This window comes from Eleutherodactylus coqui, chromosome 1 (assembly GCF_035609145.1).
Source record: "Eleutherodactylus coqui strain aEleCoq1 chromosome 1, aEleCoq1.hap1, whole genome shotgun sequence".
NCBI classification, from domain to species: domain Eukaryota; kingdom Metazoa; phylum Chordata; class Amphibia; order Anura; family Eleutherodactylidae; genus Eleutherodactylus; species Eleutherodactylus coqui.
In genome coordinates, this window is record NC_089837.1 from 244683942 (window position 1) to 244828120 (window position 144179).

At 44.9% G+C, this 144179-nt stretch overlaps 1 protein-coding gene and 1 long non-coding RNA gene across 4 annotated transcripts; both read right to left on the reverse strand.

Moving 5' to 3' along the window:
* Positions 1-7504: 7504 nt before the first annotated feature.
* Positions 7505-15528, reverse strand: SESN1 (sestrin 1). 2 transcript variants are annotated; one of them, XM_066607553.1, is made up of 10 exons: positions 15282-15528; positions 13919-13984; positions 13200-13289; positions 12866-13048; positions 12534-12767; positions 11777-11924; positions 11533-11645; positions 10939-11129; positions 9333-9477; positions 7505-8534 (listed from the first exon to the last, which is right to left on the reverse strand). In XM_066607553.1, exons 1-10 carry the CDS (start codon positions 15363-15365, stop codon positions 8448-8450), a joined length of 1341 nt encoding a protein of 446 aa, XP_066463650.1. In that variant the 5' UTR covers positions 15366-15528; the 3' UTR covers positions 7505-8447. The 2 variants fall into 2 exon arrangements, with proteins under 2 accessions (XP_066463650.1, XP_066463640.1); XM_066607543.1 differs by having other exon boundaries at positions 13200-13400.
* Positions 15529-22005: 6477 nt separating this feature from the next.
* On the reverse strand, positions 22006-94123 carry LOC136632590 (uncharacterized). Of its 2 annotated transcripts, none has more exons than XR_010793185.1 (4): positions 94083-94123; positions 52418-52534; positions 52274-52337; positions 22006-23374 (listed from the first exon to the last, which is right to left on the reverse strand). It is a non-coding gene; the product is annotated as an uncharacterized lncRNA (long non-coding RNA). The 2 variants fall into 2 exon arrangements; XR_010793186.1 differs by lacking the exon at positions 22006-23374 and adding an exon at positions 31990-32639.
* Between the last annotated feature and the right edge of the window lie 50056 nt (positions 94124-144179).

The window sequence follows — 144179 nt, forward strand, 5'->3', positions numbered from 1 at the left end:
GCGTGACTTTCCACATGGTTTCTTTATCAGGAAGAGTCTGGAGTAGTGACCAGGGGTTTCTTCGTTCGGAGGTACCAAAGATACTGCATTTAAATGTAGCAAGTCCCAGACGCTCTGTTGGAGTAGACGCAGTTATTGTGTTGAGCCCTCTGTGGTTACGTATTTCCTTTGGGGGAGGGACACCAGCTCTATTTGGTATCCCTGCCGTAAGACTTCTGGCATCCATGAGCCCTCGCAGATTGAGGCTCATCGAACCGCAAAGCTCCCCAGCCTCGCCCCCACTGGGATGGCGTCAGGGTTTTTGCTTAGTTGGGTCCCCCTAATGGGGGTTGAAGAGGAGGTTCTTCCATCTACCCCCCTTAGGGTACCTCCATTGGCCCCTCTTGCCCTTGCCCCTATATGGCTCGGACTGCTGGGCTGGGGTCCGAAAAAAGGTCTTCTCTTTCTGTTGTTTCTCCTCCGGAAACCCCCACTTCCTGTCGGATGCCTTCTTGAGAATTTTGTTGAGGTCTAGGCTGAAGAGGAATTGATTGTAAAATGGGAGCGAGCACAATTTGTTTTTTGAGGCTAGATCGCCTGACCAGGATTTTAGCCATAAAACTCTTCTGGCTGAATTAGACAGGGCTGTTGCCTTTGCTGACAGCTTGACCGTCTCCACTGATGCGTCTGCCCAAATATTTGAGGCCATTTTCAGAATCGGGAGAGAATTTATAATTTGCTCCCTTGGGGTCTTATAAGATATATGGAGCTCCAGTTGCTCCAGCCATACTCCTAGGGTCCTGGCCATGCACATGGCTGCAATCCCTGGCCTGAGGGTACTGGCCGCTGCTTCCCAAGATCTTCTCAGGAGGCCTTCGGCCTTCCAATCCATCAAATCTCTTAATTGTGTGGCGTCTTCAAGGGGCAGGGTTGTTCTTTTCACCACCTTTGCCACCGGGACGTCAACCCTGGGTATCTCCTCCCAGCTTGCGCATACCTCCTTCTCAAATGGGTATCGCCTCTTAACTCCCCTAGAGGAGAAGGATCCTGCATCGTATTTTTCCACTCCTTTTGGATTAGTTTGGAAATATTACTGTGAACTGGGAAGGTATGTCTGCACTTTTCCTCTAACCCACCGAAAATCTCATCTTGGATTGTACGCGGCTCTCTGGGTTCCTCAATTCTGAGGGTGGCCTTCACCGATTTAATGAGCTCTGTCAAATCATCCTGATGAAATAGATATTTTTTGTAATCTTCATCCGAGGATTCTTCGGGCGCTAGTTCTTCCAGCTCTGTCCTGACCGAGCTTCTTTCAGAGTCTGAATGTCTTTCCGTGCTATACGACTTTTTCTGGCGCTTAGCCCTGAATTCCCCCGGCTGGTGGCACTATTTGGACGTCAGAGCTAAACTCATCTCTTCCTTGACCAGCTTCTTGATTCCTATTTAACAAGCCTGGCTATGCATGCCTTGCTCATATGTGCCCGGCAGCCTAGTTCCACACTCCGCACATTTTTAAAGTTTTGTTCTGGGAGGGGTGTCCTTTTTATCCCCCTGGCAGACAAACAAGGTAATGCAGATAAGAATGCAATATTCCAGCTAAAATACAATGGATCTTTGCATGATCTTTTTGTCCCACAGGCTACTTATGACCCCTCGCTGTAGCTGACGACTCAGCGATGGCCAGTGCTGGAGCACTCATCTAGTAAAAGGTGCTGCAGTCACTCTGGAGCAATACAAGCCAGCTTATAGCAATGGCTTACCTGTTCTGTAGATCTTCTTTCAGGTTCCTGGTTTCTTTTTTAAATTTGGCACCTCCACGCCAAGCCCCACCCCCTCCTCACGTCCAGAAATGCTGACGCGATGACGTCATCGCGTCGGTCACGTGACGCGGTGCCCCACCCCCTCCGTCGTGCGCCAAAGCAACTGAGAGAGCACTGCGCCAGGCCCAATGCCGGCAGCAGGAGGAAAGAGCTCGCGCACCAAACAGAGGAGGAGAGCTGAGGCCCCCACTTTGTCCGCCGCGGAAGGCACCTGGCCTGGTGGAACCACCCCATGTGGCGTCCCATGGGCCACTCGTCGGGAAGGGAGGACAGGCTCACCCACTGCCCTCTGATCCGCTGGTAGGTCTCTTTGTGCTGGCGTCTCCACCAGCACATATCGGGGATCCTGCCGCCTGGCAGAACAGGAAAACACTGAGGAAGGTGGGAGAGGGGGGAGCTTTTAACCTCTCGGTGTGTTCCTGTCCAACCAGGAGGAGGCTATCTCAAGTGGTGCTGTCGAGGAGACGACTGGGAAAAGGTCCATTCTTCAAGGTTGATAGGGGTACTCTAGATAGGGGTACCTTCAACCCTCATGCAGTAAAGAATGAAAGAAGAAGAGAGGTTCCCTGGATTGACTGTTCTAGCATGAGAGAAGAGTGAGCCCCAAAGAGAGAGAGTTAGTGAAACGTGTTACTCTTCAAGGCCCACTGCAGAGGTACTCTTTGCCAATTGTTCACACCCGCGTGTCCTGAAGTCTGGGACCACTGGATGGAGGTAGGCTTCTTCAATTGTTCATGTCCAAGTGTCCTGAAGTCTGGGGCCGCTGCGTGGAGGTATGCATCTTCAGTTGTTCACACACGGGCATCCTGAAGTCTGGCATCACTGTGTGGAGGTACTCTTAATCAAGTGTGTCTAAATGCCTGCGCTTGGAATATTGTCTACTTTCCCTTGTACTGTTGGAGTTATATTGAAGTAAAGTTTTGCCAGGCCTGACCATTCGCAGGGACTTGAGGTATGTTATATTTGTCTGCAGATCCTTTATTCTCCGCTGAAGGTCATTCTGGTGTGTAACGGAACCGTGGCGTCACCTGTGACAACTACTATCCCTGTTCTCTAGTTTATTGGGCATCCTTATCCTAGGGGTGTCCGAAAGAGGCCCACCGCTGCCCTGGCTGAGGCACCGTGTGTCCCTCCGTGAGGGAGTGTTGTAAGTGCCGCCATGACAAGCCAACATCTTACCCTCCCCGTTCCTTACATATGTCCTGTGTCTTGGGTCACCGTACGGGACACTGCACACCCATATTTCCAAACATGCTGGTTGTACCTCCTCACTCAGCCCCCTAATGTGGATATTGTTATAACAACATGTATATCTTGTTCGAGTATTCTTACAGGACAGCACGATGGTAATTTATATATGCAAATATCTTAACCTGAGTGACCTCTGCTAAACAATGTCCTATATATTCCATCTCTTTCTGCAGCGACTATAATGCCTGCTTATTAGAAGACTCAAGATGGGTGAGCGGCCATCTAGTTCCCTTTTAGTGGGGATAGCTTTTAGATGAGCCTTCCATCCAAATCCTATGTGGCTGGGGCACAGGAGGGATTTTTCCTTGCTCTGGCGTATGGTGGTGAGAGGCAAGAAGATGACTGGATCTTGCTCCCTCTCAGTGGAGGATCAGAGACAAGGGTTTCTTGCTGCTTCCCAGAGTGCATGTAGAGTGCAGCTTCTGGCACCATCTTAGGGGACTGAGCCATGCTGTGCTGCTACGGCTGCGTGCCTGGGTAGAGCGCTATGGAGCCCGAGTCCTCTCTTTCAGCTGCCGCTGTATAGGTGCTATATAGTGCCTACTAAGGCCGGCTGCACACGAGCGTGATGGGCTCCGCCACGGAATATTCCGCGGCGAAGCCCGTCACGGCGCCCCCCCAGAGACCCCATACTTACCAGCGGATCCGGTGTCTTCGCTCCTGCATGACGCTTCTCCGCCCACCGCCGCCGCGTCGTCGTCACATGACACACCCACCGCGTCACGTGACGCGGCGGCGGTAGGCAGGAAAGCGGTTTCACGCTATCTTCCGCTGTGTTACAGCGGGAGATAGCGTGAACGGACGGCTTCCATTGACTGCAATGGAAGCTGTCAGCGCGTACACCCACAACAAATAGAGCATGCCGCGGGTGAGGACGGGAGATTTCACGGTGCGGAATTCCGCACCGTGTGCCCTGAGCTATTGGGTTCAATAGAACCTAATAGCTGCGGGCAACGCAGCGGATTTTCGCCGCGAATTACGCGGCGGAAATCCGTTCGTGGGAAGGAGGCCTAAGGCTGCTGAAATGCTGGGGTCCGCAGGTACAACAAGACTATGCATCCTAACCCGCCCTGTCCTAAGTAACGCCCCTAAATTAGATGTACTTTTGATATCTATGGCTAAGGTAATGTAAATTGGTTTTAATTTCCTTAAAATCAGAGATAACTTCACCTGGCAACAAAATCGATGTAGAAAACATACATTTTTTTTAATCACTAAAAGAGATTGTCAGAGTTGTAGTGCCTGTGTAAAATCCATTGCCCATGCAGTAACAAATAGGATTATACTCCCTTCTCCTACTGTGCTACTGCTCTGGGTCACCCCTCTGATGTCATGTTTACAGGCTACCACAGCCCCTTTATGGGATGGCAGAGGTACTGCAGCCAATAACAGAACTGAACTGATTAATTGCTGAGCCGTTATTGGCTGCAGCGCCTCTGATATCCTGTAAACCAGGTGGGGCTTCTGTAATGAAAAAAAAAGGAGCGGAGGACTGAGCAACGCTACAGGAGCCAGAGGAGAGTATACGTCTTTGCTATGTCACTGCATGGGGAATTTTTTTTGTAAAGTAGCTACAACTCAAACAACCCCTTTAAGGCCCGTTTCAGAAGTGTATTGTAGCACATCTATAATACAGCTGCGTTACACATGACATTACAACTGTCATTAATATTTCATCACTATTTGTTCATTACTTTCCTCTATATTTAATTTTTGACTTAAATATTGATCTGTACTTAGCCAATAGAAAGGACTAGCACTACAGAGGCAAAAATTTTTTATTTATAAATAATGCTGCATTTTTGAAAAAAAAAAAAACGCCATGTAAGATATAGCCATGTGAACAGTTAGAGCTTATCGAAATCTGTGTATTACAGTCTGCAAAACACGGAGATAAAATACACGTATGTGAAAACAGTCTAAAAAAGGGTATTCCGACTTTTACAACTGATAGTTGAACGACGGGGATGCATCATTCAGGATCCCCAATCAATCAGCCGATTATCCAGCCCACTGTCAGCGCAGTCAGATAGGAGTAGTCAGGGAAGGAAGTAAGAGCACTAGTTTCACTCCCATTGAAATCAATGCAAGGGGTATACTATTACACTTCCTGCCCTGACCACTGAAGCTGACATCCATATAAAAAAAAAAAACCTTTTTATAAATGCAGTTGTCAGAGACTTCATTTATATCTCTACTCATTTGGAGCTAAACAGTCCAATGGGAGGTCCCTTTCAGTGATTGGTAGTTACCCCTATATGTCTAGTCACACAGACATGTCAGTCACTGATAGGACCACCCATTGGGACTGTTCAGCTCAGCACAAGTAGAGATTAGAGATGAGCGAGCATTAGCATACTTGAAAGTACTCGTTACTCGAGTGAGCACCACACATTGCTCGAGAATTTCACCCTCTCCTCCCCACGTTTATTTTTTGCTAAAGTGTATGCAAAATAGCATTTTGCATACACTGGCAAAAAAATAGACCGTGTAAAATGAGTAGTCTTGTTAGAGCGCGGATGGACAGGAAACACTAAATTGTTTTAATGGAGCCGGTGGCTCCAATGAAGACAATGGTCTGCTGACACCCCAATTGTTTTTCATGAAAGGGCTTTACATATAAGCCCTTCCCTCAAAAACAATTTTAGTGAGAAAAAGAAAAAATTCTCCGCCACTGCCGTGCCCCCCGCAGGGATGAGCACATCTGCCGCATGTGGCAGATGTTTCCTTCATTCCCCCTAGTAAAAAAGAATTCCCTGCTGCTGCACCTGCCACATCTGACAGTTGCAGAAGAGGAATTCTTGAATTCCCTACTGCAGCTATCACACACGACAGCTGCGGTAGAGGATCCTGCTGCTGGCTCCCTGTCATTGGATTTCAGTGAAGGGCTTTAAATAAGCCTTGCCCTGAAGAGAAAACACAAAAAAAACCAAACTAAAAAGTAGTGAAAAAAAATAAAAAAATATACTCACCTCTTCAGCTGCCGGGGCTCAGCCGCATCTACTCAGCTGTCCCCGGCTTCGTAGTGCTGATCTATCAGTAGGCGGGGATTTAAAGTCCCCGCATGCTGAAGGAGCTGATTGATTGAGCGCCTCAGCCAATCACAGGCAGCTCTCGATGAATGAATGACATTTCATATCATTTCTTGAAAGTGTGTATGCCATAAAAACAGTGCCCCACACTTCCGCATGGCAAAATTGCCTTTTTCTCATGTTACTGCACTTGAAAATTTAAATGTTTTAGCATAGTACTCTAAATAGAAAAAAAAAAAAAAAATCTTAAAGCCGCCTGCAGACGGCCGGGTCGGATCCGGCCGCGGGACCCGACCGCCTGCAATGAGCAGCGCATACTCACCCGCGCCCTGCAGCTCAGGATCTTTCATGTGCCGGCTGCCGGCGCATGCGCAGACTGGAGCCGGCAGTGAGCCGTGCACAGAAATAGAACATGCTGCGGTTTGTTTGCCGCGTGAGATTTCGCGCTGCTTAACTGCAGCTGTCTGCCTAGGATTGCGTTTGCTAACGCAATCCTATGGCAGCTTCCAAGGGCGGAAATTCTGCGGGAAATCCCGCCGCGGAATTTCCGCCCGTCTGCAGGCGGCCTAAAACACAACACCAGATCAGCTAGCTATGTTGAGAGAAAGTGTTTTTTTTTTACTCCCAGCTTTCAAAACAGTCACGTTTCCTGACCAGATGGCCTGCCGCTGAATGCAACAAGCCGGTGTAGTACAGTATGTGTGGGAACACAACAGCTGGTTTTCAGTTTCCCTGCAGTGCCAGGGGGCATAGTCTAGAGGGAAGAAGGTTTCTACACCAACATAGCTGTTCTTTCCTGTAAGAGCAGTGAGACTATGGAATGGAGGACATGATGATGGCAAACTAAAAGTTCAAGAGTGGCCTAAACACCTTTGTTTATATTGCATTCTAGTCACAATTACTTCAGATAGGTCGGTGATCCAGGGATTATTCGATTGCCAGATTTTTTTCCCCCTTAAATGGGGAAAATTGGTTTCTACTTCACTGGTGTTTTCCCCTTCCTCTGGCTCAAACACTGGCGTGGTAATAGGCTGAACTCGATGGACATAGTAACAAAGCATGCAAGGCCAGAAAAAGAACCATGTTAAAAGGTGGTGAGGGACAACCTCATTCAAATCTTTCCCACTCAAGGTTGAGTCAGTCATGGTGTTGGAGTCAGAAGAAATGTACCAACTCTGGCAAAAGAAATAAGAATTAAATTCAGAATTTGTTGCATACTTCCTTTCATAGGAATTTAGGAAACTTTTGCATGCTGTACTCAAGGCTTTCATTTATTAACACTGATAACTAGGATGTAGAATGTACCATTTTACTACAGTAGACTTAAAGTTCAGATGAAAGTCAGATTTGGCTTACCAATTGCACAGCCCTGTAAATATTTTTTATTATAGTCAAAAGTATAAATAAGCACAAAAACCAAAATGTTTTAGTATCTCTTTATTTAGAAAATATCAATACTGAAAAAGCTTCAAAAGATTTTTTTTTACCAATTTATGCTTCCATAATACATTATACATAATTCCTTCTATACATTTGTTTTCCAAAACCAGCTATTTTTCACTTAACATTCACATCTTAAGTTTGAAACTGTAAACTGCCGCTGTTCTCCGCAGCAGTAAATGACTAGATCAGATAGGCTCACTGCATCCCTCCACCCTGACTGCTGCCAGAGAACACAGCAGCGTGATAATCCGAAGAGTGCACTCTACAACCAAGAGGTATTTCCACATTCCCTGTAGTCATAGAATATTGAAGAGACCTTTTAAAAGCATGGAGAACTATGTAGACACACTTTAAGGAAGACAAGTTTCAAATATCTCACAGCTTTTTGTACAGCAATACACACAGCCAGTGATCTAGCTGTAAATTTGCAAATTATGGTTGGCGATTGAATAATTGCTGTATATGGCAAAAAAAACATGCACAAGTGTATGGAAATGCGCACTTTCTGTATGAAGTCATAAGAAGGCTCAGGTTGTAGCAGTATCCATGTGTTCTAGATTAACGGTATGCCCGCATCTTGTCAATGGGAGAGCAGCACCACTATAGTCCAGATGGGAAAACAAAGCACACGTTTCCCAGTCCATCCTTAATCCTTCCAAAGAGTCCATCACTGCAAAAACACGCAACACTGCTGGATTTCAAAGACCAGACCTATAAGTGTTCATGAATTGCAGGATTGCAAGGCAGTATGTCTTTCACAACATTCAACTGTCAGCCCTGTAGAAACCAGCCAGATGATTATTATGGCACAATTGACTTCTGAAAAAAAGGTAGTTACCAAAAAGGCAAGGGAAGTCGGCAGTCCGGAAAGCAGATTTCCCTGTGGAACATTCAATGTGAGATGTCAAGGCAGGCTGAGTACTCAGGTCATATACCAAGTGATTGCTCTTAGAGCATAAAGGAGTTCCGCTTGCATCCTCGCTTCCATAAGAAGCAAATTAACATGAACCTGCAAGACAAAAACAGGAAAGCATTAGGATTACAGCTACATATACACCCTCTATGAGATGTCACCGTGCAAAGTATGCAAATGTACACAGCAATTCATATTTTACTAACCTACAGCAATTGCCCCTGCCATAGGGAATTAAAGTAACTGATGAATGTCAATATTCTGTTATGAACATGCAAGACCTAGAAAGGGAACTCTGTCAGCTAATGTATTTCTGGAGGATATGCCTGTGGGATGACTTTCATAACATCCAATTTCCTGACCCATACATCAACAAAAGGTAATTGAAGCATTTGCCCCCCTATAAAAACTGTTGCCTGTCAATCAATAAAACAGATTACTTTGATCACACTCAGTGTTGTTGTGGTGAGAGTTAATCTCCTGAGCTCAGCTTACCTCTAAATAAAAAATCTGGACCCCAAAAGCATATTGTATAGCAAATATTGATTTATTTGCACCAACATTATTAAAGTGTAGTTACAATTAGTGATACTTTGTCATATGTGCATATCCAGTTTAATTGGTGGGGGTCCATGATCTTGAAACCCACCACCACCTTTCACTATAAGAAGAATGCTTAAACACTTGTTACTGTGCATAGCTTCAGTCAGGAGAGCTGGGAGAACAAGAGGAAAGCTTTGAAAAGGTGTTTTTCAAGGTTTTTTTTGGTGGGGTGGGAGAGGTTTGTTTAACCTGCAGTCAAGTGTGAAACAAGACAATCATGGACTCTGCTTAAGGCAACAGGGGGCCAATCTACAACAAGTATTTCACTTGCATCCCCTGACAATGTCTTACCTTCTCAGAATGCCTGAACTGCCTCCAGAAGCTGTCATACATTCGTTTGGTTGTCTTCTCTGGACTGCACACCACATTTTTAATGTAAACTTTAAAGCTACGGTCCAGTAACTGATTTATCTCTCCATAGTCATAATCATCATACCTGTAATATAGAAAGACGGTAGAACTAAGAAGGACTGCATAATGAGACAACACATTAAATCATGATTTATGAAAATACAGGCAGTTAACAGTGCTCCTACTTCCATCATACACAAGATGACTTCAAGGTGGTCCATTACATTAAGGGTAGGTCTACACATGGCGGAAATGCAGCAGATTTTCCACATCAAAACCCATAGGGGTGGATTTTGAGGGGTTTTTTTGGCGGAAAAGCTGCAGCATCTCCACTAAGTTTAAACATACCCTGAAGCGTAATTTAATCCATCATGAATCTTAAAATCTGGACCTTCAATTACGTAAATTAAAATCACAACTACACTTGCAAGAAAAAAAAAGTGAACCCTTGGAATTACCTGGATTTCTGCATCAATTACTAATAAAGTGTGTTCTGATTGGTATGCAAGTCACAATTACAGACACAATGTAACACATAGTTCAGCCATTCATGTCTTCATTAAGCACATCAAGAAACATCTACAGTGCAGGGAGAAAGGTTTTTTTTGGAAAGTAGCAGCTTTCTTCATGGAGTCCTTTTTTTTGCCCAACAGTGGACAACATGAACAGATTTTTGCAGTCTGCAGTCTTCTGTAGGCCTTTTGCCATTACCCTTAAGAGTTCACACAGTAGAATTGCTGCAGAATGAAAGATGAAATTTACAGCAAATTACAGTACAGTGTAAGTGAAAGGGGCATAACAGACCCTATTCACTCCCAGCAGAAGAAAACTGCAGTCATGCTGCAAATTTTTAAATCCACAGCATGCTCTATTTGAGGAAATGTGCACTGAATATCTGCATGTGGATTTAATCTGAGATGTGTGATCATATCCTTATGTCCCATCTCTTTAAGAATCACCTGGTGTGAAGTTTCTCCATTGGTAGATAAATGGTCTAACTGCAGTTCTGTACATCATGGTCTTTAGCAATTCTTTTGTATCCTTTACCAGCTTCATGCATTGCTGATACATCTTCTGAAAGTTGTTGGCATTAGAGCAAACCATGCTTCAATGCAATGTTCACACCAGTGTTTGTCCAGCTGTTCCACTGTGGAAGCAGCTAAACGGAAGTGAAAAATGGAAGCAAATGGGTAGTCTCTCTTTAAGAGGACAGATTGCTCAGCATGCAGACTGTTTATGTAACAGGCAAAGCACCTATGAAAGCTGCACTTCAGTCCAATCTTATCTTGGTAATAGAAACAGCATTTGGGAAGTCATTAACACTGGTGTTTACCTCTTTCTCCCTGCATTGTGAATGGTTACTCAGTGTACTCCATAAAAGAAATAAATGGTCTAATCTAAATTAATAGTTGTGTTTGTTTATCATTCTGACCAAGATTAGACCTCAAACCACAGTCATAATCAATGCAGAAATCCAGGTAGTTATAAAGAGTTCACCTTCTTACAGCTGTACTATAAACCAGGGTATACCAGACCCATCTCTCACCTTATTCCAAACATACAATGTACATAGTTCCATATGGCCCGTCGGAGTGTTGAGGTATCTACATGATTGTGCATGGCCATGGTGTTATAAGTAAGGTTATATGCAATGTGAAACTTCTCATCTAGTAGCTGCCCAACGTCTGGATAAAGACGATTAACTAAGGAGTAGCCATGATCTTCCCAGCTGAAATCCTGAAAAAAAAAAAAAAAAAATCTTAATTATGCAATGCTTAGATTTTTTTCTATGCATTTCAGGTTAACGTAAGACACTCATCTAGAACAACCTGAGCTTTTCCTGCTGATGATCAACTGGTTGCTGCTTTATACAACATATATTCCCCTTCCCTCATCTCATTGAGTCTCATCCCCCCCCCCTTATCTCATTCAGTATGCTTGTTATAAAACAAAGCTGTCCATGATAAATCATGATCCATTTGTTTATTTTTATTGAAGTCAATGGTTAATAGACTGATGCGTTCCCATGATAGATCAGACTAAAGCGTTGCCAAATATCAAGCCGTATGAAAGCATCTGTCTGTAAATGATCCTTTCTGAAGAATAAATCATTCATCAATACCAATAAGTGAATGCTTACCTGTACACGGAATGTGGGGACATGCATCCCACGGCGTGAGAAGTCTTTGTAGCCATAACGTGTGTCTTCAAAATGTTTTGAGACCTCTTTGGCTGGAGGAGGGTCTTCATCTTCTATGAAGAGCAACAGAAAACACTATAGTATTGATACATTAGATGATTTAAGACTTAACATATTCGTATGCCTAACACAGGAACACCGTCATGTGGGTTAGCACTGTGGTCATTCTCCAGTATTTCTGTACCTGCAGCAAACGCGAGCATGCTCTCAATCTTTTCCCTTTCAAATCGAGTAGCCATTTCTTCCTGACTCGCTTCTTCTTCATCTCTACATTCTTGAAGTTGCTTCATTCTCTCCATAAGAACCTCAACTTCACAAGAAGAATCGGAGCTCTAGAGAAGACATGGGAAACCTATTGATTCCAATTCATGAAAACACATGATCTGTTCATTCTAGCAGAATCTTCTAGCCATCCCAGAAGGCGAGTTTATGCCGTCTCCCCCGACAGGAAAAATGTGTTCAAAGTGTCAGTTAGCACCATCTTGTCTAAGATATCTCCAGTATTTTTACAAACTAGCTATCAAAGGATTTAACTTTGAGAGAAAACATACTCCTGTCTCCTAGCAGAGGACTTCAATGTGACTTCACTATGGTTTCCAAAATTCACTTAAAGTAAATGGGTGAATTAAGAAGGTGCTAGAATAAGAGGTTCCATGATGATCACACAGTAAGGAGGTGTTCACATCTTTGTTGGAAGCACACAAAACAGCATTTTTTCCTAGCAAAGTAATAAGACACAATGGAAGGATCTGACAGACCCCATTATTCAATGGGGTCCATCAGGCAACAAATCCAGCACTGCATTATGGTTTTGGTTATAAATGGAAGCCATTTAGCAGATGTGAACAGACAACTCAAAGCTCTCTTCAAAACATGCATCTGCCTACTTGGAAGAGCTCTAGCTATAACCAATGTAAGCACTCCAAAACAATCCAACTTACCAAGACTCCTGCTGTCTGGCGGCTGTCATCCCCTCCATGGTTGCCATTGGCTATGTCACAAATGCAGCCATTACCGACTGGAGGGCGGAGAGTGTGGCCACCATCACTATGGATTTCAGGACTTGTCCCACAGCCAAATGTAAAGGAGGCCAATGAGTGATAGTGCGCAAGAAGAACAACTGCATGGATCAACTCCGCTAGAGACCAGCTATGCTCCCCGGTTTTTAGCAGTTGCTGGAAAACACAAAACAAACGTGTGGGTCAAACCCAATAGATTGCCACAACGTTGGCAAGAGACTTTACCCAATAAAAGGGAGCTTATAAAGGTTTACCTCAATGTGCTCTTTTGTGATCAGCCAAGGTCTGTGCGCCAACAACTTGTTCAGCTCTCCCAGATTACGGAGCTTGAGTGGAGCATTTTCAAGACCATTTAACCACTTCTGGTCCCCTCCACTCTGAATAAAGTCATTGACATGTAGATTAACAAGGTAAGAGCACTGGTGTCTGGCTGCAGCCTAGAAGAGCAAGAAAAAACATGGCAGTCAGTAAAACCAGTTTTACATTCCCTCTAATCCTGATGATAGAATGTATACTTCTCCCATCTACATAAATGCAAAGCTTCTCACTTCACATTTAGTGGTATCTGCTGCCATAGACCATACTTACCATAATTCCTATGTAGTGCTGATAACAGGCAGGCAAAGGGCCATCTGTCTGCAACAAGTAGTGCTGTGTTTTCAGAAAGCTTTCCAAGTACTGTGGGTGAAAAACCATCACTAGGGTGATATTATCCAGGCGGCCCATATCTGCAAAAGCATCAGCAAACACTGTGTGCACATTTGCATCTTCTGTTCCAATCTGCAGAATCTGGAGATTTACAAGAAGGTACAAGTCTGAGCTGGGCACTTCAAAACGACTACAGACAGAATGACTTTCAAAGTCCTGAATATACAATTGTGTTCGGAGTACTAGAAGTCTGAGATTTAAGGGGGAAAGAAGGAAAAACGAGCTCTCCTAAAACCATTTAGAATATACTTGTTTCTGCTTCTTTTAAGTGCATTAAGCTGCCTGTCCACAGGTGACAGTTCATTGCGTTATCCGCAGCGATAATCCGGCTGCGGGTAACCTGGTGAACCCTTTACATAGCTATGGAAAGCGCAGCCCCGCTGCCCACGAGCGGAGAATCAGAGATTCTCTGCTCATGGGATTCAATTCATGCCATGATTTTCCATGGTAAGCCCATCTGTCAGATAGGCTCACCGCAGAGCTGACAGCCCCCCCCCCCCCCTCCCCTCCTTAGCGATATTCTGTTATGGCCGTGGACAGGGGGCCTTACTCTTACAACTACATGAGGGAAAACACAAAACAAAACAAAACACACTAACCTCTTGTTCTGGGATGAATCTGCTAGGCCCCTGACTTACAGGGCGAGGAATTTGGATGCCCAATTCCTGGAAGAAAAAAAAAAAAAAAGTTTTAAGTATTATTTCCAGACCAGCCCATTCACTGCTGCAATATTGCCAAACTGCAGATTAACTGGACGAATCAGCACCTTAAGAACATTACTGGCCTAAGGATACAGAAAAAGGCTTAAGAAACTCTCTGGTCCCAGAAAAGGATGGCCGCAGCGCTTCCCTGACTACCTGGTTCACACCGAGTACTTGTGGTGCACTGGTGGACCAAGACACTACATGACTGAGCAGCCGTGGCCAGTCGGAGCAACGTGTAATGTCTTGGTAACGCATCAGTAGACAGAAGCAGCTTGTCCGGGACCAGAGGATCACTTTAACCTTTAGGAGCCAAGTTGACTTTAGTTGCCATAAATATTGGAACTGCTTCGCTAGAGACAGTAAGATGCACAGCCCCGCCATAAGATAGCACTAATGCTTCATCTCACACCAAGAAGTACCAAACAAAGATGTTACTGTAACCCATTAGCCAACCATAGAACTGCTAATACAAGTATACACAGTATATAGGACTAGTAAGTAGATGCCACTGTATTATATAGCGGGTCCATATCCCTCTGACCAGCATGCAAGACCGCTCCTTTATACAGCTGTGAATGTCAACATGAAAGGCTGTACGGTAGGTAATATAGTGCTACATACAGCCATCAGTACATACCTGCCCCATCACTGCCTGCATACATTACATGTAGGGCTGATCAACAACAGGCCGCTATGTCTTGACGCCAGCGCTTCCCTGTGGAGGGAGCAGGCACTGCCTGTAAACACTCCTTTGTTTCCCAACAGGTAGCCTGTGCTTACTGCAGAGCCAATGCATCACTTCATGCCAACACATTCAGCCCTGAATGGTGCCACAAGTGGCACAGGTCTGCCAGGCTCACCCCCTTCATGGCCACCTGTAGTGAATGCAGGTGTGCCCCATTACCTGATCAGGTGAAGGAAGGTTCCCCCATCCCTCCCCGCACCCCTCAGCTCTGCTACATTTATGACTCGCACCATCAAGAAAACATTTCTTAGAAGACTTCCCAACTCCTGCCAGGCTGGGCATGTTTATCTGCACTTCATGCCAAGCTATGAGCTCATGCCAGTTAGTGCAAGCAGTGCCCAGGGATCACTGGAAGTTCACCGCCGGACCGGCCCCCACACGTCCAGCAGGCAGTCCTCCACCGGCGAGCTGCGGGCTTTGTGTTCCGTTGATGCGGCATCGCACGGCACAGCCGCCCCGATGTGAATGAATGGCAGGCACTGCGCTACCGGGGCTGCAGCGGCCAGCGCTCACCTTCACTTTGTTGTTACACACTCCGCTGCAGCGACTGCAGATGATTTCTGGGACCGGCATAGCCGCTCGCGGTGACAGCCTCATGGTGAGTGACAGTTCTGGGGACGGTGATGGGACGGAGCTCGTCTACTGCTGTACTCCACAGCGCAGAGACCAAGGTCGGCACGGCTCTATTGTTATCCCGCACAGCGCAGCCGGACCTCCGCACACTCCTCTCTGCAGCACAGACGGCGAGCACCTGCCCCGCACTCAGCTTCATAAACAAGTCCTGGCGGGGCGTGGCCACAGCTCCCCTACACGCCCCCATGGGAGGCTTGGCCAATCCAAATTCGCTGAGAGTTAAAGAGCCAGCCAGGGAGGAGAGCTCCAAGCCGCTGATGAAAGAGGCGGGCACTCGGCCAGCCTGACGTAATGTGGGCGGGGCTCCAGTCTGTGAAAAACAAGATGCTCTGAAAAACAGCGGCGGCGGCTCTGCAAACACTGTTTGTCTTTTTGTCTTAACTCGTTGCAGGCCGAAGCCGTGTCCGGGCAAGCCCCGGGCTGCTGGTGCCCGCCCCGTGGGGTGACGGCGCCTTGTAGCACCAGCAGGTCTGCGGGGAGGGAGGAAGAAGAAGGAATAGCAACTTGTTTATTACAGACCCCCCTCCCCCATACAAAGAAGTGGGGGTGCAGGAGTGCAGAGAGCGCTGCTTGTGGTATCCCTAATGCAGCCGCTTCAGTACAGCCAATTCTCCCAGGCGCTGCAGCTGCCACCTTTTATATTAACCATTTTTACAAAAATCGAAAATTGTCCCGTGGTAATGTGCGCCGACAGACCGCGAGGAGCTTACCCGTCATGGTGTTAGGGCTCATTCACACGACCGTGATTTGGGCCACGTGACACACGGTGAATGGAGTCTATGAAAGTATGTGGACTTTCATTGATCCAGCCAGCATGTGAGCCCTGTGTGTAGGTGCGCACGCTGCGGGTGCGTTTACAAGGCACAATGCATTACATATGGGCAGCGTTTTCATACGCCTACGAGACAGCGGGAAATAGAAAAAAAGATAGTCATACTGCACATGACTGTGTGTGAAAGCTGCGGTTGAGCTGTGTAAAAGGGCCTTAGGGCGCCTGCACACGAGCGGAAATTCCACGGCGGGATTTCCGCCGCTGGAAGCCTGCATAGGATTGTGTTAACAAACGCAATCCTAGGCAGAAAGCTGCGGTTTGGCCGCGCGAAATCTCGCGTGGCAAACAAACCGCGGCATGTTCTATTTCGAGCCCCGCATAGAAACGTCACTCACCCGCCGCCGGCTCCGGTCTGTGCATGCACCAGCTGCCCAGCAAGCCGACACATCAAGCGAGCGTGGGTGAGTATGCACTGGTCCCTGCAGACTCTCGGGTCGGGTCCGGCGGCGAGAATCCTCGCTGCCGGATCCGACCTGCCCGTCTGCAGGTGGCCTTAACCCTTTGCAATCCAATTTTGGATTCAGGGTTTCCTAGGGGGCTTTCTCTTTCTGCCATTATACAATGGCGCCATCTGCTGGCTAGAGCCAGTAATGCAATATGGGACATGCTGGAAAGGCCCCCGACAACAGAGCAGCCAGTATTATACAGTAAGTATACCCTGCTGGACGTCTCCCGACATCGGAGCTGTACAGCCTTCAATCAAAATGTCTTCAGACGTCAGACAATGGATTGGAAAGGGTTAAAGTGGACCATCAGTTTCAGATGCCCAAATTGTTGCTGCTATTAACCCTTTCCAATCCACTGTCTGACCTCTGAAGACATTATGATTTAAGGCTGTACAGCTCCGATGTTGGAAGACGTCCATCCGGGTTCTCTTACTGTATATTGCCAGCCTCTCTGCTGTCGGAGCCTATCCAACTTGTCGCCTCATGCAGTAGTGGCTTTAGCCAGCAGATAGCGCCGTTGTATAATGGCAGAAAAAGAGTAAGCCCCCTAGGAAAACCAGGATACAAATTGGATTGAAAAGGATTAAGGGCGCTCTCACACGGCTGTTTTCTCCGGCATGCCCTAGGCATATTTCCCGCGCTGCAGTACGCATGCATTACATACTGCTACGTACTTACCGATCCCCATACACCATCTTGGCCTGTATGTGCGCGTAATACGCACCAGGATAGAGCATGTCATCTTCTATTTTGCACACAGTGCGAGAAGCGCAGTTGAAAGTAATGTAAAGTTAATTACCACATATTACATGCAGAAAACCCATAAGTGTAATACGTAGTAAAAACCGCCTATGTGAAAGAGCCCTTACTTATTGCCACTGAATAATAAAAGCCAGCATCTGGCCTCCCTGTGTCATACGGAGGTTCTCCTTTTACCATCCCCTATGGAAATGCTTTAGAGAACAAAAGGTCAAGATGTCACTGCAACAAGCGCATACAGCCGTGTATCTCCACTCACAGCCACACAATGCAGTTAAAGGGACACTCCAGGAAAAACCCGCTACACTGTGTTATGCCCGGAGGGCAGTGCATGGCGCTGGGAGTCCGAGGAACCCAAAGAGAGAACGTGTGTTATACACTGCTCCTGCAGATTGTGGGGCCCCGCGTGCAGAGAAGGCAAAGCACCATCCAACAGTAGCTAGCCTGCAGGTGTTCCTGTGTTCCAGTCACTTTACAGAAACCAGTGGAACAAATACTTGAAATTCCGTCCCCCTGCAGCTCGTAACACTCCTAATACAATCTTAAACTACGTTACAAACCACAATATTACTATGCAGTTACAAATATATTTAGTCATTGTTACACTTAGGCCACTTACTCTCAACTTCTCGAATGTTCTTCGGCCTTCACTTGAATTACAACTTTTCTTCTCTGGTGGCTCCGTAGGCACACAAGATGACACAGTCTTTGTAACGGGTGGTTCACTCACAACAGCGGTGATTGTTGACCAGTACTCTTACTCTTCCACAGTCAAATGTCCAGACCCCTTATGTTGTGGACAGGAGGTTCGTCTACTTATAGCACAGTCTTCCAAAGATGCTCTGCCCTCTCTTGTCCTTGCGAGCTTCACTCCAGCTGCGCAGTACTTTCACATCCACAACGACCCACTCCTCTGCAAGTGTACCACTTGATACCTCACTTAGTTAACACCCTGTGGGGTACAATGTGTCCTGTGTAGAGATGAGTATACATACGTGCATACTCGGTAAGTCGATATACTCGAGAGAGCATCGCCTTTTTCGAGTACCTACTGGCTCGTCCCTGAAGATTCAGGGGGGCACGGGGGTGAGCGGGGGGTTGCAGAGGGGATCAGGAGGGAGAGAGAGAGGGATCTCTCTCACTCTCCCCCTCGCTGCCCCGCGCCTCCCCGACCCCCGCGGCCCTCCTGAATCTTCAGGGATGAGCCAGCAGGTATTCGAAAAAGGTGATGCTCGCTCATCTCTAGTCCTGTGATTTGCTCACAAACTCCATCCAGCATGATGACTGACTGCAGAGCACTCGCAAATAATCACAGCCACTGAGCTTGGCGCTTCACACACTCTTCTGCATGGGCCATGCCAGACACTATTACACTCTCCATGTTACATCATTAAGCGTAATCATCATACTTTGAGATTAGGTCATCACTCTCCACATATCTGTCCACCTATCTATCATTATAGCATCTATACAATTAACATTATTTTCCATGGATAGAAGATAAAGCTTTTTAATGGGAAAACCTCTGTAACCCTCACATAATCAGGAGTGTTTTGAGTTTTGATGACCACAGGAATTTTTAATTTTGATTGTGCCACTGTACTCCCAGTGATCCCAAAATCTGCCTCCCCCGAATGCCCCATGTAATTATACACAGGTTGGCACAATCAACTGTCACTCCATTCACTTCTGTGGGACAGAGGGAGATTTATGCACTCCTCAATCTCCCTCTATCCCATTGAAGTGAATGGAGAAGTGGTCACGATTGTGCACCATAGCTCCGTTTACATGGACAATTCATGGTGCCATCTCAGGGTTGGTAGGGTTCCCAGCAGTCAAACCCCCAGTGATTAGACATTTATCTCCTTTCCTAGGAACAGGAAATATATGTCTTTAATGGGAAAACCCTCTAAGCTCATTTTAGGCAATAACAACCTGACCTCAGGGGTTTGTCTACAAGAGACATCATTTCAGGTAGTTCATCAAAGAGCTCAGGAATATCATAACCGTCTTACACTGTGTGCAGTATAACTGGTTTTCAGGCTGTGTCATGCATTAATCAATCCTGAGTTACTTTCCACTGTGCAAACATGTTGTCAACTACAGGTTACATATTTCTTTACTCTGAACAAGAACCATGCTATAGTACAAGATTAAATAATGACGACAGCAGTAAAACACTCCATTGGTCAAACTTTATCACCTCATAACAAGTAATGTCCTACTTATCGCACCTCCTAACACAATGCATGGAGTAGGTGTGTGATCTTTTTGTGTCATACACAAAGTACCAGTCTCAATTATTTATTTCAAGTATGTTCCATTGCATATCTGTCTGAAAATACTGGATGCAGCGCTTTTCCTTCTTTCCAAAACCAGGCAACTGGGCGGAAAGCAGGCGGACCCCATTATAGCCAATGGGGTTCGTCCGGCACTGTTCGGTTCCATCCAGAGACAGAACCATTCGGCCGCTGGGATTCCCTTTTCTTGCTCTCTAAACAGAGCAGGAAAGTGGAATCCCCAAAGCAGATGTGAAACCACCCTAAATGGCTCTTCAACTACATATTGTGTTACCGTACTTCTGTAAATATGAGAACGGCATAGTGACTAACAAATAAAGGAATTCTAAAGAGCATTATATTTCTCGGAAGAGTTTTCCAAAATCATATAATTCCCAATTATCAGCCTGACAGCCCCACAGTGATATATCAGACTTCTATCATAAAGGGATGTTTTTTAACTCAGTATTCATGGAATTGAAATTTAGGCTAATTCCACACAGGCAGCGCGTTATCGGGCCATGATATCTCGCTCGCCAACATGCAATTTCCCCTCGGACGCATCACTTTGGTGAAGTAACGATCCAGACAGCCACAGCCGAAGATCACAGAGTTTCTTCCATTGTTTCCAATGGGGAAACCTTGCATCGCATCGTGTGCACCTAGCACGTGGCGCAATGCTGCCACCGGCCCCATTGAAAACAATGGGAGATGTGATGCACACACCAAGATAGGACAGGCTGCTATTTCTTTTCGCATCACACCACTCATGTGTATGACCCCATTCAAAAGAATAGGGTTCATATTCATGCAAGATTTGCGCGTCTCACAACTTACAAATTTCGGCCTTATTTAAACTTTTGTCTATTTTCATCTTGGCATTACTATACCAAATAAAGTTTTTTGTTTTTTTTTAAAGAAAAGGATGTCAAATATTGGCCTTATGTAGCAGTGAGCACAAATACGTAAAGGTATCTTTACACAGAGCAACTATTGTTCAGAGTCACTGAGAAAAGTTGAAGCGTACAAATTATTCATTTTTAGATTGTCCCAGCGCTAATCGTTCCTGTGCTCATACACAGGAAAAATCATCGCTGACTGCACTAACTGACTGCGGGTGGAACGGCCGGGGATCGTTCTGGCTCGCCCGCTCCATTCACAGTAAGCAGGCAGTCGTTCATAAGTGAATGACTGCCTGTTTGCACTGAACGATAAGTCATTCAGCTTTTTACATGCAGAAACTGGATGACGAACAAGAAGTGAAAGGCTTTTCAGTCGGTGCATGTGATTACAACGAACAATTATCATTCCGATTCGTGGGATCGTGGGAATCCTAACGATAATGGTTCTGTAAAAGCGCCTTTAGGGCTCCTGCAGACAAGCATAAGTGTAAATACAATTGCTCCAGCGCAACGTATTTGTGCAGTGAAGAAGTCGTTTTTGCGCATGTAGCAGCTTATATTTCTCTTTTTGCGTTCATGATAGCTATGCTTTTCCACACGCATAAAAACACACTAGCAATACGTCATGCTGTCATCATAGACCCAGCCCACTGTAATCACCCACAAATAGTCAACATGTGTGGCGTGACACTATCCTGCGGTGCTTCTGGTACTTCCTGTGTTTGTGAGAGAGTGGCTGAGGTTGGAGGCATGTCTTCTGATGACGAGGATGTTCTTTTGCCTTGGTTGCTGATGCGCAGATTTGGGCAATCACATGAAATGGTGCAGGTTATTCATGCCAACCCATATATGGCGTCAATCTCTGCAGGGGGAGGAGGCTGGAAGAGCCTGGAGCAGTGCTCTGAGTTCCCGCCCCTCCTTCTGCCTCCTCTCCACCCCCTCTCCGCCCCTCTGCACTATTTTCAATGAGAGGAGGTGGGGCGGGGGCAGGGCTAAGTTACGTGAATTAGCTCCGCCTCCGTCCCGGCTCCCCTCATTGCAAATAGTGCAGAGGGGGTGGAGAGTTGGCGGAGAGGGGTCGGGAGCTCAGTGCACTGCTCCTGGCTCTTCCAGTCTCCTCCACTGCAGAGAGGGACACCGTATATCGGCCGGCGTGAATACGTGGCCGATATACGGTCATCTGAATAAGCCCTTAGGCTGACCTAAGGCATCATCGTAAAAGTTCTTTGTCTTCTGTTATTTGTCGATACAGAAGTTCGATAAACTTCTAAAGGAGGTGTGTTCCGGATTTACATACAGATACACTAACATGCGCTGCTGCATATCAGTTGAGGAAAGACTTCTAGTGACCCCAAGGTCATTTTTTTCTCCTTTAATTTTTTTTTTTTTTTTTTTAAGCATGCTGTAAAGTTTTTGTTCCTTTCTTTCTGCAGGTTCCTGGGAATTTGTATGCTTCACTGCATTTCAAGTTTCTATTGGGGCAATACATCATTTTTAGAATCATCAGAAAGACCTGTAATGTCCTTTGGCAGCGTCCGGTGCCATTGGTGATGGCACCACCCTCTCATCTTGATTGGTTGGACATTCCTGAGGGATTCTTGGATATTGCCCAGTTTCCAAACTGAATCGGGGCGCTGGATGACAAATACATCCGTGTTAAAAAGCCGCCGCACTCACGGTCCTGGTATTTCAATTACAAGCAGTACTTCTCCGTAGTGCTGTTGGCTGTTGCTGCTAGCAACTATGGATTTTTGCTGATGGATATTGGGACCTATGGAAGTGCTGTGAATCCTCACTTTTGGCTGACCAACTCTCTCTGCCAGAACCACAGAACCTTCCCGACTCTGTCAGGTCCACCTGTCACATTTTTCATTGTGGGGGTGAGGGATTTGGCCTGACAACTCATGTCCTGCATCCTTTTGCTCGCACGAACATGGACACCGGGAAAATGTGTGTTTAATTAAAAACACATGCAAGGCGTTTCGTGGATTCCAACAAGTGGAGAGGTTTCCACAGCGCACTGTAGCTAAACCTAAGAACATATGTGTCATAATTAGAGCCTGCATGGTCCGGCACAATTTTGGCTAGGACAACGAAGCTGGTTGGAATGTAGAAGAGACTCTACTTCCAACTCTCTCAGTGAAAGTTGGGGATAACCCCACACTGCATTGCAGACCAGCAGCATCTGTTCTCCAGGTCAGGGAGATCTTCATAGACTACGTTTTGAGTCCTCAGGAATTTATGTGGCAGATGGGCTATGTTCAAGGAAGCAGATGAACTGATCTCTTCAAATAGCACAATTTTTTCTTAAGCGGGTCGTGCTTTCCTGTTTTTTAAGATGGATACCATTTGGCACTATTTTAGGTGGGTTGCGAGTTTAAAATAATTTTGCAATAGTAACACACGATTGTATCTCTGAAAATGATTGAAAAGTGTTTCTAAATCTCTATCGTAATAATTCTGAGACCCATGGCCAGTTTCATAGCCATATATGTCTGCCAAGTCCTCCTTTAGCCAGAATTGCAGGTAGGCCGGGAGTTCTGGTCAACCTGCAATCCCAGAAGGGGGTGGAAAGCTGTTTCATTTGGCCTTGCATGAGGCAGCCTGGGAATAGCTGCAGATGTGGAGGGCTGGGATCCCACCTCCGCGCCGTCCTTTCCCTCTGGAATGCTGGGTGGGGAAGAGGATGCACCAGCTGGCTCTGCACCCTCAACTTCCCCCTGTGCTTTCTCTGGGAGGGAAGTTATCTGAAGACCTATGGGAAGAAAAATAGACTATATAAGCACAAAACGTTTATGTTGATATTTATATGGCCACTTGGTAGGGGCCCTGGAGCCGCTTCCTGCATGTGCGAGCCTCATTAACCTCAGGGCAGTCCGCTGAACTAAAATATGGCATCATTAATAGGTTGTAAGCCTGCATGGTGCACTATTCCTGCCATGTGGCCTAACACCCTGTATATGCTAAGCAGCCGCCCCTCTCAATATAAGGAAGGTGTGTGAGTGGATGTTCATCAGTACCTTGCACCTATGAAATTTGCTCCTCCATATAGCATTCTGGCTGTCTGTATGTTGAGGGATGTGGTGTTTTTACCTGCCCTCTTGTATTAGTATATCAGTAAGTATATGGACGCTTTCAGTGATTTGTATTTTAATGACAATATATGTTTAAATCATGTGATATTAATAAAGGAAAGACTGCCCTTAGCTCTAAATATGTTGCTTAAAGAGCAACCACTGTTCAGTTTTTTTCCCCATAAATCAATAGTATAAGCGCTGAGATGAAACTGAGTAATACAGTGTATCTTATTAAAGAAAAATACCTCTTTCTCCAATTATCACTCACTCTCAATTCACTGAGAAAATCTTTATGCAAGAGGCAGAGTGGAGCCTTATCGTCCCACTGAGGAATCAGGTTACAGCTATTGTACATAGAAGTGTATAGAGAGGGGCAGGTGGAGGAGGAAGTAGCTGCAGAATGAAAGAGAGGCAGAAAGAAACATGTTGCTGAAGTCTCTGGTAAGTGTTTTCTGGTTCACAGATACACTGCTCAGTACTGCTGTAGTGTCCTCTGTGCTGCTGCTTCTGAGGGTGTGCTATAGAGAGATTAGTGAACAGGAACTCCAGTTCTCTGAGTGCAGCGCATGGTAGACATACGGTAATAGGCACTAGTAGTCTCCTACCTGGTGCTCAGCTCAGGGAAGCTGACAGTTAGATACTGAGCCTACAGAGGGGCTTACATGTGATAAAATGCATACTACATGGTATATGTCATTTTACCAGATGCCTCTGTACAGAATAGCACAGAAGACTGTGTTATTCAATACAGCAGAAAAATGGTATAGTATATACGTATAACTGACAGACTAACCATCTCTAGGGGGGAAAAAAAGAACATGTGAAACATTGGAGTTCTTGTATTTGAAAATGAGCTATCTATATAGGCAATATCACTTGGTTTCTAGTTCAGCACATGGTATCTCTGTTATGTTCCTAGATTGCTGCTCGGGCTAGATATCCTGACTAGACCAAAGGTGCTTCCCTTTCATTCTGCTCTCATGGTAGAGCTGTGCAGAAGGTCAATCACTTGAGAAGCAAAGGAAGGGTGTGCAGTGTATCCTTTCCTTGCCAAATAATATCACTTGTGCTTGCAGGAGAACCAGACTTATCATCAGTCTCCTATTTCACTTTTTCCTGACTACAGAAAAGCTGTAGTTGTAAAACACTGCTTTCTTTAGGCAAACTTCACACAGACTTTTTTATAATGTTTTTTTTAGCTTATAAAAAATGCCATGAGTTTTACATGCTTTTACAAGCTTTTTTTGGTGGCAATTTTCCTTTTTAGGCCTGGCTCACACGACAAATGATTACTGTGCATTACGTGTACTCCTGTGTGGTACGCAATAACTTGCAGGCAATCAATTACATTGCCTAACGCAGTTCCACTCACATTAGTGTTTCGGAATTGCGTAATACAAGAGCGCAAAAAAGAATGCAACATGGGAAGAGAAGGAAGGGAAGGGATGGGCCTCAGGTCGGACAGCTTCATTGATTTCGATGGAAGCCATCCGTGCGGAATCCGCACTAAAATAGACTATGCTGCGATTTTTCCTTGCAATTGATTTCCGCGAGTGTGAAGGAAAAAAGCGTTTCTATATAGCATGTTATGAATGGTATTTGCTGCGGATCCACGGTGCGGACGCCAACCGCAGATTCCGCAATGCAAATCAGATCATGTGCAGCCGGCCTTAAGGGTGAAGTCACACGAACGTATATCGGCTCGGTTTTTACGCCGAGCTGATATACGTTGTCCTCGTGTGTAGGGGGGGGAGGATAGAAGAGCCAGGAGCAGGAACTGAGCTCCCGCCCCCCTCTCCGCCTCCTCTCCGCCCCTCTGCACTATTTGTAATGGGAAGAGGCAGGCGGGGCTAAGTGGCGAGAATTAGCCCCGCCCCCGTCCCACCTCTCCCCATTGCAAATAGTGCAGAGGGGCGGAGAGGAGGCAGAGAGGGGGGCGGGAGCTCATTTCCTGCACTTGGCTCTTCCAACCTCCCCCCCTGCACACGAGGACAACATATATCGGCTCGGCGTGAAAACCGAGCCGATATATGTTCGTGTGACTTCACCCTAAGGCTGGGATCACATGGGATGTAAGTATCGCAGAATTACCGCACCGAAAAACCACGAGATTTCTGCGGGATAAGCGCAGCTTCAAAGCCCACTGCCTTTAGCTGCGGGTTTTGGAGTGGCTTCGCCGCCTGCATTTCCGCTGCGGCCCCCTTTTCCCCCTATAGAAAGGAGAGAGGCCACTGCAAAAATGAAAAAGAATTGACATGCTGCATCTTTATTTTCCGCGCCGCATGTCCGTTTCCACGTGGCATGAATGCTGGTATCCTGATCCTGATAGTGGCGCGAGACAACCCCGATGCAGGGGTTAAAAAAGAAAACCGCACAGCGCTTACCTGAATCCCCGCGCTCCGGTGACTTATTACTTACCTGCTGAAGATGGCCGCCGGGATCTTCTCCCTCGGTGGACCGCAGGGCTTCTGTGCGGTCCACTGCCGATTCCAGCCTCCTGATTGGCTGGAATCGGCACGTGACGGGGCGGAGCTACAAGGAGCCACTCTCCGGCACGAGCGGCCCCATTGAGAAAAGAAGAAGACCGGACTGCGCAAGCGCGTCTAATCTGGTGATTAGACGCTGAAAATTAGACGGCTCCATGGAAACGAGGACGCTAGCAACGGAGCAGGTAAGTGAAAAACTTCTGATAACTTCTGTATGGCTCATAATTAATGCACAATGTACATTACAAAGTGCATTAATATGGCCATACAGAAGTGTATAACCCCACTTGCTGCCGCGGGACAACCCCGATCAGTGGCTGCTGTTGTTAGCTGTGATAAATAGGTCTCTGCTGTGAGAAACGCTTGAAAGAAACAAAAGCTGAATTAGTTGGCCATTTATAATCCATTGGTAATGAAGTATCCTGATCTTGGCGTGGGGACTATAACACATGAGTGAAAGAGACTTGCAGGAGGCTTGAACCTGTGACAATAAATTGGCATACAATCACGTCATTAAACAAACATCATGTGCTTTAAGGAACATGAAAACATAACACCTGTGTTCTTACCAAAACTGCGCATTACACCTTCAGAAGTGTTTGTGAGAGCCTGATATCTGGGGTCAACAAAGCTCTAGTGGTAAATGCTTTTATGCTTCCTGGATAATGTGCAACCTTCTTTCTATTCCTTTCAGCACACAATAATATCTTGATTAATAGTTTCAGTGACATTCGCCAGTTGGCAACATCTAAAATAATGATCAATCACGTCGGATACTTGCTATTGAAGGGCTTCTTTCACGTTATATTCAGCAGATCTACTGAGTCTTTACACAAGGGAGAGGGGAAACTTTCCTTAGGTCGGTTTCACACGGCCGAGAAAATTGTGCCAGATTTGTGCATTGCGAGACGCACAAATCTCGCACAAATATGAACGCCATTCTTTTGAATGGAGTCATATATCGCGACTTGTCCTATATTTTTCAGAATGTATCGCCCATTGTTTATAATTGGACAGGAAAAAACATGTGCGATGCGCAGACGAGTGCGATACAAGGTTTCACATTGAAAACAATGGGAACCAGTTGCCGATCCTCCCGAGCTGAAAGACGCGCCGGAGAATCACTACTTCAAAAGGGATTGGGGTTGCATTTCTGACAGAAAAACGCCTTGCATCCACAGGTAAATCGCATGTTGGCAAGCGCGATACAAGGCCGAATTTCACAAACCAATTTCGCGCTCGCTCTTGTGTAGGAAGCCTAAGCATTTCCTTTGGGGATGTTTTCCCTGTCCATTGAGTCCAGATCTCATACCGCTTTTGATTAAAAAAAAGACATATAGTAGAGCAAATTTCCCAAACATAATGTGAAAACAGGCTTATATTTTTAGAGGCACAAAAAATCATGCAATATTGCAACGTCCTTTTCTTAAAAAAAAAACAAAAAACAAACAAGACAAAAAACATTTCTGTTAGGCCGAATGCCCACAGACGGGTTATCGCCGCAGAAATCACGGTCAGACACCCACCACGATTTCCACACCAATGGGCGTCCATAGACATGCTGTGTAAAACAATTTTCCCATGCCCACGAGCGGAAAGCAGCTGCAATTTTCTGCTCGCGTGGGGAGAATCACAGTGAATTCTAATTGTGCGGAAAAGTACACGGACAGCTTCCATTGCAGTCAATGGAAGACGCCCATCCCGCGATACTCCGCACTGTGGGCATAGCGGAAGTATTGCGGGACTCAGCGTCATACCCCAGCACCAGCGCGTTATGCGCTGCACTGCGCATGCGTGCCGGCTCATCGGTTGACACTCTCGTGGCGGATCTGGACAGGTGAGTATGGGGTCTCTGGGGGGCGCCAGGTCTCATTCCACTGCGAGATTTCGAAGGCGTAATCCGACACGGTGGTGGGCATGAGCCCTTATGTAGATAAAACTTAAAAAAACACTACAGTAGGAATACAAAAAGCCCTGTGGCTCCTTCCCACAACCACATAAAAAAAATGGTAATAAAAACATACTAAGCCTAAACTTGGCTTTTTGAAATGGTCTGCTGAATGTATGTAAAGGTGCCCATACGTCTTCGACAGCTGTTGGACAAATGATCATTCATCCAAGAGCTGTTTTCCCCAGTACACCCATATGCATGAACATTCAGCTTGGTGAAATGTCCATGTGCTTATGAAGTTAAAGGGGTATTCCTGAAGGTAGGTCATCAATAGTTGATCAGTGGGGGGTCCACCATTTGGGATCCTCACCGATCAGCTGAGTGTTAGGCCCCCTGTCAGAGCAGCAGGGTGGTTTTCATCATTAGTGGTCAACTCTGGAAGTGTAATATGTAGCTTTACCCCCATTGAAATCAATGGAATCGTTGCCTTCTATTACACTCCTGTCTGCGGTCAGTGAGATGGGAGCTTTTTGCAGCGTATATGCTGAATACCCTCCACAAATATGGTGTGAATATAGCCTTACAGAAAATCCTCACTCCAGCATGAAGACCAGCAGTTATCTTTCTCTCTCAACCACTGGATCATTAAGACACTCCTTACCTTACTTCTTCAGTGTAGTGATTGTCAATGTTGTTCTCCATGTTTTCCATGGAGATTTGATGTCATTATCCAATTACCGCAATTTCTATATCAATGGCATGAACATATTCCAGTTTTGTTTAATACGGGTAAAACAATCTATTAGAGGTATACATTGATTACATAAAATGTGAAGTGATGTTAAGAATTGAATCTACATATAGAAATCTACAAAATCTTTGACAATGACTGAAGGCATATTATATAGCTGCTTAGTAGTATTGCCTTACCCATATGTGAGATTTTCTTTTTTGAGAACCTGTCACACAGACTGCTGATGGTCCTGTAGACCAGTGTTCCCCAACTCCAGTCCTCAGGGACCGCCAACAGGTCATGTTTTCACTATTTCCTTAGTATTGCACAGGTGATGTAATTATTGTCGGTGCCTCAGACATTGCCACAGGTGTTCTTACTATAGGATATCCTGAAAACATGACCTGTTGGTGGTCCCTGAGGACTGGAGTTGGGGACCCCTGCTGTAGACCACTGAGGCCATGTTCACAGATTAGGGATTCTGACAGGATTTAGGAGTGAAGTCTGTGCCTAAACAATGAGAAAATCAAGGACCATTTTGCCAGCAATTTCTATGAAATGTTTAATATGTGAAATAATGAATGTATTGTGGATTATAAAATCTGCAGCATGTTCATTATTGTTATGGATTTTACACTGAATTAAAATGAGACTAACCGGTGTGTGTGGATCCAAATAAACAATCGGTGGCAGAAATCCAAGATTCAGTTGTGGGTTCTCCAACAGATTGTGTAGGAATTCCAGAGCAGATCATGTGAACAACATCCTATACTGTTATCAAATTGCTCCAGTTTACAGAGTGTGATTTCAATAATAACATTACACTGAAAGTTGCCGTATACCGTTCATATATCTGTTGGCTGAATGCTCGATTGGTCAAAATCCATCTCCATTTTCCTCCCTATAGACATGGGCACTGGATTATTTTGAGAGAGGGAGATTAGCTGCTAAAGGACACTTCTGGCATCAGCTTATCTCCCAGTAGAATAAGTGCTGGGAGATAGCCAACGTGCTCAATCCTTGTTTCCCAACATTTGAAGTTGGGGAACACTTTGGACGCCCCCATACAGATTTGAACATTAATCTAATGTGTATGAGAAGCTAATATAAATCTTCAACAGTTTATATGAGTAATAAATAAATCTTGGTATTTGTATAGTGCCAACTTATTCCGCACCGCTTTTCAGGTAATTATTATTTATTACCCCCCACCAAGCTGGGTTCTCATTTTACCGACCTCAGAAGGATGGAAGGCTGGGTCAACCTTGAGCTGGCTACCTGAATCATGCGGGGATTGAACTTGCAACCTTCAGGTCATAGGTGAGAGCTTACACTCTGTGCTACACAAGGCTAATAAGGACTATTATGTTTTTATTTTCTAACTGGTCAGTTTAGGAAAACACATTTTCTATAGATATGGTGCATCCCTATAACTTTAGCAAAATATACAAAATCTTATATACAGATAGTCCCCGACTTGCGAACATTCGACTTACGAATTTCGCTAGATACGAACTATCTGTCCTGCACAGTATGATGTAATGCTATGGCATTACATCATACTGTGCAGGGACCGGAGAGGCTTCTATCAAGCCTGATAGAAGCCTGTCCGGTCACATCGCGGTTGCTGGGCAGCCGGGGGCCTTCTGAAAGGCCCTAGGGCTGTCTATGCAGAGCGCCTATCAAGCCGTGCGCTTGATGGGCACTCTGCATAGGCAGCCCTGGGGCCTTTCAGGAGGTCCCCCTGGCTGTCTAGCAACCGCACAGCGTCTCGTGATCTCATCGTGGGACGCTGTACCGGTCCCCTGAACGTCGGGTGCAGGCTGTTTCTTACAGCGGGCACCCGGCGGCAGCAGTTCCGACGAGCCGTGCCGCTCGTCAGAACTGTTAACACTTTAAATACCGCTGTCAGAGCGGTATTTAAAGTGTTAACAGTTCCGACAAGCGGCGCGGCTCGTCGGAACTGCTGCCGCCGGGTGCCCGCTGTAAGAACAGCCTGCACCCGACGTTGTATGGAGCAGGATCCACCCGCGATCCCGCTCCTTATAACCATTTGTTCGACTTGCGAACAAAACGGACTTGCGAACAGGCTCCTGGAACGGAACCTGTTCGCAAGTCGGGGAGTAACTGTACATTGATACTACAAGGTATCGTATGAGCGATAATTCTCCAGCAATGCATCAGTCTTAAGTGTGCAAACATATTGATTTCAGACCTGGCAGAAGATCAAAATATGATAGCCAAGTTACAATGAGAACAGTCACGCTCTGAGAAATCATTCTCAAGTCACACCATTACTGAAAACTAGCTCCACTCCTTCCTGAAGTATATTAGTTTATAGTATAAAAAGTAAATCCTGGTTAAGGAAATTCCCTATTTTAACCTGATCTATTTCTTTTCTACCTTGGTAATAAGTATTGCTATATTTACAGTGATTTGCTGGAATCCAAAGGCGTTTCTGAATAAAGAAACAGCTGCTATGACCAAAGTGAAAGCAGTGATCATGATGATCATACTCAAGCAGAGGTTTGGGTATTAGATTAGGCTCTTCCTACTTCCTGGACATATGTTGTTCTTCCCATGGTTGTGCACTATCTGTACCTGCTTTAACTATCAGTATTCAACTCTTACTACTGACTTTTACTTATCTGACTTCCTCTTAAGCCAGTTACTCACCAGATGACATTGCAACCATATGTCATCAGCATACTCGAATTGGCCCATATGGAAATAGGTGAATCATCCGGTTGGCCCTGGGCCAGGAGTTTGCCCCAAGTTCTCCTGCACAAGTAGAACTGCACTGTACATCTATTACGCTACATATGGATAGGCAGTGTATAGCATCTCAGACAGGTAATATTTGCATGTAGCTGTTGAGTGGGTCCTCAGAATGAATTTTACTGGTGGGCCACAGGAACCCCAGTCCAGTACTGGTCATCAATATTGCATCTAGTTGTATTTGCCCAATAGAAAATATGACCAATGAATGCAAATACGGAGACAATTACATATCAAATACTGATGACAGCATTGATGACCAATGGTTGCATTCTTATTTTACTCACTTTCCATAGAATATAATGGGCATATTTTTCACACAATATGGACAAAAGCAGCACATGTCGTGTTTTTAAAACACAGACATAAAAAATACACCATGTAAATACAGCTGGCTGAGGGTGGTAATAGGGGCAGCACACTGCTGGCCACAGGCCAAGATCATTGGTTCGATCACTGGACCTTGTTCCTATGAGTCTCCCAAATAGGGCACGCACAAGGAGGTTATTAGAGGCCTGTATACAGGTGAGATCCACATCTTATCAAAGAAAACTCAGATTTAGTTGTACTGGCAACTCGGAGAACAGTTTACTTGAACTTCTGGTGGACAGTTTCTCAACAGATTTTTAGTCACTCTATTCTAGTTGCCCTCAAACAAGTAACAATAAAGCAGAAGAATATGTGTTACAGGTTACTTTCATCTGATATGGTCTTTAGGCAGCGGTGATGTCAGCAGTAGTACCTTTCCACTAGCTGTCTGAAGTAGAGCGTTATAGCAGCGGAAGTTGATGTAGGGTAATCGTCTGGTTTCCTTCAGGCCTTCCTTCGGTTTAAGGGATGCCACAGTGACTACAGCCAATAACAGAGCTCAGCGACCATGATTGCACCACTTTAATCAGCATTTATAAAAAGTGTTGCAAATCGTGTACAGAGACTCGGTAATTCTCCAGCCAGGTCTGAATGAGGAAGTATTTTTTATGCTGTCAGGAATCGGAGGTTTTCATTATGTCAGATAGGATGTAAATCCGACCGCAGTAAGGTAAGTGAGTTCAAGTCTGCGTGGTAGAACACAGGGAGTACTGATGTGAGTAATAAAGTTGCTAGACTCTGATGAAATTTTTGTACATGACTTGCAATATCCAGATTTATTTTTAATCTGAAATTTGCAGAACACATCACATTCTACATGCAATGAACAGATTATAATCTATTGCAACCTAAATTGATATGACTTTTCTTTATTATTTTCCTACCCATTTATTTATTTTACTTAAAAAGGAGTTGTCATCAACATTTACAGTTTTTTTTTTCAAGATTTTTCATCTGGAGGGAAAACTATACATGAATACTTTATATAAATACTTTAGGAAGGTTAGATCCAGCAATATATAGCAACTTCCAATATGGCAGCTGACAGTACCAAGACATCCTCAGGAGAAAAAGAAGCTGAATTCAACTTTTGACGACATCTATCTTCTAGTTTGCCAGTACAACTGACAGGCAAACAAGACAATCCAATACAAAGGAGAACTGTGGAGCTACTGTGGAGCCCTAGAGGTTCTGGAAACTATGTATATTTGCTGCATTCTGAATTATGTGGGGTTTGCCACAAACCACTGCTTTCAATGGGACCGGCAGCAGCGCCGATCCCATTGAAAGCAATGGGATAGCATGGTAGACTTCTGCCACAGCTGTGACAGCTGTGGCAGAGGATTCCTTCTTCCCCGTGGTCCCCGCAGGGTTGAAGGAAACTCCTGCCACGCGGTATTCTCCCTATCTTTTCAATCGGGCTAGCGCTGCTGCTGCTGGCCCCATTGAAAAGACTGGCCTCATCCCGGCGTCTTTCTTGCTCTGCGAGGCGAGTGTTTTCAATTGCTCTCGCAGTGCAAGAGGGAATAAAACGCCAGTGGGTGTCCAGCCTTAAAAAGATGAGAGAGGCCTGTAATTGATATCATAGGTAGACCTCAACTATGAGAGACAACATGAGAAAACACATCCAGAAAATCACATTGTCTGATTTTTTACGAATTTATTTGCAAATTATGGTGGAAAATAAGTATTTGGTCAATAACAAAAGTTCATCTCAATACTTTGTTATATATCCTTTATTGGCCATGACAGAGGTCAAATGTTTTCTGTAAGTACTCACAAGGGTGGCACACACTGTTGCTGGTATGTTGGCCCATTCCTCCATGCAGATCTGCTCAAGAGCAGTGATGTTTTGGGGCTGTCGCTGGGCAACACAGACTTTCAACTCCATCCAAAGGTTTTCTATAGGGTTGAGATCTGGAGACGGGCTAGGCCACTCCAGGACCTTGAAATGCTTCTTATGAAGCCACTTCTTCGTTGCCCTGTAGCTGTGCTTGGGATCATTGTCCTGCTGAAAGACCCAGCCACATTTCATCTTCAGTGCCCTTGCTGATGGAAAGAGGTTTGCACTCAAAATCTCACTATACATGGCCCCATTCATTCTTTCATGTAGACGGATCAGTCGTCCTGGTTCCTTTGCAGAGAAACAGCCCCAAAGCATGATGTTGCCACCCCCATGCTTTACAGTAGGTATGGTGTTCTTTGGATGCAATTCTTTTTCCTCCAAACACGACAAGTTGTGTTTCTGCCAAACAGTTCTACTTTGGTTTCATCTGACCATATGACATTCTCCCAATACTCTTCTGGATCATCTAAATACTCTCTAGCAAACTTCAGCCAGCCCCGGACATGTGCTGGCTTAAGCAGGGGGACACGTCTGGCACTGCAGGATCTGAGTCCCTGGCGGCGTAGTATGTTACTGATGGTAGCCTTTGTTACGTTGGTCCCAGCTCTCTGTAGGTCATTCACTAGGTTCCCCTGAGTGGTTCTGTGATTTTTGCTCACCGTTCTTGTGATCATTTTGACCTCACGGGGTGAGATCTTGCGTGGAGCCCCAGATCGAGGAAGATTATCAGTGGCCTTGTATCTCTCCCATTTTCTAATTATTGCTCCCACAGTTGATTTCTTCACACCAAGCTGCTTGCCTATTGCAGATTCAGTTTTCCCAGTCTGGTGCAGGGCTACAATTTTGTTTCTGGGTGTTCTTCGACAGCTCTTTGGTCTTCACCATAGTGGAGTTTGGAGTGTGACTGCTTGAGGTTGTGGACAGGTGTCTTTTATACTGATAAGTTCAAACAGGTGCCATTACTACAGGTAATGAGTGGAGAACAGGGGAGCCTCTTAAAGAAGAAGTTACAGGTCTGTGAGACCCAGAAATCTTGCTTGTTTGTAGGTGACCAAATACTTATTTTCTACCATAATTTGCCAATAAATCCGTTAAAAATCAGACTGTGATTTTCTGGATGTGCTTTCTCATGTTGTTGTCTCTCCTAGTTGAGGTCTACCTATGATGTCAATTACAGGCCTGTCTCATCTTTTTAAGTGGGAGAACTTGTACAATTGGTATCTAACTAAATACTAATTTTCCCCACTGTATATAATTACTAACATCCATGATATGGGAGTGGGAACCTTTTTCATAATTCAGAATGCAGCAATTATACATAGTTTCCAGAAGCTCTAGGGCTCCACAGTAGCTCCAAAGTTCCCCTTTGTATTGGACATTACACACACATGTATTGGCACCCTTTGTCACAATTTCCAAATAGTGAATTCTGTAATACTTTATCAGAGGTGTGGCTTGTAGCAGCAAGGCCTTTAAGGCTATTCCTTGACTGTGACTTTGTATTCTGTAATTGATAGCACTTCCTAGCATTTTGATAGCAAATATAATCTGTGTGCAATATTAAATATTTATTTTTAGATATGTTTATGTACATGTCAGCATTGTGCAGAGACTGGTAAGAATAGGAGTAAAATATCTTTTAATAATAAAAGAGTAAGGCTGGGCTCACATGGCCGTCTGCGTAAAACGCTGTATGGCAGCGATATTGAACTGCGCATGACAGCATAACTCACACATGCTGTTACGCGCAGTCTTACTGTTTTTTTTTGTTTATATTTTCCGTGCTGTCGGTTGCGTTTATATGCCGCCCATACACAGTGTAATTGCGTTAATTACGCGTCCATTAAGAACAATGAGCTCTCTTGCACGTAATACAAGGCAAAAGAGAAGATGGTGTATTCTTTTTTGCGCTCGCGTATTACACAATGCATACATGCAAATGTGAGCGAAGCAGCATAAGGCAATGTATTTGATTGCTTGTGAATTACCAAGTATCACACACATGTACATCGGTAAACTTACGCTCATGTGAGCCCGGACTTAGACTCATCAGCTGACACTTGTCAAACCTCACGAATCTGAACTTCATATACTCAGAAGATTTTTGAGGCATTTTCTTCGCACATTCTTCATACATCATGTAATATTGCTTTTTATTCTAAAAGTGAACCTGTCATCATGTTTGTGTTGTCGGAACCACTGAACTGCGCAAAAAGTGCGAAGATTAATAACACCGGGGACTAATTGGCTGGACAGCCTGTTCAATCATGGTGCGAGTGTGTCCCGTGCTGATGTGAACAGGCCTGGCAGGGCAGAAAAGACGAGCGCAATAGCCCACGATAGCGCTCCCTTCACAGCGCATATACATTAGACTATTGCAAGCGTACCTGCACCTACACTAGTGGAAAGGAGTCTTTAGATTCTACAGGGTCTGTTTTTTGTCTGTGACCATGGAAATACATACGTCTTTATAGCAGCTTAGAAATAAAACTGAATGAATTTTTTCATTACAGCCTATTGCAAGGTTGTTTCATCGATCACTTCATAGATGGACATTGACAATAAAAAATGTTTGCAGAGTTGTGCATAGCCATTCAAAGAAGTATAAACTCAAATACTAATTATTACATGTAACCAGACCTTAACTGTGTTATTATAACTGAACCCAAACTGTGCTGCTGTGCAGGGACATTGCTAGCACTCAAGATCCAGAATACAAACCCCAGACCTCTAGCCTAGTACCCCAAATCTTCAGACGTGTGCCTCACTCAACTGTATCGATATCTACAGGATGCCAATACAGTTGATAGCTGAACAGGAAGTCATACATAGGCTCCCTGCTCTACCATCATCTGCTGCTGGAACCACACAGACAATTGATGAAAGAACACTAAACATGCACTCACCTAATTCCGCATCAGCGAAGCATCCCTTTTCCTTCCTGCACTGTTGCCAACCTGGCACAGGAGGCACGTTATAGTGATGTCATCGTGCCTCCTGTGCCAGGCCAGCCACAGTGCAGGAAGGAAAAGAAATGCTTTGCTGATCGGGGATTAGGTGGTGTAGGTTTGTTATTTTTCCTTTGAACTGGGCATTATCATCACAAAAGGAACACTAAACAGGGGCATTATTATCAGATAATGTTCACTTAATATTTGCTTTATTATTACATAAGGGGCACTAAATGGGGCCATTTTCTTTATATAAGTTGCACTAAATAGGGGCAGTCTCTATATAAGGGGCACTAAGCAGGAGCATTATCATTATATAAGGGGCGTTATTACTATATAATCACAGGTGGAATTATTACCTTAACTCCTTAGTAACCGCCCATACATGTTTTCACGTTATGGCTGGCTGGGCTTTATTCCCCAGGGCAGTAAAAACACGCCAGCCCTGGGGATCAAAGCCACGGAGGCTGTGTATGTGACAGCTCCCTGCTGTCTGCTGCCGGAGGTAGTTGACAAACTGGAGTTGTCATGGGGGCTGCCAGGCCAATGGATAACAACAATTGCATAAAAGTAAAGAAAAAGTCAAATAAAGTTAAAGTTTCAGCTCCCCTCACAGATCGGATCCATGAGGGGAGCTGAAACTGCTCCCCTCCATCCTCCACAATGTCCCGCTGCATTCTTGTCCTTCCAGGACCTGACACCATCTTCTACGCATGTACACCAGATGTGAAATGATCATATCCGTGAGGGGAGGTGAAATTACATACCTAAGGCCCCGGATTTACACTACCGTTCAAAAGTTTGGGGTCACATTGAAATGTCCTTATTTTTGAAGGAAAAGCACTGTACTTTTCAATGAAGATAACTTTAAACTAGTCCTAACTTTAAACAAATGCACTCTATACATTGCTAATGGGGTAAATGACTATTCTAGCTGCAAATGCCTGTTTTTTTGTGCAAAATCTACAAAGGTGAATAGAGGCCCATTTCCAGCAACTATCACTCCAGTGTTCTAATGGTACAATGTGTTTGCTCATTGGCTCAGAAGGCTAATTGATGATTAGAAAACCCTTGTGCAATCATGTTCACACATCTGAAAACAGTCTAGCTCGTTACAGAAGCTACAAAACTGACCTTCCTGTGAGCAGATTGAGTTTCTGGAGCATCACATTTGTGGGGTCAATTAAACGCTCAAAATGGCCAGAAAAAGAGAACTTTCATCTGAAACTCGACAGTCTATTCTTGTTCTTAGAAATGAAGGCTATTCCATGCGAGAAATTGCTAAGAAATTGAAGATTTCCTACAACGGTGTGTACTACTCCCTTCAGAGGACAGCACAAACAGGCTCTAACCAGAGTAGAAAAAGAAGTGGGAGGCCGCGTTGCACAACTAAGCAAGAAGATAAGCACATTAGAGTCTCTAGTTTGAGAAACAGACGCCTCACAGGTACCCAACTGGCATCTTCATTAAATAGTACCCGCAAAACACCAGTGTCAACATCTACAGTGAAGAGGCGGCTGCGGGATTTTGGGCTTCAGGGCAGAGTGGCAAAGAAAAAGCCATATCTGAGACTGGCCAATAAAAGAAAAAGATTAAGATGGGCAAAAGAACACAGACATTGGACAGAGGAAGACTGGAAAAAAGTGTTGTGGACGGATGAATCTACGTTTGAGGTGTTTGGATCACAAAGAAGAACGTTTGTGAGACGCAGAACAAATGAAAAGATGCTGGAAGAATGCCTGACGCCATCTGTTAAGCATGGTGGAGGTAATGTGATGGTCTGGGGTTGCTTTGGTGCTGGTAAGGTGGGAGATTTGTACAAGGTAAAAGGGATTCTGAATAAGGAAGGCTATCACTCCATTTTGCAACGCCATGCCATACCCAGTGGACAGCGCTTGATTGGAACCAATTTCATCCTACAACAGGACAATGACCCTAAACACACCTCCAAATTGTGCAAGAACTATTTACAGCAGAAGCAGGCAGCTGGTATTCTATCGGTAATGGAGTGGCCAGCGCAGTCACCAGATCTGAACCCCATTGAGCTGTTGTGGGAGCAGCTTGACCGTATGGTATGCCAGAAGTGCCCATCCAACCAATCCAACTTGTGGGAGATGCTTCTAGAAGCGTGGGGTGCAATTTCACAAGCTTACCTCAACAAATTAACAGCTAGAATGTCAAAGGTGTGCAATGCTGTAATTGCTGCAAAAGGAGGATTCTTTGACGAAAGCAAAGTTTGATGTAAAAACAATGTTATTTCAAATACAAATCATTATTTCTAACCTTGTCAATGTCTTGACTCTATTTTCTATTCATTTCACAACGCATGGTGGTGAATAAGTGTGACTTTTCATGGAAAACACAAAATTGTTTGGGTGACCCCAAACTTTTGAACGGTAGTGTATACGCGGACTTTTCCCCGGCCGCATGCACAAAAGCCACCAATTGCTGGGGTAAAAGAAAATCTCCCTGCTCCTGTCTTTCAATCGTAGCTGAGAGCCTGGAGATTACACAGGGGGCCACGGTCCAATGGCGATCACGTAAAAGTGAAAAAAAGTTAAAGTTTCACCTCCTGTCATAGATTTAATCCATGAGGGGAGGTGAAATTACTTATCTAAGGCCTCCAGCGATGTCCCCTGATAGGATCCATATCCGCTGACCTTTCCCAAGCTTTGGTGCATGCGCTTGTAGTCAAGGGGGTGGACGCAAGTGCAGAAGCTGGGGGCCGGGTCCTGGTGATCACATAAAAGTAAAAAAAAAAGTTACAGCTAACCCTCCCCAAACTCTATCAAACCCAAAAGACAGCTGCATTTAAGTAAATAGAAAGTTACTAATAGATGTTAAAAATGTTTATTCACAAAAAAAGTTAGATTTTACAGATGTACAATAATGATTTTCTAGGAGGTGTTTTGCTTTACGGTTATCTACAATAGCATTAAACTGTATGTTTATATGTTTATTACTTCAATAAAAAAATGAAACAAAAGTTGAAATTTAATTCTCCTTTTCGGTTTGGGCCCCGTTGTGCATACAGACAGAATATTAGGGCCACAATGAGTATGTCTCCAAACACAGGACAAACAGGGGTATTCATTTTGGGGTGCAAAAAATGTTTTTAAAATTACACAATTGCCAAAAAAAGAAAATCGTAATTTTTTTCCTTCTGCTATGCAGTACACCCCTGGATGAATTTGGTAAGGGGATTAGTTTTCAAAATAGGGTCATTAGTGGGGGTTCGTTATCGTTTTGGCTGCTCAGTGCTATACAAGTGGGCAATGGGGCCTAAGTCACCTTCAAGCAAAATGTCTGTCCTGAAAGCCTCCAGCTGTCCCTTTTGTTTTGGGCCCCATTGTGCATCCAGATATAAGATTGGGCCACAATGGGTATGTTTCTAAACACAGGACAAACGTGGGTATGCATTTTGCAGTGCAAATCCTCATTTTCATGTGCATTATAGAAAAAAAAACTATCTTTAAAATGACATATTTGCAAAAATATGAAATTTTATTTTTTTTCTCCCCTAAATTGCATTAAATCCTGAAAGAAACTGTGGGGTCAAAATACTCATGACACACCTCAGTGAATACGTTAAGATGTGTATTTTTTAAGATGTAGTCATTTGTGGGAGTATCTATCATTCTGATACCCATGAGCCTTTACAATCTTGGCAGGAAAACAAAATGTTCCTCAAAATGTTAATAATTAATGTTAAATTTGTAGACCTCCTAAAAGGTTTAAAAAAACTAAGGGTTTTCCAATGTGCATCCGGAATAAAGTAAACAGATGAAAATATAGATCTCATCAAAAATTTTTACATGTATGTTTGCAGATATTTAACATTTTTCAGTTGAAAATATGAAAAAAATGACAATTTTTTTCAAAATTTTCCCAATTTTGGTGCTTTTAATAAATATACGCAAATGCGATTGGTCTATTTTTACCACCTAAATGAAGTGCAATATGTGGCAAAAAAAACAATGTCAGAATTATTTGGATATGCAAAACCTTTACAGAGTTATTCTATGTTAAAGTGACACATCAGATTCCTAAAACTTGGCCTAGTCACTACAGGCATGGTCACTATGGGGTTAAAAAGGCACACAGGGGCATTACTAGTGTGTAGGGTAAAAAAAGCACTATTTTGAGAAGACACACGGGACATTATTGCATTCAAGGAAACGCCTATTATTACTATGTATGGGCACAAATAAAGACATTATTACAATTTGGGAGCACAAAGGGGGCACTATTATTGAGTATATAACTTCATATTATATGAGGTACTAAAAAGAGCTCTAGGAGCACCAATACTGCTTAGGGTGCAAAATGTAGCACTTTTACTCTGTGGCACAAAATGGGGGATTATGTATCTGGCACTATTGTTTTCAAGGGTACTGTCTGTGTGGCACTATTTTTTAGGTGTAGTTAGGAAACTTATTTCTAAAGTATAGTATTGTATCACACAGCAGATACAGTAATCAAGGCAGTTAGGGCAACAACAGGGATAAAATTGCGGGTATAAGCAGGATAGGGAGTTTGTGTAGATTGGGAAAATGTTGATGAGGTTCTGGTAAAGTGAGGAGCCAAAGATGTTCGTGTTGCAAACTTTTCATAAACAAGTCATGGCTTGAAGAAGTCATTATGGTGCTCTGTGTAAGAGAAAAGATGGGAGAAGTGAACAACTGCTATCAGAATGGACGTCAGCTGTGATCACAGCATATAACAGTAATGTAATCACTGTAATAGAATCTGCAGAGCACCTGTGTAGAACTGATATCTACCACTATATGGTCCCTCTAGAGTGGTAAGATTAGTCTTTGTACAGTGGTTCTTAATGCGGCAGCATTCTAAAAGTAATGTTCAGTCACTGTGTGGTGGTCATGGTATGGCGGTATTATCTGGGCATGGTGTTGGTAATACTGGTCTTTCTCCAGTGGTTCCTATTCAGTAACATTATGGCAATATTACTCAGTCACTATGGAGTAGTAATGGTAATTGTGTGTCAGTATTATTTGAACCTTGTATAGTGGTAGCATTGTTTTTGAATAATGCTTTTGTTCAGTAATAGTATGGAGATTAGGTTAGGGCCAGAACCGCTGCAGTATAGTGCAGGCCCGTCATAATTGGGTTTGAAGGGAGAGGAAGAGTTAAAGGGGTTGTCCCGTGGCAGCAAGTGGGGTTATACACTTCTGTATGGCCATATTAATGCACTTTGTAATATACATCGTGCATTAAATATGAGCCATACAGAAGTTATTCACTTACCCACTCCGTTGCTGGCGTCCCCGTCTCCATGGCTCCGTCTAATTTCGATGTCTTCTGGCGTTTTTAGACGCGCTTGCGCAGTCCGTGCTTCTGCCTCGTGAATGGGGCCGCTCGTGCCGGAGAGCTGGTCACCGCGTCGTCATCGTAGCTCCGCCCCGTCACGTGTGCCGATTCCAGCCAATCAGGAGGCTGGAATCGGCAATGGAACGCAAGGAAGGAGAAGAAAATCCATGGTGCACCATGGGAGAAGAACCGCGGTCCATCGTGGGAGAAGACCAGCGGCGCCATCTTTAAAAGAAGAAAAGAAGAAGCTGCAGAACGCTGATGCAGGTAAGCGCAATGCTGTTTTTAAAAACTAACCTATGCTTTCTTTTTAACAGGGCAGAATAAGGGGGTAAGTGAAAATTTTTTTTTTTCGATTTCACCGCGGGACAACCCCTTTAAGGCACTAGGTTAAAAGAATAAGCTAGGTGGTGTGAGATGGTTGTTTTTGGATGGGGTTTAACCTGATTGGTGTGGAGTGAGGGGTTAGAAGGAGGGGGGTTAGGGTGTGCAGGGTACCTTCCAGAACCTAGGAGGAGTACCGGCATTCTATCTGTGCCCAGGGGTCAGCAAGCAGAATGCTTTGATAGGAGGTGTTTTTGTCTGTGTTTTGAGGTTTGGTGGGTTTATGCGAGGAGGTCTTGGATGGCGATCTTTGAGGCGGTTTCAGAGCCGATTCAAAGGTTTGTGTGCCCTGCTTAAAAAATAATTTATCTACATATAATTCATATGTAAGATGTTTGATTAAAAAAATGTATAATTGTTTAATAAAGACGATGCTATGTTCACTATGTTCCATCATCACTCCGGATTTTGTGTCTTTATTTAAGGAGAGGGGATGGGTTAGTTGAAAAGGCAGAAACGAAAGCTCATCTACAATGCCCTAGTCATGTGTAACTACTATATGCTGGTAAGATTTGCCTCTGATGTAGCAGCAACAATCTTATATGATAACTGTATATTATTTCTGTCTTTGGAAGGAAGCCCAACATATGCCTTGGGGCTTATGTCCCTGATCTTTCAAGACCCTAACAACGCCCCTGCTGCAGTGTTATCTGCATTACGTACTATGGTATGATAAAATTGATGAATCTGCTTTCTCTGTACTGTAGCCAATCTAGAATCAAGCATGCATGGCTTAATCTTTTAAGTATTTGCAATGTCACTGTTGCTTAACAAGTATGAACCAGACAGAAGTCACTATCTGGAATATATCACTCACTATACATATATTTCATAATCTTGGCTGACTGCAACTCATTTAAAAAACACAAAAAAGGCATGCAAGAGGTTTTGAAATACAGCTTTTTTTTCACTATAGATAAGAAAATATTGCTTCTACAGCAAATTTTTAAAATATAGAATAAACATATATAAGAACATTACATTACCCTATTTCTTTTTAAGAGCATACAAAGAGGCAGTAACTGGACAGCTGCAAATACCCTGTTGCACTGAAAATAAGACATGGTCTTATATTGATTTTTGCTCCAAAAGAGTTTACTTTTTACATGTATAGCTACCTGGACACTATTTAAATCGACTTTTTTTATTGACTGTAAGTAGGGCCTAATTTTGGAGTAGGGTTTATAGTTCAAGCATCCTCAAAAATTCTGAAAAATCATTCTGCATCCTCTAAAATCCTGAAAAATCATGTGAGAGCTTATTTTCAGGATAGGTCTTATTTTCAGGGAAACGGGATAATCAACATTTTCCTGTTATTAAACCCACGTACAGCAGCCTGAAGGTGGTGATCCATTAGATGTCTATGACAGTTTAACCCTTAGTGACGAAGCCTGTTTGCGCCTTAGTGACGGAGCCAAATTTTGGAAATCTGACGTGTCACTTAACATATCATAACTCCGTAAAGACTTTGCATATCCAAGTGATTCTGACATTGTTTTTTCGCCACATGTTGTACTTCATTTAGGTGGTAAAAATAGACCCATAGAATTTGTGTATATTTATTAAAAGTACCAATATTGGATAAGTTTTAAAAATTTTTCATTTTTTTACATTTTCAACTGTAATATCTCAAATATGTGCAAATATACTGTACAAATCTTTGCTAAGATATATATTTCTATCTGTTTACTTTATTCTGAATACACGTTTGAGAAACTTTCGTTTTTTTTAACCATTTATTAGACATACAAATTTAACATTGCTTTTCAGCATTTTGAGGAACACTTTGTTTTCCTACACCAAGGCAAGATTGCAAAGACTCATAGATGTCAGAATGATAGACACCCCTACAAAAAACCCTATTTTAAAAACTACACCCCTTAATATATTCACTGAGGGGGGTCATGAGTATTTTCTTTTTCAGGAGTTTAGAGGACAAAAAATAAAATTTCATTTTTTACAAATATGTTATTTTAAAGACATATTTTTTTCTATAGTGCACATGAAAATGAGGATTCACACCCCAAAATGGATACCTCTGTTTGTCCCGTGTTCAGAAATATATCCATTTTGGCCCTAATATTATGTCCGCATGCACAACGGGGCCCAAAATGAAAGGAGTAGTCAGTGTCTTTCAGAACAGAAATTTAGCTTGAAGGCCTTTTAGGCCCAGAGCACACTTGTAGAGCGCTTGAGTCGCCAAAACCATAAAAAAACACACAAATGACCCCATTTTGAAAACTAGACCCCGTAACGAATTTATCTAGGGGTGTACTGCCCATTTTGACCCCACAGTTTTTGAATGAATTTAAGCAAAGCAGAAGAAAAAAATTATGAGTTCCATTTTTTGGCAATTCTGTCATTTTAAAAACAGCTTTTTTTGTACAGCACACACATGAATGAAGACTTGCACCCCAAAATGGATACCCCTGTTTCTCCAGTGTACAGAGACATATCCATTGTGGCCCTAATCTTATGTCTGGATGCACAATGGGGCCCAAAATGAAAGGAGTAATCGGTGGCTTTCAGAACAGACATTTTGCATGAAGGTGATTTAGGCCCCATTACCCACTAGTGGAGCCCTTGAGCGGCCAAAACCGTAGAGAACCCCCACAAATGATCCCATTTTAAAAACTAAACCCCTTAACGAATTCATCTAGGGGTCTACTGAGAATTTTCACCCTACAATTTTTGAATAAATCTAAGCAAAGCAGTACGAAAAAAATTACGATTTTTATTTTTTTGGCAATTGTGTCAATTTAAAAACAGTTTTTTTTGTACAGCACACATATGAATGAAGACTTTCACCCCAAAATGGATACTCCTGTTTGTGTTGTATTCAAAAACATACCCATAGTGGCCGTAATCTACTTACAGGACACATGGCTAGGCCCGTAATGGAAAGAACACCCGTTGGTTTTCAGGGTACAACTGAATTAATTCCAGGCCCCATTGCCCATTTGTAGAGCCATTGAGCGGTCAAAACGATAAAGAACCCCCACAAATGACCCCACTTTGAAAATTAGACCCCTTAACAAATTCATCTAGGGGTGTACTGCATATTTTGATCCCACAGTATTTGAATGAATCTAAGCAAAGCAGAAGGAAAAAAAAAACGATTTTCATTTTTTTGGCAATTGTGTCAATTTAAAAACAGTCTTTTTTGTACAGTGTACATAGGAATGATAACGTTCACCCCAAAATGGATACCCCAATTTGTCCCGTGTTCAGAAACATACCCATTGTGGCCCTAATCTACTTACAAGACACATCGCTAGGCTTATAATACAGGGAGCACCACTTGGATTGCAGGGCACGACTGAATAAATTCCAGGCCCCATTGCTGACTTGTACGGAAAAAAATTGACTCCCTAAAAATAATCCCCACCCCCAACTCTGCGCCCTTTTTGGCGTTCCCCAAATCTTAGATAAAAGTAATAATGTAAACTGTGTGGTTTTTTTCGAAGACACGGGTAATAATGTAAACTGTGTGTTTTTTTTCGAAGACACGGGTAATTACGGGGGCCTGGTTGGGATGGGTATATCGGGCAATAAAATCGGGTATCCCCCCTCCTCTCATGCTTTTTTTGGGGTACTTCTTTACCTCAGTGGCAGGGATGGGGTGTAAAGCTAGGTTCACACTGGGCGGATTCTCAGAAATCTCGTCCACACGGGACGGCAAACCCGCCGCGGCAAAGCCGGCATAAGCCGGCGCTGCGGATTTGCCGGCCACAGTATGTTCATTTTTTTTCTTCTGCTTCGGCCGCACTTTTCTCTATAGGAGAGCCGGCTGCAGCGGAGAAGCGGGCTTTGAAGCAGTGGATTCCCAGCAGAAATCTTGCGGTTCTTCACTGCAGCCAAACCGCGAGATTTCCGCCCGGAATCTGCCCAGTGTGAACCCAGCCTAAAAAGTGGCGCTCTGAGTCTCTGTAAGCTTGCGGAGGTGCGGCGGTCTCACACAGAAGGCACTCAACAAGCTGCTCCTGGAACTGCAAGAAGGCGAGCCTTCCCGAGGCTTCTTGTAAATTACAGACTACAAGTAGCGATCTGAATAACGCCGGGTTCACACTGCCGTAAGTGGAATCTGCTTGTGGAGGCCCACATCGGATCCCAGCTGTGAGCCCGGCCATGGCGCTGCATATGGACGCGTAATGTACTGCGCATAACTGCCTACTCACGCAGGCAGTCATGCGCAGTACACCTTTTTTTGTTTGTATTTCCCGCACCGTCGCTTAACGATGACACGGGTACCAGCAGGCGGTACACGATGTAGATGCGTATGGGCTGCAGGTATATCCACGACCATGGAGCACAATAGGCTCTATGCTGCGGATATCCATGGTAAAATAGAACCTGCTGTGTTCTCTTTTCTGTGAGTGGATTACGTAATTCCGACCCACTTATGTGAGTGGAATTGTGTAATCCAATGCTTTTGATCTGCGTATTATCGCGCATCAGACGCATGCGGAATCCGTAATTCCTATCCAGTCATGTGAGACCGGCCAAATGTAGATCGCTATCTTTTTATCATGTGACTGGGGACCGCTCACTGCTCCAGGTTCTCTGCGACCGTTGGTTGCCGGGAGCAATGAGACTTTAGGTTTCCTGGGCTCCCCGCCTCCTGCGCATGTGTCCAGCATTTTGCCGGCGGTCGTATGTGCAGAATGTCGGGAAGGTCCACGGAGGAGGAACCCATCGGGGTTCAAATACGGAGGCCTCCGGTAAAAAGTTTCATCTCCTCTCACCGATCGCATCGGTATTATCCATTGGATAATCTCCTGGTTCCTGGCTACCTTCAGGAGCTGGGAGCCAGGGGATTTTAAATGTACCCGGGCTCACGGCCTTCTGTGCATGACGTCATTCATCTGGCGCGCATGCGCAGAACAGCGGCGACGGGTCCCGGAGGACCCCTTCACCATGGGACACCACGGACAAGGCGGATAAGTAATTTCAGCTGCCCTGATGGATCCAATCCAGCAGGGCAGCTGAATTTTTAACTTTTTCAACTTTTTTTTTCACTTTATTGCGATTGGCGCTACCTGCGGGCACCGACAGCATAGAGCTGTCACGTCCTCAGCTAAGAGGGCTTTAATCCAAAGAGGATGTATGTTTTTACGTCCTCTAGGATTAAAGTCCACTTAGCTAGGACGTAAAAAGGCAATGGGGCTGTCACTAAGAGTTTAATGTTTGATGTCATTATAGTGCCAAATACAATGACCCCAATTTAGTCTTTTTATGCACTCCTTCTCCCTCCATTAATTTTACACACAACCTCTACACATTGATGATAATCTGTTCAGATACATCCTTTTTTTTCATGAAGATGAACCTGAAATACTGTGCAAATGCACACAGGGAAAACCAAGAGAAAGTGCACCGCGAACTGGACTCACGGGCAGGCATACAAAATTTTTGACAAATGCCCAAAACACTCACCTATCAAAACAGATGGAATAGGTATGGTACGAGGTATTGGTTTGTATTTTGGCCAAGACACTTAAGCCCACGAGCCTGTGACAAGTGTCTTGGTTGTCTTGTGGGTCCCCATACTCATAAGACAATTTACCCCAGGAGTCCTGCCTGCAAGCGGGGCGATCATCCTAATAGGGACGGCTCCACCATGAAACATGAGGACCTAACTAGCTCTAGATGCTAAACGATCCAAGCAGACAGGACACGGCTCACACCAACACACTAGGGAATGCACACCACACAGAACAGGACTGTTCATACCACATGTCCAGTCACCGGCTCAGATCCACAGAATACGTCACTGCTAATGCATACAGAATAACATGCATGGAAGCAAACACAGCTGGTGGTGTTCTGGAGGGATGTTGCTGTGATGTCACGGAAGGAGGTGTATAACTGGGTATCATCAGCATAGACATGGTACTGAAAGCCAAATCTCCTGATGTACAGAAAGAATAAAAAATAAAAAAAAGATCTGTGCTCTTGAACTGTAAAGTTATCAACCATGAATGTCGCAGAATTAGAAAGGAGAACGGCACTTACTCAGGAGGAGGGGGGTATGATATGCAGGAATCCCCCTCCTGGAAGTGTCGGTTTCTTTATGTCAAAAATTCACGTCCCAGCTGCGTCAACATAAGAACATGCAAACCTTTATTCCTAGTTGTGGTGGGCGGTACAAGGGCAACGCGTTTCTGTGCTCTAAGGCACCTTCTTCAAGCCAGTAATCATATAGTACAAACATACACATATATATAGTGTTAAAAACATAACTTACATTACATGAAGTTTAATCAGCGTTCTCCCAAATACTCCTGAGTACCGTTTTCCTTTCTTGAAATATGCTGCGACATTCATGGTTGATAACTTTACAGTTCAAGAGCGCAGATCTCTTTTTATTGATAGTTTCTTCCTGTATTTCTCTTCTTGGGGGAGATTCTCTGTTTAGAGAAACCTCCAATTGTTTCTGCAGCTTTCCCAGTTACTGGATAAGAACTGTTCAGCAAAAAGACCAACTGGCGACCTTTAAGGCGCTCTCTGAACGCTGTTTGTACATTGGAAATCTCCTGATGGTCTGTTCAATGGGGGCTGTGTAGATGGAGATGGTAAGTCCATCCCACCATAATCAGCAAATTCGGCCGACATTCATCTAATGTGTATGGCCACCAGTTTTACATCAGCATTTTCAATATTGTGCTGTCAAACAAGAGTATGCAAATATTACATCTGAAGTGTAATTATCCTTTAAATCAATAGATGTTTTTGTGTAGCTATGTAATGCTTTAATCTAGCCACAAAACATGTTTGTTTTAATGCGTTGATGGGGACAACGTGTCCTCGTCTTCCAGCTGGTAACCACAGTTTGCTTCCTACTTTTATTATGCCATGGCAGTGCCATGTAAGTGAACACAAAGTCCAAGTAGAAAACATCAAGGAGTGGCAAATTAATGAAACGTCAAGGAGAAAAAAACATGTTAGATATTCCTTAATTATTTACGTCATACAATGGGACTTTTGCTTTTGGGACCAGTGGGGGTCTCAGTGCTGAGGCCCTACTGGTCAGTTTTATCACCTACACTTTGAGTAGGTGATAAAAGTCAATCTTGGGAATACCTCTTTAAATAACACTTGAAAACCACTTTAAATATATTTACACATGTCTATGTCTAGCTGAATGCCGAGTGCTCAGTAGAACTGAGAAAATAAACTGTTATTTGCCATCTGAAATACTTGTGTTCAGAGGAGTCTATGGGCTAAATTAGCAGATGCTCCCTGTAGACATAGCCATATGGGATGAAAGTAGGCGTACTACAGCCTAAAACAGCAACAAGTCCTTAGATCCTAATATATACACAGGCTTTAGTCTACTGTCTCATAAGTCTTATGGTTCTTCAGTTATTTTATAAATGTTATAAAAACAGACTATCCAGTAACTTTGTATCAACCGTTTACTGTAAACAGCTCCTTTATTACTCCTTACTTGTATCTCATTTATTCCTGGAAGAATTAAGTAAGATGTTAGAAAAACATTAAAAATCTATTTTACATAATACATCTTGTAAGAAGGCCAACAGATACGTACAATGTGGCCTTTGTCTAAAAGAAGACAGCCTGCATCGTATGACCAAAATTAGACGTCACAAATATAACTGACTTAAAAACCTTGTTATTTTCTACAGATTGGGAGTATTCACTTTCCAATCCCTGTATTATTTAGAATGTCTTTTTGGAATCATAATATAGTTAGCATGCAGTTACAATATAGACTGAATGGCCATTTATTAGAGACACCCATCATGTTAGTGCATTAGACCTCCCTTGGCCTTCAGAACTGCAGTAATTCATTATGGCATGCATACTAGATCCAGGGTATGCCAAGAAAACATTCCCCACACCATTGCTCCACCTGCAACAGCCTGAAATGTTAACACCTGGCAGAAAGGGTTCATTAATTCCTGCTACTTGAACCAAATTCTGATCCTTTTATGAGCATGGTGCAATAGAAGTCTGAATTTATCTAACCAGGCAATGTTTTTCCACGCCTCAGTAATCAACATTTTGTGTGTTTTTTTTCTTCTTAGGGTGGGATGTTTCTCTTAGGGTATGTTAACACCACAGCACAGAGACCAATAGGTGGAACACGCTATTCTTTCCGACAAAGAATTCTAGAAACGCACAGAAACTTGTCGAAATGAAGATCTATTGGGTATTATTGTATCTTGATGCCACCAGGAAGTCTTGGTGGAGTCAAGATTGACAGGGGGGGGGGAGGGGTGACACCCCCTGTACCCGATTGGCTGGAGAGCTGTGTTGCCTGCAGGTCTTGCTAGCCCACTAATGCAATGTTGCAGCAGCAATCCAGCCTGGCCTGCACCTGAGTTCCTTCACGGCCCCCGCTGTAGCTGAAAGCCCCTTCCCCTTCGCCGGGCCAGAGCAGGATGGCAACGAGGGAGAGCACAGTGCCGTCACACGGCTTTGCTGCCGGAGCTGCTGATGGCGCTGCTTTCATCCCCCAGGTGTGTATCATATTGTGGTTGGCTGCAGGGAGGACAGAGCGACGGGGTTCCACTAAGTGGCAGACGCCATCCATCCACAGCAGCACAACAGCGGCGCGCTACACCTTCAGACATGGGTCCCCCGCACAATGCATTAGGAGAGCAGGGAGGAAACAGCGTTGGGGCGCTGAAAGTTAGAGGTACCGGGCAGATGCAGCACAATGCTGACGACAGCCGGTAGTCCAGGGTGACCTATGATAACAGAGGTGGAGCAGAGCGGCATCGCTGGGGGAATGAGAGTCCTAGGCACCGGCCGCAGACAGCAGAACGAGGAAGACAGCTGGGAGGCCAAGGGTTAGGCGGTGCTCTGCGGTAACAGCGGTGGAGCAGAGCGGAAAACATACCTGATCACTTACTACCTTCTACTGCGCTTCCTGCAGAAATGCACTTTAGCTCCTTCCAGGACCTTCATGTCTTCACTCAATTGGGAGCTAGGGGTGTGAGAGGAGCGTTCCTCCTGTCAAACTCCTAGCTTTCGGTAGCATCAAGATACAATAATACCGATCTATTGGTCTCCGTTTCAGCAGCTTTCTAGAACGGCAGAGATAGCTTCCATCCAGCTGTTTCTTCCTATTCCCGTTTTAAGAATTTTGGACATAACCAATGATGGCATCCCTAGACAGTAGCTGAAATGTGGTGTGAACATACCCTTAGACAATAATAGCCCTTCTGTCTGCCATCCACAAACGACGAATTATGCATTCGGACACATTAGTTGGAGAACCAGCATTGTATTCAGCTGCAATTTGCTTGACTGTTCACTGCCTGTTTGTCAGAACGATTCTTGACACCCTCCTCTGATCAGCCCTCTTTCTCAAATCACAGATGTAATCCTGCAGCATGAGAAAGGGGCTTGAGCTACCAGAAACTCATTGATGTAAGAGTGTTCAAGAAAGTGTTGGAATTTCAGTTTGGATAATATATATTCGCTGGAATTCATCTGGATTGGTCTGCGACTTGTCAGTTGTCCCTCCACCAGACCGATATACTCTGGCAGCACAAGACTGACATATTCCTGCACAAGGCTGGATTACGGGCTGCATCCATTTCTGGCAACCATTCAGTAGAGTTGTCCTTATCCATATCACAACTCTGAACGGTGAGCATTCACTTTGTTATTTCACAAAGATATGAGGCATATTAACCCTATGAGCACCTCTCTTATTTTTATCTTGCCAATTACCATTATTTAAGGATAATGTATCACCTTGCCTTTGCTGCCGAGATATGCTTTACAGCAGAAATCATGAGCCATTCACACAATATACAGGAGGGGACCCACTCACTTCTATGGAGGCTTCATCTGTAACCTGTGTGGAGGTCACTGTGTAGGGAGGGTGATTAGATAAGCTGTGAAGTACAAGAAAATGCAAATAAAAGAACTGAACAAACCCTTCACTTAGGCCTCTCTCACACAAGTATATATTCACCTCATATTACGCTCGCATTGTGCTATGCACAAAAACAAGCGCAGCATGTCCTATTTTCTGGCGTAATTTGCAATTGCAGGTGTATTTACGGCATCTTTCATGCAGGTTGCTATGAGTCTGGGAGGAAATAAAGAAAATAGGAAATTGTCAGCAGTCACTCCAGAGTTTTGTGCATACTAACCGGTATCATTATGTCTCCTATTGATTTGGGAAGGTTTATTGCCCTCATGGAGGGTAAAACCAGTGATCTGGGACTCCAACTCAGCAGAATATAAGGACAGGTTTGCCAAGGACCAAGCCTGGGAAGACAGTGCATCAGATATGTTTCCAGCTGTGTTGCCTTGTGCATCAGTACATCGTAAAAAAAGACATTTTGTGTTGTTTTTCATATTTTTGAGCAAACGCATTTTTTAAACCTCAATTATAACATACAGTTACGTGATGGATGTGTGAAGTTTGTACAGAGGATAATTGGGAGCTCATTCCATTCCATACAATGTGGGTAATGACTAATTTTCACAGTTGACACCCACCTGGAACAGCCGCATTAGTGTGAACGTTGATTGTGGCAGTTAATTTTTGTATATGCCACTGTTATTTTTGTCAGCTCGGACTACAACATGACATTAAACCCAGATAGAGATTCCTCGGCAGGCAGGGGCAATGTTTCCCTTGGGAAACTGCGGGCCATGCACTCCAACTGGTAGACATATGGCGTATCCTACATCCACAGGATAAGGATTATACCTTCTTTTCACACCCACATAATTCCTATAGTCGCATAGACTACTTCCTTCTGGGACATCATGCCCTGTCGTGGCAGCCTACAGCCACTATAGGGGATATGGTGTGGTCGGATCACGTTCCTATATTCCTGACCCTAACTCTACCAGATCAAACAGATCACCAGTGGACATGAAGGTTGAATGACAACCTCCTGAAATATAGCGTATGTGAAGCGTAAATTAAAGAACAGATAGAGATGTTTCTTGTGACACATGCCGCAGACACCACTTCGGCTCCTATTCAGTGGGAGGCACTGAAGTGCATCCTGAGGGGCCTGCTAATCAAACATGGCTCCCTGCTCAAAAAAGAAATGTCCATTACGATTATTAACACCTTAAGCAGATTCACACCCTAGAGTCTGCACATAAAAAAACTCTCTCACCGGGCACTCTGGCAGATCTGGTTCACGTCAGGAAAGAGCTTAAATCAAAATTAGACCAGGCATATCTCCACTTAAGAAACAAATACAAGCGCTTTCAATATGAATACTCCAACAAAGCAGGCAAACCTCAGTCCCGTCTGATCCATCCAAGGACTGCCAGACGCTCATTCCCTGAATCAAAAATGCGATGGGCACCAACACATATAATCCCACAGAAATCCTGGATATATTCCAGAAATACTATTCCCAGCTCTACAATCTTAAGGAACAATTCGCGGACATGAACCAAACTTTACTAAAAGACTGAATTTCCAAATATATAGCAGAGACAGCCCTGCCGGTACTAAGCTCCGACTCCAGAGATGCGTTGGAAGGGGACATCACAGTAGAGGAGATAGAGGAGGTTATCAAAAGTACCCTGGCAGGGAAAACCCCAGGGCCTGACAGCTTCACCCCCGCCTTCTACAAATTTCTCAGACAGCAGCTTGCCTGCTTTCTAGCCAGGGCTTTCTCTGCGGTCTCCCAGGAGTCCCCCTTCCCACAGCAGGCCCTTGAGGCACACATAAGCGTAATTCCAAAACCGGGAAAATACCCCACAGTCTCCACTAACTATATACCGATCTCACTGATTAACTTCGACATAAAAATCTATGCTTAGGATCTGGCTAACAGGCTTTCTCTGCACCTCCCGAACATCATACACACTGACCAGGTGGGCTTTGTCAGAGGGAAAGAAGCCAGAGACAATGTAATAAAAACCCTGCTCTTTGTGGCTAAGGCTCGAGACGGTGCTAATCCAATGTGTCAGTTGTCGGTGGATGCGGAGAAGGCCTTCAATAGGGTTTGTTGGGAATTTCTTGCGGCAACCCTCAAGCAGGTGGGGTTGGGTCCTAAATTTTTGACTAGAACACTTGCACTTTATGCTTGCCCCATGACAAGGGTTAGCATAAACGGCACGCTCTCCCCCTTCATCCATACCGAATGGTACTAGGCAGGGCTGCCTCCTGTCCCCTCTGTTATACGTATTGGCGATGGAACATCTAGCGACAGCAATCAGAAATAACCCAAACATCAGTGGACTGACAGTGGGGGGGACCCATTATAAAGCGGCCTTATACGCTGACGACCTATTGTTATATATCACACAACCGTGCATCACCCTTCCGTCCTTGATTTGGCCACCTATCCAATTTTAAAATTAACCACAGCAAAACTGAAGCCCTAAATATATCCTTGGGCCCAGAAAAACACATAATAGAACACTTTCCCTTTAAGTGGCAACAAGAGGCCATAAAATATTTAGGGATACATATTCCAATGGATCACTCTAAACTACTCCACCCTGCTGGACTGCACTCTAAAAGACCTCTCCACCTATTCCACCAGAGTCTTGTCATGGTTTGGGAGGATACATACCATTAAAATGGATGTCCTACCCCGAGACAAAAATGCATATTTGCTATTGCTGCGTCTGTAAAAGTCCAATCTAACAAAGTAATGCAATATTTACCCCACATGGTGAACTTGGTCAGAAACAAAAATAAAGTACCCCAGAATTGTGCTTTTTTGGTTACCCCATCTCTAAGAAAAAATGTAATAAAAGCGATCAAAAAGTCATATGTATTCCAAAATGGTACCAACGCAAACTACAGGATGTCCCGCAAAAAATGAGCCTTCACACAGTTAAAGAAGATAGTTTGCTCATTTCTACTTCACCCAGATGCTTTATAGTTTGTGATGGCATGTAGACACGGAGCTCAGACCCCACCACTCAGTCATAGCGGTATTACAAAGGAAGAACTAGCCAGAGATAGCTTGGATTCACGTGTAAACAAAAATGCTTTTATTTATATATGGTACCACATGTCAGGAACAGAATACGGCTCGACCTAATGCAGGTCTTGGTCACCTCTAGATAGAGGCAGCTGTCATCTTTTCCCAGTGTTGGAAACAGGTAAATCTCGCACAAATTTCAACCCCATTCTTTTGAATGGGGTCATATACACAAGCGATCTTTTCCTGTATCACGGCGCGGGAAAAAAATTGCAGCGTGTCCTATCTTTGGACATGCTTCCGCATTGCATCTGCCGAAGGGGACGGCAGCAGCATTGCTCCACATGTTGGGTGCATGCGGGTGTGATGCAATGCAAGGTCTCCCATTGCAAACAAATCTTGCATGAATATGAACCCCATTCTTTTGAATAGGGTCATACACATGTCAGCCGCAGCGGAGGATCGCTACTTCACTAAAGTAATGTGAGACGGGTACGTTCCGAAATCACCTTGCATCTGCGGCAAAATCACATGTTGGCGAGGGCAAAATTGGGCTGTGAATTATGGCGTGATATCGTAAAATTAACCTAGGGTATTTACAGCCCCAATTCCAAAAAAGCTAGGACACTGTAAAATGTAAGTAAATGTAAAGAAAAAAAAGAGTGCAATGATTTGGAAATCTCGTCTAACCATATTTTATTCACAATAGAACACATAGCAGAAGGTGAAAGTGAGACATTTTCCATTTCATAAAAAAAAAAAAACTCAATTAGAAATTGATGACAGAAAAACATCACCAGGACCATGTCTACCATTGTGTAGCATCCCCTCTTTTTATGGCAGATCAGTTGCGGAAGTTTTGGGAGAGGAATGTTGTCCTATTCTCGTCTGATGTAGTATTCTGGCTTCTCTGCAGTCCGGGGTCGTCTTTGTTGGGTTCTTTGTTCCATAATGCTCCACATGTTTTCTACCGGTGAAAGGTCTGGACTGCAGGCGGACAGTTCAGCACCCGGACTCTTCTTCTGTGAAGCCATGTTGTTGTGATGAATGCAATTGGTAGTTTAGCATTGTCTTGCTGTAATATACAAGGCCTTTCCTGAAAAAGATGTTCTCCCGATGGGAACATATGTTGTCCTCAAACCTCTATATACTGCTCAGCATTGGTAGTGCCTTTCAAGATGTGTAAGCTGCACATGCCGTAGGCACTAATGCAACCCCATACCAACAGAGATGCAGGCTTTGAACTGTCCGCTGATAACAAGCTGGATGGTCCATCTACTGTTGAGGCATCTGTGGTTTCTAAAAACAATTTCAAATTTGTATTCATCTGACCACAGAAGTTTTCCATTTTACCTCAGTCCATTTTCAAGAGCTTTGGCCCAGAGAAGATGCCAGCATTTCTGGATTGTGTTGATATAAAGCTTCTTCTTTACATGATACAGCTTTAACTTACATTTGTGGTTTGCACAGTGAATGGTTTTCACAGACAATGATTTCTTGAAGTATTCTTGAGCCCATGCAGTGAGTTTTATTACAGAATCATGCCTGTTTTAATACAGTAGTGCCTGAGGGCCCGTAGCATCCAGTATTGACTATCGGCCTTGTCCCTTGTACGTATGAATTTCTCTAGATTCTCTCACTCTCTTAAAGGAGATGTCTCGAGGCAGGAGTGGATTTTTTTTTATTGCCCAGTCCCCCTATTTAAGCATACATTACTAAGCCCCCCTGTAAATGACTTTTCTAGCTGGTTTATACTTACCGTTCCAGCGTTTCAGCAACTTATAAAAATTGTCCCAAGATGGCCGCCGGCTCTTTTCCCGTCGCTTGCTGTAGCCCGACGTGCGCGCTCCCGAGACGCTACCAGCTGTGTCTCCCTGACAACCAGACGCCCCGCAGCCGCCGACCGGACCCCTGGAGTGAACACGGCCGACCAGTCACCCACCGCCAGGCAGCAGGTAACCGGCGCAGCCCCCCCCCCCGGCACAGCGGCAGCCCCCCCATCGCAGCGACAGCCCCCCCATCACAGCGGCAGCCCCCCCCATCGCAGCGACAGCCCCCCCATCGCAGCGACAGCCCCCCCATCGCAGCGGCAGCCCCCCCGGCACAGCGACAGCCCCCCCATCACAGCGGCAGCCCCCCCCATCGCAGCGACAGCCCCCCCATCGCAGCGACAGCCCCCCCGGCGCAGCGGCAGCCCCCCCCCCCGGCGCAGCCCGCCCCCGGCGCAGCGGCAGCCCCCCCGGCCCATCACTTACCAGGACGGCGGGACAGCTGGACGGCGGGACAGCTGGGCGGCTTCTCGGGACAGCTGGGCGGCTCTGCACCTTCCTCTAACAGAGGATGGTACAGAATGGCTGCTCCAGCGTGCTCCCGAGCAGTGACAGCTCGTCTGCGCATGCGCAGAAGAGCTGTAGCGGGGAGCACACTGAAGCAGCTCGTGCTGAAAGTAGAAGAACGGACTGCGCAAGCGCGTCTAAAAAAGCAAGCTGCCAGCGAATTTAGACGGAACCATGGAGACGAGGACGCTAGCAACGGAGCAGGTAAGTGAATAACTTCTGTATGGCTCATATTTAATGCACGATGTATATTACAAAGTGCATTAATATGGCCATACAGAAGTGTATAACCCCACTTGCTGCCGCGAGACAACCCCTTTAATGATATAACGCAGTGCAGCTAATTGGATATTCAAAGTCTTCGAAATTTTACATTGAGGAACATTCTTTTGAAATAGTTCCACAATTTTTTAGTGCGTCTTACACAGATTAGTGAACATCTGACAACGTTTGATTTTAAGAGGCTCTGGCCCTCCCCTCTAACATGCTCCTTTTTATGCACCGTCATGTGAAAATTGACTCTTCAACTGTTTTTCTTTAGTACCACTTACTTTTCCATCTGTTTGTATGCCTGTCCCAACTTTTTTGAGATGTGTTGCTGCCATTAATTTCTAAATAAGTTAATTTTTTTAAAAATTAAATGGAAAAATGTCTCGCTTTCCCCTTCTGATATGTATTCTATGTTCTATTGTGAATTATAGTATAGTTATATGAGATTAAGAAATCATTGCATGCTTTTTTTTACATTTTACATAGTGTCCCTTTTTTAGAATTGGGGTTTTATTATGACAAAAGTTTGGAAACTTGGACCTAGAAAAAGTCAATATAGCATTGTGAAAACATCACACTATTTTTATGGGTGAATTCCACTGTGAAAATCTGCGGCATTTCAGCAAAAAATGGAACATGTTGCAGATTTGAAAATCCACAGCATGTCAATCTTCCTCTGTGGAGAATTCCCTGTAAAGAATTAGGTTTGTTAAAACCCTATTCAGTTACATTGTACTGTACATTGCTGTGGAATTTTTGATCACATTCTCAGTTGAAATTCTGCAGCAATCCCGCTGTGTGTGAACTCACTGCAAGAGCTCACTCACAGGAGCGTATTTTAGGTGCATATTACGTAATACGCAGTATGTTAGTATATAACATGCGTATTCACCACATATTTTATGCACCCACAGATTATAATGGTTAGTGACATGCACCGAAAGATGAAATGTTGCAGTTTTTTATTTTCATACGTAATACGCATGTGTCAAAAACGCATGTCTGAATGGCCCCATATGAATCAATGGGCTTTTAGCACTGATCCTATCCTATCTTTGGGTGTGCCCTCGCCAATGGGGTTGGCAGGAACTATGATGCGGGTTTCCCCATTGAAAATAATCATAGAAACTCCACGATCGGAGGATCGCTACTCCCCCTAAGTGATGCAATATTTTGATATAAAAAACGCCTCGCATCCACGAGAAAATAGAATTTGGGTGAGTGCGATATCAGGCCATGAATCACAGCCCGATTTCACACTCGCCCGTGTGAAGTTAGCCTAACTGTTACTTCTCCCAATTATGGAGATTGATTCTCAGTTAAAAACAGAAGGTTCAATGTACAGTGCGCTCCAACCTATCCATTGGGATCGTAGCATTGTGCAGGTAGATGTAGTGTTTCTAGTTTGGCTGACAGCTATCTATTCCGAAGGCATATTTTTTTCTACCATAGGAAAGAAGTTGACTGCTTGATGCCCCCATACACTTTATAGTGTCAGCAAGTTTTATCTTGAATCTAATGTGTTTAAATGTTTTTGACTGTTTTTAACCTTTGCCTTTTTTATAATTAGCGGCATAAAATATAAAATGTGCATAAACCACAATCTATGTTAAACAGAATGGAAATAATAGGGGAGTCTGCTGCCTTGCTGGCAACTGCTTTTTCCACCTGCAAATAAAAAAAATTATAATCTGAAAGGGAAGTAGCGATATGGCTCTGAAATATCAGTCAGGGAGTGGGTGTTTATAGAGAGACACACAGGAAGGTGTAGGAGAGCATGTTCTGTACACCGTATGCACATGGCAAGTCAGCAAGGTGTACTTAGATAGATCAGGTCAAGCCACAATAAAGTCCCAGGAGACTGGTGTATTGTATGTTCAAGGAAAATGTCTGACAGAACATAACTTGAAACTTTCTGTCTAACACATTTCAACAGACTTCACTCAAAACATAGACAATTATGTTAAATGCCCAAAAAATTTTGTAAACTCCAAGCAAGGAGTTTAGGATGCAGAGGAGCCTAAGGGTACATTCATATGTCACTGACTTGTTGCAGAATTTGGTTCAGATCTGCAGCAGACTTCACCCTTCCAATTGAGTTCCCATTGAATGGGTGAAATCTGCTGCAGATCTGAACCAAAATTTGCAACAAAATCTGCAGCAAATCAGCCATTTGTGAATGTACCCAAAGGCCTCTCTCACACAGGGCATTTGCAAAAACCTCAGGAATGGCCATGACCTGGTGGCCAGGTCCTATAGGTTGCCTGTCACGGACATAATACTAAGGCCTCTCTCACACAGGGCGTTTGCAAAAACGTTGCGTTTTTCAATACTGCGTTTACAGCGTTTTCAGCACAGCTGAAAACTCTGCCCATTCATTTCTAGAATAGAACATGCAACGCTTTCAAAACGCAGCGTTTTCAGCCTTGTGTGAGCAGCCCCATTTAAATGAATGGGAGCCTTGTACAGTGTTTTAGCACAGGGCTGAAAACGCAGAGCTAAACACTGTACAAAAACACCTGTGTGAGGGAGGCCTAAGGCTTTATTCATACGGGTGTTTTTATGCAGCTATTTAGCCGATTAAAAACGTCCGCCGAAAATCGTGACCATCTAAAACATTGGATTCCAATACCTTCTTTCAGATGGGCGATATTCCGGTGCATGAAATCAGCTAGCTGGAAAACATAGCACATATGCTGTGGATTCTGACCGGTCGCTTTAACGCACGTCTGGAAAACATAGGTCTTATCTAGAGATGAGCGAGCACCAAAATGCTCGGGTGCTCGTTACTCGAGATGAACTTTTCGCGATGCTCGATGGTTCGTTTCGAATAACGAACCCCATTGAAGTCAATGGGCGACCCGAGCATTTTTGTATATCGCCGATGCTCGCTAAGGTTTCCATTTGTGAAAATCTGGGCAATTCAAGAAAGTGATGGGAACGACACAGCAACGGATAGGGCAGGCGAGGGGCTACATGTTGGGCTGCATCTCAAGTTCCCAGGTCCCACTATTAAGCCACAATAGCGGCAAGAGTGGGCCCCCCCCAACAACTTTTACTTCTGAAAAGCCCTCATTAGCAATGCATACCTTAGCTAAGCACCACACTACCTCCAACAAAGCACAATCACTGCCTGCATGACACTCCGCTGCCACTTCTCCTGGGTTACATGCTGCCCAACCCCCCCCCCACGACCCAGTGTCCACAGCGCACACCAAACTGTCCCTGCCCAGCCTTCAGCTGCCCTCATGCCACGCCACCCTCATGTCTATTTATAAGTGCGTCTGCCAGAGGAAATGCTGGCACACACTGCAGAGGGTTGGCACGGCTAGGCAGCGACCCTCTTTAAAAGGGGCGGGGCGATAGTCCACAATGCTGTACAGAAGCAATGAGAAATCCAATCCTGTGCCACCTCCATCTGGAGCTGCACACGTGGGCATAGCAATGGGGAACCTATGTGCCACACACTATTCATTCTGTCAAGGTGTCTGCATGCCCCAGTCAGACCGCGGTTTTTTATAAATAGTCACAGGCAGGTACAACTCCGCAATGGGAATTCCGTGTGCACCCACAGCATGGGTGGCTCCCTGGAACCCACCGGCTGTACATAAATATATCCCATTGCATTGCCCATCACAGCTGAGGTAATAATGTCATGTTTAATGAAGGTGGGCTTCGGCCCACACTGCATGCCCCAGTCAGACTGGGGTTCTTTAGAAGTGGACACATGTAGTTACATTTCCGTGTGGACCGACAGCATGGGTGGGTGCCAGGAAGCCACCGGCGGTACATAAATATATCCCATTGCATTGCCCATCACAGCTGAGGCAATAATGTCATGTTTAATGCAGGTGGGCTTCGGCCCACACTGCATGCCCCAGTCAGACTGGGGTTCTTTAGAAGTGGACACATGCAGTTACAACTCCCTGTGGACCCACAGCATGGGTGGCTCCCTGGAACCCACCGGCGGTACATAAATATATCCCATTGCATTGCCCATCACAGCTGAGGTATAAATGTCATGTTTAATGCAGGTGGGCTTCGGCCCACACTGCATGCCCCAGTCAGACTGGGGTTCTTTAGAAGTGGACACATGCAGTTACAACTCCCTGTGGACCCACAGCATGGGTGGCTCCCTGGAACCCACCGGCGGTACATAAATATATCCCATTGCAGTGCCCAACACAGCTGATGTTACGTCAGCTGTAATGCAGGTGGGCAAAAAATTAATTGGATTACACTGTAGGCGAGGGCCCCCAAAAATTGGTGTACCAACAGTACTAATGTACCTGAGAAAAATTGCCCATGCCCAACCAAGAGGGCAGGTGAAACCCATTAATCGCTTTGGTTAATGTGGCTTAATTGGTAACTGGCCTGGAGGCAGCCCAGTAAAAAAAAAATTGGTTGAGGTGAAAGTTTCAACGCTTTAATGAGCATTGAAACGTATAAAAATTGTTTAGAAAAATTATATGACTGAGCCTTGTGGGCCTAAGAAAAATTGCCCGTTCGGCGTGATTACGTGAGGTTTCAGGAGGAGGAGCAGGCGGAGGAGGAGGAATATTATACACAGATAGATGAAGCAAAAAGGTCCCCGTTTTGGATGGTGATAGAGAACGACGTTGTTTAAAACGTATTGTTTAGGTATCGCTGCTGTCCGCTGGTGGAGAAGAGAAGTCTGGGGAAATCCAGGCTTTGTTCATCTTGATGAGTGTAAGTCTGTCGGCACTGTCGGTTGACAGGTGGGTACGCTTATCCGTGATGATTCCCCCAGCCACACAAAACACACTCTCTGACAAGACGCTAGCCGCAGGACAAGCAAGCACCTCCAGGGCATACAGCGCGAGTTCAGGCCACGTGTCCAGCTTCGACACCCAATAGTTGTAGGGGGCAGAGGCGTCACCGAGGATGGTCGTGCGATCAGCTATGTACTCCCTCACCATCCTTTTACAGAGCTCCCGCCAACTCAGCCTTGACTGGGGACCAGTGACACAGTCTTGCTGGGGAGCCATAAAGCTGGCAAAGGCCTTGGATAATGTTCCCCTGCCTGCGCTGTACATGCTGCCTGATCTCTGCGCCTCCCCTGCTACCTGGGCCACGGAAATGCGCCTTCGGCCACTAGCGCTGTCGGATGGGAAGTTTACCATCAGTTTGTCCACCAGCGCCCTGTGGTATAGCATCATTCTCGAACCCCTTTCCTCTTCGGGAATGAGAGTGGAAAGGCTCTCCTTATACCGTGGGTCGAGCAGTGTGTACACCCAGTAATCCATAGTGGCCAGAATGCGTGTAACGCGAGGGTCACGAGAAAGGCATCCTAACATGAAGTCAGCCATGTGTGCCAGGGTACCTGTACGCAACACATGGCTGTCCTCACTCGGAAGATCACTTTCAGGATCCTCCTCCTCCTCCTCCTCCTCCTCCTCTGGCCATACACGCTGAAAGGATGACAGGCAAGCTGCATCTGTACCCTCAGCAGTGGGCCAAGCTGTCTCTTCCCCCTCCTCCTCATGCTCCTCCCCCTCCTCCTCTGGCCATACACGCTGAAAGGATGACAGGCAAGCAGCATCTGTCCCCTCAGCAGTGGGCCAAGCTGTCTCTTCCCCCTCCTCCTCATGCTCCTCCCCCTCCTCCTCAACGCGCTGAGATATAGACATGAGGTTGCTCTGACTATCCAGCAACATACTGTCTTCCCTCGCCTCCGTTTCCGATTCCAAAGCATCTGCCTTTATGCTTTGCAGGGAACTGCTCAAGAGGCATAGCAGAGGAATGGTGACGCTAATGATTGCAGCATCCCCGCTCAGCATCTGGGTAGACTCCTCAAAGTTTCGAAGGACCTGGCAGATGGCTGCCAACCAGGCCCACTCTTCTGTAAATAATTGAGGAGGCTGACTCCCACTATGCCGCCCATGTTGGAGTTGGTATTCCGCAATAGCTCTACTCTGCTCATAGAGCCTGGCCAACATGTGGAGCGTAGAGTTCCACTGTGTGGGCACGTCGCACAGCAGTCGGTGCACTGGCAGATTAAACCGATGTTGCAGTGTCCGCAGGGTGGCAGCGTGCGTGTGGGACTTGCAGAAATGTGCGCAGAGCTGGCGCACCTTTCCGAGCAGGTATGACAAGTGTGGGTAGCTTTTCAGAAAGCGCTGAACCACCAAATTAAAGACATGGGCCAGGCATGGCACGTGCATGAGGCTGCCGAGCTGCAGAGCCGCCACCAGGTTACGGCCGTTGTCACACACGACCATGCCCGGTTGGAGGCTCAGCGGCGCAAGCCAGCGGTCGGTCTGCTCTGTCAGACCCTGCAGCAGTTCGTGGGCCGTGTGCCTCTTCTCTCCTAAGCTGAGTAGTTTCAGCACGGCCTGCTGACGCTTGCCCACCGCTGTGCTGCCACGCCACGTGACACCGACTGCTGGCGACGTGCTGCTGCTGACACATCTTGATTGCGAGACAGAGGTTGCGTTGGAGGAGGAGGAGGAGGAGGGTGGTTTAGTGGAGGAAGCATACACCGCCGCAGATACCACCACCGACCTGGGGCACGCAATTCGGGGGATGGGTAGGACGTGAGCGGTCCCAGGCTCTGACTCTGTCCCAGCCTCCACTAAATTCACCCAATGTGCCGTCAGGGAGATATAGTGGACCTGCCCGCCTGTGCTTGTCCACGTGTCTGTTGTTAAGTGGACCTTGGCAGTAACCGCGTTGGTGAGGGCGCGTACAATGTTGCGGGAGACGTGGTCGTGCAGGGCTGGGACGGCACATCGGGAAAAGTAGTGGTGACTGGGAACCGAGTAGCGCGGGGCCGCCGCCGCCATCATGCTTTTGAAAGCCTCCGTTTCCACAAGCCTATACGGCAGCATCTCCAGGCTGATCAATTTGGCAATGTGCACGTTTAACACTTGAGCGTGCGGGTGCGTGGCGGCGTACTTGCGCTTGCGCTCAAACAGTGGCGCTAGCGACATCTGGACGCTGCGCTGAGAGACATTGCTGGATGGGGCCGAGGACAGCAGAGGTGAGGGTGTGGGTGCATGCCAGGAGACGGTAGTGCCTGTGTCCTCAGAGGGGGGTTGGATCTCAGTGGCAGGTTGGGGCACAGGGGGAGAGGCAGTGGTGCAAACCGGAGGCGGTGAACAGGCATCGTCCCACCTTGTGGGGTGCTTGGCCATCATATGCCTGCGCATGCTGGTGGTGGTGCCTCCCCAGCTGATCTTGGCGCGACAAAGGTTGCACACCACTGTTCGTTGGTCGTCAGGCGTCTCTGTGAAAAACTGCCACACCGTAGAGCACCTTGACCTCTGCAGGGTGGCATGGCGCGAGGGGGCGCTTTGGGAAACAGTTGGTGGATTATTCGGTCTGGCCCTGCCTCTACCCCTGGCCACCGCACTGGCTCGGCCTGTGCCCACACCTTGACTTGGGCCTCCGCGTCCTCGCCCGTGTCCACGTCCTCTAGGCCTACCCCTACCTCTCAGCATGGTGTATTACCAGTAGTGCAGAAACAGAACGCTGTAATTAAATGTGCCGCTTATTGGCCTGTGGTTGGAGGCTGACTTCGCTTACGGAGCGCCAGGAAATAATTTGGCGCAAGCCTGCTGTAACAGTTAGCTGGCTGCGTATGATTTTGTAGAACTACTACACCCAGCACAGACAGACCCAGAACACTGAGCACAGTGACAGGCAGGCCAAATAGATTTTTTGCCCAAATTTTTTTAGCAAAGGCCCACTGCCTATATTCAATCAATAATATTAATATGTCTTCTGTCCCTGCCTACGCACTTCTGTCCCTGGAGTATTACTGCAGGGCGCAATGCTCTGCACGGCCGATATACTAAAAAAAAAAAAAATGTGCAACACTGCAAAAAGCAGCCTCCACAGTACTGCACACGGTTAGATGTGGCCCTAAGAAGGACCGTTGGGGTTCTTGAAGCCTAAAATACTCCTAACGCTCTCCCTGCCTAAGCACTTCTGTCCCTGGAGTATTACTGCAGGGCGCAATGCTCTGCACGCCCGATATACCAAAAAAAAATAAAAATGTGCAACACTGCAAAAAGCAGCCTCCACAGTACTGCACACGGTCAGATGTGGCCCTAAGAAGGACCGTTGGGGTTCTTGAAGCCTAAAATACTCCTAACACTCTCCCTATAGCAGCTCCAACACGATAGCACTTTCCCTCAGCTATGTCAGAACGTATCTGTGGCGAGCCGCGGGAGGGGCCGATTTTTATACTCGGGTGACACCTGATCTCGCCAGCCACTCACTGCAGGGGGGTGGTATAGGGCTTGAACGTCGCAGGGGGAAGTTGTAATGCCTTCCCTGTCTTTCAATTTGCCAGAAAAGCGCGCTAACGTCTCAGAGATGAAAGTGAAAGTAACTCGAACATCGCGTGGTGCTCGCCTCTAGTAACGAGCATCTCGAACACGCTAATACTCGAACGAGTATCAAGCTCGGACGAGTATGTTCGCTCATCTCTAGTCTTATCCCTTCTTTTTGCCGAGATACGCAAGCGTTTCCATAGACTCCTATGGGAGCCTACGAGCTGTCAGATAAGAGAAGGGTGAGGGAGTTTAGCAGCAGCTCACATTGCAGCTCACAGTCCCTCCCCCTTCACTTGCTGACAGTTCCCATAGGCTGGGGAGAGAGGGGGAGGGAATTTAGCTGGCAAGTGCCGCTAAAGTCCCTCCCCCTCTCTTTGCCGAAAGCTCACATAGGCTTCTATGGGAGCTTCTATTGCCGCGATCAGCCGGCAAGGGGAGGTGGAGTGGGTGGGGGGGGGAAGACTTTAGCATCGTTAAGGTCTCTCCCCCTGGCCATGGAATTCCCACGGCCCAAGATATATACACCGTACCTGGCCATGTGAATGAGCGAGAAAAAAGGAGATTTAGTCGCAACTTGGTTACGGCTTTCTCTCGTTCATGCGATTTTCGGCTGCGATGCGGGTTTCCAAAAATTGTAATGCCCGTGAGAAAGAGCCATGCTGTTACTTATCAAGCGCAGCTCATCTTGGGGGTAGAAGTTAACCCAAAATCACATTTCATAGAGTGGTTTTCCAGACATCACAGATGAGATTGTTAGGGTCATCTGACAACAATCTTCAGCTTTATGGTTCATTTAGAACAGAGTTTCTCAAACTCCAGTTGTTATAACCTCCCAACAGGATTTGACGAAATCCTATAGAGAGAACACCTGTGGCAATGTCTGAGGCACTCACAGTAATTACATAATCTGTGCAATACCATGCAAATCCCGAAACCTGACTAGTTGGGGGGGGGGCGCCATGAGGACTAGAGTTTGAGAAACACTAATTAAGGTCGGGCTTCCACTGGCGCAGGATTACAATGTATTATGCACATGCTGTATGCCTATGTGATATAGGGAAACTCGCAGGCAGTCAATTACATTGCCTTACAGTAGCCAGTCAGAATTGCAGAATACGCAAGCATAAAAAAAGAACACAGCATGTTCTATTTTGCCTCGTATATGCCTGAGATAGAGCCCATCGTTCTGTATGGGTGCATATATACACGCTCCTCCATATGCAATTACATTGGGAAATATAAACTAACACAAACAAACATGTGTACTGCACACGACACATTGTCATACGCAGTACAATTTTGCCACCATACGCAGCAGTGCACTGGATCGCTGTAAATCGTTGTGTGGGTCACAGCGATTTACAGCCTTAGGCTGCCTGTACACGGGCGGAAATCCCACCCTCAAAGCCTGCATAGGAGTGCATTACAATACGCACTCCTATGCAGACGGCCGCGGTTTGGCCGCGCGAAATCTCGCGCGGCAAACAGACCGCGGCATGTCCTATTTTTGTGAGGGGCTCACAGAGCCTCGCACAGAAACGTCACTCACCCGGCCGCCGGCTCCGGTCTGCGCATGCGCCGGCAGCCGGCACATGAAAGAGCCGGGGCCGCCGGGTGCGGGTGAGTACGCGCTCGTCTCTGCAGGCGCTCGGGTCGGGTCTCGCGGCAAGAATTCTCGCCGCCGGATCCGACCCGCTCGTCTGCAGGCGGCCTTACACAGTACATTCAAGTCTCTTTTTTTAAACTGCAACCACCGTGGTAAACGTAAAGTCCCCAGGTGAGAGCACCGAGTCATGACTGACTCCTAGGGTGACGTCACATCGTGATGTTTTCTGGGCAGACTGTTTTTGCGGGGTGGTTTGCCATTGCCTTCCCCAGTCATCTTTTACTCCGCAGCAAGGATACTCTTTTTACCAACCTTGGCCCATCCGGGCTACCTGCCTACCAACCTGGTTACCTGGCCCATGCAGGGATTGAACCCGCAATCTTCAGGTCATGATTGAGAGTTTAGGACTGCATTTCTGCTGTCTTAACACTCCGCACCACATGAGCCTCTTGTAACCACCATGTAACTGCATCAAAATGCAATTTTTAATGCAGTTAAACAGCCTGGAGGGGTTAATGACGCAAAGAGGCTTCTCACAAATATATGAGAAAGTTAAGCGCTGTTCGAATATTATCTATGGAGCCAAATTATCACAAATCTGAGTTCAACTATCTGAAATATTGAGGAAGTTTTTCTGAGTTTATTATTAGCTCTTGTTACTAAGGTTGGCAGAGTTGAACTTTTGCTGCTCCTCCTTCCTGCTTGCTCACACCTGTCTGTCTGAACTCTTATTGGCTCCCTCTGTTTCTAGGCTGATTCCTTTGTTCCTCGGGCAAAGTTAGAAAAGTAAGTGTAACCTGTTTGGACTGCCCTCTCTATGCTTCTTTTTTTTTCCACTCCTCTCTCGCACTTTTTGTTTTGACAAAAACAATTTCCTCTGTGTGAACTTGCCATGATTGATTAAAGGGAAAGTACGCAGTGATGCATTCTGCTGACAGTGCTACTGGTTGGTGGATCAGCACGGTATGTTCATAAGTCAGTGATCTTAGTGATCTGTACCTTTGACTATGAAGGTCTGCAAAACTTCTTGTAGTTAACTCGAAAACATTCTTACTGAAGATACAGATCAGGCTAAAGAGCTGCAAACTATCTGTTAAAGTACTTTAGTACCTCCTTCCTGGTTTACTGCAGATGTATAACTCTGCTATATCTCCAAATGGTGATTACATCGAAACACACTGAAAGTTACAACTGACCACTCATGGACCGATATTTTGGTCTACTTGCTCCAACTTTTTTGGTCGTGTTTAAATATAAAGGAATAGAATTGCGTAACCAAATGCATAGCAAGACTTGGGTTCCTTATATGAACAATACAGTCTTCTGATTTGCAGGCTATAGTCATTTGCAGCGCTGAAGTCGTGACCTAGAAGTAAAACCCAACAAGTTTTTGTCTGTTAATACAAGTCACGATGACTCTTCTTAAATAGCTTCTTATTGTAATATAGAACAAGCACAATAATTATCTTTATAGTCTCTAATTATGCCATCAAGTCCTGCTGCTACAAACGCTCTTGTATGCTCGCTGCTTGGTCATCTAGTTCTCAGGCAAGTTGCTTAGTTAAATGGAGTTATGAATTATGTTTAAATTACTAAGCAAAAAAAAAAATCAGACTTGTATCTTTTCATCTTGAGATCTGGTTAAAGCTGGATAAAAATCCCACCCAAGTCGGACATCTCCCCACCCCATTCTTCCTTAAAGCTTTTTAATGACTAGCCAAGAGGCAGAGGATGACTGCGATAATATGGTGACATTCCTGTGAACTTCCTGCCAGTGCCAGCTACAATTCTATCCCATCCTGTTCTTTGCATCCCATGGGAAGTTCTGCAACAAAAAGCTCATACAAAGAAAATGGCTGCGTCAGCAGAATACAAGTGATGCAAGGATGTAAAATGGATAGAAAATAAATACTGTGACTGCCATTTTCTAAACAAACACAAATTTCATTTAACATTATTATTGCTCTGCGCCCCTTCAGAGGGCAGGCTCACATGAGCGTGATCTCGTTGTGTATTACGCATGCATAATACGCGGTGATTGGAGTCTGTGAAAGTACATTGATTTTCATTGATCCATTCACATGTGTGTATATACATTGCATATAATGCATGTGTAAAAAGGAACGCATCATGTTCTATTTTACTGCATATTATGAGCGATAGAGCCATATTGTTCAATATTGAGGCAAATGAAGATGTGGAGAATAAGTTGTATGAAGTAAATAATGAATTTGCAAACTTGAAATTTCAAGAACAAGTATCCTTATTGAATTTATTGCAAATTGAGTTGGAGAAAAATCTATTCTATTCATAATATTAATTTTGCTATGCGAAATCCATGTTATTATCAAGTGAATGCAGGAGTAGAAGAAATAGACCTGTTTCAGTCTGCGATGGAAAAAGATTTAATAAAAAATTGTATGATAAATCTAGATCTGAACGATTGGATCATAATCTCTCCTTGAAGCAGTGGACAGTTGAAAATTGAAAAATAATGACTCAATCGTTATTAGGATAGCGGATAAAGGGGGAGCCATTATTATCTTAGATAGAGTCAGAATAGCTAAAGCTGATAATGAATTTGTTGCAGCGGTTCTGGTATCATCCCCTTGCTATCAGTCCGGGCCAGGTTTTAGCTGAATCTATGCCTTTTTTGGTTCTGAGGGGCGTCGTTAAGCCTAAACCAGACTATACAGAACAGGATAAATAGAACCAGGTAAGAATTGACATCAATCACCTGACACCATGCCTCTCAGAACTAGGGAAGGCATAGATACACCTAAAACCTGGCCCGGCCTGATAGCAAGGGGATGATACCAGAATCACTGCAACAGTATTGAGGCTTGCAAGAGAGGCCAAAAGCAATAAAAAGGATATTGTGGGCATGTCAAAAGTAAAAGAAAGTTAAACATACAATAAAATGTTTACAGGGTGAAAATGGTTCATGTTGAGAAGGCCAAGACTTTAAATTTCTTTTTTTTGTAATTGGTTTTCTCTTAGAAAGAAAATGTAGCATCAACTGATCTTCTCGGTAGATTGAAGAAGGGCAAACATTGTCCCCATTTCAAGAGGGAAGAAGGTGGACCTAAAAAACTAGGTAGATTACAGAGAGAGCGGATTCAAAAAGATCTAGAAAAGCTTGAACAGTGGGCAGCGACTAACAGAATGGTATTTGACAAGGAGAAATGCAAAATCCTACACGTGAGCAGGAAAAATAAAAAAAGCACATACAGAATGAGAGTAATTGGGCTATAAGCAGAAGACTTGGGTACAAACAGTACTGTTTCACAGAAATACAAATCACAGAATACAATACGCAGCTTTCCCTTCGCATTGTTACACCCCTTCCAAATCAGGTCAGGAGTGGCCCAGTCAAAAGTCCCATACCCAATGCTTCTTCCTTCAATGCTGACTATTTCTGGTGCTGCCATGCACCTGAATCTGGTTCATGGATCTGTCTCTCTTCTCTGCTTCTCCCTGCCCTGTCTGACAAGACAAAATATTAGCAATTAGGTCCCCTTTTCAGCTAATTTAAAAATAAAAACAGATCTACCCCCAAGCCACTTCGTACTTCTCTGCCTTTCTTCTAGGCCTTCCAGGGTCAGAGCGGTACATGTGGGATTTGACCAGTGCTAGCGCAAGCCTATTCCTTCGCCTGGGCCAGAGCTAGTCACATGTCACAGCATGTACCACCTACCTGCGCTGACCCCAGAAGACACAGCAGCAATGTAGGGAAGTCCAAAGCTTTGTGGTATAGGTAAGTATCTGGCTATATTATTTTTAGACTAGCTGAAATGGTGGCCTAACTGCTTCCAACTGGATCTGCCAAACCGTTGAGAACGAATGTTTGGGGCACCCTCAGCCCGCTGAAGAGCAGCCAGCCGGTGGCCCTAGTGAACACTGTGGGAACATGGGGCTATTTTGTCCTCCAAAATAAATGGAAAGAAGAGAAACTATGTCAAAAGGAGACTGTGAGCTCTGTTTGACTAATGAAAGCCAATGGATCCATTAGGGTTTCCATCTGTATGCCATTTTCGGTCATTCAAAACGGAACCTCAAAACAGAAAGGCTGGGCCGACATTGAAACACATTGTGAACTCAGCCTAATAAGTTTGAAGAATAGAACTAAGAGTTAATAGTGGTGCAGGACTAGGAAGCTATATATTGTACTTCTCTTTCTCTGCATCAGTTTCCTGCAGTTTAGCCACAAACTGTAGGAAGAAAATGCAGACCTATATTCTTGCACTTTGTTTAATGCAAGCAGGGAGTTTCCCTGCTAAAATGAACTTAAATAGAACCAAAAAAATATTATTACAAGTAAACATGTTAAGAAGAACAAAACATTTGTGCTGAACTTTATAAAACATTTGTCCTTTGTTAAATACTTTAAGGAGTTCTCTGGAACTCTGATATTAATGGACTGTACTTAGGATAGGTTACATATTTCAGATCAGTCAAATGTCAGGCTGAATGTCACTGAGCTGCAGTACCAAGCACAGCCTCTACCAAATGTATGGTGCTGTGCCTGGTAAACAATGAATTCAACTGATCAATACAGGTTCTGGGAGTCTGATCCCCAGCAATGTAAGGGTAGATCATCAATACTAAAGTCATGGAAATCTATTTTAATAGTAGCTTTGTATTGATAACACTGTTTATTGACCAGATTTTATACTAACCTAAAGGCTATGGAGACTGTTGTGCACGAAAAATCAATATACACATTTCTAAGTCTCAGCCAAAAACAGCGATACATCTATCTGTTTTGCATTGAGTTTTCCATCTCATGCATTTAAAAAGCCACATACTTGGTTTGCAGGCTCTCCTACATTCAGATTTCTGGCTTAGCGGCATTCCCAGCTCTGATCAGCTGGTCTCTCATAAGGAAGGAACACAAGCTCAGCTCCCCTCCTCTCTCCTCTTTCAAACAGCTGTCACGGGATAACTGTCAGTCACATAAGCATCTGAGAGCTGTCCCAATGACTATCGCTCCTTTGCCTTCACACAGGGGCAACAGTTGTTTAGAGACAGAGCAGGCCAAAGAACTTTTTTGCCACCTGCCTGTATTCATTGTAAACAGGCAGTCCTTCATAAATGGAATGACTCCTGTTTATACTGAGAGAGAAGTTGCTCAATAATTGCTTCGTTACAGTGAGTGACTTTGTTTCGATTTCTCACTCAGAGCCCAGTCGGTGGCTGTGTGTAGACGGGATAACTATCACCAAAAAACGCAGTTCCAAGCTATTATTCAGGGGATAATCACCACATGTAAAGGTACCTTATCTCATCCTCTCTCAGAGTAGCTACTGGTCCTGTTCCTCCTCACTGCTGATAAGAGCAGAGAATTCACCAGAAATGAATTGCAGCCCTCAGTTTTTTCTGCTCTTTGTCCTCCATATCTCTTGCACCATCCTCCGACATAGGTATGGGTATAGGTACAGATAACTGTAGACTGTATGGTTTAGGCATGGCTACTGATGCAGATAACTGCAGGCTGTATGGTTTAGGAATGGGTACAAGTGCAGATGACTGTAGGCTTTATGGTTTAGGTATTGGTACAGGTACAGATGATTGCAGGCTGTATGGTTTAGGTATGGGTACAGTACAGATGACTGCAGGCTGTATGGTTTAGGTATGGGTACAGGTAGAGATGACTGAAGGCTGTATAGTTTTGGGATATATTTGAACTGGATAATGATCTGGAAAATAATAATAAACAACAATAGATGTCACCAATCAGAGAGATATCACCTGTTATCACTTGAGGAAAGGGGAGCTTTATATGGGATACCAATTAACCACAGAAAAACAATTGCTCAACTATCACTAAAAATGTGTAATTTTTAGTCATAGTTGTCTTTTCTAAACATGGGATCCAACAGAGTACCAAGTGAGAAATTGCTCATTAGTTGCTAGTCGATTTGTTTTGGCCCACTAAAATGAAATGACTAGTGAGTGACTCCCTCTCATTGTAAACAGGCAGTTGCACATCTTTGATCGACTGCTTGTTCACAGTGTATAGAGGTGGGTGGCCAGAAGAGCTATCCAGCATGCTCTTCCTCCATTCACTGAACGACTATCGCTGCTTTATGAAAGCACACTAGCAATAATCATTGGTACAGCTTAGGCTCCCAATAGTGATCCTGTGTAAAGTAACAGTAAATGCAATGCAATCACTATCACTGTGTAGAGCTGGCATCTGACTATTATATGTTGGCTGCATTATTTTGAGGTAAGAATTTGGATTCCTAGATCCTAGAGCTTAACCGCTCTATCTAACTAAGCCCACTGTTATAAGAGTTTTGCAGGTATGGTGCCTGTGAGACAATAGATAGATAGATAGATAGATAGATAGATAGATAGATAGATAGATAGATAGATAGATAGATAGATATGGGTGTTTATTTATTTTCTTACTTGTGGAGAAGGGGGGTGATACATTAGTTTCGGAGCTCATGCCCTAATCATTTTAGACTTTTGCAACATCCCTGGTTGCTAGTATCCCATGGGTGGGCCTCCAAAAAGACACAGTAATGCTGCAGAAAGCTCTGAGCAGACCACAGCCAGCAGTCATCAAGTGCAGTAAGGGCACTTTAGCCTTGAGCCTTTAACTACCACCTGCCCAGAGTAGATCCCAAATCAGACTCCATAATTAATACAGAATTAATTAGGGAGAAAGGGAAAGAATGAAAAAGTCATGTAATTGATTTAAACTTTATTTTTATTTTCTATGTTAAAATAACTTGTGTTAGCAATACATATTAACCCTTTCCAATCCAATTTGTATCCTGGTTTTCCAAGGGGCTTACTCTTTCTGCGGTTATACAACGGCGCTATATGCTGGCTAAAGCCAGTACTGCATGAGGTGACACGTTGGATAGGCTCCAACAGCAGAGAGGCTGGCAATATACAGTAAGAGAACCCCAACAGAAGTCTTCCAACATCAGAGCTGTACAGCCTTAAATCATAATGTCTTCAGAGGTCAGACAGTGGATTGGAAAGGGTTTAATAGAATACATTAAAGTGTTCTACAGGATTGCAAGTGCTACATGTTAATCAACAATGCAGGAAAAAGGGACAAATTTCCCAAGAAAATTGTATAATTTGTCCAATCACCATGGGTCAGAGCTTTAATGCATGTAAAAGGAAAAAACTAACTTTCAAAGGCTACCCGACTTGTAGTAATGGAAAATATATTAAAGTATAAGATACAGCATTTTGTTCCCCCCTCTTAAGTCAATAACCCATACTGATTAGGACAAGCTCTGTTTGTTCCCCAGAAAAAGGACCCTGCAGTTTTGGATGAACAGACCGTATTCTACTTCACACTGCTATCATTTTGGGTTCCGATTCTTGGCTTTAAAATTATGCCAAAAGTTTGTCCTTAGCACTGATAGACCTGTATCTACAATCATTTGAAATGTAAATGAGAATACTAAATTTATAGCTGTCATATGTCAGTGTGGAGAGAGGGGGAGCAGTGGTGGAGAAAAATGCAGCAGAGAATGATCTGTATGTGACATGGACTTTTGTTCATGTTATTACATCCCCTTACCAATCAGAGAACATATTTGCTTTCTGATTGTCACACATTAGGGTCTTTTTTCCCGGAGAAGTGAGAAGGTGAACATTGGCTCTTCTAGTCACTCCTCTATGCCTTTAAGCCCCATAGATGCCACAGTCATTGCTGATCGTGTCATCTAAATGTTTACTACAGAAAAGAAAAATGAAGTCTTTTTCTTCCCTTACACAATGCTTTAAATATTGAGAAAAGTAAAAACCCTACACATAATTGATATTACCACATCCATAACAATCCATACTATAAAATATTACATTATTTAATCAGCAGAGTAAATCCTATTAAACATTAAATAAATAATAAAGAAAATGCCAAAATAGACATTTTCTGTGCATTTTGCTTCCTCAAAACGTTAATATTAGAAACTAACCCCTAGCTGCACTCCAAAACAAGAAAAGGGAATACTTACCTAAAAGGCTTGGTCCTGGTCCTCCCACTGCTCTCCGGAGCTTCGGGCATCCTGCAGTCCTCATTCGCCCACAGAACATCTCTTCATGGTTGCTGGATTCATAAATGCTGCCTCCACAACGTGCTGGCTGTTGATTGGTTCAACCAGTGCTGCTCAGCCAAGCAATTCAGCACTCGATGAACCAATGCAATGGCGGTGATTGATTCATCCAGTGCTGCATTGATTGGCTGAGCAGTGCTGGATGAACCAATCAACAGCCAGCACGTTGTGGAGGCAGCATTTATGAATTGGCTGAGCTGTGGCATTGATTGGCCAATTCATAAATCCCACCTCGACAATGCGGAAGTGATCTTCTGTGGGCGAATGCCCAGTGGAGCTCCACAGAGCAGTGGGAGGACCCAGACCAAGCTTTTTAGGTAAGTATTCCCTTTTTTTTTATAGAATGCAACTAGGGATTATTTTCCGGGTAGAGGTTAATTTTCTCATGATAAAATCACGCAGGTTTATCACAGGCAGCTGTGATGCAAAGCATGATTTTTCACATAAAAAAGTTTCACTGACGCTAGAAAATCACAGGGAAAAACTGTAATATCGCCTCAATTTTGTAGCGACAATATTGCTGTCACCCATGTGAAAAAAGCATAAGGACTCCTTCAGACATGTGTATGTGCAACTATGCTTGCCTCAGCGCAACGCATTTGCGCAGTGAAATAGGTTGATTTGCACACCTGTCTGCACACAGTAGTCTATGTTTTTGTGCATGTAGGCCATGTTCATATGCACACGCGGCACCCCCTCGCCCTGACTTAGCCTAATGAGGTCCAGATGTGTTCTTTTCCCTGTGGTTTTGTGCAGCGTATTGCACATCCTCTTGTTTTGTTGCGTGCGCATTTGGGCACCTCCAATAGACTTCCATGGGGCTCTTTTCTGCATAAATACGCACAAAGATAGAGCATATTTTTTGCAGGCATGTGCACCAAAAAGGAAGTGAGAAAGGACCCATTGAAATCAATGGGTTCTATTCTCTGTGTTTTGCGCACACAATTTTTACGTGCCCAAAAATGTGTCCACATAAGCCTGTGTGAATGAGCCCTAAGAGAAAGCACTGTGTTTCCCAGCTGTAAATTTCTTGTCCCGGCTCTGACCCTAGGTGACTGGGCTGATCATAGAATTCTCTGGAGACATCTGGCCCTTTTCCCTGCATTGTTAATCAATATAGCACCTGCCACCCTGCAAGACAATATTATATTCTATATAATTAAGTGTTGCTGACAAGTTATTTCAACATAGAAAATAAAATTAAGTTTTAATAAATCAATTACATCACTTTTCCAATCTTCCAGTTTTGTCATAATGATACTGCTTTAATGATGGGGTCTGATCTGGGGTCTTTAATAATTATGGGGTCTGTGTAAAAAGAGTTGTCCTGCCATATAATTTTTTTAAACAACTTAAAATTTTTTTAAAAGAAGACATATTTTATCAATCTCCTGCCACTCCTGTCCAACTCCTCCCAGCCGTCTGCCGGACTCTGTTCTTCCTGGTCTCTCTCAAAAAACACATGTGACTGTTGTTGAGCTGTGAGTGTAGTCGATAGGACACTGCTGCAGCAAGTGATTGGTTGCCATGGTCAATTTCAGTTCACAATCACTGGATCAGTAATTAGAGACCGGCAGGGGATTAGGAAGCATCAAAACAGGAACAGCGGAGGATCAGTAAGGTTAGCATTACTTCTTTTATTATTCAATAACATGCCAAGCAGTTAAAAAAATACATGGCTGGACAACCCTTTTGTGTTCTGGCAGAGATCTGAATGAATTTTGGGATGCAATTTGATTTTGAAGCCTGGTCTGGGGTTGGATGCCTTCCCTGCCAAATGGTTTGCGGCCCAGCATTTTCTAGTTATGTTTCCACTTTCATCTATATTTGTGTCCCAGTGTACTTTTATTTTAGGCCTCATGTCCGCGGGCAAAATTGAATTTCAAAATTCACGCGGGTCACCCACGGGGACGATCTGCAATTCAAGCAGCCCATCTGCGGATTTGATTTGATTTGCTTTGCGGGTGGCACGCACGGAAAAGAAATCGCAGCATGCTCCATTTTACCATGGAAGATGCGCTGATGGGCTCCATTCATCTCTATGGAAGCATGCGATCCGCAGTGCATCCGCAAAACAATAGCAGATTAACTGCGGATTTGAAGGTTAAATTCAATTAGGAAGATGGGGAAAAAGGCTGGAAGGTGCAGAAAAAGCTGGAAGGTGGGTTTGTGGATTTTTTCTGTGCAGATGATCCGCTGTGCATCCGTGTACATCCACGTTGGGGGGGAAATCGCAATCCGTGTTGTCCCGCAAGCAATAAAAAAATCTAGTTAACAATGACTCGCAGTGCACCCGCTGCAGAAATCCGCCTTAGTAGTATAGGATTTGGGTGCATTGGGAAGTATTGTAGGTACAGTAATAGGGCACATATGGCAGCAGCAGGCATAATTTTTTGTGGCAAAAGGCAGATGGCGATAGAAGGTGAAAATGAGCTGCAGAAATAATGAGACATGGTCAGAAGTGTAACCAGAAACTCCTTGGCCCCAATACAAAATCTGTACCACTGTACTCCAGTTATCATGTGAAAATGATGCCTTTTTATGTGCAGTGGTGCCTTTAAACCAAGTCTCAGTGTGACTGCTTCCTCTGCACCAGTATATCTACACCCCTGGACAAAGATGTCTTGGGAGTAAACTGCATTCCTCAGGAGAAATCCTCTTGGCAGTCTTGGCCAAATGGAGAAGAAAAGTAAAGTTACCAATTCCAATCATCGATTATGTCAGCTGTGAATCACTGGATTAAATTCTGCCTGGAACAAATTGCTTAATTTGTCTAGGGCACTAAAATACCTTTTCTCAACCATGCCTTCGCCAATTTGTCTCAGTGCTCCACCAACCACAGCTTGTAGGGGATTGTGACAAAGGGAAAATTAATGTAATTTTTTTGGGCTCCAGTTTTGGAGACATATCAATTGAAAGTCCTTATTCTCTATTCAGAACAAAATTAAAATTGTAGCTACCCAATAAAGACCATATTTTCTATAAGCCAAGCACCGTGCACAATCTCTACTGTAAAAGCATGCTGTGGGAAGTTTTCCCCATAGTAAGCTCTGGAAAACTTTTGAAAGCAGAGGGTAAAATGAATGAAGAAAATATATGGAATCCTGGTGGAAATCTACTGTAATTTGCAAGAGAACTGCATCTTGAAAAATATGTATCTTTCAGGAGACAATGACACAGTAAGGGGATGTTCACATGCAATTTCTGCACTGACAATCTACAGCATTTACAGTACAAGTCACAAAGTAACAAATCTCATCTACATAGTGTAGAAAAAATTAATGTGGAATCTGTAATGGTATTGACATACACTGCAGTGTTACATTTGTGCAGGGCTTATCCTGGCCTGCATGAACGTACTAAGAAAGAGGTTTACACCAAGACACAGTGGTCTAAGATGGACCATGCCGGGAAACATAAAAGGGAAAGTTATTCATAGCAACTTTTGGGAGAAAATCATGCAATCAAGAATGGATGGAAAGTAGGAAAGAGAACAGAACCAGATAGATAAAAGAAAAAGAAGTCATATAGGTACACAACACACAGATGTCGTATACACACCCCACACACAGGACAAAAGGGGATTCAGGTTTCCGCACACCTATGGATGGAGGGGGACACACAACATCAAACAGAACATGAATTCCAATCTGGATCCAGGCAAACACTGGCAGAACATAGAGTGTAAACTCAACAAACAGACTATACCCATCTGACACTACATAGAGCCACACTGTTAATGAAATGAGCATGGTTCCATTTTCCTATCCATGCTCTTTCCATTTTGTGTGATATAGTCAGTGTCAATGTTTTGTACTTTTCCTTTAACAAGATTTGCTGAAATGTATTAAAAGATTAAAAAGGGACCTCGGTGATTAGGATGGTCCAAGGTCCGAAATTGCATGGCTCGGGTTGTAGCGCCTTGTTCTCCCATTTCTCTCTAAACAACTTGTTGTTTACCATTACTGTACTTTTGTGTTCTGAGAAGTTAATCATGTATGATTCCACTGCACCTGCATGCTTGGTTTAGCATTTTAGATGTTACATTTCTTATCTTGCATATTCATATTGTGTTTGTTTTATCGACCAATGGAAATGAATGAATTATAATAAATTTGAATTATTGTAATCAAAGCATGTGCCTCTATAAAAACTGCTGCCTGTCAATCAATAAATAGATAACTTTTGATCATGTCCAGTTGTGTTGTAGTGGAAGTTATTTCCCAGGCTCAGTTATCCTCTGAGTTTGGACCCCAGAAGCACATCGTATAGCAAATAGATTTCTTTACACTACCAACACTCACACACAAGCCAAAGTAGACACAAACAAAATACATAATGAACCACAACCAGGAATGGGTGTGACAGAGTTAAATACCCTCACACCATGGCTGATTGGCCAACCAGGGTACACACCTACCTGTCGACCAATCAGTCCATACACCATAGGAGATGTTACTGTAGAGTGGAGAGGAAGGTTACAGTGAGTTATTTCCAACAGACAATGTCACAGGGACCTTTTGCGGTGCCAGGTAAGAGGCAAACAAAAAAACTCAAAGCATAGTCAAGTGGACCAGGCTATTGTAATAATTCACACTGGTTCCCACTACCTTTACAGACGGCACACTGTAACAAAGATTTTAAATCTGCAGCAAAACAATTTTTGCTGCAGAATTCACCCTTTGCAATGGTAAAGGTGAAAATCTGCAGCATCAGATCAGACCCATCTGAGCATTCCCTAAAGTCAAAGCTACACAATAATGCTTTAAAAATAATGTTAATGTTCTGAAGTAGCTTTATTCTAATTAGAAATTTGTTCCTAGACTATATAAGTACATAAGAAATATTTGATGGCATGTGTTGAAGGGTAGTATACAGAATGGCCTGTAGGGGATGTCGACAGGCATTCTGATACCTGAAAGGAGAGAAAACACATGTGGGTGTGGCAGGAAGTAAGATAAAACCATCAGTTCCTGACACACTCAGGGGAAAGTTGTCAGCCAGCCAGAGAGAGAGGCCACGCAGCAGCAGTCAGGCACTTGGAGCCTGAGGTCCGTGTGGAACTGTCTGGGCCAGACATGTATGACAGAGGAGGATGCCCCGGTTAAGGGATGGTGACGGCAACCCTGTGGGTTGTGTACCCCGAGGAACTGCAAGTCATTATGAGCCATTATGCACATGTGACAACAGTCCTGATGGAAAGATGGGGATCTAATAGGTGAGACCCCAACTGGCCACAAAAATCTATATTTACAATTTAATTACATTATTATTAGCAGCACCTTATGCTTGGAAATATAGATGACATATCCACAGCTCTGTACTGACAGGTTCAGCACAGTCATTTGTTTTGCTTACAACTTTAGTTAGTGAGCTAGTAGCACATCTTTTAAATGTACTACTCTTTTGCTATGTTTATTAACCCCTTAGTGACGAACTCTGTGCCTTAAAGGGGTTTTGTCATCTGAAAAAAAAAAAAAAAATCAATACTTACCTATTCCTTCCCAGGCTGTCTTCTTACTGCATCTTCTCCTTGCCTATCTTCTCCTGCCTTTTGCAGTTCCCCCAGGTTACCTCACCTCCAGCCAGCCCAATCCTTTTCTTCCTGCTATGGAGCGTCCATTCTTGTCAGTTTCCTTCCTTCAGGACAGTGTACATTATGCCACTAGTGACGTAGCATTCCCTGCGTAGCATGAAATGCCGAACTATCTCCAAGACTACGCATGCACGCTGTCTTGCCGCAAGTGTTCATATACTATTGTCGCGGGACAGTGTGCATGCACAGTCTCTGCAATAGCTGGGCATTCCCTGTTAGGCAGTAAACACTATGTAACTAGTGACATAGCGTACATTGAACTAAAGGAAGGAGAATGCCGAGAATGGACACTTCGTCACCGAAAGAATAAGAATCGGCTGGAGGTGATGTGACCGCGGGGGACTGGAGGAGCCAGGAGACTATCAGGGAGGAGAAGATGCAGTAAGGGGATTGATGGGTGAGGAATAGGTAAGTATTCTTTTTTTTTTTATGACAGAGCTCCTTTAAGAACATGGCCTATTTTAGATTTAAGGACACAATGATTTTTGCCGAATTTTCATCTCCATTTTTCAAAAGCCATAACTTTTTTATTTTTCTGTCGACGTAGCTGTAAAAGGGGCTTGTTTGTTGCGTGGCGAACTGTAGTTTTTATTGGTACCATTTTTAGGTACATAGACTATATTGTAAAACTTTTGTTATTTTTCTTGTGATAACAGGGAGAGAAAACGCATAAATTCTGCCATAGATTTTTGGAGGGTCTTCTTACAGCATTAGTCATGCAGCATAAATGACAGAATAATTTTTTTCTGCGGGTCAGTATGATTACAATGATACGAAAATTCTTATATTTTTTTTAGGCTTTTCCACTTTTCTGCAATAAAAACCCTTTTTTTGGAATTTTTTTTTTTCTAAATTGCTGCATTCAAAGTCCTGTAACTTTTTTTTATTTTTCCATGGATGGAGCTCTGTAAGGGTTATTTTTGCCAGACGAGCTGCAGTTTTTATTAGTACCATTTTTTTCCTCATTTTTTTATGCTAATATGAGAAAAAGCACATTTTTCTTTTTTGTACATTTTTTTTTACACCATTTGTGTCCCTGTGGGGGACTTACAGCATAGCACCGTTGATCGCTATCATAAGTCATTGCAGAACTTCTCTCCTACAATGCCTTATCGCTTATTACAGCGATCGTAGGCAGTGGTAATACAAGACGCCTGTAGGTGGCGTCCTGTTACCATGGCAACCAGCCGGGCGCTCTCGGATTACATCGCGAAAGCCCGATGACATCACAGAGAGAGCGCCCTCTCTGTGAACCCTTGCCATGTTGCAATCTACAGGTGTTAACAGCGGGGGTCGCTGCTCCGATGCACCCCTGCTGTTGCAGCAGGAGCCCGGCTATCAGTTACAGCGACCTCCTGCAGCCGGATAGAGCGAAATCTCTTCTGATCTTGCACTATCCACAGGACGTAAGTTTACGCCCTGTTGCGGGAAGTACCCTGCTGCCAGGATGTAAACTTACGCCCTGGAGCAGAAGGGGGTTAATGACCAACTAACTCTTCAGTTTTTTTCATCGTCGCATTCCAGGAGCCATAACTCTTTTAATTTTTTGTCAACATAGCCATATGACCTTATGTTTTTTGCAGGACAAGTTATATTTTTTTAATGGCATCACTTTTGGGTACATAATATAACTTATTAATTGTCTTTTAGGAAGATTGGGGCAAATAAACAAATCCTGCAATTTTGGATTCCATTTTTGGATTCCATTTTTGAATATTGCATAAGGGTATAGTACTTTGCAGTCTCCGGTACGTTAGAGTCTTTTGCTAAAGCATAAGAAAAAATATGAAAACATAAACAGAGCAATGTCTGTTACGAAAAGAGTCAATTTGTAGACAAATCTAGTCTGGGTATTTTTAAAGGTTTGGGAAACGTAAATCTCTCCAGTCTCAGATTCCGTAGACCAACCCGAGGGAGACGGTAGACATTTTTTTCAGGAGGTGATCCCTATGGAAGCCACTGAGGACGGGCTGTCAGGATTCCGTTGTCATCTCTGCAACTCTGTGCGATGTGGCTGACATGTCCAGTTTTGGAACCATTCAAGGTCCTGTCAGCAGTGGCCTTAGTTCCTTCCAAAGGAGCAGATGCTCCCTGGCACTGAAATGCACCTTTACCCCCAGATCCTCAAAATCCCAGATTAGGGGATGCAACAACGGGGATATCAGTGCCCGAGCATGCTGGTTGTCCTTGTGGACCACAATCCATGGGAGTGGTGCCTCCTCCCTCCCTTGTGGCCACAGCAGCGGCACTCATCTTGGTCTTTGTACATCTGTGGATGGGATGGCTGGCAGCAGCATGGCCTACTCCACAGGCTTGGTTGTCCTCCGTGGTCGGCACGGCTTTAAGGTCCCGGAGGGATGAATTTCCTTTTTTGTCGGTCCCGGAGTAATTTCCTTCAAGAGCTCCACGTGATCCGGCTCATCTCCCCAATAATATCAGGGTTTGGGTGGTGGGTAGCCTGCAGGTACTCCGCGTATCACGGGGCTTTTTGCGTCCGAGGAGGCAGACATGCTCCTTGTTCTATGGCTGGTAATACTTTTGGGCCCAGGAGTCTGCAGCAGCAGTTAGCTCCTTCCGCTGTGGGCACTAGCAAGTCTATGAAGTAGGGGCAGTCCCCCTACCTACTTTGCGCCAGGCCAGGGCATTGGCTGTTTGGCGGGAAATTGTTGGTGGGAGTGAGCTTTGGGAGAGCCACAAAGATAAGTGTCATCTTGGTTGCGCCAAATAAAGTTTCAACAGTCCATTAACTTATAGGCACACAAGGTTAGATCCTGTTCATAGGACGCTAGGTAATACTGCAACGCGCAGTTAAAATAAAAAAATATATATACTGTTGGTTACTGCCAAGAAGTGTACATGGGGCCGAGGGATAAATTATGAACAACTTTTTCTTGTTACCTGGAATGGCAGACAATGATGGGGGTAGTAGTTGTCGGTTCGTGACGCCACTGTTCCATACACTGACATTCACACTCGGCGCATTAAAGGGGTGGTCTCGCGAAACCAAGTGGGGTTATACACTTCCGTATGGCCATATTAATGCACTTTGTAATATACATCGTGCATTAAATATGAGCCATACAGAAGTTATTTCACTTACCTGCTCCGTTGCTAGCGTCCTCGTCTCCATGGTTCCGTCTAAATTCGCCGGCAGCTTGCTTTTTTAGACGCGCTTGCGCAGTCCGGTCTTCTCCATTCAGCACGAGCCGCTTCAGTGTGCTCCCCGCTACAGCTCTTCTGCGCATGCGCAGACGAGCTGTCACTGCTCGGGAGCGCGCTGAAGCGGCCATTCTGCACCATCCTCTGTTAGAGGAAGGTGCAGAAACTGGAGCTGCCCAGCGGAGAAGACCAGCCCAGCCCAGCCCAGCAGCCCCGAGAAGCCTCCCAGGTAAGTGATGGGTCGGGGGGGGCTGCCGCTGCGCCGGGCTGCGCCGGGCTGCGCCGGGGGGGCTGCCGCTGCGCCGGGGGAGCTAGCGCTAGGCCGGGGGGGCTGTCGCTGCGATGGGGGGAGCTGTCGCTAGGCCGGGGGGGCTGTCGCTGCGCCGGGGGAGCTGTCGCTAGGCCGGGGGGGCTGTCGCTAGGCCGGGGGGGCTGTCGCTAGGCCGGGGGGGCTGTCGCTAGGCCGGGGGAGCTAGCGCTAGGCCGGGGGAGCTAGCGCTAGGCCGGGGGGGCTGTCGCTAGGCCGGGGGGGCTGTCGCTGCGCCGGGGGAGCTAGCGCTAGGCCGGGGGGGCTGTCGCTGCGATGGGGGGGGCTGTCGCTGCGCCGGGGGAGCTAGCGCTGGGGAGCCGGGGGCTAGCGCCGGTTACCTGCTGTCTGGTCGGCGGCTGCGGGGCGTCTGGTCGGCGGCTGCGATGCGTCCGGTTGCCATGGAGACACAGCTGGCGGCGTCTCGGGAGCGCGCACGTCGGGCTGCAGCGAGCGACTGGGAAAGAGCCGGCGGCCATCTTGAGGAAACTTTTATAACTTGCTGAAACGCTGGAACGGTAAGTACGAACCAGCTAGAAATGTCATTTACAGGGGGGCTTAGTAATGTGTGTTTAATGGGGGGGACTGGGCAAAAAAAAAAATTAACTGCTTCCTCGAGACATCTCCTTTAATGACACTGGACAAGTGCATAGTACCTTGGGTCCTCCAGAATGGGGGAGGCCTGTTAAAACTTTGCTAGTGACTTTTCTTGGAAATACAGTAGGCTTCAGTATGCAGAGTTTACAGTGCAGGAAAATATAGTTCATATTTAGCAATTACTTGACATGAAAGTCAATGGCCACAGAATGGCTATAATGATCAGCCCGCTCTCATAGACTTCAGCATGCATGGGTGTCAGTTACGGGTGTACCACAATACGGTGATTTATACTCCAGACCGCCGCATAAGAATCATCAATATCTAACCAGCATAGATTTCAAATATTGCTTCTGGGTCATTTTGACCTGCAATGTTATAGAAAGGGATGGAATGCTATACTGTTTCCAGCACATGCTCTATATAGTGTGTTATCTCGAACTGTTCAATGACCTATCAACTTCTATGGCCGCCTGCATCCAGCTGTGAGAATTCTCGCAGCGGGACCCAACCCGAGCGTGGGCACTCATCTCTCCCGCGGCCCCGGCTCTTTCATGTGCCGGCTCCCGGGCAGCCGGTGCATGCGCAGAGTGGGGCTGGCGGCCGGTGAGTGACGTTTCTGTGCGGGGCTCTGAAATAGAGCATGCCGCGATTTGTTTGCCGCGCGGGATTTTGTGCGGCCAAATCGCAGCCGTCTGCATAGGATTGCGTTTCTTAACGCAATTCTATGGCAGCTTCCAGGGGCGGAAATTCCGTTGGGAAATCCCGCCGCGGAATTTCCGCTCGTGTGCAGACGCCCTACGGCTGTTTCTTGTTTATTAACTTCAGTGCTGAGAAAACTCTAAATAGCTAGAATGCATTTAGAGGGAATGTGTCAGCAGAAAATGACCTATTATATAAGTAACATTCTTCATTCTTGTGTTAAACATATTTTTAAAGTGTTTTTGGTGTGTTCCTTTTAAACTTTCAGTCACAATCTGTATTTAAAAAAAAAAAAAACAAAATCCTGCATTTTTCACACTAACCACAAAGCCTAACACTAGTGTAGCGTCCCAGAACATCATTCTGGACCCCTCCAAATTGTCATACATGTTTGTCTTATGTGGATGCATTGTGTAAAGCTGTCATGTCTAATTTTCTGTATGTGTGTTGCACAGTTGTAGCGTCTGAAGGGTTAACTACATTAAAAATCATTGCTGTGAGTTTGGTTGCATGTTGAGCGTATCTACAGTGGGGGAAAAAAAGTATTTAGTCAGATACCTAAAAGTTCTCCCACTTAAAAAGATGAGAGAGGCCTGTAATTGACATCATAGGTAGACCTCAACTATGAGAGACAACATGAGAAAACACATCCAGAAAATCACAATGTCTGATTTTTAACGAATTTATTTGCAAATTATGGTGGAAAATAAGTATTTGGTCACCTACAAACAAGCCAGATTTCTGGGTCTCACAGACCTGTAACTTCTTCTTTAAGAGGCTCCTCTGTCTACTACTAATTTTCTTGCTCCTATAACAGAGCAGGGGAACGGAATCCCTAGTGCAGATGTGAATATAGCCTAAGCCTGATGTTACCATTTTACTAGAGTACATTTCTTATTACTTATTATACACAAACCATTTATGAGGGAGTCAGATCTGAAGTCGAAGTTTGGAAAGGTAAAGAATTACAATTAGAACTTTGGCGAACTAAGGCCGGTCTTAGATGACCGTACGTATACCCGACCATAGCAATTTGTTTCCGCGATCATTCCTGTATAAATGGACATGATAAAACCAGAGTGGAGAGATACTGCAAAGAGTAGCGGACTCAAAACAATCATGTATTAAAATTTATAAATAAAAGTGGTCAAACAGCACCCATTTAGTTTTATATTGTGTTCAGGCCTATAGATATCAGTGGAATTGGGGCCCTTTTCTAATTCTGTGCCGCAATTTAGGGTAAATCCCACACCAAAGTCTGCCGAGTTAAAGGGGTTGTCCTGCGGCAGCAAGTGGGTCTATACACTTCTGTATGGCCATATTAATGCACTTTGTAATGTACATTGTGCATTAATTATGAGCCATACAGAAGTTATAAAAAGTTTTTCACTTACCTGTTCCGTTGCTGGCGTCCTCGTCTCCATGGTGCCGACTAATTTTCGGCCTCTAATGGCCAAATTAGCCGCGCTTGCGCAGTCCGGGTCTTCTGCTGTCTTCAATGGGGCCGCTCGTGCAGAATGCCGGCTCCGTGTAGCTCCGCCCCGTCACGTGCCGATTCCAGCCAATCAGGAGGCTGGAATCGGCAATGGACCGCACAGAAGCCCTGCGGTCCACAGAGAGAGAGGATCCCGGCGGCCATCTTCAGCAGGTGAGTATGAAGACGCCGGACCGCCGGGATTCGGGTAAGTACTACCCGGTTTGTTTTTTTAACCCCTGCATCGGGGTTGTCTCACGCCGAACGGGGGGGGGGTTAAAAAAAAACAAAAAAAAACGTTTCGGCGCGGGACAACCCCTTTAAATGCAGATTTTGATGTGGAATTCTTCAGTGGCAAATTCCGCTACGGCCCAGCAGCTATATTCCGCCCATGTGAAAGGGTCCTAAATGAGAAACACACATGAAGACACATCTATATAGTGTAGGTTGCACCAGAAATTTTCCCTTCCTCTTCCTCAAGCACAACTGTGGAGTTAGGCTAGGCTCACACGAATTGGTCGGATTCCGCATACAGATATCCGCAGCGAAAGGCCTGCGAATGATCGTGGAAACAAATAGCGTATGGTCGCGTATACGTACGGTCAACTGGGACCGGCCTTAGTTCGCCAAAGTTCTAATTGTAACTCATTTACTTTTCCACACTTAGTCTTCAGATCTGACTCCCTCATAAATGGTTCGTGTATAATAAGTAATAAGAAATGTACTGTAGTAAAATGGTAACATCAGGCTTAGGCTATATTTACATCTGCACTAGGGATTCTGTTCCCCTGCTCTGTTATAGGAGCAAAAAAACGGAATCCCCTGGATGAAAGGATCTATCTCATACTGGAACCAAACTGTAATGCAGTGCAATCGGTTCCTGCACTTAGCCAGAATTTTTACTGGACAAAAAAGTCCTGCATGTATGACGCAGATGTGAATATAATACATTAATATATAATCTTGTAAATTTTTTTATTTTCAACACAGAGTTGGAGTTGGTACTTTACTGCTGACTGCAGCATCCCTGCCCTGCCCTCAAGTCTCCTTTTCGTACAAGCACATACTGCCCTAATTTTGTGATCTAGCATCAGGAAATGCGAGAAAATAACAAATATAAATTCACCGTAGTATTTTGTATATAGTTTCTCTTAAACAAAACATTAAAATGTCACTTGATGACTGCAGGCTGTGGTCTGCTCAGAGCTTTCTGCAGCATCACTGGGTCTCTTAGGAGGCCCACCCATGGAACATTAGCAACCAGGGATGCAACTAAAGTCTGAAAAGATTAGGGGCGTGAGCTCTGAAACTAATGTATCACCCCTCTTCCACCACCAGTAGAAAAAAATAAATACATACCCATATTTATCAATCAGGTACTGGTGTATCTTGTCTCCACCGGAAGAATGGGTAGAGCCATGGGTTGGCCTAGTGGAGTTGTAGGGGAGGGCTTGTTGACGCCCACAACAGCACTCTGACCTCCTCTGCCGAAGATGCTGCTGACAGTGTCTCACCTCCCATCTGCCATGCTGACCCGCATCACCCCGCTGCTGCTGTGAGTCTCCCATGCCAAACCTGCTGCCTGTGCTCCCTGGGCCGCTGTGACTGTCAGACAGCATCGGCTGTCTATCAGCTCCCTCTGCCCTGGCGTCCCTGCTCGCATCTCCGCTGTCACTCTGCTTCTCAACCCCCCGCCCCCTGCCGTCCTCTGCTCACGGCCCCGCTGTCACTGTGTCCCCCGCACTGTGCCATGTAATGGAGCCACACTCCCTCACTCTCCCCCGATGCTGTCCTTCCCTCCGTGCTTCAGGCTGCGCTGTCAGTGTTCTTCCCAGCCTCCACTGTCAGTCTTCTCTCTAGCCGCCCGTGCTCCCTCACTCTCCCCAAGCGCTCTGTGCTCCCGGATGCCGGTCTCCTCTCTAGCAACTGCGCTAGGACAAAGAGCAGGGCCACCTTCTGGGGCGTGGGTACGGCATGCCATATTGCAGGAAGGCTGGCGGCAACACAATTACTGCCAGGCCCATTGCAGGGAGGCCGGTGAGGAATCCGCTTGAAGCTGAGACAGGAGGGTATCGCACAGCCCAGCCAATCAGCAGCTCTGGGCGTACCCTATACCTCCCACAGCATAATCCTAGGTCTCCACCCATCTTTGTGGTGGAGACAAGATACACCAGTACGTACCTATCTATCTGTCTGTTTGTCATCTTACAGGCACCATACCTACAAAACAGTGGGCTTAGTTAGATAACATGGTTAAGCTCTAGGATCTAAGATATCTCAAAATAATGCAGTCACCATATAATAGTCAGATGCCAAATCTACACAGTGATAGTGATTACATTGCATTTAGGGCGGCTTCAGAAGGGTGTATTTGCACGTGTTTCTGCACATGTAAAATATATGTGCATAATGCGCAGAGAAAAGAACCCGTTGATGTCAGTGGGTTCCTTCACATGAACATTTTTTTAGCGCATTTTAGTCACATGCAAAAATATAGAACTTGCTTTCTTTTCTAGCATATTTGTGCATGTGTAATACGTGAGAACATGCGCAAGATGCTGTGCAAAACCATAGGGGAATAAATACATCATTAGGCTAAACAGCCATATAAATCAGGACAGGGGTGGTGGAGGGAGGGTGTCGTGCGGCGTAAAACTGTACAGCTCTATACGCAGACATGCATACAATTCAGCCTCAATACTTTACACTAAGATGTGTGCAATTACGACGATTTCCATCTTAAGGAGCCCTAAGAATTACAGCGGCTACAATGACTATTGCTCTTACGCTTTCACACAGAAGCGAGAGTTGTTCAGTGAATGGAGGCAGAGCACACTAGATAGCTCTTCCGGCCGCCCGCCGCCACACAGGGTGGTTTGATTGTGGTACGAACCGCACCAAAAAGTGCATGAAACCATGTGTGTTTTAACTATGCTTTTACTATGTTTGTAGTAAAATGTGGCAAAAACAGTGCGCAGTTTTGCAAATGCACTTTTTGCTATGGTTTTCACTGTAACCAGACTGCACCTGTACACATACCTAAACCATACAACCTATAGTCATCTGAATCCATACCCGTACCTGAACCATAGAGTCTGCAGTCAACTGCACCCATACCCATACCTAAAGCATAAAGCCTACAATTATCTGTACCTGTACCCATACCTAAACCATACAGCCTGCATTTATCTGTACCTGTACCCATACCTAAACTATGCAGACTGCAGTCATCTGCACCTGTACCCGTACCTAAACCATACAGCCTGCAGTCATCTGCATCTGTACCCATACCTAAACCATACAGCCTGCAGTCATCTGCACTTGTACCTATACCTAAACCATACAGCCTGCAATCATCTGCACCAGTACCCATACCTAAACCACACCACCTGCAGTCATCTGCACCTGCACCCATACCTGATCAATACAACCTGCTGTCATCTCTACCTGTACCCATACCTAAACCATACAACCTGCAATCATCTACACCTGTACTCATACCTAAACCGTACAGCCTGCAGTCATCTGCACCTGCACCCATACCTATACCAGTACTAACTACGCGTGAGAAATATAGGGCAAGTCCTACCTTTTCTTGGGCATAGTATTTAAACGCAAGAATACCGCTAGTGAAAACAAAACTATTGAAATCAATGCGTTATGCGGCTGTGAAAATTACAGGACAAAATCATGTCTGCCTGGTTAAAGGGGTTGTCCCGCACCGAAACGTGTTTTTTTTTTTTTTTTCAACAGCCCCCCCGTTCGGCGCGAGACAACCCCGATGCAGGGGTTAAAAAAGAAAACCGGACAGTGCTTACCTGAATCCCCGCGCTCCGGTGACTTCTTACTTACCTGGTGAAGATGGCCACCGGGATCTTCTCCCTCGGCGGACCGCAGGGCTTCTGTGCGGTCCATTGCCGATTCCAGCCTCCTGATTGGCTGGAATCGGCACGTGACGGGGCGGAGCTACCAGGAGCCGCTCTCCGGCACGAGCGGCCCCATTCAGAAGAGAAGAAGACCGGACTGCGCAAGCGCGTCTAATCGGGCGATTAGACGCTGAAAATTAGACGGCACCATGGAGACGGGGACGCCAGCAACGGAACAGGTAAGTGAATAACTTCTGATAACTTCTGTATGGCTCATAATTAATGCACAATGTACATTACAAAGTGCATTAATATGGCCATACAGAAGTGTATAACCCCACTTGCTTTCGCGGGACAACCCCTTTAAGTCCTAAACTATACACCCTGTAGTCAACTGCACCTGTTTGCTATTCATAGACCCAGCACATTGTATGTCCTATTCTGGTCTGCGAAAATGGAGGAAATAAGGACAAACAACAACTTATTTTACAAGGACTGTGAAGGAACATTCATCTGAATAGCCTAATTGGCTTTAATAAGTCTGTGTGCTGCCAGTGGAATACATGGGTAGCACACGGCCTAAATATTTGACTGTCTAAATGAACACTTAGCATGGGTTAATTACTGAAAAACCCATCTGCAAAGTAATAACTCTGAAACTGGTTACCTTTTAGGTGAGTATTAAGGCTAGACATATTTACGCATGCAAAGTTTGTACACATAGTACTCAGTGAATAGAACCCATAGATTTCAATTGGTTCATTCAGATGCGTGTATTTTGTGTGCGCGCATTTCGTCAGTGCAAAAAAAGAACACGTGCTATCTTTCTACGTATTTGCGAACCAAAGGTCTCATAGAAGTCAATGGAGGTTGGGCAAATACGTGCACAATACGCAATGACATTGAGTGAAACACTGCATAATTCTACTGGAAAAAGAATACATCTGGAACTCAAATTAGCCATTTCAATCGGTGCATCTTTGTGCCCCACGTGCAAATGAACATGCACTGCGAGCTTGAAAAGTACAGTAAAATACACTGATACGCGCAAAGACCTTGTGCAGTACACAAATACGTTGTGCCATGGTGTGCGCAATTGTGCATACGCTCGTGTGAAGTTGGCCAAAGAGAACGCTAGGCATGTTTTAAAAAAAACAAAGACAGACAATGGGCTCTACGCCACTGTTTATAAGTAATATCTGGTCACTGTGGCAACAAAATCCATGTGCTAGACTGCATTCTGATATAAACACTAAAAGAGGCCCTTAGGCCATTTTCACACGGCCAAGAAAATCGAGAGAGATTTGTGCTTTGCGAGATGCACAAATCTCGCATGAATGTGAACCCCATTCTTTTGAATCGCGGCATGCCCTATCTTTGAGCATTCTCTCAGAACACATTGCCCATTGCTTTCAATGAGGCCGTCATAGTATCGCACGCACGGCGCGCGAGGTGCATGCAAGTATGATGTGAGGTTTACCCATTGAAAACAATGGGAAACACTCCACAATCCTCTTAACACAAAAATGCTTCGCATCCGTGGAAATATCGCACGTTGGCGAGCGCGATATCGGGCTGAGTTTCACAGTCCGATATCGCACTTGCCCATGTGAAATTAGCCTAAGAGACCTTTTACATGTGCAGAATATTTCTCCAAGATGCAGATACAGAGACCCAGCTGAGAGCTTCAACAGACATTCATGTGCGCATGAACAAGTTTTGAAGATGGCAATAATCAGGATGATACGCTCGTATCATCGCATAGTAAAGTAATTTTTGTGCTCAGAATTCCAGTTCACAGGCGCACGTGATACTCCCTTTCTGTGGAATTGAATGGCATTTAAAGCCTAATAATTGCCAGCTGACTTCTTTTCCCTGCTGTCAGCCGCGGCAGAGGATCGCTACTTCCCGGAAGGCCTCCTTCACATGGACGATTTTCGGCAGCAAAGTTACATGCGTCAAAATATCGAGTCTGATAGAACCAATCATGGCCTGATATCGCGCTTGCCCGTGTGAAGTGACCCTAAGGCCGGGCTCACACGGCATGTCCGGATTCCAGCTGCGGAATCCCACATGGAATCCGCCTCTGACCCCAGAGGGTGACCCTGCGTACCTGTCGTTTTCTTTGCCGGCATCCACGCAGAACTCTTCTTCCGGCTTCTCTGTGCTGTAAGGCTCGCCACCAGACACTCGCTATCCAGATTTTTTTTAAAACTCCTGCTTTTTCCTCGAAAAATTGTGTCAATTGCGGATGGGCCGCGGGTCAGACAGCTTCCCTTGACCTCAATGGAAGCCGTCCGTGCGGGAACCGCAGGAAAATGGAGCATGCTGCGATTTTACATGGTTTCCACTCGTGTGCATGAAGAATCGCACCTCTGTATTAGAGGGGAAAAATACAGAAAAAATATTTTAACTCACCCTGGTGGCGGAGCAGAAGGAGCAGCATAGATCTGAAATACCGGAGCTTCGTGTCACAGCAGCGATTGTTCAGTGGGAGGAAGGAAAGAAGCTAACTGGTGGATGTGGGGAAGCAGCAGCAGTTCCCGCTGGCGCTCACCACCATTCAGCGGCACATATGGGCGGCAGTGGGGAGGAGAGAGAGCTGGTAACTGATTGCACATTTGTTCGTACGATCGTGAGTTTGTTTGCGCGACCGTGATTTAGTTACCGTGATCCTGCAAACAAATGGTGATGTGACGAATTTTGGCACGTTAGCTTCATATGATGCAGCGATTACTAAGAAAGATTTACCTGGTTTAAATCCCAATACTCAAGAGACTTGATAGAGCTAGTGTATGTTAACTTACAAATATCCTGCAGTACTTCATTTAGCACCTTACATAATTGTCCCCTGGCTGCCCGTGGAACTCACATGTGATTCCAAAAACATCACAGGGCGTGTTAGCTTTACATCCAGCTGTAGGCTCTATATCTAAGTGACTATAAAAGTACTGAGGAAATGCCATAGCTATGTTATCTCACCGCTTGGCAGGAAGATTTTTATTTAATTGTTCATTCAGTTTTAAAGAGCACCTTTCTCTATTTTTGAGTGGAGCAGTAATGAAGTGGTTCAGCTGCAGGATATTGTAGGGTATTCCATTTGAGAGGTGGTCGGGCCATATAACACTGTCATGTACTGTATTTAACTAAGGTTAAGGTCACAGGATGCAGAATTCTTCAGCCCCACATCTAATCACAAATCTGTTGTGAATCTTTTGCCATTTTACTACAAATTGTACTACGGATTTCATTCTACACTTAGGCCCCATGTCCACGGGCACGCATGGTTTCCAAGTGTGGAAACCCACAGTGGTTTCCACCCGGCCCACAGCCATGAGGCCAAAAATTATATTTACTCACCTGTCCGGACACTGCGGGGTTCTCCTCTGTTGCGGTCGGATCTTCTTTATTCTGCCTGGCAGATGCACCGTGCTCCCTTTCTTTTTTTTTTAAATCTCCTGCTTCTCCGCTTATCTGCAGCACAGCTACAATGACAGCTGTGGTTGCGCCAAGGATATGACAGCTTCCATTGACTTCAACAGAAGCCGTCCCTGCAGCAGAAAAATTGAGCATGCTGTGATATCTTCCTGCAATCTGCACGCTGGGAAAAAAAACACATCCACATGCATTAAATTGCCCTGCAGATGCTAATGCATCCCTATAGGCTTCTAGATCTGCGCATCTCCCTCTTTTTATAAATAAAATCCGCCCGTGGACATTGGGCCATAGTAATGGATAGAACGTCATAAAAATACGCTGCTTTTGGGCAAAATAACGAGCACACTGAATTTGAAAATCTGTAGCTTATGTTTCCATGTGGATTTTTTCTGCTATGTGAGGATGGGGTTTAGAAAACCCATACAGATATATAGTACTGTAGATTGTTGTGCGTAATCAGCATCACAGATCTGCATGAATTTGGTGGTATGAACATGGCTTAAAGGCTTACAAAGACAACAGATTTTAGTGTGTATAGTCTTGTTTTACCATTTTACCTTGCTTAACTGCACATCTAGTATACTGACGTCTAAGAAAAAACTGTATATAGCTGCAATGGCTTCTAACCTGTGGATCTCCAGGTGCTGCAAGGCTACAACTCCCAGTATGGTCTGGAGATCCAAACATTAAGGGTCACTACTTTACTGTATAAATATTTTATTACACTGGACAGTCTAGCAGGAGGAAGCAGCCACAGAATGAGAGAAAAGCAGAGATATGCATAGACGCTACTGCAGACTCGATTAAGTGATTCATCTCACCCCAATGCAACTACACTGCTCAGTACTGCTGTATAATGTCCTCCATGCTAGTTTTATTTCTAAAGGTGTGCTACATGGGTGAGCAGAATTTCCACTTCTCTCTGTGTTCTGTCTATAAGAGACATCATGGTGTTTAGTTTTCACCCACCAGGTCAGGGAAAATTGTCAATTAGGGATGGAGCATGCAGAGCAGAAAAATGTTGAAAAATTCTATATTCAAGTCATGTAATGGCCAGAAATAGTGTTACTGCTCATATATATGCATGACAGCTTATTCTTAAATGTCACCTGAAACAACAAGTATACTTTATGCTAAAGAGAAACCACAGAAACGAAGTAAAAAAGATTAAACCAAGAACATATTTTTTTCCCAGTATTTCTCCCTTATAATAAAAAGTAGCACACAGTAGTGCCATGGTTAGTAAGATTGAAAAGGCATAAGAATGAGTCCATGTAGTACAGTCTCTAGTTTAACCTCTTACCTTGCAGTGTTAATCCACAAGAAGGTAAAACAAGCCTTAACAAACCACATAAAATAATGATTAGTGAAACTGGTGACAGGTTCCCTTAAACATTTCTAATACCACGATCCTGGAAAGGCTGGTAAACAATTGCAAAACACAAGCACTGAGAAAAACACAAAACCTGTTTCACAGCATTGAGACTCCTCAAATAGTTTACCTCATTTGTCTTGATTCAGCTTATACATAGTGTATATTGTTACTAAACTTGATGTATCTGCCTTCTCTACCTCAGGCTTCCTACACACAGGTGAGCGCGATATCAGGCTGTGAAACTCTGTCCATTATCTCGCTTGTTAAGATGCAATGTACCCATGGATACGAGGCATTTTTCAGGCAAAAATCGAATCGGTGAAGTTCCGATTCTCTTGTGTGAGTTTTCAACACGATAGAGAATTGGAAGTGTTTCCCATTGATTTCATGAGAAACCTTGCATCACACTCACATGCACATTGCACAGCATGCGTGAGCTGTGGGATGCATTTAAGGTCCCATTGAAATCAATGAGCAATACGTTATGAAGAGCATGAAAAGTTAGAACATGCAACAATGCGATGTGGGAAAAATATTGGTCATGTACACTACCGTTCAAAAGTTTGGGGTCACATTGAAATGTCCTTATTTTTGAAGGAAAAGCACTGTACTTTTCAATGAAGATAACTTTAAACTAGTCCTAACTTTAAACAAATGCACTCTATACATTGCTAATGTGGTAAATGACTATTCTAGCTGCAAATGCCTGGTTTTTTGTGCAATATCTACAAAGGTGAATAGAGGCCCATTTCCAGCAACTATCACTCCAGTGTTCTAATGGTACAATGTGTTTGCTCATTGGCTCAGAAGGCTAATTGATGATTAGAAAACCCTTGTGCAATCATGTTCACACATCTGAAAACAGTCTAGCTCGTTACAGAAGCTACAAAACTGACCTTCCTGTGAGCAGATTGAGTTTCTGGAGCATCACATTTGTGGGGTCAATTAAACGCTCAAAATGGCCAGAAAAAGAGAACTTTCATCTGAAACTCGACAGTCTATTCTTGTTCTTAGAAATGAAGGCTATTCCATGCGAGAAATTGCTAAGAAATTGAAGATTTCCTACAATGGTGTGTACTACTCCCTTCAGAGGACAGCACAAACAGGCTCTAACCAGAGTAGAAAAAGAAGTGGGAGGCCGCGTTGCACAACTAAGCAAGAAGATAAGCACATTAGAGTCTCTAGTTTGAGAAACAGACGCCTCACAGGTACCCAACTGGCATCTTCATTAAATAGTACCCGCAAAACACCAGTGTCAACATCTACAGTGAAGAGGCGGCTGCGGGATTTTGGGCTTCAGGGCAGAGTGGCAAAGAAAAAGCCATAACTGAGACTGGCCAATAAAAGAAAAAGATTAAGATGGGCAAAAGAACACAGACATTGGACAGAGGAAGACTGGAAAAAAGTGTTGTGGACGGATGAATCCAAGTTTGAGGTGTTTGGATCACAAAGAAGAACGTTTGTGAGACGCAGAACAAATGAAAAGATGCTGGAAGAATGCCTGACGCCATCTGTTAAGCATGGTGGAGGTAATGTGATGGTCTGGGGTTGCTTTGGTGCTGGTAAGGTGGGAGATTTGTACAGGGTAAAAGGGATTCTGAATAAGGAAGGCTATCACTCCATTTTGCAACGCCATGCCATACCCAGTGGACAGCGCTTGATTGGAACCAATTTCATCCTACAACAGGACAATGACCCTAAACACACCTCCAAATTGTGCAAGAACTATTTACAGCAGAAGCAGGCAGCTGGTATTCTATCGGTAATGGAGTGGCCAGCGCAGTCACCAGATCTGAACCCCATTGAGCTGTTGTGGGAGCAGCTTGACCGTATGGTACGCCAGAAGTGCCCATCCAACCAATCCAACTTGTGGGAGATGCTTCTAGAAGCGTGGGGTGCAATTTCACAAGCTTACCTCAACAAATTAACAGCTAGAATGTCAAAGGTGTGCAATGCTGTAATTGCTGCAAAAGGAGGATTCTTTGACGAAAGCAGTTTGATGTAAAAACAATGTTATTTCAAATACAAATCATTATTTCTAACCTTGTCAATGTCTTGACTCTATTTTCTATTCATTTCACAACGCATGGTGGTGAATAAGTGTGACTTTTCATGGAAAACACAAAATTGTTTGGGTGACCCCAAACTTTTGAACGGTAGTGTATATTAGTCAATTCTAAAGAATAAATGCTGCAGTTCTCAGCGCTGACAGGATTCTCTTCTTGTGACGGGGCTCTGATAACAATCAGAGCCGGCGTTCGATCAACCAATCACAGCCATTCAGTGATGTCACTCACTGAATGGCTGTGAATGATCAAGCGCCGGCTTTGATTGGCTGGTGCTTGATCCAATCACAGCGCTCTCTTACTGGAGGCAGGGTATTCAAAGCCCTGTTACCAGAAGAGAATCCAGTCAGCGCCGAGGACCACAGCCTGACACAGCGCTGGAGACCAGCACGAAGGACACAAACGCCAGCGGCTAGGTGAGTATTGCTTTTTTTTTTTTAAACCTAGCTAATGCTTCTTTTCAGGGGAGGGCTTTTGTCCTCCCCCCCTGAAAATAGGATTAGGGCTTATTATCAGGGTAGGGCTTATTTCCAGGGTAAAGTGATATCTAATTTTTGCCTCCCCCACTTTCAGTTTCATCCCATTGCTTCTAGTCTTTTCCTGTGCAATGAGAATAGGGCTGATCCCTCTGCACTGTGACAACCCCTCAGATATTTGTAGACAGCTATTAAACCTCCTCTCAGCCTTCTTTTTTGAAAGCTAAACATTCCCAGATCCTTTAACCGCTCCTCATAGGACATGATTTGCAGACCACTCACCATCTTCGTAACTCTTCTCTGAACTTGCTCCAGTTTGTCTATGTCTTTTTTAAAGTGGAGTGCTCAAAACTGGACACTGTATTCCAGATTAGATCTGACTAAGGAGGAGTAGAGGGGGATAATTACCTCACATAATCTTGACTCTATGCTTCTCTTAGTACATCCCAGAATTGTGTTTGCCTTTTTGGCTGCTGCATCACATTGTTGACTCATGTTCAGTCTATGATCTATTAGTATACCCAAGTCTTTTTCACATGTGCTGCTGCTTAGTCCAATTCCTCCCATTCTGTATGTGCTTATTTTCCTTTTTCTTGCTCAGATGTAGGACTTTTTAAAATTTTTTGCTTGTTCTCCATTCTGTTAGTCGCCGCCCACTGTTCAAGCTTTTCTAGATGTTTTGGAATACTCTCTTTCTCTTCCGTAGTGTTAGTTATCTGTCCTAGCTTTGTGTCGTCGGCAAATTTGATCAGTTTCCCATCAATTCCCTCCTCCAGATCATTTAATAAAAATGTTGAACAACACTGGGCCTAGGGAAGAGCCTTGTGTTACCCCACTGTAACGATCGTATGGGCAAATTAAGCACGGGGCCCACACGATCGTGACCAAAGAGGAATACACACGAGTTTTAGACAACTGGCCCTGTGCTACAAGGAGGATGACATGGCCCTACCTAAGCAGGGACATCGCCCCAATAAAAGGCGGCCCAGCAGTCTTCAGAACTGGGCCCTAGCTGCTCCTAGGAACCACAGACCAGGACAGGATACATACACATGCCACTTAACAGGGACAGAACAACGTGACACTCAGAGCCAGAAAATACAGCAGCCAAAATGCAAACACTAATAGCTGAATATAAAAGCGAGGTGTTAGTTCGTACATTGGCCAATGAACTTAAGTTGCAAGGCCCCTTGTGTCTTGCAGTCCCTACACTAGCAAGACACATCTACTAGAGGACCCTAGGGGCCACCCTAGTGCAGAAATAGCAAACAAACTCAGCAGAACAAACTGACACAAAACTGACAGAAAAAAACGGACATGAATCAGCAAGATACCAATCACACAGCTGCAACGGACAAGGATTCATGACTGCTCACCCTGAACACCAAACACACAGCAAGCTGTAATGGACATAGATACATGACTGCTCACTCTGGACACTAGTCAAACACTGACAGGAGCTGTGTTTATATGTAAGCAAAGACCCAGGGGATTGGCTAGCAGGAGATCACCACACCCAGCCAGCTCAATCATCCAACACCTGTGAGCTGTGCTGCTAGAAACCCTAGTACTACAGTTCCCAGCAGCACAATGTAACACAACTTGATACATTCTTCATCTTGGATGTGCAGCCATTTATGGGCTTCTAGCCACTAGCGTTTTTTTTTTTAAAGCTGCGATATCGCTGCATTTTTTTCAATTGCACTTTCTAATGTTGAATTTACTTATTTATTTCTAATGTTTATTTATTGCTTGTGGTTATTTGCTAATAAAATGACTACTGTGGCCAATTTAATCCAAAACCTGGTATTATGTCTTTATTTTTACCTGACTTTACAATACCCTGGTCATGCTTAGTAGTAAAACATCTGAATGAAGCAATGAACCGTGACCCTCTGATGTAACAAACCTGTATGTGGCTAGGTCAGTTACATAAAATGATAAACTACTTTATTTATTCACCTTCATTTCAACATGTTGCAGTTGTTCCAGCAATCTGAGAAGGAGATGGTAAGTCTCGGAACTTAGCTCCGCCCTGCTCCGCCCCCTCCCATTGCAAATAGCGGTGACGGGCGGAGAGGGGACGGGAGCTCAGTGCACTGCTCCCGACTCTTCCAGCCTCCTCCCCCTGAGAGGGACGCCATATATCGGCACCCGGACGATATACGGTCGTCTGAAGGTGCCCTAAATGACTCAATACATTTTTATCTGCGGGTCGGCACGATTACAACGATACCAACATTTTTTTTCTTCCCCTTTTCTGCAATAAAAACCCTTTTTTTCTAAATCGATGCATTCAAAGTCCTATAAGTTTTTTATTTTTCCATGGAGTGAGCTCTATGAGGGCTTAGTTTTTGCGAGATGAGCTGTAGTTGTTATTTGTACCATTTTGGGGTACATACGTTTTTTTGATCACTTTTCTGGCATTTTTTATGAGTAAAAATGGTGAAAATTAGCATTTTGCCTCAGTTTTTTAACGTTTTTTTTTTGCTGTGCAGGATAAAAAGCATATTCAATTTATTGTACGTGTCTTTGCGGACACGATAATACTAAATATGTATTTGTTTGGGTTTTAAAATTTTTTTATGCTAATATGAGAAAAAGCATTTCTCATTTTTATTTTTTGTACATTATTTTCATCTTTTTTTCACACCATTTTTGTCCCTCTGGGGGACTTACACTGTGGCACCGATGACTGCTACGATAAGGCATTGCAGGACTTGTCTCCTGCAATGCCTTATCGCTTATTACAGCGATCATAAGCTCTGGCAATACAGGACGCCGGAATCTGGCATCCTGTTGCCATGGCAACTAGCTGGGCTCTCTGCGATAATATCGCGAGAGCCAGCTGAAGTCACAGAGGGAGCGCGCTCCCTCTGTGAACCCTTTCCCTGACACGATCTACTTAGATCGCGGCAGGGAAGGGGTTAACAGCGGGGGCGCATCCTGCTGTTGCAGCGGGAGGCCGGCTATTAGTAACAGCCGGCTCCCGCTGCCGGATAGCGCGAGATCATGACATTTATGTTAGGTTAAAAAGGCAAAAGTATTATAAAAGTGATCTTAATTGAAAAACTAGATTTACAAGCTTTCAGAGCACAGCGGCTCCTTTATCAGGTTATTTAACAAACGAATGTATGAGAACAGAATACAGTATTTAAGCTAGGGCTTTATAGCCAGTGCAGCCCTGCGGACTCACAATCTAATACAAGTCCATGTACGGTACTTGCACTATGGATCACATGTGGCTGCAACACGCTGATCACAAGAAATCCATTATTTGTGGAGTTCTTGCAATCTGTGAGTTGCAGTAACGGCTATTTGTGAGCTGCATGTTGAGCACACTGACATAAAACAAGTTATATTAATATATTTGTACATGGGGTGATATATCATCAGGTGTTTTTCAAGTTAATATTTTTTTTAAACACCTGGCCATATAGAAAAATAATAAAATAGCCTATACTCACCCATCCTGGATTCTCACAGCTCCAGCGCCATATTTGCTGCTCCTAGTGGGGCCTGTAATTGGCTACAGGTAGTGTATGACATTTTGTATACAGGTTGATTGCAACTTGTAAACAGAGCAACAGTTGGGAGAACTGGAGATGTGGTGCTGGAGCTTTGGGGATCTGGGATCGGTGAGCATAGGCTATTTTATTACTTTTCTGCATAGCCAGCTTATTAAAAAAAATAATTCGGAAAGCCGTTTTAAGATAAACCAGAGCACCAAAACAAAAGGGCAACAAGGGTCCTTTTATAGGGGCAAGTAAATTGTGTGTCCTAGGGAAGGAGTGACATAAAAAAAAGAACCAAAAAAAGCTGCACAAAATTGGTATTGCCACATCCATAACAATCTGTGCTGTAAAATATTACATTATTTATTTAGCATGGTTAATTCTGTATAAAAAAAAGGAAATAAAAAAGAAAATGCCAAAATAGCCATTTTCTGTTCATTTCGCTTCCTCATAACAGAAATAAAAGTGTCACAAAGGGGTTATACAGGAACCTTTGTTTTGAAAGAAAAAGGTTAGTCTGCTGTATAAAAATAAGAAGATATACTCAGTTTCCCTGCTTTTCCCCACTGTTTTGCTGGCTCCTGGTCTTCTCTAGTCTTCACTTCTCGGAGCAGAATGCTGGCATTATTGACACCAGGTCATGAGATCATTGTAGCTAATAGAAGAGACCGGGGTACAGTAGTCACATGACCCTGTTTCTAGGGGAGGTGGCCAAAATGCCTCTGCGTCTAAGCTTCAATGATTGATGGCATAGCAGGACATTGGGATTTGAAACACTTGTATTTCCATGTATTTTTTTGTTCCCGGGATCACTTGTCTTGCCTCTTCGCATGCTGTCTCATTAAAACAACAGGTAGATGCCTGTCTATATGAGCTGATGTACTGCTGACAAATGATCATTTTTATTTTAGCGTTAGGCCTTTTTCACACGGGCAACAGGGATATTGCCTTGAGAAAATCGCAGCAGTATCGCATCTGTATTTTGTGCTATATCGCTGCATTTTCTCAAGGCAATATCGCGATTTTGTGTCACTACAAAGCCGTGCATTCAATGAGATGGCTGTGATTGGTTCATTGAGCGCTGCAGTGATCAGCTGAGCTTCTGCACTCAAGAACCAATCAGAGCCAGTGCTTCCTGGAGGTGGGGTTTTTGAACCTCCAAACCAGGAAGTGCTGGCTAAAGACTACAAGCAAGTCTTCCAGAGCTGTGGAGGAGACACGCAGCAGACTTGACAGGGCCTGTTAGGCGATGTATTTTTTATGCTGATAGGCCTTACTTTAGGGTAGGATTTCCTATTGTAAAATATGCAATGCCAAAGAAAGGAAGGCTCCATAGGGAAACATGGATTGCAAAACATAGCAAATCGCGGCAATATTTAGCAAACTATGATTTATTATTTTTTTTCTCACAATGTAGCAGACAGACTACAAAACATTACTCCTGTGAGCCCATTGGAAAGCATAGGCTTCACATACATTCGATTTGTAGCATTGTCGCATCGCGAGAAACTTTGTTTTGAAACTGGCCTAAAAGATGTGATTACTTACCAAATTATTGCTCATTCTTTGATTGCTGCACATGTTTTAACTAGACAATGACTAGGAAGGATCGTTCAAGCTAACAGTTGTTCAGGTGATTATCCCCCTTAGGGCTTTTATGCACTAGCATTTTTTTTAAATGCTTCGATATCACTGTGTTTTTTTCAATAGGACTTTCTAATGTTAAAATCGCATCGCACAAAAATCGCAGAAGCACAAACTTGCGATTTTTGTGTGATGTGATTTTAACATTAGATAGTCCCATTGAAAAAAACGCAGCGATATCACAGCATAAAAAAAACGCTAGTGGGTAAAAGCCCTTAGGGTGCCTGTACAGGTGGCAGATGATTCACTGCAACCACTAATTGTTTGGTGACACTGGACTTACTATAAGCTGTGATGCACATGTAGTTACTGTGGATATCCACAGCATGTGCATGCATCCTAAGGAGCTCCGAGATCTGAGGTCAGTCTGGTGGCGACCCCAAGTGTGTCCATAAAAATAATAAACTTTGTTATTTGTATAGCGCCAACTTATTCTGCAGCGCTTTCAGCTCATTTATTTATTACCCATACCAAGCTGGGTGCTCATTTTACTGACCTCGGAAGGATGGAAGGCAGAGTCAACTACCTGAACTATGCAGGGATTGAACTCGCAACCTTCAGGTCGTGAGTGAGACCCTTGGACTGCATTTCTGCTGCCTTAACACTCTGCGCTAATGTTTGCTTTATTAGAAGGTGGACTGTTTTCTTTAGGTCTCTGAGAAATTGCTAAGGAGCCAACAGATGACATCTGCTGAAATAACTCAATTAAAGTTTTCTTATGGGACAATAAGGAAAAAGTTTAAAATGCAACTTAGTCCTGCATGGAAGGTATCCAACCCCACAAACCTCCCCCTTCTCTTAAAAAAGTTATATTTACCGGGTCCCTGCCATTTCAGAAGAGACCAATAGGGGTCTTCATGGAGGTGGATCTTTCACCACAGCTGCATATTGAGGAAGCGTCTGTCATGAGCTGTCCGGGAACCTATACAGTAGATAACCTTCGGTGTATTGTTTACCAAGTTAAAGTGGCTTCCTTACGGGTGGCTGTGTCTGGTACTAGAGTTCAGCTCAGTTCAAGTGAATGTTCTTTATTGCTGACTATGTGCAGAGGGGTCACTATTGTGGTACTACTAACAATCATGATTACAGACAGCACAAAAAATCATTCTATTGCTAGAAAAACCTGTCATTTTCAAGAGAAGCCATTTTAACACCTGTCTTGCTGTGACACAGGAGCCACCCAGCAACGTTCAGATCTCACTTGGCAGTAGAAGTAGCTGTGTAGAACAATTGGGCTCTGAAGCATCAAAGTTATCCTTCTCCACATCGTTTTTATAACATCAAATGTGAAAAGGAAACAGATGCTATAGGGGCACATAAAAAGCCATTGCATCATGGAGTGATTCTTTCACACCAGGAACAATTATTAAAATGCAGAGAAAAGAGGGGATTTTATTATAAGCTAATTTCACATTGCACATCTATGGCATTACAAGTAAGAAAAAAGTCCACCCCAAAACAAAAATATTAAGATGGTTAGTGTGTAACACTAGATTTTGTAATGTTATAGATTATTCAAAAAGAAAAAAGTTTAATACGGTGCTAGCCAGTAGAGCAAAGTGTCATTGTTCCCAGCAAGAGAAACCAAGTAATCCTGTAGATAGGATACCTTTTAGTGGCTAACAAAAATACATGATGTTATAGCAAGCTTTTGAACCTACTTAGGGTTCTTCTTCAGGCTTAATGGAATAGATCCAAAGAAGTGTGTGTGTATGTGTATATATTTTTTTTTTCTCAAAAGAACGTTTATTTAGCCAAAATAGACAAATGAACAAAAACAGCAGGCACCAGAAAAATAGAAAAATGCACACTTTGCTGGTACATTACAGTACATGAGAACAGAAAAAAAGAGAGAAAACTATAAATTTCTCACAGTTGTGTGCATTTCTCATAAAATATAATACTTGGCTGTTGATTTTTTTTTTAATCAATTACCTGTAATAGAGCAAACGAAAGAGGGCTCCTAATCATGGAGTCCAAGAACAACAGGAAGAAAAGAAAAAAAGAACCTTACCAGAACCCCAAACCCACATTGTCTCTAAATCGGTGTTAGAGGTGTTATTTCTCATATGCTCTACTCTACCATGAAACCTTTTGAAATGTTTCGGCCTGTGTTGAAAGCGTTAAAGATGATTATAAACTTGTACTCCCAAATTCTTCTATGATGTTGAGATTCGAAGTTTCCTATTAATATAGTAACCTTCATATGTTTTATATTTGAAAAATCCTCCACCACAGGTGATTCTGTCTTTCTCTCTTTAATCGTGAGACCTCATCCTCGCTTTCAGTTTTTGCCCTGTTTCCCTGATATAAATGCCCACAACAGGACATTTACTGCACTGGATCAGGTACACAAGATTGGACGTGGAACATGTGAATGCCCCCGGGATCTTATAGTCCTGCTGTGTGTTAGGGATCCGTATCCTGTCCGCAGTCAGTATATGTGAGCAGGTCTTGCAGCTCCTTACATTACAGGGATAAGTTCCTTTTTGTGTGTCAGAGGGTAATGCACTCCTGATTATAAACTTCCTCAAATTTTTCAATTCTTGAAAAGGACCTAAGAGAGGTCGAAACGTTGCAGCCTACTTTTTTTTGCTGAGGAATAAAGATTTGTATATTTTGAAGAAACTCCTGAGTGCTGGTCCATCCGTTGGATATTTCTGATGTAGAATAATGTATTTTCTGGCCTCATGTCTGCGAGACGGGTGGCATTCGCTGCATGATTCTGCACGGGGAAACCGTACGGGCCCATGGACATGAGACCTTACAGTTTGCAGATTCTTCCCCAGGACCAAAAGTGTCTAACAACAATAGGGAACTCATTGTTAAATGCTTTTAGGGAAGAAAAGCTCCATAATACGGCACATAATGAAACTGGAGGTATATATTGGTGCTACTAGGAGGTTGTACAACACCATGATATAGCCATGTGCAAAAAATATTAAGGTAGCATTTATTGATTGAAACAGACAACAGAAATGATAAGTAAAAGAGGTTATCCCAGAATCAAGACTTATCACCCAAGGATAGATAGATAGATAGATAGATAGATAATAGGTGCCTGATCACAAGGATCCCACTGCAGGAATTCCTATTGATAACAAGAATGAGGGTCCAATGTGACTGTTTGAATAGCGCAGTGGCCAAACGTGTGTGCTGCTGCTCCACTCAAAGTCTATGGGACTGCTGCCATGGGCTGCCTATTCATCAAGCATCTTCAGCGTTCACGAGAGCCTGATTATGGAATGTGCTTCACAACATACTGTGTACACTGTGCCCTTCCCTGCTGCAATGACTATGTTACAAAGTATAAGTTTGTTTTTTATTATAAGGTTAGTTAGATGGGGGTCCTACATCAGTCACGCACACCCTTTACGAGCAATGTATGAGGTCGTTAATGTTACCAATGTAGAGAAGGAACTCCAGTGCAGCAGAGCCATTAACAGAAGCTAATTGATTTGTTTCCTATTGGTGTTATTCATATCTGTTCTGATATTATCTTCTCAATGAACCACATTGTATCTGTACTTTTATTTTAAATAACATATGAGATACATTTGACCTTTTCCTTGACTGGACTTGTACGAGAGGGGATGGGTTTTAAGGGGTTGTCTGATAAAAAATAAGTTCCCATTAAAAAAAATAATAAACCAGCTAATACTCAACTCTCCTGGGTCTTCGCATGTCCCCCGCTGGCAGCTATTGGACTTCCCTGTGGTGTACTAGTTACAGGCTGCTACAGACAATCATAAAGCCAAGTGATCAAGCTCTGAGTTCTGTGAATTGCTGCAACAGCCTATGATATCCCATTCACAGGCTGCTGCAGCCTTTAAAAATATCATATCACAGGGGAGACCTAGAGCTGTCAGTGCAGGACACGCGGGGACCTGGGAGACTTAATTATAAGCTTGTTTGCTATTTTTTTTGCTATGGGGGGGCTGTTTTTTTATTATTATCTAAGACAACCCCTTCAAAGGTGTGGCTAACACTTATGTTTTTCGGATGTGCAATGATTAAGAGCTATGCTTGTTTTGTACTCCAGCCATACAGTTAAATAAAGTCCTTTTTTTTTTTTTTTTTTTTAAATAATTTTTATTGGGTTTTATAAAAGATCAAGAGTACATATACAAACATTACATATGCAGTAGACATTGTATACATCGTTACAAAGTTCTTGTTACTGAGTGTTTCAAATTCTACATTTTATGCAGCGATATAAATTCTAAATATGATGAAATACTCTTTAAGTTTAATCAGTAGTTGAAAGGATCAACAAAACAGTTTTTAACCATGTCAAAACTTATTTTTTAACTCGAATTGCTGCCATTTATTCCAAGTGCTATTAAACTTTGGGAGACAGTTATTAAATTTTGCATATATTTTTTCATAACAATAGTGATCTGAAACTGCGCCTAGGAGGTCCCTCATTGAGGGTGGGGAAACCTCTCTCCATTTTTTTGCTATGATGTTTTTGGCCGTTAGTAGAAAATGGCATATCCACTTTCTTTTCTTTTTTGGTATTGATTGGCAATCGATGAGAAGAAGTGCTAGTTGGGGTAGGCATTGTAGACGTGTGCCAGTTATAAGTTGGATGGTATTGAATACTTCTTTCCAGTAACTGTGAATTTGGGGGCACTCCCAGAACAAGTGATATAGGGTACCCTCTTGTCCACAGCCTCTCCAGCATGAGTTAGAGTGAGCTGGAAAGAATCTTGCCATTTTTGAGGGTGTGTAGTACCAGTTGGTTAACACCTTGTAGTGGGTTTGGAGAATGTTGGCCGACAAAGTAGCTTTGTTTGCCCATTCAAAGGCTTTCAACCATTTGGGGAGTGGTATGTTTTCTTTTATTGTGTGTTCCCAGTTCAATAAGTGAATCTTTTTTGATCTGTTAAAATTTTGAGTGAGTGCATTGTAAAAAATTTTAATTTGGGAAGTTTGGGATTTTCTGCATCTGAGAAATATGAACTCCAGCTCTTTTGGGAAGGAGAAGCTATATATATCGGCGTGCTTGAGAAAGGAGATAATCTTTATATATGAGAAAGCTTCTGAGTCGGGTATATTGAATTTGTTTTGGATTATTTGAAAGGGTATAGGTTTACCATTATTTAGTATGTCGGAGATAGATTTTACTCCCTTTGCCAGCCATCTGTTTAGATTTAGGTCTCGTATAAAATACGAGAGGATTTCAAATGAAAGCTCCGCTGGTGAGCCCTTTGAATCAATCTTATATCCAAGGGCCAATTGGTTCCAATAATTTAGGGTGTTTGACATTAATAAGGAGATATTTTGAAGATCTATTAATGGTTGAATCTTCTGAATCAGAGCCCCCATAATTGAGGCTTTAATTAAAGAGCTTAGGTGTTTATCTCCATTTCTATTTTTCTCTATGTGGCACCAGGATGGAGATGGTTGGGGCTTCAGCCATATACTAGATTGGCTTAATAGAGAAGCTTTATAATAGGATTGGAGGTTGGGTACACCGAGGCCTCCTTGTTTCCTATGTTGGTATAGTATGGACGCTGCCAGTCTCGGTTTCTTGCCGCTCCAAATGAAGTTGAGTAGTTGTCTCTGGAATTTTTGAATCGTGGATAAGGGAATTGGATATGCCAGTGTGCGGAACAGATATAGGATTTTCGGGAGTAATATCATTTTATAGAGTGCCATTCTGCCAAACCAAGATAATTCTTTTTTTCCCATCTCTTCCATCTCTGTTTGGAGGGAAACATATAGGGGGTCAAAGTTTGCAGAGACTGTTTCCAATGGGTTTTGACATATGTTGGTGCCTAAGTATGGTATCTGGGTTTTCCATTGGAAAGGGAACTCCCTTTGTATATCTAATTTTAAATCAGAATCGACATTAATCCCCAATATCTGGGATTTGTCAGAGTTTAGCTTGTATAATGAGGCTCTGCTATATTGGATGATGCAGTTGTTTACTTCTCTTAGGGAGTTTAGGGGGTCTGTCATGGTGACAATAATGTCATCGGCAAAAAGACCGATTTTGTGTTGTCTTAATCCCAAAGAAACTCCTCTTATTTCTGGGGAGGATCTAATCATTTCTGCAAGGGGCTCTATCGTCATAACAAATAATAATGGGGACAGAGGGCAGCCCTGTCGGGTACCATTTGATATAGAAAAGGACGAAGACAACACCCCGTCAACTAGCACTTTGGCTGAGGGTTTCGTGTAGAGAGCTTGGACCGCCCGTATAAAGCCCTCGCCCACTCCAAATCTCCGGAGCACTTCAAAAGCAAATCCCCAGTGCACTCTATCGAACGCCTTCTCCGCATCCAGGGAAAGGAGAAGAGAAGGCGTCCGACTCGAGTTTATCTGTTCCAGCAAGTTCTGGATTTTGCGCGTGCCGTCCGCGGCGCTTCTTCCTTTCGTAAAACCTACTTGGTCATTGTGTATGACCATGGGCAGGACCTCTAGGAGCCTATAGGCCAATATTTTGGCATATATTTTTAAATCAGAATTTAGAAGGGAGATAGGCCTAAAATTTGCTGGTGTTGTCGGGGGTTTGCCTGGCTTGGGTATAGTGACGATGGTGGCTTGGAGTATTTCTTCATGCATAATGCCTTGTTCCATCGTCTCATTAAATAGTGAGTTTAGGTGGGGAGTCAGCACATGAGCGAAATTTTTGTAGTATTCGTTTGAGAGACCGTCAGGTCCAGGGGATTTGTGACTTTTCAGGTCATGTATAGCTTTGTGGATTTCTGCGTCCGAGATTGGTTTGCTTAAGATATCTTCTTGGCCGTCTAGCGTGGGGAGAGCTATTCCATCCAAGAATTTGTTTATTATCTCCGGAGTGGGTTGCAAGGTATTAGAGCTATCCTTGAGATTATAAAGATTCATGTAATAGTCTTTAAATTGTTCAGCTATTTGCTTGGGGTGGGAAATTTTTATTTGGGGGGTACTGATATTAGTGATATATGGAATTTTTGTTTTTAATTGTTTTTTCTTTACAAGGTTGGCCATCAGTTTTGAGGGCTTATCCATGTAAGAATAAAAGTTTGCTTTGGAATACATTAGACCTCTGTTAAAATTATCTAGAAGCGTTTTCTTTAAATCTCTTCTCAAGGAAGATAGTTCCAGTAGATGTATGCTTTGTGAAGATTTTTGATGGAGTGATTCCAGCTTTTTTATTTTTTCTAGTAAGAGATCTAACTTTTCTCGCTTGTTTTTATTCTGTTGTATTTTGAGTTTTATCAGCACTCCCCTTAAAACTGCCTTGTGGGCGTTCCAGAGTGTGGCGTTACTTATATCCGGGGTGGAGTTGAAGGAGAAATATTCCTCTAGGGCTTTGTTTATAATTTTTTGATTCTCGGGAGTATTGTATAGGTTTGTGTCATTACGCCAGATTTTTGTTAGAGTGCATGGTGCGCCCACATTTAATTCCATATGTATCGGCGCATGGTCTGACCAAGTCGAGACTCCAATTGTGGAGTTGGTAATTGATGTGAAGGTCTCTCTGTCCACCAAAAACATGTCTATCCTCGAATATGTTTTGTGTCTTGGGGAGAAAAAAGTGTATTCCTTTGAGGAGGAATTGAGACATCTAAACGTGTCATATAGCCCCTCTTTATGTAACCAAGGGCGGAGGACCGACATGTTTCTGGTGGGCGCTGTGGAGTCCATTTCCTTGTCTACTATTATATTAAAATCTCCACAGATTATCAATTTTCCCGAGAGGGTTTTTTTGACCCTCTTGATTACTCTGTTCAAGAAGGAGACCTGTGATTTGTTAGGTGCGTAAATATTTACTAGAGTAAACGGTGAATTATTAATAGTACCTTGTAATATCAGATATCTGCCTTTGTCATCTGACATTTGTTTGTGGAGAGAGAAGTGAAGGTTATCCCTTAAAGCAATCAGTACTCCTGCATGCTTTTTGTGGGCATTCGAAAAGAAAACATGAGGGTATTGTTTATTTGAAAATTTAGGGCAAGACTGCTGAGCAAAATGCGTTTCCTGTAGACATAGAATGTCTATATTGGACGCTTTAGCGTCCTTCCAGACCATTGAGCGCTTAAATGGGGAGTTTAATCCCCTAACGTTTTGGGAGCAGATTTTTATATGCATTATAAAGGTAAATTATGAGCATATGTGTTTGGGGTACTTTGGCAGCATAGTAAACATACAAACTTAATCCAGAAATACAGGCGGAAACAGTAATATGCCTGTCAACACTTAAAGATATGTGAAATGCATTATTTGAATAAAGCATTTGGATGAGTCCTCTATGCAATAAGCAACGGACCTGTAAAACAAAACAGATAAAACTTTGGATAATAACAGGTATAAAAACCTGAATCCTGTTGTGGGGGGGAAAGTTCGGCTTGCAGACCATCAGCCTGGTTTTGAAGGTCGGCAAAGGATGTAACCAGCGACATATGAAGAAGAACACTTGAGGGTATTCATGATGTTCTCACGGAGGGGTGGTGGGGAGCTTGCGGCGGTAGGAGGATTTGGAAGACCTTTGGGACTTGCTTGTTGGTGGTTCTTCCGGGAGTAGAATATCCCATTTTGAGAGGATGTTGGCACCGTCTTCTGGAGAGTTTAGAGCATGCACTGTATTATCCTTGTGAATTATTATTTTAGCAGGGAAACCCCATTTGTAGGGGATTTTTGCAGCTCTTAGGGAAGAGGTGATTAAAGAAAAAGCCTTTCTTGCTTGAATTGTATTCTGTGATAAATCGGTGAAAAGGCTGATGTTTGTAAATGGAGATGGTAAGGTGCCCTGTTTTCTTACAGCTGTCATAAGGGCGTCTTTTATATGGAAAAAATGGAATTTGGCGATTACATCTCTTGGGACAGAATCTGGGAGAAAGTTCGGCTTTAACAATCTGTGCGCTCTATCAATTGTACAGTCCAGTTCCGAGACTTTTGGAAGGATGCTTTTGATTAGCTTGGTGAGAAAACTTTTTAGCTCATGCTGTGGAACACTCTCTGGGATGCCTCTGAATTTAACATTGCATCTCCTGCTCCTATCCTCCAGATCTGTGAGTTTTTTCTTTATGTCTTCCACTTCCTCCTCCAGGGAGTAGTGTGCATCTATTAGCTTATTGTGGGATGCAGTTACTTCTCCCATTTTGGTTTCAATATGATCAGTCCTCTCTTCCAGTTCTTGTATAGAGGTGTTTAGAGAATTTGACAGAGACTTAATGTCCTTTTGTAAGGATCCTCTTAAAGCTAGGATCATTTGTTTTATAAAATCCTCTGTGGCAGGCATATTGGATGATGGAACGCTTGTGATGAGGTCAGGCTCAAATGCGGGGTCCTCCTGGAGTTGATTGGTGGATGGGGATAGTCGTGGACGTTGCTTTTCAGGGCTTGATAAAGAGGTGGAGGGGGTAGATGGTGGTCGGGAGCCCATCGGCGCCGTTTTTTGGCCATGCGAGGTGGTACCATCTTTTTCCTCAAGGGAAACACTCACCCCACGTCTGGGTGTGCTCCTCAGTGTCTCCTCTCCTTGTAATTCTTGGTTGGAGTTTTGGCTTCTGGCGCCGAGTGATTGAGGAGGAGAGAGATCCGTTCTCTCTTTGGGGCTCGCAGGTGGGGGAGAGCCATCCTTGTTTAATGGTCCCTGTTTTTTTGGGCCACGAGTGGTAAAAAAGTCCGAAACTTTATTTAATGGTGTTCTGGTGCTTCTTCTTTTGGGCATTTTTTTTTTTTTTTTTTACTATAGAGGGTCTTTTGATCTGTTTTTAGAAGTTTCAAAAGAGAGCAGTATCCCTTTCAATCTTTGTGTGGACCGGAGGCAGTCAGATCTCTGTGTTGTGAAGTTGTGCCTGCCTGCGTTCAGACCACTCCCCCTCCAAGGGAGCTCTCTGTTAGATTTGATTATGATGTGTTTGTGCTTATATTTGACCCGGTTTATGGTCAATTATAGTGCTTTCACTGTTGTGAGAACTCACTCTTTTAAGCCCCAGTGCAGGGGAGTCACGGTCCCTGAGGGTCTTATCTCCGGCGTTCTGACACTGCTGAGCTATTCTCTCTGTTATCAGTTCAAAGGCTGCTCGGGCAGAGGGTTCCTCTGTACTCAGCCTTTTAGCTTATCTGAGCAGCAGCTGTGACCTTTGATCTGTTTTTAGAAGTTTTAAAGGAGAGCAATGTCCCTTTCAATCTTTGTGTGGACCGGAGGCAGTCAAATCTCTGTGTTGTGAAGTTGTGCCTGCCTGCGTTTAGGCCACTCCCCCTCCAAGGGAGCTCTCTGTTAGATTTGATTATGGTGTGTTTGGGCTTATAATTGACCCGGTTTATGGTCAATTATAGTGCTTTCACTGTTGTGAGAACTCACTCTTTTAAGCCCCAGTGCAGGGGAGTTACAGTCCCTGAGGGTCTTATCTCCAGCACTCTGACACTGCGGAGCTATTCTCCCTGTTATCAGTGCAAAGCGGAGCTAATCTCTCTGTTATCAGTGCAAAGTGCTGCTAGGCAGGGAGTTCCTCTGTATTCAGCCGGCTAGCTTATCTGAGCAGCAGCTGTGAGCTTTGTTATCTCGGAGGGCTTGGGGCTACGGCACGCTGTCTGATGCTGTGACAGCTGCTATACTCTGCACTACACACTCAGCCGAGGCCACCAGAGTCCAAGATGGCGCCCCTTCCTGCTCTTCACCTAGCTTCCTCCTGCAGCAACTCACCGGCTGGTATCAAGCTGTCAGTGCTGGGGCTCCGATCTTTCTCCTCTGTTGTGGAGATTGCCCTCGAGGATGGGTAAGACCTTTGATATGTCTCCAGATGTCTTTAGCTGGCTTTACCTCTCTGGGATACGCTGGGTAACAGAGGTCACTGTTCCTCTCCTCCACGCTTCTCAGTGTTCAAACTATGCCCCCACCGCTGTAGGGAACTTTAGCAGTAGATTTGAGCAGGTTGACTTCGCTGGGGATGCTTTTAATGTTGCTTTAAGGCCAGGTACGAGCAGAGATCAAGGAAACATGTCTGCCTGGGTCTGCATCTAGGCCACGCCCCCCAAATAAAGTCCTTTTTCACGTAATACTGGAGGTGTTGGATCACACATGGTACCTGCAGTAGCTTTCTGCTTCTGTCTATTGGGTCTGAATCTGGCAAAAAAAGGTTTGGGTGAATGGGCTTTCCTGGTGTCTCACAACATAGCAATTTTTGTTTAAAAAAAAAGTTTTATTTACTTTTTCTAAGTAGTGAAACATAAAACAAACTATGAATTTGGTACAAGTGTAATCATTCTGTCCCACAGAATAATGTATGTGCCCTTTATACTGCATAGTAAACACTGTAAAGCTGAACACCCTCAAAAATGGTGCAAATAAAAATAAAAAATCTCTGGTCATGAAAGGGTTAAGCTACTCTTAGAAACTAACACCTACCTTTGCAAGAAATATTCATAAAAGCAATGAACCCCTGAGGTCCGTATAGACAGGTACAGCATAAAGAAGAAAAAAAATAAGCGAATAGCAAACTTCTACTGATTTGAGACCCCTTCAGTTTCCGGGCCATGAAGACAGAATGTTCTCATTGTAGAGCGGACGTCACTCATCTTCTCACTGACTGTGATTACATGTCATCAGTCACATCCCTTCCAGAGGAACAGCTGCGTGATCTGGAACATGGCAAGTGTCACTTCCATCATTACATCAACTTTATTTATAACATCATTCTAGGTTTTGTCTAATGGAGGTCACTCTTCTAACATGTTGTACATGTAGTCCGTCTGTCTCTTCTTATATAACTAGCATCTAAATCCAATGTTCTGGCATGATTGCAAGTGGATCAAGTACAGCTGTTTCTCTAAGGCCGGCTTCACACAGGCGGATTCCAATTGTGGAATCCGCAATTGGAATCCGCGCAGAAAATCCGTGGCAAAATGCAGGCGTTGTAAATCATGTAAAATCATTTTTCCGCTCACACTTGTGGATACGAATTGCTTATTCTGCAAGCGGAGGAAAAATCGCAGCATGCTCTATTTTGCTGGGGATTCTGCATGGACAACCTTCATTTAAGTCAATAGAGGCTGTCTGACCTGCAGCCCATACACAATTAACACTGTGTATGGGCCGTAGGTACCTGTGTCATTGCTTAGTGATGGTGCAGGAAATACAAACAATAAAAAAAAAACCTGTACCCTGCATGACCGACGGCGAGCCGCCGCGATCGTACGCAATACAGAAATTTCAGGTATGCAGGGTCACCGGATGCTGCGGGCCTTTGAATGCGGAATTCAGGACGCCTCTGTGAAGCCGGCCTAAAGCACACCTTATCATAGTACATAAGGATGTGTCCACACAGGCCATATTCCGCTGAGGATTTTGACGCAAGCACATGGCAAAATCAATAACGAATCTGCAAATTTGCTGCAGATTTCACTCTATTCATTGCAAAAACCTTGCTGCAGCATGGACGCAGGAGTGATATCTTATTCAAACAGGACGCACTGGCTGGAACACCAAAGGGACAGTGAACTGCATACTGGGAACTAGACTTATGGACAGACATAACATAAGGACTGACAAATGACCAAAACACTCACCTTGCATACCTGCACTCATGGAATGCAACAGATGGAATTGCCATAAAAGTATGAGGTATGAGTTCGCGGATTGGCCAAGTTACCTAAGCCCGCGAGCCACTTCAAGGCTCCTCAAGTCTTCTGCCTTCCATCAAAAGGAAACAGAATTTTTCTGTGAGGAGGATTCAAAGTCCACATGGTGTCACCCTGGTTTTGCCTACAAATGACACTGTGCAGTTTATATTCTGTAAAATGTCATATACGACCCAAAAAACCATCACCCACAAGCACACAAAAAAATGTGGGCCTATGTGCTATCAAATGCCAAGTCTGAATTTGGTCATGGTCCAGCTCTGTTATCAGGTAATTGTCACAAAAGACAGCTTAGTGTTCCTACTTGGTGGATAGAAAGCTGCAGTACTGCCATATAAATACAGGCTTGATCTCCAGCTCTTTGAAAGGCAGAATCAGGTCCCCGAAAGATTTTGCAGACATACTGTGTTTCCCCAAAAATAAGACACTGTCTTATATAGATTTTTGCCCGAAAAGAGGCACAGTTTCTTATTTTCTGTGGTGTCTTATAACGCTCACCTAGTAGATGGTGCTCGGGTCCCTCACGCTGGTCTCTGGCACTTCGTCAGACTTCCATGTATTCCTGAACGCCGACAGAGCATTACTTCCTGGTAGTGGGGCTTGAATACTCTGCCTCCAGCAAGCAGCAGTTGCTGGTCCTCCCGTGGCGGCGATGTGCGGGGTCCCGCGGTCAGGGCACGTCCCCCCAGCTTGTTGTCTGGCTGCCAGGGGCGCGGGTGCCTGGCCGGCGTGGGCGGCGTGGTGCTGGTGGCGCGAGTGCTGTGAGTGCAGCTGCCGTGCGCGAGCTCCCTCTTGTGCTCTGTTGGGAGTTGCCTGTCTCCCTTTCGCTTAAAGGTCAGGCAGAGACTTGCAATCACTGCCAGTTATTGGTTTCCCTCAGTGTGCTAGCTAGTCTGCCTCTGTTAGTCTCCTGCTTCTGTCATCTTGTCTGCTATACTTTGCTATTGTCCGCCAGGTTTTTCCATCTGCCTCAGTTCTGATTAGTATTGTTTGTGTTGGTTATTTACGTCTGCCTTTCTGTCAGTTTTCTACCCTTTCCATCCAGGTACGCCAGTGTCCCTTTTTCGGACCCTAGTGAGAGTAGAGACCGCCGTCCAGTTGCCCGCCTGGAGTTAGCCAGGAGTGGAGGCAAGGAGGCAGGGCAGGGGTTGTGGGTGATATCTATGGCACCCGGGCTGGCGTATCAAGGGTAGTATACCGTAACAATCTGCACTTTCACCTTTGAAGCACTTCTGCTGCATCGGCCTTCTTCGGCTCCTTGCAACAGCTGAAAACGGCCCCATATAGTGCTATATAGGCGCTAAATGGGCTGTCTGCAGCTGCTAGAAGAAGACAAAAAAAGGCTGACGGAGCAGAAGTGCTCCAAAGGTGAAAGTGCAGATATTTTTAATGGTTGCTGAATATTACTGCATGCCTGTACAGTACCATGCATCACGAGACTTCCAACATAGGTATACATTGGGAAATACTCCAAAAACTACATCTAACAGAGCTTAGGTTCAACAACATTCAGGTCTAGAACGTTTCCTGTGACTACTTCATGCATTGGGAGTTACATATTATATGTCATATATGTTGTTGTTGCTGCCATACTACTGTGTCCCTCTGTATTGTAAAGTGCTGAGAAAAAATGTATACTGACAAATACCAGCCCACAATTTGCCAAAAGGACATTATGCTGGAGACAGATTAGATATGCAGAAAAACTTTCTGACAGTGAGGGTGATAAATGAGTGGAACAGGTTGCCACGAGAGGTGGTGGGCTCTTCTTCAATGGAAGTGTTCACACAAAGGCTAGCCAAATATCTGTCTGGGATGATTTAGTGAATCCTGCACTGAGCAAAGGATTGGATCCGATGACTCTGGGGGTCGCTTCCAACTTTACCCTTCTATGGTTCTGGATGCATATAGACACTGAGGTATACATTGAGGAATGCTTTTTATTTATACCTCCAATGTAGCCCAAAATGAGATGCAACTAAAGCTGTAAATGCTTTATTAAGCAATAAGCAATGACAATCTTTGCATTTTTATGGATTATGTGATGTCTTTATATAAGTGCTTGTCTATTAGGAACCATTTACACACAGATGATCGCTCACAATTCATCAGAAACTGACAGTTTTGAGCAATCATTTTGCATTAGCTACTAATGTGCTAATTAGCCCATTAGTAGCTAACTTGCTTCATTTGCATGTATTTAGAGAACAGCGGGTGGTCTGTTCTCTAAATGCATCACTTTTGTTTTGCCACTGGCAGCAGGATTCTTACAATGCTATCAGCGCTGCCCGCAGAGTACATAGCATGCCGTTCCTTTTATCAGGGACAACGGCTTTCATGCTGAGCTGAACTCAGTGATGGACGAAGAATGCAAGATGGGCACATTTACACGCAATGGCTATCTCTCAAAAGCCGTTGTTGCGTGTAAATCAGCCTTTAATCTCTGTCATACACTGAATGACCACTTTATTAGAGACACCCTTTTAGTAGTGCATTGGATCTCCTTTGGCCTTCAGCACTAAAGCAAATTGTTGTGGCATAGACCCATTAGGTGTTCTCCAAGAACATTGGTTCATGCCGGCAGTATAGTTTCTTTAAAATGGCTGCAAATGCCACAAAACAGCTGACGGCAAAGTTTCAGTAATTTATGCTGCTTGCACCAAATTCTGACCCTCTCATCAGCATTGTGCAAGGTAAATCTAGATTCATTTGATCAGGCAATGTTTTCTCATTTCTCAGATCTGGAAGGAAATCCTCTTTTTGATACTTTTTTGCAACGATGAAACTACCTCATTTTATGTTTCGTGTTCTTAATAATCCCTTCCATTATTTGCCTTAGCGTTGACCATATATCTATATGGAATCTACATATAGATTGCTGTTTATAAGCATGCTATAAAATGGAAGCAATGGTTAATGCAGCAAGAGTTCCCTCCTCTTGGAAGTGGGAGAAGTTCACAGGGTCACAAACAGAGATTACTACAGGCATTGTTATAATCCCCTGATGGAGAAACACTTCTCCATTGTTGTTGCAGCCTGTTTGGGCAGCCCAGCTAAATTCTGGAATTGCTGAGGTTGCAGACAACAGAACTAGACAGACAGCTGCTTTCTCCAGCATAATATCACACAGGCCTGTTTGCTGGCGTACAGGCTTTTAATCTAAGGCTTGTAAACAAAGCTGCATCTGATGGAGGTTTCTGAAGTACCTTACCGAAGGACAACCTGACAGCTATAGTGGAGTCACTGTTAGGGCTTAATGTGATTGTTCTCAGTGAAAGAAACCAAGTCATCCTGTACATATGATACCTTGTAATGGTTAACAAAAATACATAAGGGTATAGCAGGCTTTCCAACCTATGCAGGATTCTTCCTTAGGCATAATGAAAAAAATCTGCACACATATGAAAAGGCACAGACCTAGCGAGACTAATTTGCATAGTGAGACCTGTTTCTTTGAGATCATACAGATCTATTTTATTATGCCTGAGGAAGGACCCTGAGAGGTTGGAAAGCTTGCTGTAAGATCATGTATTTTTGTTAGCAATTAAAAAGGTATCATATCTACAAGATTACTTAGTTTCTCTTAGGCCGCCTGCAGACGGGCGGAAATTCCGCGGAATTTCCGCCCATACACACCTGCATAGGATTGCATTACAACACGCAATCCTATGCAGACATCCGCGGTTTTGTCTGTGCGAAATCCCGCGCAGAAAACAAACCGCGGCATGCTCTAATTCTGTGTGGGGCTCCGCGAGCCCCACACAGAAATGTCTCTCACCGGCCGCCGGCTCCGCTCTCTGCATGAGTCGGCTGCCCGGCAGCTGGCACATGAAAGAGCTGGAGCTGCGGGAGCAGGTGACTTCCGCGCTGCTCTCTGCAGGCACTCGGATCGGGTCCGGCTGCGAGAATCCGACCTGGCCGTCTGCAGGCGGCCTTACTGAAAACAATTATATTTTACTCTACTGGCTAACACGGTACCAAACCTTTTTTTCGATTTAAGGCCTCATGTCCACGAGGAAAATCAGGGCCGCCATGGATTCTCCATGCAGAATCCGCAGCGGGTCCCTCCTTTCCTGGGGACATGAAGCCTGAAAATAAGAATAAACTCACCTGTCCTTGACGCTGCGTGTCTCCCCTCCGTCGCGGCCGGATCTTCTTTCTTCGGCCCGGCGGGTGTGCTCGGCACGCCGGCAGAGTGCCGCGCGCATGCGCCGGGCACATCCGCTGGGCCGAAGAAAGAAGATCTGGTCGCAATGGAAGGGAGATCTGCAGCGTCCAGGACAGGTGAGTTTAATTCAGGTACGGGTGTTCCGTGGATCCGGATGGCTTCCATAGGCTTCAATAGAAGCCTGCGGGAGCCGTCCCCACAGGAGACCCGCACTAAAATGGAGGAGCATGTCCATTTTTTTTCCCGCACGCGGATCCGCAGGTATTTAACTACCTGCGGGTGTCCAATGCATCCATATGGGGCGCGGATTACTGTTAGGGATTATTCGCACAACGGTGATTTTGTTGTGTATTACGGCTATGATGTACAGCTGCATGACACGCAGTGAATGCAGTCAATGAAAGTAAATAAACTTGTAGATACGTGTATTGAAGAGATCGCAGCATGTTCTAATTCACAGGGCTCTTGCACGCTTGCATTTTTCTTGCGTGTTTTTCACGCAATATCGCTGCGTTTTTTTTTAATGCGAATGTCAATAGGACTTTCTAAAGTTAAAAATGCATCGCACAAAAATCACATGTGTTTTTAACATTAGAAAGTCCCATTGACATTCGAATTTAAAAAACGCAGCAATATCACGTGAAAAAAATGTGCAAGAAAAACGCAAGTGTGCAAGAGCCCTCGGCGTAGTATGCAGCGTATGGGACCTTTTCTATGGGCTCATATGCAAATGCTGTCCACGCACAATACATTGCATATGGGCGACTATTCACACGCAACCCAGCTATGAAATAGAGTCACACTGTACTCGGTTTTCACGCTGAGCCGATTTACGTCGTCTCTCTCTGCAGGGGGGGGGGAGGATGGAAGAGCCAGGAGCAGGAACTGAGCTCCCGCCCCCTCTCTGCCTTCTCTCCGCCCCTCTGCACTATTTGAAATGGGGAGAGACGGAGCGGGGGCGGGGCTAATTCTCGGAACTTAGCCCCCGCCCCCGTCCCGCCTCCTTTCCTTGCAAATAGTGCAGAGGGGTGGAGAGAAGGCAGAGAGGGGGCAGGAGCTCAGTTCCTGCTCCTGGCTCTTCCATCCTCCCCCCCTGCAGATGAGGACAACGTATATCAGCTCGGTGTGAAAACCGAGCCGACATACGTTCCTGTGAATCCAGCCTTACACAGCGTATTATCACATGAATGAATAATTGCCGCGATCAAGTCCCAAACTTTAGCCGCATATTTTCAGCCATTCACACAGGCCGCTGCTGTGTATCAGCCAAAAAATACGCAGTAATAATAAAAACCACTGCAAAATGCTCGGAATGACCAATAATGGTTAAATCGGACCAGCTGTCTTCTTTTCCCACTGTTGTACGCTGGATAACTCCCTCCTCCCTTTTCTTCCAACTTCCATTGTTCTATGGCAAAATCATCAACCGAAAACTGTCGCATATGTGCTATTTATGTGCCCAAAAATTGCTTATCTGAATGAATACATTGGAATCCAATGCTTCGGATAGTTGTGATTTTGGGGCAATTTTTTTGTTACGTGCGTAAATACCTGCACAAGTATGGTCGTGTGAATAAGGCCTTAAAGGGGTTGTCCCACGGCAGCAAGTGGGGTTATACACTTCTGTATGGCCATATAAATGCACTTTGTAATATACATCGTGCATTAAATATGAGCCATACAGAAGTTATACACTTACCTGTTCCGTTGCTAGCGTCCTCGTCTCCATGGCGCCGACTAAAGCTGCCTTCTCCTTCCATTAGACGCGCTTGCGCTGTCCGGTCTTTTGCTCTGTTGAATGGGGCCGCTTCGGCGTGTTCGCGCCGCACAGGTCTTCTGCGCATGCGCAGACCAGCTCTCCGGCGCCAGCACGCCGGAGCGGCCCCATTCAACAGAGCAGAAGACCGGACAGCGCAAGCGCGTCTAATGGAAGGAGAAGGCAGCTTTAGTCGGCGCCATGGAGACGAGGACGCCAGCACCGGAGGAGGTAAGTGTATAACTTCTGTATGGCTCATATTTAATGCACGATGTATATTACAAAGTGCATTTATATGGCCATACAGAAGTGTATAACCCCACTTGTTGCCGCGGGACAACCCCTTTAAGGACATGTTCATATGGCAGAATCTTATGCAGATATATCTGTGCAGATTCCACCTCTAAAACAGCGATTTCTGCCACTGCAAGCACATTTATACCCTGGATTCAGCCCTTTCCAATGAGCAAATCCATGTGTGGAATTCCCAATGTGGTTTCGTTCGGATATGTCTCGCAATACACAAATCTTGCATCATTCTCTCGGCCACGTGAAACCGGCCTTACTAAAGAATTTCAGCATAAAATCTCCAGCTGAAATCCCGCGATGTGTGAACTCACTCTTAGGGTGCATTCAGACGACTGTATATCGGCCGGGTATTCACGCCGGCCAATATACGGCGTCTCTCTCTGCAGGGGGAGGAGGCTGGAAGAGCCGGGAGCAGTGCTCTGAGCTCCCGCCCCCTCTCTGCCTCCTCTCCACCCCCTCTCCGCCCCTCTGCACTATTTGCAATGAGAGGAGGCGGGATGGGGTGGGGCTAAGTGCCAGGAATTAGCCCCGCCCCTGTCCCAACTCTCCTCATTGAAAATAGTGCAGGGGGGTGGAGAAGAGGCAGAGAGGGGTCGGGAGCTCACAGCACTGCTCCCGGCTCTTCCAGCCTCCTCCCCCTGCAGAGAGAGACGCCGTATATCGGCTGGCCGTGAAAACTCAGCCGATATACGGTCGTCTGAATCCACCCTTAGACCAACTCTTAGGCCTCCCTCACACAGGGCATTTGCAGAAACACAGCGTTTTTCAACGTTGCGTTTACTGCAGATCCCGCCCCGTTTCAGCAGCTCTGGCATACTTTATGCCAGCGTTTTGCTGAAAACGCAGCCAAGAATGCTGAAAAAAAAAAAAAAAGCTATACTCACCTAGCCGCTGCAGTCCGGGTCGCGGCCGCTGGTCTCTGCCGCTGATCCGGGCTTCCTCGGCACTCCCAAGTCTATTGCCGGAGGCCAGGTTTGAGAACCCCGCCTCCGGCAATAGAGTACTGTGATTGATTGTCAGTTCTTTGATCGATGTCCAAACACAGCCCTTCATTGACTGTCTCAGCCAATCAGAGCTTGCCGGCGCTGATTGGCTGAGACAGTCAATGAAGGACTGTGATTGGACATCGAGCGTGCCGACAACTAATCACAGCACTCTATTGCCGGAGGCCAGGTTCTCAAACCTGGCCTTCGGCAATAGACTTGTGGATGCAGGGGAAGCCCGGATCAGCGGCAGAGACCAGTGGCCGCGACCCAGACTGCAGCGGCTAGGTGAGTATTATTTTCTTTTTTTTCTCTAGCCAGCTGGGGCAGATTTTCGGGGTAGGGCTTCTATTACAAGCCCTCACCCCGAAAATCTGCGAGTGGTAACGCTAAAACCGCTGCCCATTCATTTCAATGGGCGACGCAGGGCTGAAAACGCCCCAAAATATAACATGCATCGCTGTCAAAGCGCAGCGTTGGAAGGCGCTACGTTTTTAGCGCTGTGTGAGCAGCCAAATTGAAATGAATGGGAGTGTTGTACAGCGTTTAGCGCTGGGCTGAAAAGGCAGCGCTAAACGCTGTATAAAATGCCCTGTGTGAGGGAGGCCTTAGACAAGTGTATCGTAACACATCTATAATACAGATCCATAAACCAGATTTGTTACAGATGACATTACAACTAGAGATGAGCGAATGTACTCGTCCGAGCTTGATATTCGTGCGAATATTACGGTGTTCGGGATGCTCGTTACTCGTAACGAGTACCACGCGGTGTTCCGGTTACTTTCAGTTTCCTCTCTGAGACGTTAGCGCGCTTTTCTGGCCAATTGAAAGACAGGGAAGGCATTACAACTTCCCCCTGTGACGTTCAAGCCCTATACCACCCCCCTGCTGTGAGTGGCTGGGGCGATCAGATGTCACCCGAGTATAAAAGTCGGCCCCTCCCGCGGCTCGCCTCAGATGTCTTGTGAGTTAGCTGAGGGAAAGTGCTGTTCTATTGGAGTTGCTGTAGGGAGAGTATTTGTAGTGAGTGTAGGCTTCAAGAACCCCAACGGTCCTTCTTAGGACCACATCTACGTGTGTGCAGGCTGCTGTTAGCAGTGGAGAAATTTTTTTTTTTCTCAAAATCGGCAGTGCAGAGCATTGCACCCGGTATTAGGGACAGAAGTGGTGCTTAGGCAGGGAGAGTGTTAGGAGTGAGTGTAGCCTTCAAGAACCTCAACGGTCCTTTCTAGGGCCACATTTAACTGTGTGGAGTACTGTGCAGGCTGCTGTTAGCTGTGTTGCTTTTTTTTTTTTTTTCTCAAAATCGGCGGTGCAGAGCATTGCACCCTCCATTGATACTACAGGCACAGAATTGTGTAGGCAGGGCCACAACACAGTTATTAGTCATTGAATAGACACAGTGGGACTTTTCTTTTTTAACAAAAGGGAAAAAAGTATATTTGCCCTGCCTCTGTCAGTCCTAAGGGCTCTGGGTACGTGTGTGCTGCGTGGAGAACGTAAAAAAATCAGACGCAACTAGCTACGGTTGAGTGCAGCCTTGCGCCAATTTCTTTCCTGCCTGGGAAATACCTGCTCTGCCACAGTTAATAACTCTGCAACAGTAAAGTTCTGTGACACTTTTGCAGGGCCGCAACACAGTTATATTAGTCATTGAATAGACGCAGTGGGCCTTTTCTTTTTTAACAAAAGGGAAAAAAGTATATTTGCCCTGCCTCTGTCAGTCCTAAGGGCTCTGGGTACGTGTGTGCTGCGTGGAGAACGTAAAAAAATCAGACGCAACCAGCTACGGTTGAGTGCAGCCTTGCGCCAATTTCTTTCCTGCCTGGGAAATACCTGCTCTGCCACAGTTAATAACTCTGCAACAATAAAGTTCTGTGACACTTTTGCAGGGCCGCAACACAGTTATATTAGTCATTGAATAGACGCAGTGGGCCTTTTCTTTTTTAACAAAAGGGAAAAAAGTATATTTGCCCTGCCTCTGTCAGTCCTAAGGGCTCTGGGTACGTGTGTGCTGCGTGGAGAACGTAAAAAAATCAGACGCAGCCAGCTACGGTTGAGTGCAGCCTTGCGCCAATTTCTTTCCTGCCTGGGAAATACCTGCTCTGCCACAGTAAATAACTCTGCAACAGTAAAGTTCTGTGACACTTTTGCAGGGCCGCAACACAGTTATATTAGTCATTGAATAGACGCAGTGGGCCTTTTCTTTTTTAACAAAAGGGGAAAAAGTATATTTGCCCTGCCTCTGTCAGTCCTAAGGGCTCTGGGTACGTGTGTGCTGCGTGGAGAACCTAAAAAAATCAGACGCAACCAGCTACGGTTGAGTGCAGCCTTGCGCCAATTTCTTTCCTGCCTGGGAAATACCTGCTCTGCCACAGTAAATAACTCTGCAACAGTAAAGTTCTGTGACACTTTTGCAGGGCCGCAACACAGTTATATTAGTCATTGAATAGACGCAGTGGGCCTTTTCTTTTTTAACAAAAGGGGAAAAAGTATATTTGCCCTGCCTCTGTCAGTCCTAAGGGCTCTGGGTACGTGTGTGCTGCGTGGAGAACCTAAAAAAATCAGACGCAACCAGCTACGGTTGAGTGCAGCCTTGCGCCAATTTCTTTCCTACCTGGGAAATACCTGCTCTGCCACAGTTAATAACTCTGCAACAGTAAAGTTCTGTGACACTTTTGCAGGGCCGCAACACAGTTATTAAACTTATTATTCATTCACTAGAGGCAGTGGGCCTTTCCTTTTTAAAAAAAGTTAAAAAATTATATTTGGCCTGCAGGCTTGCGCCAATTTCTTTCCTGCCTGTGAAATCAAATCACTGGTAATACACCATGCTGAGGGGTAGGGGTAGGCCTAGAGGACGTGGACGCGGCCGAGGACGCGTAGGCCCAAGTGAGGGTGTGGGCACAGGCCGAGCTCCTGATCCAGGTGTGTCGCAGCCGACTGCTGCGCGATTAGGAGAGAGGCACGTTTCTGGCGTCCCCACATTCATCGCCCAATTAATGGGTCCACGCGGGAGACCTTTATTAGAAAATGAGCAGTGTGAGCAGGTCCTGTCCTGGATGGCAGAAAGTGCTTCGAGCAACCTATCGTCCAGCCACAGTTCTGCGCCGTCCACTGCTGCAAATCCGAATCCTCTGTCTGCTGCTCCTCCTTCCTCCCAGCCTCCTCACTCCACTACAATGACACATGCTCAGGAGCGGGAACACTCCCAGAAACTGTTCTCGGGCCCCTGCTCAGATTGGGCAGCAGTGGTTCCTCTCCCACCAGAGGAGTTTATCGTCACTGATGCACAACCATTGGAAAGTTCCCGGGGTCCGGGGGATGAGGCTGGGGACTTCCGCCAACTGTCTCAAGAACTTTCTGTGGGTGAGGAGGACGATGACGATGAGACACAGTTGTCTTGCAGTGAGGTAGTAGTAAGGGCAGTAAGTCCGAGGGAGGAGCGCACAGAGGATTCGGAGGAAGAGCAGCAGGACGATGAGGTGACTGACCCCACCTGGTGTGCAACGCCTACACAGGACAGGTCTTCAGAGGGGGAGGCACGGGCAGCAGCAGGGCAGGTTGCAAGAGGCAGTGCGGTGGCCAGGGGTAGAGGCAGGGCCAGACCGAATAATCCACCAACTGTTTCCCAAAGCGCCCCCTCGTGCCATGCCACCCTGCAGAGGCCGAGGTGCTCTAAGGTCTGGCAGTTTTTCACCGAGACGCCTGACGACCGACGAACAGTGGTGTGCAACCTTTGTCGCGCCAAGATCAGCCGGGGAGCCACCACCAACAGCCTCACCACCACCAGCATGCGCAGACATATGATGGCCAAGCACCCCACAAGGTGGGACGAAGGCCGTTCACCGCCTCCGGTTTGCACCGCTGCCTCTCCCCCTGTGCCCCAACCTGCCACTGTGATCCAACCCCCCTCTCAGGACACAGGCACTACCGTCTCCTGGCCTGCACCCACACCCTCACCTCCGCTGTCCTCGGCCTCATCCACCAATGTCTCGCACCGCACAGTCCAGCCGTCGCTAGCGCAAGTGTTGGAGCGCAAGCGAAAGTACGCCGCCACGCACCCACACGCTCAATCGTTAACCGTCAACATAGCCAAATTTATCAGCCTTGAGATGCTGCCGTATAGGGTTGTGGAAACGGAGGCTTTCAAAGCTATGATGGCGGCGGCGGCCCCGCGCTACTCAGTTCCCAGTCGCCACTACTTTTCCCGATGTGCCGTCCCAGCCCTGCACGACCACGTCTCCCGCAACATTGTACGCGCCCTCACCAATGCGGTTAGTGGCAAGGTCCACTTAACTACGGACACGTGGACAAGCACAGGCGGGCAGGGCCACTACATCTCCCTGACGGCACATTGGGTGAATTTAGTGGAGGCTGGGACAGAGTCAGAGCCTGGGACCGCTCACGTCCTACCCACCCCCAGAATTGCGGGCCCCAGCTCGGTGGTGGTATGTTCGGCGGTGTATGCTTCTTCCACTAAAGCACCCTCCTCCTCCTCCTCCTCAACCTCTGTCTCGCAATCTAGATGTGTCAGCAGCAGCAGGACGTCGCCAGCAGTCGGTGTCGCGCGGCGTGGCAGCACAGCGGTGGGCAAGCGTCAGCAGGCCGTGCTGAAACTACTCAGCTTAGGAGATAGGAGGCACACGGCCCACGAACTGCTGCAGGGTCTGACAGAGCAGACCGACCGTTGGCTTGCGCCGCTGAGCCTCCAACCGGGCATGGTCGTGTGTGACAACGGCCGTAACCTGGTGGCGGCTCTGCAGCTCGGCAGCCTCACGCACGTGCCATGCCTGGCCCACGTCTTTAATTTGGTGGTTCAGCGCTTTCTGAAAAGCTACCCACGCTTGTCAGACCTGCTCGTAAAGGTGCGCCGGCTCTGCGCACATTTCCGCAAGTCCCACACGGACGCTGCCACCCTGCGCACCCTGCAACATCGGTTTAATCTGCGAGTGCACTGACTGCTGTGCGACGTGCCCACACGGTGGAACTCAACGCTCCACATGTTGGCTAGGCTCTATGAGCAGCGTAGAGCTATAGTGGAATACCAACTCCAACATGGGCGGCGCAGTGGGAGTCAGCCTCCTCAATTATTTTCAGAAGAGTGGGCCTGGTTGGCAGACATCTGCCAGGTCCTTCGAAACTTTGAGCAGTCTACCCAGGTGGTGAGCGGCGATGCTGCAATCATTAGCATCACCATTCCTCTGCTATGCATCTTGAGAAGTTCCCTGCAAACCATAAAGGCAGCCGCTTTGCGCTCGGAAACAGAGGCGGGGGAAGACAGTATGTCGCTGGATAGTCAGAGCACCCTCCTGTCTATATCTCAGCGCGTTCAGGAGGAGGAGGAGCATGAGGAGGATGAGGAGGAGGGGGAAGAGACAGCTTGGCCCACTGCTGACGGTACCCATGCTGCTTGCCTGTCATCATTTCAGCGTGTATGGCCTGAGGAGGAGGAGGAGGAGGAGGAGGAGGATCCTGAAAGTGATCTTCCTAGTGCGGACAGCCATGTGTTGCGTACAGGTACCCTGGCACACATGGCTGACTTCATGTTAGGATGCCTTTCTCGTGACCCTCGCGTTACACGCATTCTGGCCACTACGGATTACTGGGTGTACACACTGCTCGACCCACGCTATAAGGAGAACCTTCCCACTCTCATTCCCGAAGAGGAAAGGGGTTCGAGAGTGTTGCTATACCACAGGACCCTGGCGGACAAGCTGATGGTAAAATTCCCATCCGACAGCGCTAGTGGCAGAAGGCGCAGTTCCGAGGGCCAGGTAGCAGGGGAGGTGCAGAGATCGAGCAGCATGTACAGCCCAGGCAGTGCAACAGTCTTTAAGGGCCTGGACAGCTTTATGGCTCCCCACCAAGACTGTGTCACCGCTCCCCAGTCAAGGCTGAGTCGGCGGGAGCACTGTAAAAGGATGGTGAGGGAGTACGTAGCCGATCGCACGACCGTCCTCCCTGACGCCTCTGCCACCTACAACTACTGGGTGTCGAAGCTGGACACGTGGCCTGAACTCGCGCTGTATGCCCTGGAGGTGCTTGCTTGTCCTGCGGCTAGCGTCTTGTCAGAGAGGGTGTTTAGTGCGGCTGGGGGAATCATCACAGATAAGCGTACCCGCCTGTCAACTGACAGTGCCGACAGGCTAACACTCATCAAGATGAACAAAGCCTGGATTTCCCCAGACTTCTCTTCTCCACCAGCGGACAGCAGCGATACGTAAGCAATACGTAGGCTGCACCCGCGGATGGAAGCTACGTTCTCTCTCACCATCCAAAACGGGGACATTTCTGCTTCATCAATCTGTGTCTAATATTCCTCCTCCTCCTCCTGCTCCTCCTCCTGAAACCTCACGTAATCACGCTGAACGGGCAATTTTTCTTAGGGCCACAAGGCTCACTCATCTAATTTTTCTAAACAATTTTTATATGTTTCAATGCTCTTAAAAGCGTTGAAACTTTAACTTGAACCAATTTTTTGTTAAACTGGGCTGCCTCCAGGCCTAGTTACCACTTAAGCCACATTAACCAAAGCGATTAATGGGTTTCACCTGCCATCTTGGTTGGGCATGGCCAATTTTTACTGAGGTACATTAGTACTGTTGGTACACCAATGTTTTGGGGCCCTCACCTACAGTGTAATCATAGCAATTTCTATGTTCTTCGCCTGCACTCATGGTACAGAAGTGTGTGTGGGGTTGGCCTACACTTTAGCTACATAAATGTAACTTGGGCCTTGGCTATACTGCAGCTACTGAAATGGAACTAAGACTGCGCTCCCACTATACTGCTGCTTCGGAATTGTTACTGGGGCCTGTGTAGGCTGCTACTATTACTGAAATGGAACTAAGACTGTGCTCCCCCTATAATACTGCTAGTGATATGTTAGTGGGGCCTGTCGCTAATGCTACGGCTGAAATGTTACTAATTCTGGGCTCTGCCTATACCGCTGCTAATGGTATGTCTCTGGGGTGTGGAAACAGAGGCTTCCCAAAGACATGATGGCGGCGAGGCCATTTCCCACCAACGCTGTTACTGTTAAGGTGCATATAACCACGGACACGTGGAGAGGACACGTAGTGCCTCCAAAACATCCCCCGCCACGGCCCACTTAATCCTGGCCACATTCCGAAAACCAACAAAATAAAACCGCGCTACTAGGTCCGCAGTCACCACCACATTACCACCAACGCGGTTACTGTTAAGGTACATATTACCAGTCTGACTGGGGCATGCAGTGTTGGCCGGAGCCCACCTGCATTAAGCACGACATTACTACCTCAGCTGTGTTGGGCAATGCAATGGGATATTTCTATGTACCGCCGGTGGCTTCCTGGCACCCACCCATGCTGTGGGTCCACAGGGAATTATAAATGCATCTGTTTCCACTTGTAAAGAACCCCAGTCTGACTGGGGCATGCAGTGTGGGCCGAAGCCCACCTGCATTAAGCACGACATTACTACCTCAGCTGTGTTGGGCAATGCAATGGGATATTTTTGTGTATCGCCGGTGGGTTCCAGGGAGCCACCCATGCTGTAGGTGCACACGGAGTTTAACCTACATGTGTCCACTTGTAAAGAACCCCAGTCAGACTGGGGCATGCAGTGTGGGCCGAAGCCCGCCTGCATTAAGCACGACATTACTACCTCAGCTGTGTTGGGCAATGCAATGGGATATTTCTATGTACCGCCGGTGGCTTCCTGGCACCCACCCATGCTGTGGGTCCACAGGGAATTATAAATGCATCTGTTTCCACTTGTAAAGAACCCCAGTCAGACTGGGGCATGCAGTGTGGGCCGAAGCCCACCTGCATTAAGCACGACATTACTACCTCAGCTGTGTTGGGCAATGCAATGGGATATTTTTATGTACCGCCGGTGGGTTCCAGGGAGCCACCCATGCTGTCGGTCGACAGGGACTTCACAATAGGGAGTTGTACCTGCCTGTGTCTATGAATTAAAAAGCCCGGTCTGACTGGGGCATGCAGAGACACCTTGACAGAATGAATAGTGTGTGGCACATAGGTTCCCCATTGCTATGCCCACGTGTGCAGCTCCTGATGGCGGTGGCACAGGATTCTATTTCTCATTGCTTCTGTACAGCATTGTGGGCTATCGCCCCGCCCCTTTTAAAGAGGGTCGCTGCCTAGCCGTGCCAACCCTCTGCAGTGTGTGCCTGCGGTTCCTCGTCATGGCAGACGCACTTCTAAATAGACATGAGGGTGGTGTGGCATGAGGGCAGCTGAAGGCTGCGCAGGGACACTTTGGTGTGCGCTGTGGGGGGGAGGGGGGGCGGTTGGGCAGCATGTAACCCAGGAGAAGTGGCAGCGGAGTGTCATCCAGGCAGTGATTGTGCTTTGTTGTAGGTAGTGTGGTGCTTAGCTAAGGTATGCCATGCTAATGAGGCCTTTTCAGAAGTAAAGGTTTTTGGGAGGGGGGGGGGGCCCACTCTTGCCGCTATTGTGGCTTAATAGTGGGACCTGTGAACTTGAGATGCAGCCCAACATGTAGCCCCTCGCCTGCCCTATCCGTTGCTGTGTCGTTCCCATCACTTTCTTGAATTGCCCAGATTTTCACACAAGGAAACCTTAGCGAGCATCGGCGAAATACAAAAATGCTCGGGTCGCCCATTGACTTCAATGGGGTTCGTTATTCGAAACGAACCCTCGACTACAACTATATGTTTAGTATTTCATCACTATTTACTGTCTTTAATTTATACTGGGCAAATACGGATCCGTATTCGCCCAATTGAAAAGAATCCCAATGCAGAGGCAACAACAGACACCACGCTTTTAAAACAACATCTGTGAAAAGTATGGCCATGTGAATAGATGCGTAGATTTACATTAGCCCCATATCATGGTCCTCAAAACACGGACCAAATACAGAGTTAAAATATGCTAGTCTGAAAATGGCCTTAGGGTGGTTTCACACGGGCGAGAAAAATCGCATGATCTTCACCTGATGAGTCAGTAAAAAAGCAGATTATGAAAGCAATGAATTTCAATACTTTCCTTCCCGTCCGCAATGTTTTCACTGATGCGATGCGGAGAGAACAAAAATCGTGGCATGCTCTATCTATCTGCGATATGCAATTATTTATCTCCCATGTTTCCCTATGGAGACTCCTTTTTATCGCATCGCAATGCAGCAAACTTGGGTTTTTAACATAAGAAAGTCCTATTGACTTTTACGGTAATAAATCTTGCGTTTCTATCGCGGGTGGCAGCAATGCGATGCGAGATTATTCTTTAAAAAAAGCATAGCTGATGGCCAAATATCGCGGGAACAAATACGCGATTTTGCCACGATTTTCTAATGGTAAAATCTCAACAGCCTGTGTGAAACTAGTCTTAAACAGCACTGGATTCTGTTGATGGCAGCGCAAGAACAGCTACAAGCCATTTGATTTTACTGCAGCTGCGAGTAGCATCAGTTCCAAGTATATAAGATTGGGTTACCTAGAAATGTATTGCTTTACTTGAATTGGAAGTACAGCTATTATTTTCTTATATTCAGACTAGCAGAAAACTGCTTTAGTACTGAGAACATCTGAACATAGAAAGTGTTGACCGCGTTTCACACCAACTCCTCTTAACCTAAGTTTAGCTTTTCTCTCTCTCTGCCAATGATTCTTGTTTAACCAAAAGCAAAACATATTTCAAAGTCTGCCTTGTTCTCCTCCATGAAAAAATGCAGGCCTATGCTATGTACTGTGTAGTCATGTGATGTTTTCAAGATTGGACTGGTAAGCTTCTAGGAATCTTTTCTTGAGACAATACTGCTCATTTTCTTACATGCCCTCATTCTCAGAATCTGTTTTCCTACTTATTTTACTTTTGCACTACATTCCTGTGACAAAATCTCAACGCTACTCACTAAGCAAGTATATATTTGACAAGATTTAATGACTGGCTCCAATATAATACATTAAAATTAACTTTTAAGATAGCACTTTTTTTTTTTGTAGATACCAGGTATCACTAGTAGTGGCAATGCAGTATCCAGGCAGGCCATCCAAATTCACCAAGGACCACCAGTACTGTTGCTTCCCTTGCTTCATTCACCGGGAGCATCAGGAAAACTGCAGTTTTGTTTTTATTGAAAAAATATAATATAACATAGTAATTAAAGGATAATGTAAAAACGGTGTGTTACATAACCCTGGAAGAAGAAACAGAGAACATACAACAATCAGATGAGATCAGCAGTGTGGATTCATCAACCTGTGATGGTACAAGGATAAAAAGTTATAAGTGATTTCAAGTAAACAAAACAGGATTACTAAATAAGCAAAAAAGAGGTGATGGGAGAAGTGCAAAGAGTAAAGGGAGGAGAAAGAGAAAGTTGGACACTCCTACACCTCATGGAGGTGTGCTTCCTGATAAACTTGTCACAACTTGGGGTCCTTTTACAGGGGCCGATAAATCATCCAGATTCCCACAACCAGGAAGAATCTAAATGATTATCATTCAGTGTAAATAATGCAAGCAGCGACTGAACGATAAAAGAGAATTTGTTCGCTTCTCGTTCCTTGTTCAGTGCATGCAGAAAACTAAAGGATGTATCCTTCAGTGTAAACAGGCAGTTTACTTATGAAAGACTGCCTGTTTATTGTGCAAGGAGGCAGACAGAATGATCCCTGGCTGCCCCACCTCTATTCAGTCAGCGATGTTTATTCCAGGAACGACTATCGCTGGGACAAATGGGCATCTGTGCCCAACAGTTCATCCCGTGTAAAAGGGCCCTTATTCCTGCGCACTATTGTAAAACACTGATTTAAGATCACCAGTCCTTAGTGAATTCCTCTGTATACCTAATAGTTCAATGACTTTTGTTATATTAACCCTTTCCAATCCACTGACTGACGTCTAAAGACATTATTATTTAAGGTTGTACAGCTCCGATGTTGGAAGACGTCCGTTGGGGTTCTCTTACTGTATATTGCCAGCCTCCCTAATGTCAGAGTCTATCCAACGTGTCACCTCATGCAGTACTGGCTTTAGCCAGCAGATATACAATCGTGATAACGGCAGAAAAAATGTAAGCTCCCTAGGAAAACCAGGATACAAATTGGACTTGAAAGGGTTAAAGGGGTTTTCAAGGACTTGATAAAAAATGCCAGACGTTCATGTGGTTCATGAGAAATCCATCATACAATGTAACTAGTATGTAACGAGTTGAATGCAGCTTTAGGCTGGAGGGATGGGGATCAGGACCTAATGCCCCCGTGTCCATTCCTGTCAGAAACAAACAGCATGATGTTAGGCTCTGTTTCTGCCCCCTCCTCTTGTCTACAGCTGAATTCAATCTGTCCACTTTGTAATATAGGAGAAATTTGTCACAGGTTGCTTGGACAACGGCCATCTTTCAGTAATTCCTGTACAACCCCTTAAGGCCTCATGTCCATGGGGAAATTCAGGCCCGCTACGGATTCTCCATGGAGAATCCGTAGCGGGTCCCTCCTGCCCCGCAGACATGAGTGCTGAAAATAAGAATAAAATTACCCGCAGGGGTCCGTGCAGATCCTCTCTTCTCTGCGGCCGGATCTTCTTTCTTTGGCCGGCGGATGTGCTCGGCACGTCGGCGGTGTGCCGCGCGCATGCGCCGGGCACATCCGCCGGGCCGAAGAAAGAAGATCCGGCCGCGAAGAAGGGATGATCTGCACGGTCCGCTGCGGGTAAGTTTATTCTTATTTTAGGTCTCCGGACGGCTTCCATAGGCTTCAATAGAAGCCTGTGGGAGCCGTCCCCGCGGGAGACCCGCACGAAAATAGAGCTTCTCCGGATTTTTTCATGCTCCATTTTTTTTTATTCACTTTTATTGACCATCTGCAGGTATTTATCTACCCGCGGGTGGTCAATGCATCCCTATGGGGTGCGGATCCGTGTGCGGGAGAAGAGTTAAAATCCGCTGCGGATTTTAATTCTTCTTTTCCCCGTGGACATGAGGCCTGATAGGCCTCCCTCATACTGACGTTTTTGTACAGCATTTAGCGCTGTCTTTTCAGTGCTGCGCTAAACGCTGTACAACGCTTCCATTCATTTCAATTCGGCTGTTCACACAAGTGTCAGAACGCTGCAATTTGACAGCCATGCATGTTCTATCTTTGGCTGGTTTCGGCTGTGTGTCACTCATTGAAATGAATGGGCAGTGGTTTTAGTGCTGCTGAAAACGTCGCACAACTGGGTACCAAGTTTTTGGCAGCATTAAACACAAGCGCTAGCTGCACGACCTTAAAAAAAAAATCTATACTCTCCTAGCTGCCGCCGTCTCGGACACTCCAGCTGTTCTCCGGAGCTCCAGGCAGGCTGACGGCCACTTGTCAGCACCGACAGGGCATCTTTGGTTGGGCTAGTGGTGGGGTTTGAAGACCCCACCTTCAGCAAGAGATTTCTCTGATTTGTTCCTGTGAATGAATGAATGAATAAATGAATGGCTGTGATTGCCGCATCTAGTTCTGACTGTGATTGGCTGAGCCCGCTGACACTCACTTGGCTCAGCCAATTAGAGCAATCTCTTGCTGGAAGCGGTGTCTTCAAATCCTTTCACTAGTAAAAGATCCTCTGTCGGCGACAACAAGTGCCAGGAGCTCCGGAGAGCAGCTGCAGGGACCCGGACTGCGCCAGCTAAGTGAGTATTGTTTTTTTTTTCAGCATCCTAGGTTGCGTTTTCAGCTGTGCTGAAAACACAGCCAAATCGTTCTCAAAAATGCATGACAACACTGTTGGAACCGCAGTAAACGCTGCGTTTCTGCAAACACCTGTGTGAGGGAGGACTAAGTGTCAACTTGAAGTTTGCTGCAACACTGTATTTAAATTTTCTGCACTTTTAACAAATGACATTTCAAAAGTTTTTTGACTAGCGTGGGTCAAGGTGCGAAGACCTCCACTGATCGATGAAGTGAAGGGGCTATATTGCTCAATTGAGTGTTGTGCCCCTTTAACTGTTATTGTTGCTTGATGGCTACTCTCGTCAGCTCCGGACAGATTTGTAGACTTCTACATATCAATGCTTCCGTCTTCAGCAGCTGAGAAGAATAGACAAGCAACAATGGCAGCCAAAGGGGCAGAGTGCTCGATGAGCGATGCAGTACCTGTATTTCAACGATCAGTGGGGGTCTCAGCACCTGGACCACTACTGATCAAAACTTTAAACATGTTGCTCTGGCATGTCAAAAGTTTTTTAAAAGTGCAGTTACTTTTCACTGCATTAAAGGGGTGTCTGAGTTGTAATATTTCTGTAAACCCTGTTCCCTATGCACTAACATAACAAGCCTGCATATACTCACCTCTGCTGGCTCCCATTGTGTCCTGTGGCACTGCTCAGTCCTCCTCTGCTTTGTTTGTTTACATGCTGCATTCCCACCCAGTTTACAGGAGGTGGCAGGTGCTGCAGCCAATAACAGAGCACAGCAATTGATCCATAACCCCTTAGTGACCAAGCCTGTTTGCGCCTTAATGACCAGGCCAAATTTTGCAAATCTGACATGTGTCACTTTAACATGGAAAAACACCAGAAAGGTTTTGCATATCCTAGCGATTCTGACATTGTTTTTTCGCCACATGTTGTACTTCATTTAGGCGGAAAAAATAGACCGATAGAATTTGTGTTTAATTATTAAAAGTGCCAAAATTGGGAAAATTTTGAAAAATAATCGTCATTTTTTCACATTTCCAACTGCAATATCTTAAATATGTGCAAACATAATATAGAAATTTTTGCTAAGATATATATTTCCACCCGTTTACTTTATTTTGGGGGCACAATGGAAAAACTTTCGTTTTTTTAACCATTTAGGAGACGTACAAATTTAACATTACTTTTTAGCATTTTGAGGAACACTTTGTTTTCCTACACCAAGCCAAGATTGGAAAGGCTCATGAGTGTCAGAATAATAGATACCCCCACAAATGACCCCAGTTTAAACACTACACCCCTTAGTGTATTCACTGAGGGGTGTCATGAGTATTTTGACCCCACAGTTTTTTTTCAGGAATTAATTCAATTTAGAGGAGAAAAAGTAAAATTTCCTATTTTTGCAAATCTTTCATTTTAAAGACATATTTTTTTTCCTATAGTTTACATGAAAATGAGGATTTACACCCCAAAATGGATACCCATTTTTCTCCCGTGTTCAGAAATATACCCATTGTGGCCCTAATGTTATATCTGAGTCCACAACGGGGCCCAAAATGAAAGGAATAGTCAGTGTCTTTCAAAACAGAAATTTGGCTTGAAGTCCTTTTAGCTCCCATAGCACACATGTAGAGTTCTTGAGCACCCAAAACCATTGAAAACCCCCACAAATGACCCCATTTTAAAAACTAGACCCCTTAAGGAATTTATCTAGGGGTGTACTGCATATTTTGACACCACAGTTTTTGAATGAATTCAAGCCAAGCAAAAGGAAAAAATTGTGATTTTCATTTTTTGGCAATTCTGTCATTTTAAAAACAGCTTTTTTTGTACAGCACACATATGAATGAAGACTTGCACCCAAAAATGGATACCCCTGTTTGTCCTGTGTTCAGAGACATACCCATTATGGCCATAATTTTATATCTGGATGCACAACAGGGCCCAAAATGAAAGGCGTAGTCAGTGGCTTTCAGAACATAGATTTAGCTTGAAGTCCTTTTAGGCCCCATTGCCCACTTGTAGAGTTATTGAGCGCTCAAAACCATAGAGAACCCCCACAAATGACCCCATTTTGAAAACTAGACTCCCTAACGAATTTATCTAGGGATGTACTGCGTATTTTGACGCCACAGTTTTTGAATAAATTCAAGCAAAGCAAAAGGAAAAAATTAGGATTTTCGTTTTTTTGGCAATTCTGTCATTTTAAAAACAGCTTTTTTGTACAGCACACATATGAAGGAAGACTTGAACCCCAAAATGGATACCCCTGTTTGTACTGTTTTCAGAAACCTACCCATTGTGGCCCTAATATTATATCCGCATGCACAACGGGGCCCAAAATGAAAGGAGTAATCGGTGGCTTTCAGAACATAGATTTTGCTTGAAGTCCTTTTAGGCCCCATTGCCCACTTGTAGAGTTATTGAGCGCTCAAAACCATAGAGAACCCCCACAAATGACCCCATTTTGAAAACTAGACTCCCTAACGAATTTATCTAGGGATGTACTGTGTATTTTGACGCCACAGTTTTTGAATAAATTCAAGCAAAGCAAAAGGAAAAAATTAGGATTTTCGTTTTTTTGGCAATTCTGTCATTTTAAAAACAGCTTTTTTTGTACAGCACACATATGAAGGAAGACTTGAACCCCAAAATGGATACCCCTGTTTGTACTGTTTTCAGAAACCTACCCATTGTGGCTCTAATATTATATCCGCATGCACAACGGGGCCCAAAATGAAAGGAGTAATCGGTGGCTTTCAGAACATAGATTTTGCTTGAAGTCCTTTTAGGCCCCATTGCCCACTTGTAGAGTTCTTGAGCGGCCAAAACCATAGAGAACACCAACAAATGACCCCATTTCGAAAACTAGACCCCTTAACGAATTTATCTAGGGGTGTACTGTGTATTATAACCCTACAATTTTCGAATAGATCTAAGCAAAGCAGTAAGAAAAAATTACGATTTTCATTTTTTGGGCTATTGCGTCAATTTAAAAACAGGTTTTTTTGCACAGCACATGTATAAATGAAGACTTTCACCTCAAAATGAATACCCCTGTTAGTCCCGTGTTCAGAAACATACCCATTGTGGCCCTAATAGACTTACAGGACAAATGGCTAGGGCTACAATGAAAGGAATACCCGTTGGATTTCAGGGTACAACTGAATAAATTCCATGCCCCATTGCCCACTTATAGAGCCATTGAGCGGCCAAAACTATAAAGAACCCCCTCAAATGACCCCATTTTGAAAACTAGACCCCTTAACGAATTCATCTAGGGTTGTACTGTGTATTTTGACCCCACAGTATTTGAATAAATCTAAGCAAAGCAGAAGGAAAAAGTAACGATTTTCTATTTTTTGGGCAATACAGTTTTTTGTACAGGGTACATAGGAATGAAGACATTTACCTCCAAATGGATCCCCCCATTTGTCCCGTGTTCAAAAACATACCCCTTGTGACCCTAATTTACTTACAGGACCCATGGCAAGGCCTATAAAGGAGGGAACACCCATTGGATTTCAGGGCACAACTGAATAAACTCCAGGCCCCATTGCTTATTTGTACGGAATAAAAATTGACTCCCTAAAAATATTCCACCCCCCCCACACACACACTCCGCACCCTTTTCGGCGTTCGCAAATCTTAGATAAAAAAAATAATGTGAACTGTGTGGTATTTCCGAAGACTGTGGTAATTACGGAGGCTGGTTTGAATGGGTCCATGGGGCAATAAAACCGTGTATCCCCCCTCCTCTCATGCTTTTTGGGGGTCATTTCTTGACCTCAGTGGCGGGTATGGGGTGTAAAAAGTGGCGCTCTGTGAGTCTCCATAAGCATGATGAGGTGCGGCGGTCTCACACAGAAGATGCTCAACAAGGTGCTCCTGGAACTGCAGGAAGGCAAGCGTTCCCGGGGCTTCTTGTAAAATACGTATTACTGGTAGCGGTCTGAATAACGCCGGGCTCACGCAGCGGAGGCCTGCAGCGGATCCCAGCTGTGAGCCCGGCTGTGACCCTGCGTACGGCCGCGTAATGTACTGCGCATAACTGCCTACTCACACAGGCGGTCATTCGCAGTACAAATTTTTTTTTGTTTGTATTTCCCGCACCGTCGCTTAGCGATGACACGGGTACCCGCAGCCCGTATACAAGGTAGTTGCGTATGGGCTGCGGGTATATCCATGACCATGGAGCACAATAGGCTCTATGCTGCGGATATCCGCGGTAAAATAGAACCTGCTGCGTTCTCTTTTCTGCGAGTGGATTACGCAGTTCCGACCCACTAATGTGAGCGGAATTGTGTAATCCAATGCGATTGATCTGCGTAATACCGCGGAGCAGACGCATGCGGAATCCGTAATTCCTATCCGGTCATGTGAGACCAACCTAAGGTAGATCGCTACCTTTTATCATGTGACCGGGGACCGCTCAACGAGGCCACCCATCACTGCTCCAGGCAAGGAGATTTTAAGTTTCCTGGGCTCCCCGACTCCTGCGCATGTGTCTGGTATTTTGCCGGCGGTCGCATGTGCAGAATCCGGGTAAGTTCACGGATGAGGATCGCGTCGGGGTGCAAATACGGAGGCCTCCGGTAAAAAGTTTCATCTCCCCTCACCGATCGCATCGGTGAGGGGAGATGAAACTAACTTTTTAAAAAAACTTTTACGTGATCGCCATTATCCATTGGATAATGGTGAACACGGGATCAGTAACCGCTCACCGCGGCCCCCCCGTGAAATTTCCAGGCTCTTGGCTAAGTTTTGTAGCCAAGAGCAGGGGGATTTTAAGTTATCCTGGCAATCCACGGCTTTTGCGCATGCGTCTGCCGCTTTGGCGACGGCCGCGTGCGCAGAAGCTGTGGTAAGGTCCGCGGATAAATCCGGGGGCCTTAGGTACGTAATTTCCTCCTCCCTCACGGATATGATCCATGAGGGGAGATGAAATGTAAGCGTTTTAAACTTTTTTTAAAACTTTTTTACACTTTTTAAAATTACTTTTTTACACTTTTTTTTACCTTAAATGATCACTGCTATCCATTGGATAGCAGTGATATCTCTCTGCTCCTGGCTACACATGGCAGCCAGGAGCAGAGGGATTTTAAATTTCCCGGGGCTCGAGCCCCTCTGTGCCGCGCCGATGTCAATCATCGGGCGCGCATGCGCAGAAGGGGACTCCGGTCCCGGAAGACCGGGATACTGCTGAGGACTGGGGATGTGTATATTCACCTCCCCTCATGGATCCGATCCATGAGGGGAGGTGAAATCAACTTTATTTTTACTTTTTTTAAAACTTTTTCGCGATCGCCGCTATCCACTGGATAGCGGCGATCGCGGGTCCAGGGACCGCTCGCCGCAGTCCCTGGGGACATCTCCTGGTTCCCGGCTACCTTCAGGAGTGGGGAACCAGGAGATTTTAAACTCCCTGGGGTTCCCATTCTTCTGCGCATGCGCGTGACATCATTCGTCTGGCACGCATGCGCAGAAGAGCTGCGCCGGGTCTCAGAGGACCCTTTTACCTGTGGCAGACATCGGGGAAGCCGGGTGAGTAATTTCAGCTGCCCTGATGGATCCGATCCATCAGGGCAGCTGAATCTTTAACTTTTTAAACTTTTTTTTCACTTTATTGCGATCGGCGCTATCCATTGGATAGCGCCGATCGCAATGCCGGGGAGGGGGGGGTGTCCTCGCAGCCCAGGATGACAGCTCCATGCTGTCGGCTACCTGCGGGCACCGACAGCATGGAGCTGTCACGTCCATAGCCCACGGGGCTTTATTCTCTGCAGGACTATGGGCTGGTCGTTAAGGGGATAAGCTCTGTTATTGGTTCTAGCGCCCGTCACCTCCTGTAAACAGACTGGAGCAGCCTGTAAGCATGACATCAGAGGGGAAACTTGGAGCAGCAGCTGGGACACAGCGGGATCAGGGAGGGGATAGATAAGTGGGTGTCTTATACTAGTGCATGGGGATATTTACAGCTCTTTTAAGTCAAGTTAAAGTTTGCTACATATGTGCGTCTAGAGCTCAATATACTGATATGAACTCCTTGTCAGCATTTATTGTTAGCTGTATAATGAAGATAATTACAATCACTGCAACATGCTTAACCCCCAGCAGATGAGCTCTATTCTCTCTGCAGGAAAAGGACATTACCGTTTAGGATGAACACAGCTTGTTTTTTTAATGGCTGCAGGGTTAGCGCTCCTGCACACTTGCGTTTTTCTTGCACGTTTTTTTCATGCGATTGTCAATGGTACTTTCTAATGTTAAAAATGCATTGCGCAAAAATTGCAAAGCACCAACTTGCGATGCGTTTTTAACATTAAAAAGTCCCATTGACAATCGCGTGATTTGTTTTCCAGACCAAAAGGTCCGCAAAACAAATCTGCATGCCTTAATCCATTTGCGGACGCCTATGCTTCTTTATTGCTGGCTTGATTTGTGGATCTCCTGGATTCCGCAAATCAAATTTGTCCTTGGACATTGGGCCTTAGGCAACTGAGTTCTGTATCAAATACATCTACATGAGACATAAATACAACATTTACAATAAAAAATGACACTAACAGGAAGGTTTTTTCAATGTTAACATGACTGGGCGTTAAAGGTGCTGTGGTCATTGAGGGCAACATAGAGTAGTGACAGGCATGCATAATGTGCAGTGGTTTTTAAGAACTTACGGCTTGTTTCTGCAGCTCCCAGCAACAGATGAGTCCCGCTAATTCATGAGGTGCTGCTAGCTCCACCCACCCTCTGTAATTAGCTTTTTTTTAACACTGCATACTGAGAAAACTGCAAATCACAGAGGGTGGGCGGAGCTAGCAGCCCTTCACGAATAAAGTGGACTCATCTCTTGTTGGGAGCTGCAAGAATAACATATATGTTCTTAATAACCCCTGCATATTATCCCATAAGTGATATCAGCACATTGGTCACAACGTTATGCTGCCCTCTGTGAGTGCGATATACGTAAAGTACATGACAGGCTCCCTTAGATACTACTACCAGCCTGAATTATGGATCTATTTTTTATGGAAACTGGAAAGAGTCCTAGATTTATTATGGACTTTCCAGGAATTCATGGACAGTTGGCAACCATGTGCTAGCATATGAGCAGAAGTGCTGATCTATTTAGAGCTGGCTACACAGGCAGTAAGTGATGGCATGTATGGAGCGTATTGCATCAGATAATGTGCCACTATCTGGTATGTGTGCTGAGATGCTGGTGGCAATAATTCACACAGTGCATTACAACATTTATTCAAGGCTCTCTCACATGTGTAGATTTTACCGTGTATTACACGCGTGGGTAATACACAATACCAATCTTACGTTGACTTGCAAGTGAACAAAAAACAATGCGACATGCACTGTTTTGCGCGTATTATGTATGCATACATGCCATGGGGATTCTCAGGACGCAACAAGTACGCAATTCATTCCGTACTTGGTCGTGCTCCCGTGTGGGAGATATGTGCACGGAAAACGCTTGTCTGAGAGAGCCCTTGGTGATTATCTTAGTATCAATTGTCGTGTCTAAACATCTACGCTTCACTGACAG

Coding starts and splice junctions, on each gene's coding strand:
- SESN1 (XM_066607543.1), bottom strand. CDS start 15,365: ATGAGGCTGTCACCGCGAGCGGCTATGCCGGTCCCAGAAATCATCTGC. Junction 13,401..13,918: donor GATTCATCCCAGAACAAGAG/GTTAGTGTGTTT, acceptor GTAAATCTCCAG/ATTCTGCAGATTGGAACAGA. Junction 12,768..12,865: donor TCACAAAAGAGCACATTGAG/GTAAACCTTTAT, acceptor TGTGTTTTCCAG/CAACTGCTAAAAACCGGGGA.